This window comes from Thamnophis elegans, chromosome 4 (genome assembly GCF_009769535.1).
Source record: "Thamnophis elegans isolate rThaEle1 chromosome 4, rThaEle1.pri, whole genome shotgun sequence".
Lineage (NCBI taxonomy): Eukaryota > Metazoa > Chordata > Lepidosauria > Squamata > Colubridae > Thamnophis > Thamnophis elegans.
The window spans coordinates 108,181,491-108,308,541 of record NC_045544.1 but is presented as its reverse complement, the minus strand read 5'-3'; the positions used below and the strand labels follow the sequence as shown (position 1 = coordinate 108,308,541).

The window sequence follows — 127,051 nt, the reverse complement described above, 5'->3', positions numbered from 1 at the left end:
CTGAATTTTGATCATGTGGCCATGAGGATGCTGCAATGGTCGTAAGTGTGAAAAACGATCATAAGTCACTTTTTCAGTGCAGTTATAACTTTGAATGGTCACTAAATGAACTGTTGTAAATTGAGGCTACCTGTAGTCTCCCTATTTCCCCTATTTTAAACACCGCCCAGAGGCTACCTCAGGTGGTATAAACACTAGAATAGAATAGAATAACAGAATTGGAAGGGACCTTGGAGGTTTTCTAGTCCAACCCCTGCTGAGGCAGGAAACCCTACACCACTTCAGACAAATGGTTATCCAACATCTTCTTAAAAACTTCCAGTACTGGAGCATTTACAATTTCTGAAGGCAAGTTGTTCCACTGATTGTTTTAACAATCAGGAAATTTCTCCTTAGTTCTAAGTTGCTTTTCTCCTTCATTAGTTTCCACCCATTGCTTCTTGTCCTACCCTCAGATGCTTTGGAGAATAGCTTGACTCCCTCTTCTTTGTGGCTGTTCCTGAGATATTGGAACACTGCTATCATCTCCCCTAGTCCTTCTTTTCATTAAATTAGACATATCCAGTTCCTGCAACCGTTCTTCATATATTTTAGTTTCCAGTCCCCTAGTCATCTTTGTGCTCTTCTCTGCACTCTTTCTAGAGTCGCCACATCTTTTCTACATCGTGGTGACCAAAACTGAATGCAGTATTCCAAGTGTGGCCTTACCAAGGAATTATCAAGTGGTATTAACACTTCATGTGATCTTGATTCTATCCCTCTATTTATGCAGCCTAGAACTGTGTTGGCTTTTTTGGCAGCTGCTGCACATTGTTGGCTCATATTTAAGTGATTGTCCACTAGAACTCCAAGATCTCTCTCACAGTCACCACTATTGAGCCAGGTACCACCTAAACTGTACCTGTGCATTTAGTTTTTCTTGCCTAAATGTAGAACCTTACTCTTTTCACCATTGAATTTCATTTTATAATATAAGCCATTATACCTATTTGGTGAGAAGCAAACTCTCCAGGAGGAGGTGTGAACTAGGGTGTTTAGTAGGTGATTGAAGCTGATGCAAACACACTTCAGAACCTCTAATCCACCGTTAGCCTTCTCTGCCTCCCCCCCCCCCACCAATTTTGCTGTCCTGGTACCAACCAAAGCCTTAAACAGAAGTGGAAGACACCTTTCAATTGACAATTTTTGAACTCTTACAGAAAAAGGGAACATCTATATTTTAAAGCCTTCACAAGATCTTGAATTATTTTTCACCTCTTAAAGTGAGAACTCAGACTGAGAAAATATACAGGCAGTCTTTGACCACAACTGATCCCCAAATTTCTGTTGCTAAATGAGACAGTTGTTAAGTGTGCTTTGTTCCTTTTTATGTCTGTTCTTGACATAGTGAATCACTGCAGTTTTTAAGTTTGTATACGGTTGTTAACTGAAACTATGTTCCCCATTGACTTTGCTGGTCAGAAGAGTACAAAAGGGAGTCATATGACCCCGGGACACTGTCATCATCATCATCCTAAATATGAATCATTTCCCAAGTGTCAGAATTTTGACCATGGGGATGTTGTAAGTGTGAAAATGGTCAGAAATCACCTTTTTTCAGTGCCATGGTAACCTTGAATGGTCTGTAAATGAATTTTGTGCATTCTGGTCTATATATCTGACTTCCTTGCCTGGTTTTTCCAAAACTGTAACCAGTGAAGATTTATCTGTAAATCATTTATTTGCTCCATGTGGAGGGGATTCAAGACAGCTTCTCTGTATGCAGCTTCACAAATATTTCTATAATTTTGGCTTAAGTGGTGACACCTGAGATATTTAGCAGTGGCTTGAAGTGGAAATGAATGCAAGCTAGGAGTTCCTCAAACTCAATACAGTCACTCTTCATCCAGGTCCAATACTCCCCTGTTGTTCTGGAGTCACTCAATTGCACATCTATTTCATCAATTTACCCATTTTCAGAATCACCATGCTAGGTGAAATAAATTATGTGAGGAGGCAGGAATTAAATATACAGGCTGTCTGTCAAAGCAGAGACTGTTCAAAAGCTCTCCTTGGCTGCTTCATCTTCCTTGAGAGACCAGCAGCAATATTCTGATGCAATATTATTTTTCTCTTTCAGGGAAGAGGAAAATAACTTCTTAGTGACCTCTGGCAACTGGTTCTACATTTATTTATTTTTAGGATAGCTTGTCTTCCTGGGATTTTCAAACTAGTTTTTCTCTCCCTCTTTTGTTACCCTCTCTTTTCTCTTTAGCCACACTGGAAATTATAATCATTATAGATTCTGTTGACTCTTTTCATCCCACAGTAGATAAATGTTAAGGCATATCTTAAAAACTCCTGCGTGGAATCTGATCGTTTGCTTTATACTCACTAAAGAAACAATTCACTGTCCTCCACTTAGTTTGGCCAATCAGAATTGCACAATTACAGCTGGATTGTGGTGTAGGGAGCCGAGGTGGTGCAGTGGTTAGGGTGCAGTACTGAAGGCCACTACAGCTGACTGTTATCTGCAGCTCAGCGGTTCTAATCTCACCGGCTCAAGGTTAACTCAGCCTTCCATCCTTCCGAGGTAGGTGAAATGAGGACCCAGACTGTGGGGGCGATATGCTGACTCTGTAAACCGCTTAGAGAGGGTTGAAAGCCCTATGAAGCGGTATATAAGTCTAACTGCTATTGCTATTGCTATTGTGTTAATTGGGAGATGTTTTTCTCAGTGGCTGGTGATACGTTGGAAAAGGAAACAAAACTAGAGGACTCAACCAATCATTTTGTTTATCATGATGTTCATATATAATCAGGGCTTGAAGACCTCCAAGATTCCTTCCAACTCTGTTATGCTATTTGTGATTCTATTTGTGATTCAGGACACTGCCATTCATCACTGACTCAAAGCAGATCTGAGGGCGGAAGAATAGGGTTGGTCAGCTGGGAAAATAAATTTTATACTGATGCTTGGCCATCTACTCAAGGAGGGGTGTAAATGAAGGGGAAATGCCCTATGACTAACCAGCAGACCCATAACTTATTACTCAGCCCTATAAAATGGGATAAACAAAGCAATGGTTGCATGACAAAGAAATTTAACATGATCTTGGTTACTACTTGAACGGTAAGGAAAGGTTTTTGAAAGGAAATAGATGAATGGATGATAAAGAAATTTATTTTAATAGAAGGATGGATGATAAAGAAATTGTCATCTATCAGCCGAATGGCACTGTGCAAGTCTATCACCCCAGAAGAGATGTTTTGTGAAAACAAGAATAGTAACTTACAAACATAAGAAATAATCACATGATTCTTTTACGACATTCTGAGACTCACCTAGCAATTCTGCAATAAAGGCCTCACTTTCATTTCTTCATTCCCTATAATTTTCTCCTTCTTGGTGCTACTGCTACGTTGACCAACAGTTCCCTTATCCCCAGCCAGATAACTGAACACGACAGGATAAATGTATCAGGAAGGTTCCCTTAATGAAAATAATTGATCTTCCTTCTCCCACCAAAGAAATACAGCCATTGGTTCAGTTCAGTTTCTCATCGTTTGTTTTCAGACAAGTAGTAATTCCACCAAAGCCTAACTAGTAATATCTATATTACAACACTTGAAAAAAGAATCTATACTCTTAAATTGCAGATTGCCTTCTGAACAAATCTATTTTCCATCCAGATCATTTTTATTTTTATTTACTTTATATTCCTGCAAGCTTTTGATATTGAATAATTGTAATTGAAGGATGGAATGGCCTTGAGGTACATAAGGAAGAGATGTTACCAAGACAAGACTTAAATGAAAGAAATCTGAGTCGGGGCAGATCTGTAATCCAAGAAAACGTCTAAGTCTAAGACTTTTCCTAATTCTCATAAAGGAAGTGAGGAGAAGGGAAATACATTTAAACTTGCAAGGTTCTGTTATTATCTCAATAAATGTTATATTGGTCTGCATTCCTTTGGCTTTCTGGTGTGATCTACTTTAAATAATTGACAGTAATTACATTGAGCTAATCATCTTCAATAAACTTTGTTGCTGGCTATTACATTTCCTTTTTTCTTAAGTTCTAAAATAAATTTTGATTGTGTTGATTGATGATGCTCTTTTAAAAGCTATTTTGGTTGTATTAGTAGAAAAATAAGAAATAATGATTGCAAATAGGCTGTTTTGGCCCAGAGGCTTTCCACACATGGAAGGGATTATAATTTCACTGACTCTCCCTCCTTCCCTTGCAATTTTATACATTCTTCTCCAGCTTATGTTATCCTGAATCATCTTTGATCCCTCCAAACAGTTTTGGAAACTCCAGATGTTTAGGAAGTTGTTAGCAGGTAGCATTTGCTTTCACGATTAGAGCTCAGTGGAGGTTTAGATTAAGGACAATAATAAAATAATCAACCAACTCTTTTTGGCAAAACTTCTTTATTTATTTACATTTTTAAGACAAAAAGAAATTGCCCTACATTTTCAACTTTAACAGAGAGTTATTAGCATGAGAAATTTAAACTTTAAATTACACAAACATTATTTAGATTGATGATCTGACTAAATGGATACAAATTCTTGTTCAGTTGTTGATTTGTAAAATTTATGCCCTACCTTTTCTGGAAGACTATGCACAAAATTCCCTTCTTGAATTCTGGGTTTAGAGACCATGATGGATGTAACTCTGCAAACTTCTATAGTTGTGGGTGGCCATAAATCTGGGTCTTCAGAGTTCGATATTTTAACCATTATGTTACCTTTTTAATATTACTAAAAGCCCAGAATTTTTATCAGCTGCTTTGTGTGAAACAGTCAGCTGAATCTGACATGAAATGAAATGCTACTTGGATCACCATAACACTGGACAAAGATCTCATCTTGAACAAATGGGGCCACACTACTTAAAGTTATCCATCACACCTCTGCTTGAAAAATTTTTTGGATAAAATTACTGTATTCAAAGAAAAAATGTTTCTCATTCTCAGCTATGCTGGACCCACAAGCTTAGTCTCGGCATTGCCTATATCCGTGATGGCGAACCTATGGCACGCATGCCACAGGTGGTACATGGAGCCATATTTGATGGCATGCCAGCTGTCAGCTCTGGCGCTTTAGGAAAGCCTCCAGGGGGCTTTCCTGAAGCCTGGGGAGGGCGAAAAACGGCCCCAATGGGCCAACCGGAAGATTGGAAATAATCCATTTCTGGCTTCTGGAGGGCCTCCAGGGGAGACCGTTTCACCCTCCCCAGGCTTCAGGAAAGCCTCCGGAGCCTGGGGAGAGGCCGCACATGCATGCGCCAGGGGCTGTCATGTACATGGGCAGGTGGGTGGGGAAATTGAGTGGGCATGCATGCGTGCACAATAGCACGCATGCATGTGTCCAATTTTGGCACGCTGAAAGAAAAAGGTTCGCCATCACTGCCCTATATGATCAAGGCCTATTCCTAGCACTAGAGTAAGGGAACGAATGGTCTTTGTTGCAGAGATCCAATATCCAATCCAGTGCCTTGTTATCACTGTAGAGCAATTGACAACACTGGGCAATCAACTTGATTCCTATTTTATTTGAGCTCAGATATATTGGTTTTGATTAGCTGCAGTATGTTGTCAATTATTTCTCTTTCAATATGTCTATTTGTATGCCAAACACAATCAATTTACCTCAGAAAATTATTATTTATATCATAAAGGAACAAAATCATAACTCAAGTCCAATTATGCTTCATGTATTTTAAAGCAATGGAAAAAGCACATTGGTGCCATTCATAAATTATAAAGCATATATGTATTTTGTACATGCATCTGAATATAATGTTCAATGATAATCCATCCTTGTTTTTGCAACTTCTGTCTATACCAGATGTCTGTGCAATGTTCTGGATTATAAACTGCATCAGAATAGCTAAGTGGGGATTATGGGACTATATCTAGAGCACTATAGGATGGGAAAATTGCTTTAGAAATATCATTAAAACAAAGAAGATATTTTATGCCTGAAGATTGTGATGAGTGCAAAGATATACTAATTCAGTTCATTTTATAAACACTTCATAAAGGAAAAAAAATTTCTCACATTGCAAAGAAAATTGGAAGGAGTGAGAAAAAGTTTGGTCACTTGTATATTTTCAATATTGATTAATTCAAACATATATTGAAAAATAGCACTCCACATTAGCTATAAGTATTTTCCTCAATGTGAGAATTCTGAAAATTTCAATTCTAAAAATTATTTCAATACTTTTTAAGGCTGTATCTAAAAAAAAATATTCACAATGACATAGTCATTACCATTACTGGAATACAGATTTGCCTAAATGCAAACAAAACATATAAAACTGTGGTCTAAACATCAGTGCTTAAATCAATTTTGGGAATGCAAAGAAGTTAAAAAAACACAGAAAGGTTACACTGGATAAATGAATTTAACTATATTTCATATCAGAGATGTTTCATATAAGAGAAACAGCTAACCAGCCTTGCAAACCCATTAATTTTTTTCTTGGAAATAAGTCCCATTGCAACTTATTCCTATTGCTATTTCTGTAAGACTCAAAAATTGGTATATAATTCTTGATGAAGAAATTAAATTACTTTGGAGTTTTAGTGGGTTTCAAAAGAAACGAACAGAAAGCAACACATGTTAAGAATGTGACTTTTCAATATTATAAATATTGACAAGAAAATCAGGTTTCAAGGTGAAGAAAAGGGTTAAATATCTTGGAGTTGAATTGACAAATCTAAATTGTTTCAAAGCAATTTTGCACCTGTGTGGAATGATATAAAAAAAGATCTATTAAGATGGGGTAGTTTGCAGTTATCCATGTTGGGTAGAATCTCTTTTAATTAAGATGAAGATTTTACAAGAGATGTTATTTTTATTTCAGATTTTATTGATACTGACAACCAATACTCCATTTAAACTATGGCAGAAGGGCATTTCTAAATTTATATGGCAAGGAAAAAGACCAAGAATTAGTTATAAACTACTGCAAAATACTCAAGAAAGAGGAAGTTTGAGTTTACCAGATTTGAAACTATACTTTGATGCCTGCTTGAATGCGTTTGGATGAAAGAGTGGGTGACTCTTCAAAAGAAGAGATTATTTGAATTAAAGAGCCATGAACTAAGAGATGGATGGCATACCTACTTATGACATCAGTTAAAATGTTGATTTCAAGAATTACTTTGTTAGACATGCTAGATCCAAGGATTTGGAACAAATCTAAAACAAGTTTCTCTACAAAGGTACCTCTTTGGGCATCATCCCAGGAAGTTTTTTTCAGAAAAAAAAAAAAAAACCAAGGTGAGGCCAGACTGGTGGACATGGTCAAATAATACTTTTTAATCAAAGTGAGCCTACCCTTAAATCACAAAAAGAGTGGGAGTCAGAAGGATGTGTCTGTCAATGATTTACATATTTAGAACTGAAAGAAAGGTTTACATTAGATTTTTAAAGTTATGTGTTTGACATTTTAAAAACTGAATTTGAAATTGTACTGTGTGTTAAGGATGAACATGTTATTGCCAAATTCTATAAATCGCCACTGAAATTAAATTTGGAGAATGAAGATGTAATGTATTGCATGATTTAATGGGAAAAGAATTTTGGGTACAATATAGTGCTTGCTTGAACAGTGGGAAAACATATGGACAAATGGTTTAAAATTTACATTAAATTATAATTAATTTAATTTAATAAATTTTATAAAATGAGGTACTATTTGTGTTTAACACCGAATAAATTGTTAAAGATATAGAAAGATATTTCAAAAGTATGTCAGAAATGTAAATGCAAAGAAGGGACATTTTACCATATTTAGGGGACTTGTGATAAAGCAAAGAAGTATTGGAGTAAAATTTATTTTTTAATTCAGAAGATAGTTAAAATGAAAATAAAAATTAAACCAAAGATTTTTCTTTTGGGCTTAATGGACAAAAAACTTGAAAAAAATTCTGGAATCTTCCTGTTATGTATGTTGATAGCAGCAAGAATCCTTTATGCACATAAATGGAAAGATAGTTTAATTATATTGGATAAATGGCTGGAAAAACTGATGAAATCAGCAGAGATGGCTAAATTGACTTGTCTAATCAAAGAAAGGAACATATCCAAGTTTGTTTTTACTTGGAAACTTCTGGATTTTGTGCTTGAAAAAAAAGTTAAATACTTTTTTCTTTTCCCTTCCCTCTTTTCCCACTTTCATTTGTCTTTTATACTTAGATAAATTTAATACAAGTATTAAAAAAAGAATTTCAAGGATGGGTACAATAGATATGTGAAAAACTAACTCACATATTGCAAGAGATCACTGTGTACTGTATACTGTATACTGTATACTGTATACTGTATACTGTATACTGTATACTGTATACTGTATACTGTATACTGTGTCTGAGCAACAATCAGCTACAGTTTAACAACTGTATGTTTAAAGTATGCTATCAAAATTACTTCCGATGGAATTTAGGAACTCATCATCTTGGGTGCTGTAAGTATCAAAATTTGATATATTTATGGTGTTTGGATTGCTGGCCAATCCTGAATCATTAAGGCTAGCCAAATAATGAAAATTTTGTGTCTCAAAAATATTGGACATAGAGGTCAAAGATAAGCTAGAAGTGGTTACTGTTGATATGGCAGGAGGGAGCAACGGTTGGACTTTCTTCCTGTGGTTGCTTGGATTTAAAGCTTGAACGAAAGATGACTTTTCTAAGTTAACATCTGAGCATCTGGAGTCTTCCATTTCCATGCTAATGTCACTGGACACTGCAGCATTTTCTAGATGAATAGACTGGCTGTCAACAGTGCTGGGGACATTCCGAATTTCTTGCTGAGACACTGATGGTGAAGGTGATGATGATGACATTGTTGACTCATGATCATTCATTATTCCAAAGAATCCTTGATAAATGTTCCCCTCTTTCTGATTGGCCCAGTTCAGACTCTTCTCCTGTCCAAGACATGGAGAGCTAACATTCTGCACTGTAGGATGCAACGTATCACCCACGTTTCTTTGTTGCAGCAAAACATTTAGAGGTGAAACAGAGGAATGCCAGCAAGATGGCAGAACCCCATCCTGCTTAACGGACTCTGTCATTTGAAAAGGTGGACCAGGATGTCCATTGGGACTTAAGTGGTTTAAAGGAGGAGAATAATATGACTGCAAGGAAGGGATGCTTGCAGATGTTTTCTGCAGTGGGATGGCTGTTTCAATCATTGAGCAATATAGATTTGGTTCTGTGAAAAAAAAGTCATCATTGATTAGAAAAGTCTTACTACAACAATTCTTGAACATTTTCTGCACTATCTTCCCATATATTCCAGACTTAGAGTGAAAGCGGTAGTATACTTTATCAGACTTTTGATCTATCTAGCCATGTCTTTTAGGCACTAGAATTATATTTTTCTACCCCAAGTTGGAGGTGCTACAAACTGAACTTGGAACTTCCTGTATGCAGGGTTTTGACAGTCCACCATGAGGACCACAAAAAGGTCTCCTTGAAAATCCATCACCATTACACACACAAAGTGCTCAGGGCACACAGCTGTATTACACTTAACCTGGTAGCCTACCTTCTTATAACTCCAAGCCAGTATAGACATGATAGTTTATAACTTTAAGAACTGTAATCCAATACATCTGGAGGCTACAAGATCAGTAGAAGTCTCCTGTACAGCATTCATTCTAGCTTTCTTCTCCTTTATATATATGACAAGAAATTCATGGGAAAAAGAAAGATGTAGATTCCCCGAAGCAGTTTTTTAAAAAGCTATTTTTAATTTTCATTTGTCTCCCACCTTTTAATCCAGAACAATCCCAGTGGCAAGGTCTCTTAGAGCATGGGAACTAAGAAAAAAAACTCATATACAACCTGATGTATATTCTGTCCAGTAGTGAATAGAGAGGTGTAGAAGTGTAAAATGCATGGCTTTTCTGATCCAGACATAAATGGTTTAATAGAGTTAGGGTTATGGAAAAAGCCAAGGAGACCGGTAGCCAAAATTGGGCAGGGAGAGAAGAAATGAAAAAATGCTCAGAAGGTCAGGGAGCAAGGGGATCAGTGGGCTATGTTGTCTTGGGTTATTGACTGCAGCAGTAGCTGAATGGACTGAAAGCTCTAGGAAAATTAGGGTAGTGGGATTGAGTTTTGGAGGCAGTAGCTGAGAAAATGGAGAGAAAGTGGTGGGAAAATTGAGACAAGGACAGATGCATGGAAGAACCTTTGTGGAGGTGGCTGGCCATATAAATTTGATAAATAAAGAAATAAAATAAATCAGCAGATGAGGAAGAAGGCTAGTGGGATATGCTGCACTGGAATACACTAAGTGAGGCAATGGAGAGCAGGCCAAGAGTAGAGAAGAGTGAATTCAGTGATTTACCCATGCTTGAAGGCGCTTAGAACAGGGCAGTGCAGTAATGCATTCCAACAATAGACCGGACTAGAACAGGAATTTTTGATTACCCAAATGTTGTACAGGCCTCAAAGAACTTAACTAATACAGTATACACCAAAACAGGATTTACAAAACTAAAATATTTTCTCTTTTAATGTATACCATTAAAACACTGTCATGGAAGAGATAGAAAGAAAGATAGTAAAAGAGCCAGAACAAAGAAGGCATTAAAAAAAAAGAATCTACCTTTCTTAATGAATTTTCCTTCATTACTGGCTGTCTGGAACAGAGAAGCATTAGATCTTTCATAGGCACCTGTGGAAAGAATAGTTGTTATCCTAAAGGAAATCAATCCTATGAGGATGATGATTTGATTTACCCAATATAATGAAGACTGTATTCCCCAACATATTGCATCCCCAATTACCCAATTGTAACCTGAAGTGTCTAAATCCAGCCTCTGAGTGATAAAAGAAATGGGGTCAAGAAACATAAGAGGGAAGCATCAACATCGCTTTGGAAGTCCTTAGATTTGTAATTCCTCCCCCATAAAACATGTCCAACTCAGGAATGCAAAAGATTTTAAAAAAACAGCCAGTGAGAGTCGAACTCATTGAATTAAGAAGAACGAGAAGAAAATGCAGAGATGCCTTCTTGCAGCAAATCGGCAGTGAAATCTTTCTCATCCCATTCCATTTATATATGTTTAAGCCAGCCTCCAATTTTCTGTCCTCTACATTCTATCGTGTTTCAGTTTAGTAGACCTGGACACGTAAGGAGAAAACTTAGACCCTACCTAGTGATACAATGGCATTCTTCTCACTCTCAAACAAGTGAATAGATGGTATCAGTTGCAGGGGGATTCAGAGATGGAATAAATTACAGCATCACAAGTTTTGACTTAAGTATGATAACACAGGACATGGTGCAGCTTTTACTGAAAAGAAAACCCATAATGGTTTTCTAAGGCACAGACCTCTATCTCTCTACACAGGACTTCTGAGTTGAAATATTCTCCATTCAAATGACGCTAGGAAGCCTCAAGGATAAACCCAGTTTGGGAGAGGGGTTTCATATTAGAAGAACAAAATAAGATGGGATGAGATTTACCAGAGTCTTGAATGAGTTTTTGTAAAGCCATTGGTGACCTCTGCCTCTTTGCCTTATGGCCATAAGGATCTAAAACAGAAAGGAAAAAAAAACAGCATTTCAATTAAATATATACACATATGATGCTGCTGGGAATGTTTTCCGAAAGAGAAAGGGTTAATTGTGTGTTCTATTTGACTACAATAAAATATAGAATATTATCTTACATAGAGTTGCCTTCTTACCCAGCCTGCTATATTTGGACAGAAAATAACTCTCCAAACTTACAAGCAAAGCTTCTTCACACAATTTGCTACTTTGTTTTTGAACCTAGGGTCTTCTGTATGGGCTCTTGTTTCTTGCTCTATAAACTTACAATTTAAATATATTAACATATGCTAGCTCCTCCCAAAGAAATTGGCAATATACTTAAAATGAAAAGCTCCCGTAATTCTCTTCTCTCTTTTGACATTTTTTTCATTAGCCCTAAGCCAGTTTTCCAATTAACTAAGCTTGCAGAGGTCCTAATGAAGAACTCTTGTTGTAATGTATTTTTTTTAAAGAGAATAAATATTTAGAGTGCTGGAAGGAAGTTTTCTAACATAAAACAAGCAGTGAGATAATTGTAAATGCTGCTTCCAAAGGCTGGCACTATTTTGGGAGATGGGAAGATTGAAGCTGTATAAAGAATTGGTAATGCCATATTCCCAACATTCAGGGAGTGAGGGAAATCTCTGTAATTAAGCAGATTTGGGGTTATCACTTCCAAGCTTTCCCCATATATGCCAATTTGGCAACTTTAAGATTTGTGGACTTTAACTCCCAGAATTCCCCAGCCAGCAACATCCCCAAAACAAGAAGGCTGGCGCCCAGTGAGAGTGAGGCTCATATTGATGTCACCCACCTAAAAGAATGCATTGTATGTCTGCAATGCCAGCCAGGCTACCAACCTTCTCATGCTTCAGTACCTCCGTGTGGTTGACTGAAGCCTATTTTATCTGTTTTGCTTTGGTCTTTGCAAAAGTTTGTTTCCAAAAGCTTTCTCCCATCACAATTATCAATGCCTCCAAGGAGTCAACCATGTGGACAAGCCTGCTGTGTGGGCAGCCAATACGACCAGCTTTGATTCTCAAGCACAGGCAAAGGTAGATTATGGCAGCAGCTTTTAAGCAATCTTCTTCAGCCTAAACTATGCTGAACCTTAACTCTCAGCCTTTTCAGTTAGCACAAGGCCATGCTGATTGAAAATTCGGTATATGATGCTCCAGAATAATTGCAAACCACTAAGCTGGGGAAGACTAGGTCACAATATTACCATAGTAATGACAAAAAAAGAAATTGTTCCCAGATCAGAAATCTGTAAGTTCTTCTCTAAACTAGCATGGACCCTGATTTAAAAGCAGTAATTAGGCCTACCTCAACAAATGTGTATAAGAATGTACCTTTTTCATCTGGTAAATATCTAAAGTCCATAGGATCACTGACTTCCTGATCTGAGGGCCTTCGCAATTGCATCTTCACAGTCACAGGATCTGGGATATCTTTGAAAAATGGGGGCGTCCTGAAGACAATTGCTACTTGACGATGAACATCAGCTTGTGAAAAAATCCCCTTGGCTTCCCAGTCATTCATGAAGAATCTCACTTCTATATCATCTGTTCATCAGAAAGATATAAATATCACACTTAATTTTAGGAATAAAACAACAAACCATAGTTCAAAGAGTATTTTGTTTTAGCATGAAATACCAAAAAGGATCAGTTCTGCTTTCTATATGGATTATAAATGTCATAGCAATACATCTGACACACCCATATTTGGGAAAGAATAGCATTTAGAAATAGTCCAGTTTAGCCAGATTTCATATTTTATTAAGACCCAGATTATGAAAATCTTGAATTTAACATGGAATGTTTTTTTTAACCTTAGAAGATTTATTTTATTAAGTACGGCCTTTTTTAACTTGGGCAATTTTAAGATTTGTGGACATCAACTCCCAGAATTCCTCAACCAGCATATTGAAGGCCATTTGTTTCAAAGTTGGTAAGCTTGAAAAACACTGACCTAATAGACTTGGATCAGCAATTTATTAATTAATCTTATCTCCACATCATTTCATCACTGATCATCGGGTTAGGGTGGTCTGGTTTACAACGTAAGCTAGCTAAAGCTTGTGCTTTGAGTGCCAGTGCTATTTATTCTGTAACATGTGAAATATCACATAGACATCTGCAGTCCTGTAAATGCTTGAAAAGGCAGTTTTGCACCTTTAACACTGTGGCTGCAGGTCTGGCCATTTCCCATTGGCAAGGAGTCTTGCCTTGTCCCTTTTCCGTAGCTCTCTAGAATATCTGGAAGAGTTGCTCCCATTTCACTGGACTCTTTAAATTAAGCAGCAGGACAATTTTGCAGCTTTTCCCTACAATAATCCATTTTTGTTCTTCCTTACACACACACACACACACACACACCATATTAACACTAAGATGCCAGTTTTTGCATTTCTCCTTTGATCAGCTGAAAGGAGTCTTGAGCAATTCTGGACATCCTGAAAATGACAAGGGTGAGGACAGGAAAGTGCTTTTGAGTTCAAAACTAGTACATGCATTGTTTCATAATTCTGCAGTATATAAATCAACAGATTATACAATGTTTAGTTGTAATTTGAATAAAACTAGACTTTTTGGGATGTACCATTCCACTGGCCAAGTTATATGCTCAAATATTACAATATTTTGCTAGATTACATGTCATAATTCAAAATTGGTGGATATTTGGGATTCAGTTTCACCACTTCCATTTTCCTGTGGAAGAGTACATGCACACATATAAAATTGGTTGCTTTTTCATATCTTATTCTCTGATATCTAAAGTTAAAGTTCATAGTATACATGGAATTCCAGTTTCCAATCACCTTTCTGAACTTTGTCACACAAGAGGAAAATTTCATCTCCTCCTTTCGCTGTTCCACAGTTCTTGTTCACACGGCAGATTCTCAATTCAGCTGAATTGGGTGCACCTAAACAGAAAAAGGAATTCATGATTGGGGGAGAGAAAAGAATGGCTATTATGATTACATATGTCTAAAAACAGAACTGGGGGAGAGAAAGTTCTGCAAGCAACTCTTTATCTGAAGATAGGTAAAGCACAGAAAGCAATAGATACATTTCAAGCATCCACATACCCCCCCTTTACCACCAGCATTTTACATGACATCATTATGCCCACCATCCCTGATGTTCCTCCTTGATAATGCTTGCTGTCTTTCTTTAGTTCTCAGCACACATTTAATGGTTTTCTGTTGCCATTTTGAATTCTGAATTAAATATCCATTTTGTTGCTCAAAACCAGGGCCTTATCATAGCAAGAAAATATGCAGGGTAATTAATCTGTTGGGTAATTAATCAGGGGATTTATTTCTGAATATTGTCATGAATGGGCTTAACCAAAGAAATAATCCTCTTCCTTTCTGTTTGGGTGTTGGTCAGCATCTGCCACCAATACTTTCCCCCAGGGCTTTTTTGCTGGCTTTACTGCTGCTTCGCTTGTGCACCTGCTTTGCTCGTGTGCTGGATGTGTGCTGTGCGCGCATGTGCAATTCAATTAAAATTGTTCTACACATGCACAGAACTTAAAAAACAAGATGGCAGCACTGACGGCCCCAACTGGAGAACCGGTTCGGGGGTGTGGCAGGCCTGGGTCGCTGCTGGTTCCAGTAACCCACGCCGCCATACCACTACTAGTTCTGTTCCCCCCCCCAACATTTGCCTTCTCAAATAAGGGCCAGATGATCTCAAAAAATGTTTACTGCCTCCCCAAAAGTTAAAAAATACATTCAACCCTTTTTTCCTGCCCTGCTTTGCTCACTTGTCATGCAAAAGCACAACAATCTATTAAAACATGTTCAAGAAAAGGAGTGTTTTTTATAAAATGATGAGGTATAGTGGTATGGAAGTCACAAAGGAAAAAAAAACAGTTTTCAATTATCCAAAAACATATCTGACAATTTTAAGGACTTCACTGACTAAATTCTAGTCAATTTTGCTTTCTACCCAAGATTCAAGTCTTTCAGTGTCAAATAACATGCCACTAGCCTTTAAAATCATATCAGGAACAGGGGAGGGACAGAGGTGAATTTTCAGAAAATTAAACATGTGCAAAGTTGAAATAGCATCAAAGGACACAACGAATCCCATTTTTCTTCCTTAAGGCACCTTAATTTGTAACCATTCCTGCCTCCATTGACATTGGAGGGAAGATAGCAGAGGAACAAATTATGATCACAATAGTTTTTGAGGGGTCCTTGCTGCTCTCTGAGCGTGGTTGTTTTCTTGACATTTCATTACCTAAACTAAATTAAACATTTCATTACCTAAACTAAGTAACATCATCAGTGCAAGAAAACAACCAAGCTCAGAGAGCAGCAAGGACTCTTCATTTCAACCCTGAGCTATAAATATTCTCCTTTATTAGCAGAATGTTTTTTCCTAGCAGAAAAAAATTGGGCTTTAAATAAGCAGTGGGAAAATGGCCATATCAGTGGTGGGTTCCTACCGTTTGGACCGGTTCGGGTGAACCAGTAGTGGTTTGGTAGCCTGGGTCACTGGAACCAGCAGTGCCCCAGGCCTGCCACGCCCTGAACCAGTTCTCCTACGGTGGCACCATCTTGTTTTTCGGTTCTGTGCATGCGCAGAACAATTTTCATTGCAATTTTTTTTTTAACATTTTGTGCATGCACAGACTTTATGTGCAAATGCGCATGTACCAAACTGGCAGTAATGCCAGCAGCAACCCACCCCTGGGCCATATGCTTCATAACTTCATATGAATTATATTTCATTAATATAATATGACATATAATATGCCATATATATATACTGAAATATGACACAATTTGTCTTTGTCTGAAAATATATTTCAGCTGGAGAATATACATTCAAATTGAATTCTCTGAATATTCAAAAATTATGTGTCTACCAAAGATGCTTTCAGTTATCTTCTGTTGTCTTTTGGGGAGAAGAGAGATGAAGGAATTCCATAGAGAACAAGTGGTGCCAAAGAGCAGGTAGGGAACACAGCAGCAGAAACTTGACATGAAATAAACCCTGTTCTTAGATACTTACGGTTATCATAAATGGGGTTGGAGACGACTGGGGATATAGGTTGTGTGCAGTTGCCATGTTCATCACAGATGAATACTTGGAAACAGAGTCTCACCACATTTAGGTCATATTCTTCAACTGTCAACAGCTGTTCTTCAGAAACTATGAAAACAAAAAAAGATGATGGGATATTGTATTTAAATTGGGAGTAATAAGAAAAGAATGCTTATATGCCAGATTCTAAATGAAATTTGGTTCATTTGGTTAAATGAAATTTCTAGCTTTTGAATCAGCTTTGTACCAAAGGAGAGGTGAAACTGGAAAATACAATTTTGTAGGGCTTAGATTTAAATATATTATTTTAATAAAATTGCTCGGTGAATGAGAGGGCAGTCTCTAGATCTTATAAATAAATAAACAAAATACTGAAATCTCTATATCTATATTTAACAACCTATGTGTGAATGTTTATAGATCTATTTACCATCTGCCTGCCCTGTTCTCCCCTGCCCTGCCCTGCCCTTCCCCATCCATCCATCCATCCATCCGTCCACCCACCCACCTGAAGTATGAGTACAATGGACACTGACAAATTCCACATCAGTCAATTGCAACGACAGCTTTATTTGGAACAGATAAATCCTGCCACAATACATTTAAATAACAATATCTGTCTATCCCAGGATATAGACAAAAATGACAAATCCAGTCTAAACATCTATGTGACCAACTATACTAATAATAGTAGGTTAAACCTATCTAAAAGTCATATCCTATTAATTAATTGTTAAATATACTGTAAACTGTAAAAAAAAAAAACACACAACCAGCAGTGGCCATATAATGAACCTCTCTTTCAGAGGCCAGATATGGCATTGCAAGAAGGTGGGTCAAAATCCTAAGGCTCATTCTCCCTTGGCAGTTTTCTGAGATTGGTTTGAGATGATGGAAGTTGCAGTTGCTAGCCCAGTATTGCAGGAAAAAGCCCCATAAGACTTGGATTATAATGGTAATCTGGTGGTAGGCTGTAAGCTTCTAATTCTATGGTAGAATTTAGCATTTTCAGAATAGAGAAAGGGCAATTCACAATCATTTATTCTTCCTTGGAGTTCTCACTGTCCTCAAATTTTTGTTGCTATCTGTGGAATTAAGTTTCCAGCATCATGTATAACCAACGTTCCCACTGATCTCCCAATTGCTATTCTGTTAGAGAGGGCAGCATGAATGAAATTTAAAATGGAAATGCCACCCACATTGTGGTGATAAACTGCAAATGTTACAGAAAAGTAAAATATTGCTTTCATCATAATTGTAGTCCTACTTACATATCATAAGGGATGTGACACTTCTCCCACTATGGTTTTTATACCTTATTTTCTTTCTTTTTATTAGAGGAGGAGGAGGAGAGGAGGAGGAGGAGGAGGAGGAGGAAGAGGAAAACTATAGTACACACTGTGAATCGATAGAGATAGCTGAAAGAGAAAGTATATAGATTTCACTGTGCTGTAGCCACTAGGAAGCATCATATCTATCTTGGTTCTAATATAATTTTGTCTCTACATAATTGTTCATTATATCTACACATTCAGGAAACACATTTTATTATATTTCAAAGCTAAATATTTGCATAGTTCATGGTACATTTAGAAGTGCTTTTATATAATCGGCTCTTAGTACAATTAGCCAATCTTTTTATATGATTTTTTAAAAAAATGCAGGAAAAATAGTGAGACACTAAAGGTTTCTCACAAAAGATGGTAATTTCTGAGTCCAACCTAACAAACATGCATTTAGAATATTACTGTCACCCTATCCATTTTTCTTTGCAATATAGCGCAGCAAAATTATGTCTGGGCAAAATTGTTGGGTAGGATTCTCTCTCTATGTCTGTATTTCCATATAAGTTTGTGTTATATAATATTATAGTATACGTAAATTGTAATACACATTCTGCACATGACGGAAATTTTTACATTACATCCTTAATATGAGTTTTTTTTTCAATCTGAGGCTCAAAAAGAGGAAGTGCATTGGTCTTGAGCTATTTTTAAAATCTATTTCCTATTACAAGAATAAAATAGAACACTGTAAATACTCATGTTTTCCTTTGCTACCATTCTGATAATATTGATAGACTCTTACCATGAACAAACTGAGTAACCTTTAAAAGCATTAAGGTACATAGTGCTATTAATATATTTATGAAGACCCTGAATTTGAGATCACCTTCACACCAGAAAAGAGTCAAGAACAAGATTATAAGCACAAGGAACAATTCAGTGTTCAGTGCCCAAATTCTCCATCTTGTCTATCTATGGTTGTCAACTCCAGTTCAAACCAGACTTACAGATTTCCCCCTCCCACCCTGTCTCTAATAAATGTGTCCATGTGACATATATGAACATTTATGTTCGTACTGTATATTATTCATTCATGTGTTTATCTGTCTAGTTCGATATACAATGTCTTGTATATCAAGCTGGACAGATAAATACTCAATTTCTTAACAGCTTACAATAAAACATATGGATACCAATCCACAAAAACAAAGAACAATTAAAACCAACAGACAGAAAGCTAATAATAACAATTAACAATTAATTAATACTTAAAAGCCATTTTAAAAATTCTAATAAAGATAGCGTGCCTCCCAACTCTGCAGGAAATAGATTTATGTATATGACACATACTTGCTACAAGCCTTGCCCCCCCCCCCAAAGGCCAGGGAAGGTTATAAAGTAAATGCATATTACTTCAATTAATCACCCATTGCAAAATATCCCGCCTGCATATATTAACTGTCCTTGCACGCACACTAGAAGTGTTCCCATGCCCAGAAACTTATAAATATGCACACATTTCTGAGCGAATAATGGGGTAAGAAGAAAAGGGGAAGTGCTCTGAAAAGAAAATGAAAGAGAACTGGGGAACAACAAAGGGTGCAGACCAAGAGAGAGGAATTGGCAGTTGATAGGGAAGGACAAATGATAAAAGCTCCCTTGAGGTCCTACAAAAGGAATCAAATTCTGTAGATAAAGCTAATCTTCAAAGGCATCCAGAGTACCTTTCTGGCCATTTGTATCTCACTTGTCCCACATGTTCTTTTATTGGTGAATGTAAAATGATCCCCATCACCATCCATCTCTATTCACAGGCAAGTTATCACTGCTGTACATGTCTGTAGGGCAAAGCTTGGGTGACTTAAGACTGCCCAAGAGTTGCGAAAGAAAGATCAGAAAGCCACATCTGATCTTGCACATTGTATTCCCCAGGGGCAACTACTGCACATTTCCTCCTTTTAAAAGGTGCTTCCTTTTCGAAGCAACTTTATAGGATGTTTTTCCAAAGGTCACAGTTCAGCAGGTGTTTCCGGTGTTTCAGCTAACAGACCTTAACCACTAGACTGTACTATCTCCTTATCAACCCTTTTCATGCTTTTCCCGCCACAATCATCAACATTTGTTGCTCTGACTCATTGGAAGCAACAAGCCCAAGCATTAAGCAAATCAGAAGTGGACTTAAGAAGAAAGCATCAGTGGTACAAAATCTTCATAACTCACTTGGTTCTGGTATTATACTGTAATGCACATCTTAAGAAACATAACTTGTAAAAATGGGTATTGCAACTTTAATTTATTTATCAATTTTATATAACCAACCATCTGACAAAAAAGCAACTCTGGGAAGTGCATAAGGTAAAGGTAAAGGTTCCCCTCACACATATGTGCTAGTCGTTCCCTACTCTAGGGGGCGGTGCTCATCTCCGTTTCAAAGCCGAAGAGCCAGCGCTGTCCGAAGACGTCTCCATGGTCCTGTGGCCAGCATGACTAAATGCCAAAGGCGCCCGGAACTCTGTTACCTTCCCACCAAAAGTGGTTCCTATTTTTCTATTTGCATTTTTACATGCTTTCAAACTGCTAGGTTGGCAGAAGCTGGCACAATAACAGGAGCTCACTCTGTTATGTGACACTAGGGATTCAAACCACCAAACTGCCAACCTTTCTGATCAACAAGCTCAGCATCTTAGCCACTGAGCCACCGCATCCCTTTTGGGAAGTGTATAACAACACTATAAAACAGCTAAGTTATTTTAAAAACAATTATTATTTAAAAAAATTAAAGATCATAAGCCTAAGACAGGATAACAGATGTTAACAATGTCAGTCCTCTATATCTTATAGTATGTTATCACCTTTATCTCATTGTAATCTTATGATACAATACCTTACACTGAGATAACCTTTTCTTTCTACTTTTATTAGCTTTCACAAGGTGTAATTAATTTGATGCCTGGAAAAGAGGGGGGGGACTTGCAACCTTGACCACAATGCAAAAGTCCATAGACATACGAGAGCCACAGAGAGCGTGCTTGCAACTTTGCCTTCTTTCAAGTAATTGCTTATTTGTAGAAGTCAAGGAGGATTTCAGAGAATGACTTCTGTTTGTGATTCTCCTGCACCTGTTTACTTCTATAGAAAATATATAAAGGAAAATGAGAGGCAAACACTGAGGCATAGTGGGCTAGTCCCTGTCCTTCAGTCCTAGGGACAAAGCAATGGCAAACCACTTACAAAACATCATGCCAAGAAAACTGTAGGGACTTGTCCAGGCAGTTGCCAAGAGTCAACACTGATTCAAAGGCATACATACATAAGAGGCAATAGCTCTGCATTGTCAAACACACACTATGAGTAGGGTGAGCAGGAGTCCCAGATTTACAGGCAGTGGCTTGGTTTCAAGGAGGTGTTCTGGGCCCCTGGAATATGCCTTTAAACTAAAAATAATAATAATCTGGCTTTTAGGAAACTGAAAACAGACTAGGTAGAGACAGCACAGCACAGGAAAGAAGTTCCTCATTCACTGTTTCTTGTATATGTGCAACTGTTAAATAGGGCTACTGTATCTGGGCTGTACAGTACCACTAGATGGCAGTCATATAGAATATATTTGCTCTATGCTGCCATCAGGCAGTTGCCCAAATGTTTGCAGTCTAAATATGGTAGCCTAAATCCATGTACTTGAGGAATAGCAGGCAGGAATAGCAGTGTGGTAAATAATCATAGGTTTGTATCAGTTCATCAAACTCTCTTGGTAGAATTTGAGTTTCCTTTCATTAAGTTTAGGAGTGAAATTTGTAGATTGAAAGATGGGAATTGAGAGAAGATTGACATTTTTTAACTACGGTAACAGAAGTGTTTATTGCTTATTACCCACGATTAACACAGTTTGGCCTGGAAATCATTTCAAACACAAAATAAAACCACAATAAAGAACAGGAAGTTTCTGGAATTACTGAAAACTGCTTCCTTTCAGCTTCATTATAGTTAGGGGATGGGTTTTCTAAAAATGAATTGGTCACTAGTGGAAGACTGTTGGGATTTGATGGGGGTAGAACATCCTCTTGATCCTTTTAGATCTTTAGGCATTTGATATCACTGACCATGGATGATTTGCCTATAAGAGTTGGGTATTGGTGGAACTATTTTCAGTGTTCAGTTCCTACCTCATGCAATGGTAATAGGGGAGAAGAGATCAGTCTGGTGGCAACTCCCTTGTTGCCCGTTGAATTGGGGTTGCTGAAAAAGCAGTGGCTGACTTGCAGACTGGCATGAATCTCTATGATCACATCTATTTTGCAGGTTCTTTATTGCTTATAGCAAATTTCTAGGTGCAGTTCAATGTGTTTGTTCTGACTTATAGAGTTTTGTGCAGCTTAGTACCAAAGTAGTTGCAGAATTTTCATAAGGTAAAGGTGGTATATGCCAGAAAGGATTTTTTTTAATGGCACCAATGTTCTACAACAGGGGTGTCAAACTCAAGGCCCAGGGCCAGATCCGGTCCGCGGGGTATTTAAATCTGGCCCGCGGGGCCAGCATGGAAATAGCAAAGGACTGGCCTTTGTCAGCCAAAATGGGGTTCAGGGCCCCTGCATGCGTCCCCTACCCCACCCCGTTTTGGCTGGCAAAGTGCTGCAGAAGGCCGACTATTCTGTCTCTCCCCCCCCCCCCGCCACGGCCCGGCCCACAGAGGAGGGCCTGCTGATCCTGCCCTTGAAGAAATCCAGTTTGACACACTTGCTCTAGAATAAGCTGTGTGATGATGGTCTTTTAGAAGCTAGTGAAGGTTGACCATTTCTGGAGGACTTTTGAGGGTATCAATATGTATCTATACTGTTAGAGTTATTATTGTTTTTGACTTTACAAAGTTTTCCCCTGTTTAACGTTATTCAGATTATTAGTTATCTGTTTATTTTTTCTTAGTGTGGATGTTTGATTGTTTTTTTTTTCTTGGGCAATGTATTGTATCTTCTGTTATTGCAATCTACCAGAGGTTTCAATGATTTCATCAGATTGGATAATATGCAATGGGGATGAGTAGTCTATGGCCTCTGGTTGCATGTAGTTTTAACCCTTGTTTTCTTATAGTCCCCAGAGCTACAAATTCTGCTATGCTGCCAAAAGATAGTAAATAGTTAATAACCTATTGGCACCAAATGGTCACTTTGGCTCAGTTTCATGAAAACTATCTGCAATCAATTAACACTTTTTAGTTCTCCAGCTGGTGGTCCTGGTTGCTCAGTTAACAGTTCTGAGTCCTGTAGCCCATGTCCAGGAGATGTCTGGGAGACCTAACATCTAGCACAGTCCTTGTTGGCTCAGGTTACAACCAATCCAGTGTAAGCTTTTGTAAATTATATCTCACTATATTGTTATGGGAGAATCACTCTTCACCACTCCTCTGGTGAAACCTATCAACCTCTGGCATAGATCTCATCCTCCTTGGAGCATACAAACCCTACAATCACATTACTATTTTATCTTTTATTTATTTCAACTCAAAACAATGATCATGCAGTACCTAATACTTCTGCCTCCTTTTTTTCCCACCAGGTAGGTGGGCTGGACTGAGAGAGTGACTGCCTCAAAGCCACCCAATCAGTTTTCATGTCTAAGGTAGGACTAGAACTCATGGTCTCCTTGTTTCAAGGGCAATACCTTAACCAATACATCATACTGGCTTTATTTAAAAAGTCTTAATTGCAAATTGTGTGAGTGTGCAGGGATGAAACTTAAATTCTTTTCCACAATCTGTTCTGTCTGCTGCTTTTGCTCTGCAAAGCAAAACAAAGAATATTAAGGAGCTCTCCATGTGTTCACTTTCCTGTGCCAGACCATTTACAACACCCATTATCAAACTTGTGCTTCCTGGTTGTCATGGTTCAAAATTAAAGAGACCTCATTTAATATTTTAAAGATAATAACTAAAGCAATTATTTACTAAAATAATTTCTACGCTGTTTTTATTGCAACAGAAACTTTGACATACCGTATATACTCGAGTATAGGCCGACCCGAATATAAGCCGAGGCACCTAATTTTACCACAAAAAACTGGAAAAGTTATTGACTCGAGTATAAGCCTAGGGTGGGAAATGCAGCAGCTACCGGTAAATTTCAAAAATAAAAATAGATACCAATAATGTTTTTGAATATTTATTTCAAAGAAAAACAGTAAACTAGCGGTGTATTCAATGAAATACTTCACTCACCTCATGATGCTGACGTCCCGCTGTGATGATGATGTCCCGTGCAGCCGCGGGAGCGATATCCCGCCTCCTATGACACACGGCACAGTGATTCCTATCATTGGATCACTGTACCAGAGGAGGTGGGACATCGCTATGTGGCTGCTTGCCATAACAAGGAGGAGGTGGGACATCGTTGCAGAGCGGCAGGAGGGGGAGGAAGGGGAATCGTAAGACAGCCCTGCATTACATTAGAACGTGAGGAGGGGGGATGGTGCGGTGCGCGCTGCGCGGCAAACACACAGAGGGAGGGGAAACTCACAGGGGCACTGGGCCATTCATGAGTGTCACCCAGCGGCATGGCCCCGCCCCTTTTTCTCCTCCATTTCGGGCAAATTTTTCACTGACTCGAGTATAAGCCGAGGCGGCTTTTTTCAGCCCAAAAAGTGGGCTGAAAAACTAGGCTTATACTCGAGTATATACAGTAGTTTACAATAAAATCTATCAACTACCAACTAAAATCATGAACAGTTTTATCCATTGCAAAGGGTGAGGGTTGTAAAGGAGAATGCTCTTTGTGCAATAAATCCTCCAATGGATTAGTAACCAGTGTTAATTGCAGTGACAGCTGCTGCCTATTATAATTGGTGTGATGCTGTGTATGATGCTGAAACTACAGCGTCACGGCAAGCGGAACTAGCTATTTCTCCCGACTTCCTCTTTTGAAAGAAAGGCCACTGAAGCAAAAATCACTACACTTACACAGCAATTAACTCCACTGAGAAAAACCACTGAGAACTATAGCGTTCTGAACTCATAATGGTCCAGAAGATACATTGCTGTCATCCTTTGCAGAGATGCATGATTTCTGTTGCTCTTTATAATCAATGATTCTTACTTTCCAGGTAGGTACACTAGTTCCACAACAGAAATGCTATTCGAACTTCAAAATGAAACTTATTGGCAAGACAAGCTTCCTTCATTTTTCCTAATCAGTTTTTCCTTGTAGAACAATTAAAATAGGTAACATGCAAAGGTACACTGAAGTAGACAACTTCAATTTTTTATTTTCCAACAAGCCAAAGGTCATTTAATTTCTTCATCAAATGTTCCATATTATTATTTGGATCATGCAACTCATCTGCTAAAGCTCTTAGTTTCTAAGTCTCTTTTTTAATGTTTATACTCGTAATTTTTTCATCTTGACTAATGTCTCTACTCAAACCTCTAAAATTTAAATAAACAACAGTGGCAACAAAAAACAACCTTGTCTTGTACCTTTCTAAGTTTCACAAAGTTTGGTCAATTAATACAAGTCTGTTGGAGTGTATAGATCACTCTAATACTTTGAATAATTTGTTGTCCAAAGTCCATTTCTTCCAGGAGTCTAAACAAAGAGACCCAATTTAAATTGTCAAAGGCTTTTTCCGCACCTAAAAATATTAAGGTTGTCTGAGTCTCAATATGATATTGCAAATATTCAATTCAAAACAGTTCTAACATTATCTTTTAATTGTCTTTTCAGGTAAAAAGCTAGCTTGGTCTTCATGTATAAAATTCTGCAGAATTTTTTTCTGTTTGTTCTCTGAGTACATTTTAGAAACCCTAATTAAGACACTGAAAAGTAGGAAATGAGTGACTTTCCAAATTTCTCAAATTTATTGCTCCAACTGCATATCATATACATTTGAATAGAACAGAACAAAACAGAAGAGAACAGAATAGAAACTTTATTTTCACTTTAAATGTACACTAATCAGCATATATTAAAATGAAATTTCATTGCATTCAGCTCTCAACAGATAACCATTATGTACAAACACACACACACACACACACACACACACACCATGATTACCCCTAAGTAACTTCTTAGAGTTTAGAATATTCTGTGTTAAAAATATGTAAAATTCTATACTTACGGTAAATTCTTCAGAGTTTAACTGCTATTTATGAACTAAGAAGATTTGCCCAGCTACTAGCAGTTAGAAAAGACAACTTAGCAGCAGAGCAGAGCATACAGGAGATAACTGACACAGGAGGCACAATGCTAATTGTGAAGTTGTCAAGACCCCCCCCCCCAATAGTGACCTCTCCCCTTGGGATTCATGCCTAACATGGAATTGAACTCACCACACACTAACACAGTCTTTTCCAGCCAAAAAACCTTCCAGGTGTTGTCTGGAGGATTCCCAGGCAGCCTGAAAGCTGATTTAAAGCCAACTTTGGGAAGAGGCAGAGTACAAAAATAGCAACCTTCTCTTGTAGGTTAGTTCAACTGCAAACATAATATTTTAAGTTGTAAAACCACTTCTAAAATATTAGAGATTCTGAATGAGATCTTTTGACTAAAATATAAAACAAAATTAAAAGGCTTGAATTGTAATAAAAATAAGAAAGTTCATGATCTTTGTGATAATGTCAGACTTGAAAAGTGACTAAGTGGTGTAACTCATGATCCTACTTTTCTTAGCTCCATGACCACAGTGAGGAAACACTACCTACTTTCAATTCGCTCTATGTGTTCACACATGGTCAGAAATATGAGTCCCTATCTACCCATTAAACATTTTCTATATCACCCATTCAATTACCACCCAATACACCAATCACATTTCCTCATCTACTTACCACGCTGTGACTCACAAATAAACAGTTACCTATGCACAAAGTCCTCCTAATTTGGATTCAGACTCCTATCTCTTTGCTGTCCTGCTATCTTTGCATTTATTTACAAAACAAATATAAATTAGAAATCATGTTACAAACTGCAAAGGTCAAGTCAATGGCAAAAGCCATAATAAAACAAATGGTCATAACCATGGCAGATATTTCAACCTGCCTAACTAGCACTGAAATCCTGCAGATGCCAACCTAGCCATGATCTCTCAGCATACACAAACAACAACTCAAAATGAGGAAAAGATTCTCTCACCAAAACTCTGAAAGCATTAATTCACTTTTCCACATGCTCCCAAAGATAAATCTAGAAAAATGTTGCATGTCTAGCACAGAATTCCGAGAATGTCTCTGATATGGTATCTGCTGCCTGTTTTCCAGGGGCTGCTAATATCCTGGAGTGTGGCTTGAATTATTTTAGTGTATTTTTCTTGTCTGCCTTTCTTCCTGTCCTATATTGCTTTGTAATTCTGGGCACTTTTGGTTGGGGGCAATCATTTCCTTTCTATGGCTTTTTTTCTTCTTTACTTCATTTTTCTTGCAATGGTTTGAATCAAGGGGTGGGTTTCTGCCGGTGTTACTGACGGTTTGCAACCCGCATGCTAGACACGTGCTGCGCGAGCGTTGTTCAATGTAAATTGTTTTCCGCGCATGCACAGAACAATTTACAGTGAAATGCGCGTGCAGTCACTAAAATCCAAAATGGCGGCCAAGCGGTAGCGAGGGAACCGGTTTGGGTGTGTAGCAGGCCTGGGTCACTGCCGGTTCTGCGACCCAGGCCTGAATTCCACTATCGGTTTGGTCAAACCTGGCTGAACCGGCAGCAATCCACATCTAGTTTGAATACGTGAAATAAGAGTGGGTGTGGTACAGGTTTTGCTCTGGACTATATGCCTTCTTAAAATCGTTCAACAATAAAATGTGGAAAAATGACTAAAATTTAGTCATTTAGAGCAGAGGTGGAATTCAGCCAGTTCTGACAGGTTCTGGAGAACTGGTAGAAGAAATCTTGAATTGTTTGGAAAACCGGCAAATAGGCTGCCCCCATCCCCGCTGCCCCCCAATTTCTTTTATTGCCCTGAACAGGAGAACGGAGCTGGAAAGCAGGTTAGTGGGATGGGGAGGGAATGGAGATTTTGCAAGTAACCTTCCCCTGCCAGGCGGACAAAGCCACACCACTCCCACAAAGACACACCCACAGAACCAGTAGTAAAAAAATTTTGAATCTCACCACTGATTTAGAGTTATAGTTAGAGAGGTTTAGTTTGATAGAGCCTTTATCATTTGGACTAACAGATTACCTGGTTAGAAAAATGACATAAGAAGTAGGGCTTGTCTTCTTTCTCTTATTTGGCAATACTTTTTTTGCCTTGAAAATTGTTATTTGGATTGAGGACTCAGTTTGCTATTTTTGATTCTCTTTTTGATATTAGTTCAGGACAGGATTTTTTCCCAAATCTAGGTGCTTTCCATTATTTTTTCAACTTTTCAACTAAATGTTTTGCCTATTTTTTCCCAGTTTTCTTAATTCTTTAAGATTGTACTATTTCTCATATGCTTCTTTGTTCAGAATTCTGCTCATTTATCTTATTACGCTTTTAAGTATAGCTCCTTTTCATTTTGTTGCCCAGTAATGCGTATAAATGCATCTAAAATCTAACCATTAAGCCAAATTCCTTTGTAATGTTCTTTCTTTGATACTGTATGGAATCAAGATTAAAGATGTACTGGCTAGTTTTAGGTTTTATTAGTGCAGGGTCTATAAGAGGAAACATTCATTTTAAAAATGTGTATGGCACTCCTTGAAGAAATAGATTATGTAGAATTCTTGAAGCCTTACCTAATCTAATCCAATAAATAAATAAAAATTCTATAATTTTTATTGATTGAAATCCCAGATGGATGCATTCATCCTTACTAACCATAACTGCTCAATATTCTGATATTCTGAGCTGATCTATTAAATTTCATTCCTATGTGCTTATAGAGAGATGCTATGCAGCTTTTCAATTGGTTTGTCATTCTCTGCAGGCTTTGTTTGAAGAATCAGTTTTTCTAGTTTCCAGAAATAAAAGATCTGATAAAATATATAAGCTAAGAAAAGTATCATAAAACTATGAACAGTACCAGATGAAATCATTCAGCTCTAGGCCAAGATCACAATATGGATAGGGTGAGCTAGTCTGTGCTTGCATCTCAAGATAATTTTATTTGCTGCTTAGCCAGAAACTGATGGCACCCAGTTTGTGCCCACAAATCATACTGAGCTTAGATGCAACCTGGCTTTAAAAAAATGTGGTTTTAATAGTAGTACTGCTGTATTATCTCTAGCCTCAAATGCTACATCCCTTTGCCAATGATATGAAACAATCCTTAAGCCCATCAAAGTGTGTGTTTCTTTCTCATGACCACAGCTTCCCCATGACGTATCAGTTTCAGTGGAACAACTGAACTGTGGGAGGATTAGTGTGTGACAGAGGCATCATTTTCATATGAACTTGAATTGAAGTTATTTAATGGCTTTCTGATATGGTTAAATGAAGATAGAAAAACCAATCAGATATTAAAGTACAGTATTAAACTTTGACCTTTAAACCATATTCCTTGGCCCACACACATGCATTTCTCTTTTCGTCCTTGGTTTTGCTATTCAGGGTGCACAGGTGGGTGGCAAGGTACTCCGTGAGCACAGAGGGGTTGGAGTAAGGTGCACAAAAATCTGTGGTGGCCAGCAAGGCATCACACCAGCACAGTGGGGGTGGCTGGCTGGCAAGGCATGGGCTGAGTGCAGTGGGACTGGGGGGAAATGTAGGATGATGTGTGAGTGGTTGTGAGGTACAGGCTGAGTGTAGCAGGGCTGGGGGAGTATGTGTGAGGTCTACAAGTGGCTGTTGAGGCATGGTGCGTCTGGCTACTGTCAGGTGGGGAAAGCACATAAGGGTGCAAAAAGCCCCAAAGCTGCAAGGCAGCAAGAATCCCCAAAGCCATGGCGTCTCCCCACATGTAGCCAGGGTAGTAAGCTTAGCAGAGGGAAGGCAGAAGGGACAATGAAGGTCATGTCGGGGGAGGAGGGGTGTGCAGGGTTGACAGTTGTAAATGCACAGTGGGTCGAATTTTTATTACATGACCACAAAGGTGCTACAATGGTTATAAGCTCAAGGATTGGTCACAAGTCCATTTTTTCAGCACTATTGTAACTTTAAACACTGAACAAAGAGATGCTAAGACAGAACTATCTACATAGATTCTTAGAGAACTGACTTGCTGTAAAGATTTATATTTTCAGATGGTGAGTTGCATGGTTCACAAACACTTATTAGTATAGCATTAAGTAAAAATAAAATCTATTCCCCTTGGTTCATTAGTTGAGTTACATGTGGCCAATAGTGTAATTCATTCTGACTTTAATTATTGTGTACATTTTTATGGATAGACTTAAATACTTTGCTGGGTAAAATTGCTGTATATCTGGTCTCCTCACAGTTCAGATGTGTCTTCTTTTATTCCCATGCTACTCTTGGGATGAATTTAGAATTCATAAAGACAAAAACTAACACAACAATTGCTAAAGGAAAGCCTCTAGTAACAAGCTGTGTGAGTCAGTGATGTGGATTCACATGCACATCCATTCCAGGTAGCTGCTCCATTTTGGTGTTTTATACAATAGCAGAGTTGGAAGGGACCTTGGAGGTCTTCTAGTCCAACCTCCTATCTAGGCAGGAAACCCTATACCGTTTCAGACAAATGGCTATCCAACATCTTCTTAAAGACTTCCAGTGTTGGGGCATTCACAACTTCTGGAGGCAAGCTGTTCCACTGATTAATTGTTCTAACTGTCAGGAAATTTCTACTCAGTTCTAAGTTGCTTCTCACCTTGATTAGTTTCCACCCATTGCTTCTTGTTCTACCCTGGAAAATAGTTTGACTCCCTCTTCTTTGTGGCAACCCCTGAGATATTGGAACACTGCTATCATGTCTCCCCTAGTCCTTCTTTTCATTAAACTAGACATCTAGACATCACTTCTTGCAACCGTTCTTCATATGTTTTAGTCTCCAGTCCCCTAATCATCTTTGTTGCTCTTCTCTGCACTCTTTCTAGAGTCTCCTCATCTTTTCTACATTATGGTGACCAAAACTGAATGCAGTATTCCAAGTGTGGCCTTACCATTATAAAGTGGTATTAACACTTCATGTGAACTTGATTCTGTCCCCCTGTTTATGTAGCCTAGAACTGTGTTGGCTTTTTTGGCAGCTGCTGCACACTGCTGGCTCATATTTAAATGGTTGTCCACTAGGACTCCAAGATCCCTTACTACTTTTGAGCAAGGTACCACCTATACTGTACCTGTGCATTCCGTTTTTGTTGCCTAAATGTAGAATCTTACTCTTTTCACCACTGAATTTCATTTTATTAGATAGTGCCCAATGTTCAAGTTTGTCAAGATCCTTCTGTATCTTCTGGCTAAAGATACAGAAGGATCTTGACAAACTTGAACATTGTTTTAATATGGTTTGATATACATTAAGGGAATCAATATTTCAAAAATGTTTGAAAAGCAAATGATTAGGGAGTCTCAACAGTCATTAATGTAATTAATAATCAGTGGTTACTTACCATTGAACGGATTGATCTTCTTAGCAATTCGTGAAATGATGGATTCTTTGAGTTCTCTCTTTTTCACACACTGAATGCCCAGGTTCTGAAAACTATAGCAAATACGTTTGAGAGTTAGATACTTATAATAAATATAACAATGATACAACTATAGGAACTCTATCATATTAGTAGCAAAATGAATCATGGGATTTTAATTCTGACAAATACTTTACATTAAGAAGATTTGATGAGATCCTGCCTAAGACTAAAATAGATGCCATCATAGTAATTTGCCTGTTATTAACAGAAGTGGGCTTCAAAATTTTTAGCAAGGGGTTCTCTGTCTGGTTGCTGGGTGGGCGTGGCCATGGTGGCCATGGCCTAGTTGGCCTCCTGCACCACAGAGGGGTATGTGTGTTTTTGCCCTCCTCGAGTTCCGGAGGCCCTGCACTTACTTGCATCCAAAATGGGCCATGTGGGATTCCTGGGAGGGGAGGGGTGGGCGGGGCCAGCCAGGAGGGAGATTTGGAAGTTCTCTGAACTGCACAGAATCTTGTTTAGAGGTTCTCCTGAATCCCTGCGAATCTCCAACAGCCCACCCCTGGTTATTACCCACTTTCAAACATTTAAATGCCACACCAAAAGAGACACATAATTTTTCTTTTTAAAATAAGTGACAAAGAAGAAGAACAGAAGTGGCCATAACAAGAGTTATACTAAATTATATCAAATGTCCATCTAGTTAGGGATAGGAAAGTAACAATCTGTTTGTGATAAAAATGAGCAAAAGCCCTCAAAAAGCATTTGAGATTAGAATGTCTCACTCTAATTATTTATTTATGTAGCTACCCATCACACAAGAAGTGATTCTGGACAGTCTGTAATTAAGATATAACATAATAAACATGTCAAACATAGTCGTATTAAATACACACACATGCAATTCAATCCAATCACCAAGGCAGCTACCCCAAAATCTCACCAGTTCCTGAGACCCCCATATTTTGAGGAACTTCTGGAATATAAGGAGGGAAGGAGCTGTTGTCCGGGGAGAATGGGATGTGTGTGAAATGGGGAGAATGTTCCATTTGGCAGATACCGTGGAGACACATTTCCTTGAGCTTCCTTAACAGATGGGACACAAAGCATGCCTTGGAGCTGATGGGACAGATATATTAATCAGGAAGAGGTAGTCCCTCAGATATAACCCAACCTCAAGCCATGAAGGGTTTTAAAGATCAACCACAAATTAGCCTGATTTTCTGGAAGCATCAGATGGGCTGTTAAGAAGAACAAGCTCATAAAATCAAACACCCATGTTTCCTTATGTGAACATTAGATTCTAATCCCCATCAGGGCGTTATAGTTCTTTAGAAAGAAAGACTTGAAGAATAAGATGAAATTGGCATTTGGCAGCATATCATCTGCTTAATGAAAAGACATGCTTTGCTTCTCTTCCTTTCCATTGGGTTTTGTTCAAAGCCCAAATAATGACTTGTAGATATTATAGGTAGTTCTTGTTTAGTGATTACAATTAGGATTGACAATTTTACAATCTATATTTGATAAGGTAGAAAAATGTGGGTTAGACAGCATCACCAGCAGATGGATTTGTAATTGGCTGACCAAGTGCAATAAATGTGCAGTTCTTAATGAAACTGCATCTACATGGAGGGAAGTCTGCACTGGGATACCATAAAGCTCTGTCTTAGGACTAGTACTCTTCAATATCTTCATCAATGATTTTGACAAGGGGACGGAAGGGGAATTTATCAAATTTGCAGACGACACCAAGTTGGCAGGAATAGCCAACACTCTAGAAGATTGGCTCAAGATACAGAAGGATCTTGACAGATCTTGACACTGGGCCCTATCTAATGAAATGAAATTCAATGGTGAGAAAATTAAGGGTCTATATTTAAGCAAGAAAAAAACAAATGCACAGGTATAGAATAGGTGGTACCTGGCTCAATAGTAGTAACTGCAATTTAAAAGGACAATCAGTTAAATATTAGCCAGCAATGTGTTGCAGCTGTCAAAAAAGTCAATACAGCCCTAGGCTGCATTAACCAACCATTAATCAACCATTAACTTGATTAATTAATCACTAATCAAGATCATATGAAATATTAGTACCATTTTATAATGCCCTGGTAGGACCACACTTGGAATATTTCATCCACTTTTGGTCACCACAATACAAAGAAGATATTGAGATTTTAGAAAGAGTGCAGAGATGAATTACAAAAATGCTTAGGAGACTGGAGGCTAAAATATTTGAAGAATGGTTGCATGTCCAGTTTAATGAAAATGACTAGGGGACACATGATACCAGTATTCCAATATCTCAGGGGCTGCCACAAAGAAGAGGGAGTCAAACTATTCTCCTGACGGCTGGACAAGAAGCAATGGGTGGAAACTAATGAAGGAGAGAAGCAACCTAGAACTAACAAGAAATTTCCTCACAGTTAGAACAATTAATCAGTGGAAAGACTTGCCTCCAGAGGTTGTGGATGCTCAACACTGGAGGTTTTAAAGAAGAAATTGGACAACCATTTGTCTGAAATAGTATATGGTTTCCTGTTGAGCAGGAGGTTGGATTAGAACAGGGATATCAAACACATGGCTCGCTGGCCGGATATGACCTGTGCAGGCCATGCCCATCCCCGCCCCACCAGAGCAAAAACAATTCCGATACATCATGCGATGTGATGGGCTTTGACATCCCTGGACTAGAAGATCTCCAAGATCCTTTTCAAGTCTGTTTTTCTGTTATTCTGTTAATCCAGGAAGCCAGATTTGCTTAATAACCACATAATTTACTTAATGATCATAGGATTTGCTTAACGATCATAATAAAAATAGTTGTAAAATTGGTCCAGTCATGTTTAGCAACCCCACTGCTTAGCAACTAAAATTCTGTTCCCGGTTGTCGTAAGTTGATAACTGCCTGTAGAATTGGTCTGAACATCATGGAAATTTTAATTCAACCGGAGTAATGGGTCCCAGATTTTTAAATTAGCAGATTTTATTAGCAGATTTTAGGTTGTGGTATAATGCAGCATTTAGCCTAACCTGAAAATGCAAACAGATAAATACAATGAGACTTTTAATAGTATATAGATTTCATACTGAAAAAAAATATTTTGTTGGGATCCTTGAGGAAGATTACTATGTAATTTAAGTAGAACTGAATACTGGTTTGAAAATAGAGATGCCAGGTGTTTAAAGACAGCTATATTTAATTAGCATATGTTCTTGATTCAATTAATTGACCAATTAAATATTAAATACTAACATATTGTCCTCATCTGAAAATATTTTCAAGCATCACAAAATACATATTTTACCAATATAAAAAAACAAACAAACAAGTCAGGAGAAATTTCCTGACAGAATAATTAATCTGTGGAACAACGTGCCTCCAGAAGTTGTGAATGCTCCATCTTTTAAGAAAATGTTGGATAACCATTTGTCTAAAATGGTATAGTGTTTCCTGCCTAGGCAGGGGGTTGGACTAGAAGACCTCCAAGGTCCCTTCCAACTCTATTATTCTATTCTATTCTAAATGGTTAATTAAATGAATTAACCTAGATTTCTCCCTCGAGATGCAATATCCAGACTCAAATTATCCTATTTGAGGTACATAATGCAAAGATGTAGCTCTCTGAATAAATCTATAAAGTTGGAAAAGGTCAAAGGAAACAAAGGAAAAGGAAAAGCAATTGTAATATGGATAGCCTCAATTTTAGCCCTAACAGTGGAAGACTTTAAGGCACAGACTGGAATCAGAGCCTTCTGGAGAAAATCTATGTGGTCAGTAAAATTCGATACTGACTTTATGGGAGATACGGTAATCAATCAAAACCTTACTAAACAAGAATTACGGTAGCTTATTCAGAAGCAATACTATCTTTCACATTTCCTTTTTCTATCTTAGTAACATTGCAGAACAGTCTCTTAAAAAAAACCACCCTTCAATTACACACTTAAATGTTTAAATTGTTCTTCAGTTAGATGATTCATCTTCTGATTAAAGAGAAGAAGGCTACACTATTATACATATTTGCCTGGGAATAAATTCCAGGAACATTACTGGGTGCACACAGGTAGAAAATTTACCAAAAGCCAGCATTTGACTGATTGAGACCGAATCCAATAGTCCATTGTCTGAAACTGCAGTGAGCAAAACGGCTTCTTAATAGATATGTAGTGAATTACGTCATAAAATTCTTCAATCCCTAAGATCTATATTGCGTGCATATTTGCTTAGGAGGAAGTTCCCCAGAGTTTGGTGAAACATTTTGTTCTAAAATAAGTAGGCATAGGATTGCAGTTCTGGATTTTAGATACCTCCCTCACTTTCAGAGGAAACAGGAACATTATCATAATAGGTTGAAAGAGGTATGATATTGTAGATATTCCCAGAGAGGGAAGTATCTTTCTTCTCTAAGTTTCTAACGGAGTGTAGCTGTTCATTTATCACCAAGTTAAAGAAAAAAAACCCACAGACAATTAGTTCAAATTTGTTTTTTTTTTCTGACAGAGGGGGAGGAGTGATTCTGAATCATGTAATTATGAGAAAAAATTACTATGGCCAGGTTACTTGTCTGGTGAGATTCTGAAAACTAGCGACAATAGCATCAGCTTCCTAATTTGCATGTAATGGTATCAGATCACAAGGCAGCTTGAAGGGACTCTCCCCACCTACTTCAGCAACCTGATTCTTTCCCACATGGAAAACCCATGACATCACTCCAGCCCAGGGAAGATGCAAAATAGGAATTAATACCAGATAATTGCTACATGAGAAATCAGAACAGATTAAAGAAGAGTCAAAATCTTGCTCGCCACCTATCCAAGTGTTGATATTCCTGAGGATCGGTAATTGCCATATTACCTGGAGATAGAGCAAAAGAAGCCTCTTAGAGCAAAAGATTTATGAATCTCTGAATGATTAATCTATCAGAAGAGAGAATCCCACAATAGACAAATATGCAACCTTTCCCATACTCCAAATCTACACTTGTAAACTCAGAAACAAATCCCAGGTTGTTCAACTCTAGAAGTGTGATTTCAATTGTGCTTTAGTGTGCCACAAGTTTCCACACTGTAGAAATCATTTCATCCCATGTAAATTTGTACACGAAGGGGAAAAAAAAGTAAAAACCACTCATGATATTTGTGATGTCTCTGAGCAAAACTTTTTATGAATGACACATGTGAGTAAACATTTAGAACAGCAGTCATTTGGCAATGAAGTCATCTGTGATACTGCTTGCAAGTGAAAAATTCCCAATCTCAGTTAAACCTTTCAGTTCAGCCAGTTTTTCTTTTAAATGACAGCAATTTCATAATATAATTTCTCTCTGAACTACTTTGTGTTGAATAATGTTGACTTTCAGAAAGCAGCTGAATTAGGAAGAAGGGTATTCCACAAAAACCATGGAAGTAATAAATCTATAATCTCCTTCGGCAAGGAAGGACTTGGTGAATCAGAGAAAGGTAGGGAGCACTGGACCAGCACAAATGCATTTAAGTCTTCAAATGCAGTTCAATTACATCTAAAAAGCATGCAGGAGTGTAAGGATGTCCTTTGGGGGCCTTTATGTGGCCTTTGAAAAGACATGGGTGAGATACATAGTGCCAGAAGACTAGAGAAAGAAAAAAAGATTAAAAAAAAGAAGAACCAAGAAACTAGAGATGGGTGATTTTCATATTAATAGCACTAGCAATGGCACTTAGACTTATATTCCACTTCACAGTGCTTCATAGCCCCCTCTAAGCGGTTTACAGAGTCAGCATATTGCCCCCAACAATTTGGATCCTCATTTTACCAACCTCGGAAGGATGAAAGGCTGAGTCAACCTTGAGCCTGGTGAGAATTGAATTTCCAAACTGCTGGCAGCCGGCAGTCAGCAGAAGTAGCCTGCAGTGCTGCATTCTAACCACTGTACTACCATGGCTCATGCTTGGCAAAACTCTGGAGATGATCATTAAACAGTCAGTTTGTGAACATGTAGAAAAGAATCCATTGTTTAACTGGTTGACCAATGATATCTAATAAATGTACTGTATGTCAATGATTCTGCATCAAGATTGAAGGCAGTAACAATGCCATACCACTGGGCTGCATTCTACACAGAAGGCCCCACATTGTTCATATTTATCAGTCCCTTGGATGAGGGGTTTAAAAACACAATTATCAAGTTTTCAGACAGTACAAAAGCAGGAGGAAAAGTTAACACCTTAGAAAAAGTATTAGTATTCAGGAAGATCATGATGAACTGAAAAACTGAGGGGAAGCCAACAAGCTTCAACAGGAGAAATATGAAGTCCTTCATTTGGATAAGAAATTCTAAAACATGAGTAGACAAACTTACGTAGCAACTATATATGACAGAAAGTTCTGAGTATCTTAGTGGATCACAAGCAGGATATTGAACAGTGTGATGCACCTGAGAAAAAGTGAATGCAACTCAAGATAACATCAACAGAAATACAGAGTCATTAATTCTAATTGGCATTGGTCAGACCAACCTACAATATTTTATCCAGTATCCAGCTGGGCACCTTTATGAAGGGCACTGGCAAACTGGAGCATGTCCAAAGGATAGCAACTAAGATAATAACAGGCCTAGAGTTAAAAACAAAACAAAACCCTGATGAGGAATAGTTGGAGGCATTGAATGTTTATCCTGAAGAAGAGAAAATCATGGGGAGACAGCTGCTTTCAAGTATTTGAAGGGCTGCCAAACAGAAGACAAGAAAAAGTGAGTTTAAATGAGAAGGAAGCATATTTCATTTGGGCTTTAGAAATAATTTTCTAATGAGAAATTTTCAGCACTGGAACATGTTGCCTCAGAAGATAGTAGAATTGCTTTTTCTGTAAGTTTAAGCATGGATAGCCATGAAGTAGAAACAATGCAGTAGTGGATTACAGTACTGGCCACGGGTTAGTCGCCTGGCTAGTACTTATCTCCAAGATCTCTTCTAATCCTTCCAATCTATTATTAGTCCTTCAGCTTTTGAGGAATAAGCTTTCTTCACTGTTCTCTTTTCCTGTTATGAGGAAGAACATCAAATGTTGCTATTTCAGATGCACTTGGCAACCTGGGTTGATGTTGAGAGCCGAGGTCTCCAACCTTGGCAACTTTAAGCTTTGCTGGCTGGGGAATTCTGGGAGTTGAACTCTGCCAGGCTTAAAGTTGCCAAGGTAGGAGACCCTTGGTTTAGAGTATACCTTCCTTTCTACATTTCTCTACTGGGGAGGGGCAGGAGGGAGCGAAATAGAAGCCTATTCTTACAGCAGTCTTCAAATATATTGCTTTTTTTCCTGCTCTGGCAGTAGGAGTACTCTTCCAAGTATGTTGAGGCTAGAGGTGTCCTTCTCATTAAGCACAGGAATATAAAGAAGATTGAGAAGGAGCAACACAAGGAAGGAAGGCCACCAGTCATGTGGGGATGTACATCAGCCTGGGTGATCTCAAGGCTGGAAGCTTCTTACACTGGGCAAAAATATTGGAAAAGGTTTTCCTCTGGAATAAATTTAATTTTTTAAAAAGCTGATTGCAATTGGGGATCTCAATGTCTACTTTAGTATATTAGTTTTCAAACAACACCAACTCCGTGGTTCCAGTGTCTGTACTCTTTCTCTTACGTGAAATCAAACATATTTAAATTTCATAAGAAAATACTATATCATATATAAATATCATAAGAAAACAGATCTTTCAGGCGGGATATTTCAGACTTTGCATATAAGTACAACCAAAATATACAAATTGGCCTCAGCACTTTCTAACTGTTCACTGCTCACTCAGCTGCTACTTTTTCAGCTGGGGATAGTATAATAAAGAACTTTGTAACTGGTACCCAAGACGGAGGCCTATTTTAAGTCTGCCATACTCTGGGATGTTTGTTAATTTTCCCCATCTGGAGAAGTAGAAAGTACTGGTAATTAAATAAACATCTATTAAGAAGTCAAGGAAAGAAAAGGGCTGCAATACTTCAACTAGTATCCAGGTCCCCATGGATAGCCTTACTTAAAACAGGGCTACAAAAAGTGAGTTCCACCAGCATCCTTTCTGCACTCCTCAGAACAGTAGAATAAATTTTTTGCATGTTTTAAAACATTCTCTGAGTTTTTGGAGTGAGTTCGAAAATAATATGGGCATCCCCTATGCCTTGAAGAAAGTTGAAGCTTGTAGCTCACTTTCCAAATGGATATTGGTCTTGCCTATCATTATGGGACCACTCAACATAACATGTAAGAATCTGCAACAATAAACTGAAAAAAAATATTAGTTCTGTTTCATATCACATATAACAACACCCACTTACTTACCTCAAAACTCTACGCTCAGGTCCAAATTCAGCTTCATAGTAACCGTTTTCACAATCCTTTCCAACCAACTGATGAGGATGCGGCCTATAGGGTTCATTCTTAGTTACCAATGTTATTCTGATTTTTACTTTCCCAAAGTAGTTCAAGATCTAAAAAGAAATGAAACACAAAGCATAAGTATAACGATAGAATTAAGCTCCTAGATCAGTGTTTCTCAACCTTGGCAACTTAAAGATGTCCGGACTTCAACTCTCAGAATTCCCCAGCCAGCATTCGCTGGCTGGGGAATTCTGGGAGTTGAAGTCCAGACATCTTCAAGTTGCCAAGGTTGAGAAACACTGTCCTAGATTGAAAGGTTATAAATCGCAAACTTTCTCAGAACCCTTCTGGGTCTATACACCCTAGCTTTGCTTAGTTAATTCTTGTGGCCACCACTTATTTTGATAACCTTCTTGCTAATGATGGTTCAAAAGAAGCACAAAACTTCCACAGATATAAAAGATAAAAAAATTGAAATAAATTCTAGAGTGTCAACTCCTAACTTTGTAACTTTGAATGATATGGATTCTGAAATAAGTGTCCCATTCTTTATGGGGAGATAGATCATTCAATCTCACAAGAGAGAAAGAAAATCTAGCTTAAAATGAAAAGAAATAATGTAACAATTCTTATTTACTTTAAATAGTTACATTCAAAATTATAATAGTGGAACAGGTAAAAAATAAGGATTCTCAAATTACAGAAGTGGTTACAATAGAAAACTAGACAGAAAAATAAAAATATTCTGAACAGATTTCAAAATGATGTCGATCTGCTTTTATTTAGAAGTAAATATATGTTGTGAACAAATGGCAGTGTGCATAAAACATACAGGGACTGTGTTTGTGGAGAGCCAGTAATGACTGAGAGAAAATATGATAGGAGTTTGCAGATATATGAAGAGGTGTGACATACATTATCAACTCAGAATGCAAGATGTTAAGGACAGCAAAAGTACTGAATGGTGTTACAATTATCAAATGAAATAATGGATTCTCTTTATCTGGATGTGTTCCAATGAAACACTTTGACTAGGAATCCTGCACTGACCAAGAGATACAGTGACACGTAACACTTTAATGACCTGTTCCAATTCTACGATTCTAAGATCTTCCACGTTTTCCAAAATTCTACAACCTTGTAGTTTCAATGTTAAATCAAACAATGTAGCTTGCTTAATTTCTTTTTCTTTTTTGTAAAAGTTTATTATTATTTTTAGCTTGGTTAATTTCATTTTAATCAGTCCTTATGTTTTACAATGAAATGTTCTGTGTGAACCCAGGGTGCTTTATTCAATAAAACATAGTTTAGTGTGTTTCCTATCTTATTTAATCAATTAATACACCACATAACTCATATACAGAAGACAGTCCCATTTAAATTAGTAGAGCTTACTCCCAGGCAAGTGGATATAGAATTAGAGTCTGAAGATATAATCCTAAACTCACTTATCTGAGGATAAGATTTACTCAACTGCATGAGGTAAAAACCTATCAGGGAAGCATCAAATGTACATGTTTTAATGCAGGAAATTCTTGGCTTCAATCTCTGATGGCTTTAGTAGAACGAAACTGAACAATAGGTAGATATTATCTCTGTGACTTTTCTTTGCCTAAAACTCTTAAGAGACAGGTCCAAACTGGCTGCAGATTTTTTTTAGAATTATGTGTATTTTTAAAATTAACTTTATTAAATTTAAAAGTCATATAAACTACAAAATAACAAAAGGCGAAAAACTGGGGGGAAAAGGATCAAAAGGGGGTGAATTAAAAAGTGACAAAAAGAAAGGTTGACTTCCAACTTTCTTCAGTACAAGTACAAAAATATAGTAATCTCTTGCAGTAAAGTAACATAAAATAATATTAAAATATATAAATTAAAAACAATAAAATAATATTAAAATTATGTACATAATTATGTAAAATTATGCACAACACTTGTATAATTATAACAAATCTAATTATCAAATCATAAAATCAAAACTTCAATTTTATCTTTTTCAAGGAAGAAATCCAAAAGGGGTCTCCAAACAGAAATAAAACTAGATAGGATTTTGTCTTAGATCAAAGTAGTAAGTTTTGCCATCTTTGCTAATTCCTTCTAAAAATCTTGGCTTTTCCATTGTTCAGTGTTCCTCTTTTTTGTAAATGAAGCACCCAATGATTATTGCGATAAACATGGTTTTTCTCCTGAGAGTTATGCTCTTTATTTTGGCAAAATTCCATCAGACAAAGATCAGAATTTCTTCCTGACTCAGTTATCTGATAAACTGAGATTATTGGAAAATATGTGATACAACCTGTACAGTGGCATTCTCCAACCAAGGCAACACCTAAATACCTTCCCAGCATTCCCCACCTTGCCTAGCTAGAAGTAGCTGAATTATGGACAGTAAAGTCAGTGGTGGGATTCAAATAATTTAACAACCGGTTCTCTGCCCTAATGATTTCTTCCAACAACCAGTTCACCAAACTGCTCAGAAAGTTAACAACTGGTTCTCCCAAAGTGGTGCGAACTGGCTGAATCCCACCACTGATAAAGTCCACTTAACCTAGAGGATCCTAGATAAGAGAAGGGTGCTGTACAAATCATTACAAATATTATGGCTACAGACATAGCCCAGGTGCGACTAGAATGGACCTTGTTTCTCCATTTTATTTTTCTGCTGGTGAGATCCAGGAATGGACAAGGATTGCTAGTTGGAGGGTAGCCTAAGAGCAATAGTATGGAAGCTGGCTAATCAGGACTTTCATCAGAAATTCAAATCTTTCTGAATGATTTTTTTTCCCTTCCAGTCAAAGCTATGAAACATTCTGATGTTTAGGTTAAATGACAGTGATTTTCCTTCCTTGATATACCTATAAGGAAATAAAGAAATAATCCTGAAACTATGCCAACATCCTGACTGGCAATTGTTGGCACTGCTAGACTTTTCCCTCTATCTCTGATGCGTGGTTCTTGGATTTTTGTATTCACCTACTGAGATAAACGATTCTATATACTATTTTAATTTAAGAGAGAGAGAGTGGATTTGTCAATCCTTTTCTAGGTTTGCTTCAAAAGGCTCACTGTAATCTTTAAATCCTCAGTCTCAAAGCAGTATACCTAAAGGATAATTCTTCTTTCTTATTGAGCTCATGCACAACAAGAATCATAATGAAAATTCTGGTTTATTTTAGTTATCTGTGGTAGCGCTGTCGTTATAATGCAGTATTGCAGCTAATTCTGCTGACTGTCAGGAGTTTGACTCAACCTTCCACCCTTCTGTGGTCGGTAAAATGAGGGTCCAAATTGTTGAGGGCAATATGTTGACTCTAAACTACTTAGAGAGAGCAGTAAAGCACTATGAAGCAATATATAAGTGCTATCCCTATTGCTATTATTTATTTAGTTAGTTATTATTATTATTATTATTATTATTATTATTATTATTATTATTATTACTTGTAGGGTGCCTATCCCTTGAAATGGTGCAATATTTCTCAACTTTGACAACTTTAAGAAGTGTGGACTTCAATTTCCCAGCTAACTCCACACGTTAGCTGGGGAATTCTAGGAATTGAAGACCACACCTATTAAAGTTGTCCAATACATGGACTAGTGTGTGGTGTGACCATGATTTATTCAATAAATTATGGTTAAACAAATCATGACTTACCACAATTTACATGGCCATAGTCCTGCACTCAGAGAATTTTCTATCCCTGCAGAACTGCAATGCTTTCTACTTTTGTTAAGTTGTAAAAAAGCTACAGAATAGTCCCTTTACAACAAGCTTTTTTTCAATACCATTCTGAGGGTCGCCTTTTTAAGGTAGCCTTTTCCAATATTATTTGTATTTATGGGATTGTTACATAATTTGAATTTCAGAACAAATGAGAAATCAAATTTAATCTTCCCAGCACCTTTCCAACAAATTTTTCCTGAAGAAATAGGATCTTAAACAATGTACTATATTGTACAATCCTTGCCTTTTGAGCAAAACAGTCCCAATTCCCAATTTTAAAAAAATGGGGTGGGTGAAAGAGCAAGCTGACACAGTAATATGTATACCTGTATAGATGGGAACGTCCTGTTGATATCAGTACTATGTTCACCTGGAATACTGCCTGCCGATCTTCCTTCACATTTGTATCGAAAACGCATCCCTCTCTGTCTAGGTTGCTCATGTATTTCAATATATGGCTCATGACCACCTTTAAAAGGAAAGAAACAATTATAAACATATAATTTAAAACATGTGTTATGCAATTAAATGACAGCTGGAAACTGGCTTTTAAAAGTGAAGGTGACACAGCTAATCTGGAAATCGGATAAGAAAAGTCATGTGAAATGTTCACATGTCTCTGGAGATTCTCAGTCATCGAGGTCATGGTTGTCCTGTCCCAAAGATGCTTTTTCAAAAGGCAAGTGGACTTCTTTGTTTTTTATTCTTTGCTTGAAGATGATCCAAAAAGTTTATTCAGTATATTCTGCATGGGATATAAATTCTTCCCTCTCCACTATTCAGTCAGAACTGAAGAAGTTTCTTGGATGAGAAGCGAAATGTCGTCAAGCAAAAAACAAAAAAAGGCCAGTTGCCTTTTGAAAAAATACCTTTGGGATAAAACATTCACAGTTTCTATTGATGTTAGTTTATCAGCTCTAGCTGCATTGCTCATAAAACTTCCTTTCTGGATTCTGTGGCAAAAATGGCATTATTACTGGGAAAAACTGAAACAAAATTCTGCTGGTTATTTTATGACCTCAGTTGAAGGTAAATTACTCTGCTGTACAAAGCTTCAAATGCTTAACTCAAGATATCATAACAACACTGATTCCTGTACTGTCTTTCTTGTACTCTTGAGACTCATCCATATAGTATAGGCACCCTATCTGTGCTATGAGACAGCTTGTTTATTATTTCTTGAATAGAATAGAATAACAGAGTTGGAAGGGACCTTGGAGATCTTCTAGTCCAACCCCTTGCTTAGGCAGGAAACCCTAAACCACTTCAGACAAATGGTTATCCAACAACTCCTTAAAAATTTCCAGTGTTGGAGCATTTACAACTTTTAGAGGTAAGTTGTTCCACTGATTAATTGTTCTAATTGTCAGGAAATTTCTCCTTAGTTCTAGGTTGCTTCTACATGTCCTAAGAAAATGTCATCACATTGCAAGCCTACTATTGAGGCAAGTTGAAGTCAGATCCAGTTGATCAAGCAGAAAAAAATGTGTTTTTCTGAAAAACACGAGAAAATCTCCTATATGAACATTCTGCTATATCTTTGGAGGGTCAATAATTTGTTGAGCTCCAATGGGTCCTTGAAGGCCATTCTCTTCCATTGGGCTGAATGACTCCACATTTATATATCTCCTGATACTGTTGTTCTCTTTTTAAATTCTACTCTTTGTTGAAAAAAAAATTGGTTACATTTATCTTCACCAAGGCTCAAGTTTGGAAAAATATTTTCAAAGCCCAAGGTCAAGCATGCAAGATCTGTATGCACAGATTACGAGTTCGTGCACAGATAGTCTGTATTTTAGCATTAATTCCACATTGTGAATCCCCAGCATATGTCTGCAAGAGGAACAATTTTCAACTAGAGAGAAAACAGATTCCAAGTTAGCTTATGCAGCTATCTCATACTGAACTAAATACTAATCTTTAATTATGTTTTCCTAGTTTACTGGTAACATTAATTAACCAAATTGCTGTGGGGCCTTCTGAATAGATTATACTAGATTGTACTTGCCAGCTTCAGCCTATTTAGACCAATTTTGTACACTGAGCAGAAATCAGCACTAATTAACTAGCAGGAATAAAGGGGAAAACCCAAGTTTGATGGATCTCATGTTGCCTTTTCCCTGAAACCTCAAAGGCTATCAACTAGAATTAGCTTTCAGTAGACTTAGAAATAAAGACCTGTGTTTTACCAAATACATCTCTAGCATTGTCATTCATGGTTTATTTAAGGAGCCATAAATGTGGTTTATAGAATAAACCTAACTACGGTAAGTGATGCCAGATTAAGCATGCAGACCACTTTATGGCTTAGCACACAAAAGCTCTATCATACTTTCAACAGAGCATTTTCATACTCTCTACATGCTCTTTATTACATAATAGATTTAGAAACGGCATTCTCACAATTCGTTTATTTGCTCTCTTTCCACTCCTCTCCTAAGTCTTTCTTCTTGGAATACTGCATCCAGTTTTGGTCACCACAATATGAAAAGATATTTAGACTTTGGAAAGAGGGCAGAGAAGAGCAACAAGGATGACTAGAGGGCTGGACGCTAAAACATATGAAGAACCCAAGAATTGGGTCTGACAAGAAGGACCAAGGGTGACATGATAACAGTGTTCCAATGTTTGAAGGACTGTCACAGAGATGAGGCAGTCAAACTATTTTCAAAAGTACCTGATGGCAAGGCAAGAAACCATGGCTGGAAACTAATCAAGGAGAGAAGCAACCTAGAACTAATTAAACAGTGGAAGTGTTTGGCTTCAAAAGTTGTGAGTGTGTCATCACTGGAGACTTTTAAGAAGATACTGGGCAGCCATTTGTCTGAAATGGTATAAGGTCTTCTGCTAGAGCAGAGCTTGGACTAGATAACTTCCAAGGTCCCTCCCAACTCTGTTGTTCTATGTTCTTCTTGTCTACTGTAAAATAGCTTGGGACTTGTATCACCGTTCTACAATTAACACCAAAATTCAGATTACAATATTGCTATTGTTTTCTTCTGCATACATTTATACAACACAGCACTTGAGTTGTAATGATTATGATAATACAGTATGGAATCCAGGTCAAGGAATGTTTATGAAAGTGTCTCTTAAACATGTTTATTTTTACATTGTCCTAACACTAAACCCAGTGCTATTTCAGAGCCTTTTGCTTCATTCTGAATTTGATCATTTACAGGGAGAAGATTAATTGGAAACATACCGTACATATGCATTCAACTAGGAAATTAGAAATTGTCCCCAATTTATAAAAATATGAGGTCCCATTACAGCTTTGTTTCAGAGGTTCAAGTTGAAAATACAGGTTGTCCTCAACTTAGTGACCATTCAAACATATGATGGCCCTTAAAAAAGTGAATTATGGCTGTTGCAGAATTCCTACAGTCATGTGGTTAAAAAAAATTCAGGTGTGCATTTGCAATAGTTGTAGCGTCCCAGAATCATGTGATTGTCATGTGTGACATTCCCAAAGCAAAGTCAGTAGATGTAGCTACTTTCCCTAATAAAAATATTTTTATTAGGTATAATTTCAGAAAGTTTTGATAAAGGGACTACCGGTATATACTTAATGCTACATGTATTAACAGCAGCAAGAATTGTATTTGCACAATATTGGAAAAATGAGAACACCCCACCAGATGAAAACATAATTCGGAAAATATTGGACTGTGCAGAGATGGATAGATTGACATTGAAAATAATAGATAAAGGAGTAAAGTAAAATATGAATGTTGTTTATAATTATAAGCATGCTATTACAATTAATATGATCATAAATAAGCTAATGTAAATATAAATATGGTTGTAATTATTATGGGTATTATCATTATTACTATCAGTATGTTATTTTCCCCCTTCTTTTGTAAAACAAAATGCTCAGACAATACACTGTCTTCAAAATATTTATATATAAATAAAAAGCTTGACTAAAAAAAAGAAGCTACTTTCACTTAAAACAGCATGATTAACTTAATGACTAGCAAAATAGTTATACAATTGAGCATAGCTCACTTAAAACTGCATCACTTAACAGCAGAAATTCTGGTCTCAATTATGATCATGACTACCTGTGCATTGTCTACTAGGAGATCGTGGGACTCACTTACTTGAATAAGGAGATTCAACATGAAACTATTTATTGAACAACTTCACAGGTCTGATTTCATTTTTGGATTTCTTTTACAATAATTTTTTAAGTAATACCAAAATGGTACAGCTGCCAGGCTGCAACGAAATATGCTAAGTAATGTTTGGTGATAGATTCCTAAACATATGTACGCTTATTTTACTGAGAGCTCAAAATTAATCTTTTAATATTAAGCTCCGGAGATACAAAACTCCATATATGAATGTACTGATATATGTTTATATAAATAAGTGGTTTACACCAGTGGTGGGTTCCGGAAGGTACGCCCCGGTACAGGGTAACGGTGCCTACTGGGAGCAGCAGACACCATACCAGAATGGTGCTTTGGAGTCCCAGCTGATAGGGAGGGAATGGAGATTTTGCAGTAACCTTCCCCACCAAGCCATGCTCACCAAGCCACACCCACAGAACCAGTAGTAAAAAATTTTGAATCCCACCACTGACAATACTGAGCTAAATGGAGAAATTGTTTAGGTTTAGGCTAAGATAGTTTCCATTGCTCCCCAGCTCATTAAAAAGAGTACTATCGTTTCCTAGACTTAAGAAGATTCTACGACAGAAATGGGAAGTAATGACCTCACTGATGCTTACAGTGTCTTATATTCAAACTTTAGATTCAAACTAGCATTAGCAATTTCAAAAACTCTTGATCAAGTTTAACAATCTAACAAGCAACTAAATCCTTTTGTACAAGTTATTGAGCATAAACAGAAAAAAAATGTTGCCATGCCCACTTTGGATCGTGCTGTCTTTCATCTGCATATGATTTGCATACGTTAACATTTGACTCCAAAAGATACGTGGTCCTTCACAGGAAAAAAAAATTCTTCAAAAATTCAAAATATGTGATGTAATAACTTAGTTGCCCATTTAAAAAACAGATTAGTCATGTTTTAAACATTCTGAATTGCTCAGGCTGGAATGACAGTTCTTTTCTACAGAAGTACATTGGAAAATGTTCCCAATTCTCAATGTTCAGTTCTACTTTTCTATGTTCCTGAAAGGTATCGCACTGGACAAACCTTGTATCAAGTGTCAAAACATCAGTTCAAATGCCATATTAAGGGCAAAGGTGGATGTAATACATTTAAAAAGAAAAAGAAACCCCTCCCAAATCCTGGCTTTATGCATATGAAACTGGCTTCATAAGTATAGCCTAAGCCAGCATAGAATCAAGAGTCCTAGGAAAATTCATCATTTACTGCATACATAATTTTTGCTCTACACAAGCCAGTTCAAGACTACAGGTAGACCTCAACATACAACAGTTCATTTTAGTTACCATTTGAATTTAGAATGAGATTGAAAAATGGAATTTCTGACCATTTTTCACACTTATAAGTGTTGCAGCATCCCCACAGCCACATGATCAAAAATCAGATACTTGGGAACTGACTCATATTGATGATGTTTGCAGCGTCCTGGGGTCACGTGATCACCTTCTGTGATGTTCTGACCAGCAAAGTGAATGGGGAGGCCTCATTTACTTAACAACCGTGTTACTAACAACTTCAGTGTTTCACTTAACAACTGTGGCAAGGAAAGTTGTAAAACGGGGCAAAACTCACTTAACAAATGTTTTACTTAACAACAGAAATGTTGGGCTCAATTTGTGGTTGTAAGTCAAGGACTACCTCTATTTAGAGACAGGATAAGTTACCTTTATATGGGGATACAGTTGATGATGCCATCGGTTGAGCTAGGATATTTTCCCCCAAAACACAGGAAGGAAAGAAAGAAGGAAATTATTCCACCCAAAATAACTATTTTGATGCCAAACATCAATAATTTAAACTTCTGGACCTCTGAAATATTGTAGCTAGTAAACCTCTGCTTTAGAGTAGATTATTTAAAAGCAGTTCCCCAAATATTTATCTGTACATATTATTACATTGTGAGGGAAAGCTGCAGATGGTTTCTTTGTGTAATCCAACCAGAGTCAATGGATGCCATTATACATATAAACCTGCCCAAATAATTTCCTCAAGATACTCAAGTTAAACAAACAAACAACAAATAAGCAATTAAAGATGGTCATAAACTCACACTGTCATTAAAATTCCTTGAGACTTTAATGAGAAAAAAGTGTGAAACCATGTTTAAAAAAAGATTTGGCCATCCTGTGAGATTTCAGTGATTATTCAAATTTATATATAATTATTTTTATTTAGTACATGAACTACAGGCCTTCTACAGATTCTCACCAAATATCATTGCTTCGTTGACTATAAGCTGAGAATAACTAACCTCAATAATACCTATGTTATTTGTCTTTTGTATATACTTCTTATGCATTTGTCGTTCTTTTCCTCCTGATTCCAATAAAACGATGGCTTAATGCAATGTGTCAACCAAGCCTAAGACTCTTAGTATCCATATTACATAGTGTCACATTCACTATGTTGATCACAGAGCTCAATTAGTGATTTAAGGCCAGTCACTGTCACTCAACCCTACCTACCTCATATGGTTGCTAGGGGCAAAATCTGATTCTCAGATAGTTTGCTGAGCTCCCATAGAAAAGTCTGAATAAAAATAGAATAGATTAAAAAAATGTATAAAAGGCAGGAGAAAAGATATGCAGCTGCTGAAGACAGAAGGTACACCTGGGATTAAAATTAATGCAGTTGTACAGCTTCGCCTTGAAAGGAAATTGTACCTCTGGCTTCCAGGAAGTCTTGATATATACAAGGAAGGCATGACTGGGCTACCCAAAAGGCACCTGCTTGCCACAAAAGAAGTCAGGTGTTTTGGTGTTTGGTGTTTCTTCACATGCCAGTGAGTCTTTTATCTTTATTGACATTAGCCTGTAATTATCTCAATAGTCTTCTGCCTTCAGTGAGGCTTTCCTTTCATTCCTCAAACTAACAGACCCCTAGCCCATAACCTCAGGCCTAGAAGGGCCCATTTCTTTTCATGCATTGCCTTTGCCCAGGGAAATCCATGGTGCTCTACATATAAGATAAGATAACTTTATTGTCTTTTGTTTTTTACTGTGAGATTCATTAAAAATGAAATTCTGTTGCCTGCTCTCAAGTAAAAGTGTATACTCAAACACACACATATATAACACACATATACATATGCTACATACATACATAACTACATGTACCATACACAGACAGACACATATTCAATATGTATATGGATGGTGATGTGTGTGTATGTATATACACACACACACATACACACACACATCACCATCCATCCATCCATCCATCCATCCATCAACTATCTATATACACATATACATACACATACATACTATATATAAATAAAACACATCACTATCCATTTTGAATATGTAGTGGAAAGAGGAAACTTGAGAGTTCACAAGATTGATGCTATATGGAACAAAACTGTGACTGAATCTAGATGTTCTGCTTTGGATACCATAAAGCCTCCCAGAAGGTAACAAGCAACACAGATCGTCAAGAGGATGTATAGTGTCCCAGACAATCCTGCAGACCCTGCTCAGGCATCGCTTGTATCAGAGGTGGGTTGCTCCCAGTTCAGCCTAGATCAGCCGAATTGGTAGTAGCAGTGGCAGGAGGCTCCACCAACCCGCTTGGACACTTCTGTGCAGGAGTGCATGCGGGGCGCGCGCCCAAACCGATAGTAAACATTTTTTCAACCCACCACTGGCTCATATGCTATGTCCTGGGTAGAAGAAAATGAACTACCAATGATCTTTTCTGCCATCCCGATCACTCTCTGCACCCCCTTCCTGCCCGAAGCAGTAATGTTTCCAAACCAAACAGTAATGCAATATGACAGGATGCTCTCGATTAACCCTCTATAGAAAGTGGTAAGGACAGGGGAAGAAAGATAAACTTTTCTCATGTGACACAGAAAATGCAGGTGCTGCTGGGCCCACTTCACCAATGCCTCATTGTTGAGCGACCAAGCTAGCCTACTTGTTAGTTGCACACCCAGAAACTTGATGCTACTCACCACCTCCACAGGTGACTCATTAATACGTAGTGGTGTGTGGCTGTGCCTGCCTTTTCTGAAATCGACAATAATATCTTTAGTTTCTCTTACATTTAAAATGAGACTATTTTTGTTACATCAGTTCACTAAATCCACTATCTCCTTGCAGTAAGCATCCTTTTTTTTCAATAAATATAATTGAAAATGCACAATATATGGGTGGTGCCAGTAGTTTAATTTCAATATCAAGTGAAGACAGGGAAATTTGACCAATCTTTTAATTATAAAGAGGATTAGTAAATCATTGCACTATTTTATTGATCACATTCTTCCCATTAAGAGAACAAATATTAAATATTTAAATAAAGAAAACCATGTCACCAGCTTGGACAAAACAGGAAACTGTATTTAACTGAAACTTCCTTGTTTTTTGTTTGCTCAAGAAAAGAGAGAAGTAAAAGTGTGTAAGTGAAAGGTTCATTCATGGCTTTGTATATTAAGCAGAAATATAACAGTATAAATTTTCTCAGTGGGGTACATTTTATAATATCCTTGAAGTTATTATTTCATAGCAAACCCAAAATGTCTTGAAATCAACATTTCACTATACAAATAATGTCACAAAATGACGCTGGCAACAGAAATTTAAGATATTTCTGTGTTATGTGAAATTCTGAATGCAATGATGAAAAAGATATAAGGCTTAAATGTAGATTTTTTTAAAGCACCAAATCATATAGAATGAAATACTGTATAATGTATCTTTCATATGCAAAATATTATATTATACATTCAGAATTGTAAGAGGTAAAATTTTCTGAATAATGTTATATTTCTCTTCCAACAACTTCTATTTATTAGTGAAAATGGTACTGTACTACACATCACACCTACATTTTAATAAGTTAGAATGTAATAACTGATAACATGCCTAAATTCTAATGATCAACTATATAGAATAATTATAAAGTATTTTGTAACTTTCAAACAACTTTGAAGCCAGCAGAGCAGATAAAGAAAATTTGATGTAATTAATAATATTAAAAACACATTTCAAAATATGTCATTAATAGTTGCTTTCAGCAAAAAAAAAATGTTATAAGGATAAGGATTCAATACTGATAAATGAAAAAAAAATGATTTTAAGAAACAGGCACAGTTCACCCCTTAAAAACAAAATGAAGCCTAGCTACGGCTCTCCATTAGAAATTTAGATGGAAATCTTCTGTGCAATTTTCACCTCTGTTTAGAAAGAAATCATTACAGTCCTTAGGTGGAAATAAATCAACTTGCAATCAGTGATGGGTATTTGAACAAACATACAAAATTGAGATGAATTTTGTCTACTTTCTCAATCTTCACTCTCTCTCCTCCATATCTTAGGCTATCTTACAGATAATAGCGGGAATTCAAAAGGACAACAGCTGAAATCAAGCAGTAACTACTCGGAACCTCCATTGTTTGGAGGGCCCCGTTCAGATTTCAGTACCAAGAATAGACCAACACAGCAAGACAGTATTCAGCAAGTTTCCAAAATTGAATGACAGTAAGTGGTAGATCAATAAATACTCACTATAATTCTTTTTTTAAAGTCCTATATTAATTATGAATTAAGATAGTTGCTCTGTCTTTCCAATTCCTCTCTACCTCTTTTTTACATAGTTATCTAAGCACATTTGTTCACAGCTGTTCTTATTCAGAAAAGTTGAAGCTGTCAGTGAGAAAATGACTTTAATGCCTCAAAGTTACCTATTATAGTGGAGAAATAAAACTTCAGCTGTAAATCTGAAGTGCTCTAACAATGTAAATATCAAAACAAAATGAGTTTGTGAGACTTTAAAGACCAGCTTTTGACAAAATAAAGTTTTGCTATAATAGATCTGCACAAGGCTCTTTTTCACTGCTACAAAATAGAATGGGTCCTTCTCAGATAACAAACATCAACGACTTAATCACTACTATACTGATTCTAGTATAGTAGTAATTGATTGACTAATTGATGATAATTACTGTATATCTGTATCTTATTCTTTTGTTCCAAGCAGCTGAAAGTAACTTTTTAGCTTGCAAAAACCTACAAAGGGCAAAATAAAAATAGAACGTAGTATCTAAGGCAACACATTGCTCTAATGCCTCTAATTAACTAATTAATATGCTGCCCCTCTATAACAGCATAATACAAAGATTACAAGGTAATACAGAACATTTGAAAATTAAGGAAAAAACAAATAAAGACTAAAAAAAACAAGGAACTGGTGATATGGGTGTGGGGATTTCTCTTTAACCCCTGGGTCACCCCCAACATTGAGCACCCTGTGGAGGATTTTGTCCCTGTAATTTTGATTTTGTTTTGCCTGCATTGAGTGGTTTTTGGCCTCACACCATTAAGTTTTCTCCGGCTACTTTCACACCAGGAAAACATTCAAACGATTAATCTAACTATCCACCATCAGGTCTCCTAGGTGGGAAAAAGGGAAAGGATCAAGAAGTAAGCAAAGCATTTGTCAATACTCTACATAACCCTTGTATCCTATAAGCAAGCTTTCTCTCCAGCTGTGGTTTTCTGTCGCAACTACCCAGAAAGAAAATACTTTCTTTGGCCCCAGGGAGTCAAACCAAAGGAGGGACTGTTAATATATGAAGAGTCTTCGCGAGGCTCCTGCGCCTTGATCTCTTTTCAGCCAATCGCATCGAGCAAGCGGCGCGGGGTCGCCTTGCTGACCTCGATCCGAGAGAGCCCGACCGCGCGATACGAGCGCTTACCGGCCATGGTGGGACTTTCTCCCGCTGAGGCTGGTGGAGTCTACGGAGCTGCTTCTCGTTCAGGCGGCAGCCTCCGTCTTGCCTGTTCCGCGTCTGAGCGCTGCTTGGCTGCGTACGGCAGCTGGGATCTTCCTCTCTGCGCGCTTACTCGTTACTCTCAGGGAATTTCCCGAGACGTAGGCAAAACACTTCCCCGATGCCTGTCAGTGAAACAATTAGCTCCTAGTCCTATAACTTTCTTTGCTTAAATGTCAACGATGGGACCGCCTCCCGCCTCCTCTCGGTTTCCAAGCCTACCTGCATCTTAACTTTGGAGCTGCAAAAGCTTAACGTAAGGAGGCTGAGCTGTATCGATGGGGGAGGTTACACCAATCGCCAGATCGCGGCCTGCGCGCTCCTCCTTTTCGTGGGTGACGGGAGTTGCCTCACTGCAATTCGCACTCAAACCCACTGAGCTGTGGTCAGTGACCCTCGTTTTGCTCACTTCTCATCTTTTGAGCCTCCCTCCCTCTCAGGAAGAACGGGCAATGTGTCTTTGACTTGGTCAAACCTATACAAGAGAATGGTCAGACCTGGTTGGAACTTGGATGGGAGACTACCAGGAGACCCCAGGGCTGTGGGAAAAATATTCTCAGAAAATGGGAATGAGAATACCTTTCCTTCCTGTTGCAAGGTTAAGTGCAAGGACTATCTGTTAAATCACTAGACTAAGAGATTGAGTTGACTAAAAGGAAACCCTACTGCTACTTATTTTTTTCATTTACAAAACATAAAATATATGTTTTTAAAAAAATTGAAAAGAAAAAAAAAGGGAGAGTGCAAGAAATAAAAGAAAAAAAAGAAAAAAACTTCCAACTTTTGTTAATATAAATATTTGCCCTGAAATTCACTAGTGCACAGTATTTCCATAATCATAAACAGTTGTCAAATCCCAAAATAAAAAATTCATTTCTTTAAGTGATCATCATAAAGAAACAAAACTAGATAAAGTGTTTTCTTTAATCAAAGTAGTTAGTTTCGCCATCTCAGCCAATTTCATTAACTTCACAATAAGAGAAGTCACTGTTATCATACATAGATACAAAGTCCCATATTTTTTCTCAAGCTGCTTATCCATCAAACCTAAAAGAAAACTCTCTGGTTTCAATTGTACACTTGTTTTAATATTTCCCTAAATTAAAGCATTTTTCCGATCCCAATCATTCTTAGCTTTCTTACATGTTCTCCAAAGGTAATAAAAATTGGTACCTTTGGACAGATTACATTTCCAGCATGTATTTAACACACCACTCCGGCCCTATGGAACGATCTCCCCGTTGAGATCCAGACCCTTACTACCCTTCCGGCCTTCCTCAAGCCAAGGTGGCGCAGTGGTTAAATGCAGCACTGCAGGCTACTGCTAGATCAGCAGGTCAGCGGTTCAAATCTCACCGGCTCAGGGTTGACTCAGCCTTCCATCCTTCCGAGGTGGGTAAAATGAGGACCCAGATTGTTGGGGGCAATATGCTGACTCTCTGTAAACCGCTTAGAGAGGCCTGAAAGGCCTATGAAGCGGTATATAAGTCTACTGCTATTGCTATTGCTATTGCTCAAAGCAACAAGACCTGGCTGTTCCGGCAGGCCTGGGGCTGTTGAATTATCCAGCCCCATCCGAGGTTACGACTGTTGTTGAATTTTAAATTGCTGTTTTTTATTTTTATTTTTGTACCCCCTCCCCTTCTTATTATAAGCTGCCCTGAGTCTTCCGGGAATAGGGCGGCATACAAGCCAAATAAATCTAATCTAATCTAATCTATTCAATTTTGTCAATTTATAAGGTGTTAAATACCAATGATACATCATCTTATATAAATACCTTACTGCTACTTTTTTTAAAATAAAGTTTATTTATTTTTAATTTAAAACAAATACAGCATCCTATACATGCTATAGAAATGTATCAGTTGGTTACAAAAAGACTTTTGTGCATCTCTTCCACAGTCAACAAACATAATTCATATTAACGCAAGTATTTTAACTCAAATATTTATACATGTCACCATCATTATATCTCCATTTTCATTTGACTATAATTATTTAAGCGTTCTTCATCATAAAATATACCAAAATTTAATACATAACAACATACTGGCCTTTCAATTACTATTTCTAAAATCCTCCACTAACACTAAATCCTTATGTCCTATTCTAGTTAAACATCCATAATATTTAATAACAAAGTTTTCTAATCCTCCTTTCCAAATCACTGTGTAAAGTTTATATCCAGTTTCCTTATGTTATACCCATATCTATATATACGTTGTTATTCTTATCCCTCCTTTATTTGACTATATCCTGTATCATAACATTTCCCCCTAATAATCAAAACTTTAATTGTATCAAACTTAGTTCTATTATTATTATTATTATTATTATTATTATTATTATTATTATTATTATTGTACAATTGTATCACAGCGGCCAGTTGTTTCGCCGGATTTGGCATTGGTTACTAGTCGGGCCCCACCCAGGGGCCTAGGACGTCGTAACGTATTTTCGTAATATGCGTGCAGATCCAAGCAGTGCGGCTTTTTGCATTTGACTGATGGTGATTTTGTCAATTTTTAACTGTTTTAAATGTAATTCCAGTGCTTTTGGAATAGCACCCAGTGTGCCAATTACCTCTGGAATTACCACTGCTGGTTTGTGCCATAGTCGTTGAATTTCGATTTTTAAGTCCTGGTATCTTGCAATTTTTTCATGTTCCTTCTCGGCGACCCTGCTATCACCTGGTATTGCAATTACCAATTACTAAGATTAAATTGTGGATATAATTATGATATATAATGATAGAATGGAGATTTCTGCATACTTATATTATAATTTGTTACTATAGGCCAGACCTTCTGAAAAACCTGTGCTCCGGGTCTCATTTCTTTGATACTTATATTTGGCTTATCCTCTTTTTTCCACATGATTGATGGCACAGATGATCGATCATTTTGTTTTTATCATAAACAAACTTCTTTTCATTTCTGCCCGCTGACATGTTATTTTTTTATATAATATTGCTGTTTTGCTTTGATTTATTTGATTGTCTGTACATTCTGCCTTTCCTTTGAGAGTTCAAGACAGCTTATAAAGGGGGTCATACAATGTTATAAGTAACTAGTAACCACCATCTAACAGAATAACAGAGTTTGAGGAGACCTTGGAGGTCTTCTAATCTAACCCACTGCTCAAGCAGGAGACCCTATACTATTTCAGACAAACGGCTGTCCAGTCTTTTTTTAAAAAACCTCAAATGATGAAGCACCCACAACTTCTGAAGGCAAGCCGTTCACACTGTCAGGAAATTTCTCGTTAGTTCTAAGCAGTGTTTTTCAAACTTGGCAACTTTAAGACTTCAACTCCCAGAATTCCCCAACCAGCATGTTGCCCATTCTCTCTGGAATGATCTTTCCTCTTTCTTCAGTATACAACAGGGCCCAACTCTTCTTGCTTTTAGGAAAGACCTCATGGAACTAGAAAAGGAGACATTATTAATTTAATATTTTAAAATTTTAAAAGCTTTGATAAAATATAGATTTATGGTAGACCTTACTGCCTGGCTCTTTCTCCAGGTAATAGGAATGGGAGTCCCTTCTTTGAGTTGGTTCCCATTTTGCATTTTACTTTTGTAAGAGTCATGGTGGCATAGTGGTTGGAATGTAGTATTGCAGGATAATTCTGCTAACTGCCAGCAGTTTGATCCTGATCGGCTTGAGGTTGAATGAGGATCCAGATTGGTGGGGGCAATATTCTGACTCTGTAAACCACTTGGAAAGGGCTGTGAAGCACTGTGAAGTGATATATGTCTAAGTGCTATTGCTATTCATATCTTTATTATTCTTATTCTTATTCATCACATAGTCAGATAGATGTCCTGTCCAGGTTTGGCATTTTTGTTCACCCATCAAATCCTTACCGGATCTGGAATAGGCAGATTTGGATATTTGATGGTGTTACAGATATTGTTGCAGGATGGAAACTGTTCCAAGTATTGCAATGAATTTGTCAATGCCAATGGTGTTCAAGTGGTGCTCCATTTGTTTTGGGATTGCACCCAAGGTGCCTATTACTATTGGTACTACCCTTGTTTGCCTTTGCCACAGTCATTCTATTTCTACGGTATATTATTTTATGTTATATGCCACCCAGAATCACACTGCCTGAGTTGGGTGGCCTTATCAACCTTGAAATATTGTAAAATAAAAATAAATAATTAAATAAAATAATTTGTTAGTACTCTTCAGTGTTCCATATATTTGTCTATATTTCTCCTTGAATTTGTAAAAGAAAAGAAAAAACAAAACCCTTAAAAGCTGCTAGTGGTTGTAAGAGAAAGATAGTAGTGAAGCAGATTGCTGGTGAAATACATCAATAAATGCATACTGCCCCTTACCCAGCATGGGTAAGCCCTGTGGCAATTAAAATAGTATAGTAAAACACCACCAAACCTCCAATTAAAAAACTCTCTTAAAGGGGTTACAGATTGGATATATCATGCTAATCTACTTAAAAGATGCCATTCTGAGTAGAATGGGATTATGGAAAGGAGAAATGAAGGAAGATGATTTAAAAATTATGCATATGAAAATTTTAGAATATTGGAAGCTGTATGAATGTAACATCTATGGAGTGAATAAAAGAAGATAGACTGCATGTCAATTTTGAAGCCCTGGTGTCAGCAGTTAGAAATGAAAGCTAGGCTAAAAAACTTGGCAATAAGGCATGGAGTATGATGAAAAGTCCTCCTGCAGAAAAGAGCACCTTCTGGGTAATATAAACAGGGCAGAAATATCTGATGTAATAGCAATGTGAGTAATGGGAGTTTCAAAAAAAAAACCTTGCCCTCTGTTTTTTTTGTTTTTTGTTTTTTTTTTTACACTTGGAAGATGCTGGAGGGAATAAAGAAACAAGATGTGGGAATTGTCGGTTGGTGAAGAATTCTATAGGCAGACTAGAAAATATTTTGAATGTCTTTTAAAATTGAATCCAGATTTTTTTCACTCGTAGAGCAGACTCGTAGAAATCCATGACTCTTAGGTTAATCCTAAATTTAATGTTTTATCAATTCTACTTTCACACCTTGAGCTAGTACTCACTGAAAAGACATTATTGCACCTTAGTTTGCAGATATTTCCAAAAAGAAAAGTTTAATGGCATGAAAAGAAACAATTATTTGCAAAAGACAATAGATTAAGTAGCTATCAAAGACTGCATAAACTGGACACAGCTAGCAATCTCTAGTTTTAAACTTATCTCAAAACCTCAATCCTTTTAGGTATCAGATTAACCTTAAAAAAAGGTTAGGTATGACATAAAGTTTATAGAAGGGTCATTCTATGGTAGTTCAAACACCCTTTGTATGACGTTAACAAGAGAAACCACACACTGTAACTTTAGCATTTAAGATACAGACCGCTTTTAAGAGAAAGAATCAGAAGTGCAACTTTCATTTTCAATCTATTTCAAATATTACACTATTGATAGAGATTCATTGCTATGAATAGAATATATAGTATATAGATTTTTTTAAAGGAAGAGGCACATTTAAAACTACATCGAATGATTTAGCATTAATACAGGTGATTTAGCATTAATACAGGTTGGACTCCCCCCAAAATGATAGACCATCTGATTTCTTCTTATAAAAGATCAAAGTTGACAATATTACAGAAGATTCTGGAATCCCTTGCTATGCTTGACATATGCTATGTCAGAAGCCCCTCAAACTTCTTTCACTTTCTTATGTTGGTTTTTCACCACTGAACTGTGGAGGAAGAGAAGCCAGCTTTAACTGCACTAGGAGTGAAATACCATTTCTCCTTAGGATGGCACACAGTTCAATCCATGCTTTGGTGCTGGAAATCAAGCATAATATAGCTTCAATCTCTGCAGCATATATTTTGCTATAGTTCACACAAACACAGATTCAAACACAATTCCTGCAGCATAACAACCTAGATATATGCAATGATGGAAACTTGTTGCCTCCTGGCTAATCAAGTCTTGGCTAGAAAATAGAATTAGGATAAAGCCATATCTTTTGTGGGATTTCTTTACTCAGGATGTCTGTCTGCTGAATGGGTTGCTTGCCCTTTGAGGTTTTGAGGCCAAATTGATCCTTGGCTATGTGATCTTCATGGCCTTTAAACCTTGTGGGCTGAATTCCTGCTTAAGATGTAGTAGTAAGAGGAAGTGATGAATTTGAATTACTAGTCCCATCTGTTAGCATTATCGTATCTCTTCTTTGTACCCAAAAGGACATCCATCAAATGCTGTTTGAGGTTTTTTGCTACTACAGCTGTGGTTTCTCTTTCATGATCAGATCTACCTATACTGGGCAGATGACTAAAGTGTTTGCTGCATCTCTTCCTACCTGTCCTGCTAAATATTTAATATTAAGTGCATATACAGTACTTCTGATTTGCTTGGGAACAAGTTTTTGGAGGGTGCTGAGGCACAGAGTAACAATTGCTAACGTGGTATATTTATTTTGATCACAAAGTGCACACAGAAAGAATTGTTTCCTTTCTGATGCCAGGAAATCTGATCAACCAGGCAATGGAAGGCCAAATTATGGTTCATAACTAGCTGGTCTATCAATGGGGAGACCCACATCGTTTCTTTATACAGAGATATGCAGTCTTGGTATTCATTCCAATGGTGAGAAAAGAAAAACAAATCACAGATTGTTATTGAGCCCTGGGAAACCAAAATGGCTAAGTTCAGATCTTTCAGCCCAGAGCTGCAGCTGTTCTGCAATGTGATTATGAAGATGAAAAGAAACAGGTAGGATTATATAGTTCATTGGATCAGTTAGCTGAAAAATGGCTATTTTAGGCTATTAGTCTGATTTCTGAATGCAGCAGCTCTGCGTTACAGGTTCTCTAAACATAATGGCCATCTTCTTTAACTTTCTGAAAGTTCCTATAGGATGGAATATTTAATCAACATTCTGATCTCCTGAAAATCTTAAGAAAACATTGCCTTTTTGGTACAAATTGTCTGGAGGTGTGTGAGAAAGAATTATGTAATATAAATAGACATACAATCTTTTTAGAGTATAATGGAAACCCTGTTTCTGAGAAAGCTGGCTGAAATAAAGAAGAATAGAAGTTGCAAATTATATTGGTGCATGAAAAACTATAAAATAGGCCACTTCTCATTAGGCCACTATCACTTTGTATCACATGATCAATCAAGTGTATATTTCCAAGCTAATCTGGGGGGAAAATATAGGTACCAATCAAAATCTCTGCAAGTAAATCTTAGTAAATGATCACAGTAGTTCTCTTGTCCTATTACTGAGATCTTTTAAATGAGAGATGATGAAATTCATTTCTGCATACATAACATGCAATGTGTCTTTGAATTATGGCTATTTCCTCAGAAGAAATGGCATTTCCAATGCAAAGAAACATTCTAAGAGAAAAGTGTCCTATATGTGCACTCCTCTATGCTGCTGAGGAATTCTACGAGTTGAGGTCCAAAAATCTTAAATTTCTCAAGCTTGGAGATTTTAAAGTATTGGAAGAGGGATGCTCCCACATATTTTGCCATTTGAAGCTGTTTACTATGTACTTCTCATCAATGTTTCTGTCTGTTCTTTGGACTTCCTCTATAAAAGCCAAGTTAGAGAATACAGAGGCTTCCTTCAAGTTTAAAAAGACAGTGTGAAGAAGAACCATAATTAAAGGTAAAGGTTCCCCTTGCACATATATGCTAGTCGTTCCTGACTCTAGGAGGCAGTGCTCATCTCCGTTTCAAAGCCGAAGAGACAGCGCTATCTGAAGACTAAGGTGCACAGAACACTGTTACCTTCCCACCAAAGGTGGTTCTTATTTTTCTACTTACATTTTTACATGCTTTTGAACTGCTAGGTTGGCAGAAGCTGGAACAAGTAACGGGAACTCACTCCGTTACACAGCGCTAGGGATTCGACCGCCGAATTGCCGACCTTTCTGATTGACAAGCTCAGCATCTTAGCCACTGAGCCACCCTGTCCCTTTTTTTCCTAGAGAAGAAAGATTTAGACTTTCAGACACCAAGGGTGACAGTCCAAAAGGGACTTTAAGTTCACAGACTTCCCAATTGTAGGGAGGATTTGATAATGTACTCAACCACCATTCAGAAATGAAGAAAATGGACCAAGGGCACTGGAACAGGGCTGGTCTCTAGGCAGCCCTTACTTGACCATGACTTAGACTTATATACAGCTTCACAGTGCTTTACAGCCTTAGTGCTTTACAGACTTCATTGAATGATGCCCACATCATAAAACCACAAATAAAAGATGGGTTTGGGCATTAAGGTGTCTGTTTCATTTCCAAAATAAATTTCATTTCCAAAACCAAATTCTCCTTAATTTTTGAATATGGAGATTTGATTCTACTTAGCTATATTCCGGTTGCCCCATGCTGTTAGTCACAGATGCAGTGAGAATTCAGTTTTAATAGGTTTAATTTTTTAAAAAAAATATATTTTTGGTATGAGCCTAATGCCACAAAATAGGCACTTATCAGAGGGAAAAGTGCTAATCATGCTCTGCTGAGTTGCTTAGCATTTAAAGACACTTTCTCCTGTCCTTATTTATCTTTGCTTTTCCCCCCAGGGCATGGGATTGCAATTTATATTTATATATCAAATTTTATTTACCGCATTTCAAATGTTTGGCTATCACCAGTTATTGCTTCCATATATAAAGAATCCTGGGGCTGGATACTATTTCCTTGGAAATAAAGCTGTTGCTACTAACAGGCAAATTAAAATACATGTCTACCGGACATACTGCAAACCCCAAACATTGTGCATTAGCATCATGTTGCCTACTTGTTATTTTATAGTCTTGCCAGTTTAATATAGTACAGTATAGGAAGCAGTGGTGGGATTCAAATAATTTAACAACTGGTTCTCTGTCCTAATGACCAGCTGGGTAGGTGTGGCTTGGTGGTCATGTGACCAGGTGGGCGTGGCCAACTCAATGTCACTTAGATCGGTGGGCGCTTCGCCTTAGCTGTGACAATGTAATAAGGGTTAACTGGAGAGGCAGTTTCTGTAAGCAGGGCAGTAAAGATGAGGCTAGAAACAACGCCAGAATGTTTCCTTCCTGCCTCCCTTACATCATTAGCCCTGCAAAGTGGAAAAAACACAAAATGAGATTTCTTCCAATAACCGCTTATCCGAACTCCTTACAAAGTTAACAACCGGTTCTCCCGAATAAGTGTGAACTGGCCGAATCCCACCACTGATAAGAAGATATGGACAACAGAGAAGAGTATGGCTCTCTTATTTATTTAAAAGTAGTCCTTGATTTATGACAATTGAGCCCAAATTTTCTGTATCTAAGCGAAATAGTTATAAATGGAATTTTGCCCCATTTTATGATATCTCTTGCTGTTAGATACCAGAAACATTGGTAATGGTTTACACCAAGATCCTCTGTTCCAGCAGGAACAGAGATTCAATCTGATTGGTCGAAGGGTCTGACAGCTCCCTATAAAAGGGCTGCTGTCAGGCTGAACCTTTGCTGGATTGTACATAGTTGACTTGTGCTAAATAAGAGCTGTTTGTTACTCTGAAGCCTGAGAGTGCCTTCATTCACCCGATCTAACACTGGCGATGAGGATGGGATTGGAAGGCAACTAGGCAGACAAAAAGAGCATGACAATCCAGCAAGTCAATCAGCCCAGAGCATGGCGTGACATCGAGCAGCCATCTTTGAGCAGCAAATTCAAACGTGCTCAGGAACACAAGATGACAACGCACACCCCACCAACTCTGTACAACCCACCCACCAAACACTGGGAATCCTACATGATGAGGTTCGATTGCTTCCTTGAAGCCAACGACCTCATGGGCCTTTCTGAAGGCCAGAAAAAGGATACGTTCCTGAGCTACTGCGAATCAGAGGTGTTCGAGATGGCAAAGGATTTGTCTGAGCCAACACCACTCCAATTGGTTACTTGGTTGATTCTACAACAGACACTGAGGACACACTATGCTCCCAGATCATCTAAATACGTCCGGAGGCATGAATTCAATATCCGTAACCAAAAGAAGGGGAATCCATCAATGAATACGTTGCGGTGCTCAGAAAGGCCTCAACGCACTGCGAGTGTAGAGATCTTGATGAACTACTACTTGACCGCATCATATGTGGTGTTAGGGACATTGGCCTTCAGAGGAGGTTACTAGCAAAAACTGATCTTACTGTCCAAATTGCCCTAGACGAAGCCAGGGCTACTGAGTGTTCAATTAAATCAACTGAAACCCTGCAGTGCCAAAATAGTCCAAAGAGTGCGTGGAAGAGCGCAGGCGTGCATCGTGAAGCCATAGAGCCTGAAGGCTCAGAGAGCGAAGATGACAGTTACCGCATGTGCAGTGATCACACCAAGCCGGTGTGAAAATTTGAACCGCGTTTCCTGCCTTGTGCCAGCTGCGGAGCAAACCACCTCAGAACACATTGCCATTTCTGTGATGACATCTATCAATGCTGCAAACGCAAGGGGCACATCGACAAGGTCTGCAGAAGCGATCGTCCCGCTACAAACTGGAAGCCCAGAATCCTACCTAACCGCCAGCAGAGGCCCAACCAAGGGGCATGGCAGCTGCCGCCACGGCGAACAGAAGGTGACACCAGAGTCACCTACCACACCTCCATAGGCCAAGTCCACACGAAGCAGCCAAAAAAGCTGAAAGTCACAGTCTTCACTGTGGACTCTCCATGCAATATGGAGATTGACACAGGGTCATCCTTGACCATAATGTCTTGGACAGCATTCAAACAAGCTATCCTAGCCTTAAAAAGCATCAGCTGCGGTTTCCAGACATCCACCTTCGTGACTACCAGGGGAACCGAGTCCCCATTCTGGGCCAGGGAACCTTCTGGGTGAGGTTCAAGACCTTCTATGGCCAGCTACCAGAGACGGTAGTCAACGGAGACCTACAGAGCCTCCTGGGGCTTGACTGGTTCAAAGTCCTGGGCCTAGAAGTGACCCATACGAGATGAAAGCTCTGAGGAATTCCTTAAGGAGTTTGAGGACATCTTCAGTACCGGTCTAGGTAAGTATGAGGGGACTCCAATATCTTTTAACTTGGACCCCAATGTAGCCCCCATCAGGCTAAAACCCAGGAGAGTACCTTTCGTTCTCCTCCCTAAAAATGATTTGGAACTAGACAAATTGATTGGCCAGGGAATCCTAGAGCCAGTAGATCATGCATGCTGGGAGACCCTATAGTGACACCTGTCAAGCCTGATGGGTCTGTCCCCATCTGCGCGGATTACAAGTGCATGATAAACAAAGCTCTGCAGCAAAGCGCTTATCCTGTACCCATTGTACAGCATTTACTGCACTCATTAGGCCCTGGAAAAGTTTTTGCAAATTAGATATGGTGCAGGCATACCAGCAGTTGCCTGTAGATGATGCCACAGTGGAGGCCCAAACCATCGTGATGCACAGGGGTGCATTCAAATGCACCCACCATCAATTCAGAGTTAGTATCGCCCCTGGATTGTTCCAAAGCATCATGGAATGGTTTTTGCAGGGGATTCCAGGAGTCATCCCCTATTTTGATGACATTTTGGTATCGGCTGCAAATAAGGCACAATAATTTAAAAGATTAGGAACTGTTCTGGCCAGAATCAGAGACAAAGGCCTCTGCCTGAAAAAAGAAAAATGTCAAATTAACGTGCCAAGGGTTGAATTCCTGGGGTACCTCATCAATGGCTCTGGAATTCACCCGACCAACAAAAAAATTAAGGCAATCCAGGACACCCCTACACCTCGCAATCAGACCGAACTGCAGGCGTTCCTCAGGCTCCTTAACTTCTACAGTGTTTTTCTCAAGCAGAAAGCCATAGTTGCTGAACCTTTGCATCGGCTTCTCAGCAAACACGCCAAGTGGTCCTGCATCAGAGCTAAAGCAGCCACATTTGCCACAGTGAATAAACTGCTGTCAGCGGACACGTTTTTGGTCCAATATAGCCAGACCCTGCCACTTGTCCTAATGTATGAAGCTTCCCCATTTGGCGTAGGAGCCGTCCTCAGCCACCGCATGCCCAATGGAACCGAGGTGCCCATCGCCTACTACTCACGAACATTGTCTGCTGCCGAGCGGAACTACAGCCAACTGTAGCTGCAGTCACCGGCATGAAACGGTTCCACGAGTACATCCATGGCCGTGACTTTGAACTTATCATGGACCACAAACCATTCCTGGGATTGCTGGCTGGGGGCCGGCTTACCCCTGCTTCTTTGTCATCCCAAATGACCAGATGGACAATCTTCCTCATGGCCTGCAGTTATCGCCTCATCCATCGAACTGGCTCTACCTTGGGGCATGCCGAGGCCTTGAGTCGATGCCCACTGCCTGAACTGCTTGAAGACCCTACCCCCGAGATGCCAGTCCTCCTCATTGACTGTCTTGAGGCTGGTCCTGTCTTATCTTGTAACATCGCCCGCCACTCAGCAAAAGACTCTACATTCTGACAGGTTTTGAACTGGGTGTGGAGAGGGTGGCCCAAGGGGCCTATGGGGTCTGAATTTAAAATGTTTTACTGCAAACGTGATGAACTGTCAGTAATAAATGGTTGTTTAATGTGGGGGGACCGGGTCGTTGTTCCACCCAAACTGCGCATTGCAGTATTAGAGGCCTTGCATGTAGGGCATACTGGAATTGTCAGGATGAAATCTTTGGCCAGGAGTTACATGTGGTGACCTAATATGGACAGGGAGATAGAAGAATGGGTGGTTACCTGCACACCGTGCCAGGAGTCCAGACCAGCTCCCCCAGAGGTGTCCACTAAGGAGTGGGAGCAACCTCAAGCACCATGATCTAGGGTGCACATAGATTTTGCTGGCCCTGTTCATGGCCAAACCTTTATGGTAGTTGTGGACGCCTACTTGAAATTCCTAGAAGTAGTCCTTATGACCCTCTACCATGGCAGAAGCGGTCATCAAGGCACTACGGAGACTTTTCTCCACTCACGGCCTGTCTGATGTTTTGGTCTCTGACAACGGGTCCCAATTTATGGCCATGCAATTTGAGACCTATTTAGCAGCATAGGGAATCAGACATGTCCTGGTCACTCCATTCCATCCGGCTTCCAATGGTCAGGTGGAAAGACTGGTGAAGATCTGCAAAAGAAGCCCTATCCAGGATGGGCCCGGGAGATTGGCAAACATGGGTTGATCAATTCCTCCTCATACAGCACATCATGCCAAGTGCTACCACTGGTAGAAGCCCTTCCGAGCTTCTAATGGATCGCCGGCTAAGGTCCCACTTAGACCGGCTACACCCAAACTATTCTGCCACATCGCCCCCAGATTCGACCAGCAAAATAAGAAACTTTAGCATAGGGGATCAAGTTTACGCCCACAAGTTTACGCGGGGTAACTCTTTGGATTCCTGCCACAGTAATAGGCATCAGCGGGCCTTGCTCTTACCTATTAGAGCTCGAGGCGGTCGAAATTGGAGACGGCACATTGACCAACTCCGTGGCCGCATCTCCAACTCCACAGTGGTAACTCCTGCACGAGTTAGCCAAAGCCCTATACAAAAGGAGCATGAATTCACTCCTTCCACAGATAACTCAATCCCGAAGGTTCAGGGGCCCTTATCTGTAATTGTTGCAGGCCCGCAGCGATTTCCGAGTGAACCGGCTCCAGAAACTCCAGCCGTGGCTTGTGAGAAGTTCCAGGAGCTTCCACCAGGTGAAGCTGCAGAGACAACAAGTCCATCCGACCTGACTGAAGAACACCCACCAACTGAACTGTGCAGGTCTGGGTGAGCCACCAGAAAGCCCTCCTACCTGCATGACTACGTCACGAGTCGGTTGAGCCCATTTAAGAGGGGAGGGGTATTAGATACCAGAAACATTGGTAATGGTTTACATCAAGGTCCTCTGTTCCGGTGGGAACAGAGATTCAATCTGATTGGTCGAAGCATCTGACAACTCATTATAAAAGGGCTGCTGTCAGACTGAACCTTCACTGGATTGTACATAGTTGACTTGTGCTAATAAAGAGCTGTTTATTACTCTGAAGCCTGAGTGTGCCTTCATTCACCCGATCTAACACTTGCCAACATTGAGCCATTGCAGTTGTTAAGATAGTAACATGGTTGTTAAGTGAATCTGGCTTCTCCATTGACTTTGCTTGTCAAAAGGCTGCAAAATGTGATCACATGACCCCAGGACACTGCAACTGTCAAAAACATGAGTCAGTTGCCAAGTGTTCAAATTTTGATCATGTGACAGGGATGCTGTAACACTCATAGGTGTGAAAAAGTGTTAAGTCACTTTTTTCAGTGCCGTTGTAACTTGGAAGGGTCACTAAATGAACTGTTTTAAGTTGAGGATTATCTGTACATAGGAAAGTCTTATTTTGAAGAGTTTTCCAGGACAAGTTTATTTTACGTAGAAAAATCCATAAGAAGAAAAGGCATGAGATTGTTTTAATTAATCAGTGGAACAACTTGCCTCCAGAAGTTGTGAATGCTCCAACACTGGAAGTTTTTAAGAAGAGATTGGATAACCATTTGTGTCAGCCTCTGCTTCGCTACTTGCTTTCGGCTGTCATTGAAACGGGGAGGGGGAGACCTGGTATTTGGGAAGGGAAGTTTTAAGTACAGGAGAGAGCAAAAAGGGAGTTTTGTTCTCACCATTTATTGCACATGCTGGAGATAGTGATTGGGCCTGCCATGGCCATACCAACCTGATGATGCTTTTTGAAGATGGAACTCACATGACACCTAAGGAATTTGCAGATTGGACTATGGGATGGGGTTACCAGGGGGAGGGGGTTGGGTCACATATTGATATCTATGATTACGCGCGCTTTTGCCTCAGATCTTGCTTTGCTTAGCTGCTATCTACTCAAAACCAGGTAAAAGTACTCTTAATTCTGCAAAATGGAGTTAAGTGGTTTCTTTCTTGGTTCCTGAAGGAGGCTGGCCTGACAATTTGTCTGAAATGCTATTAAATTTCTTGCCTAAGTAGGGGGTTGGACTAGAAGACCTATCCTACCCTTCATTTGTTTATTTTGTCTCCCATCTCACTGTGAAGTGATTATTGGGAAACAGGCTAAACTAGGCCTAAAGCACCATTGTAGTTACTGTGTCAAGATGTATAAAGAGTCCTTGGCTTACAATCATTCATTTAATGACCATTCAAAGTTACAGTGACACTGAAAAAAGTGACTATGATCATTTTTCATACTTACGCCATCCCCACAGTCACATGATCAACGTTTGGGCGCTTGGCAATGGGTGTGTATTGATGACAGTTGCAGCCTCCCAGGGTCATGTGATCGCCATTTGTGAGCTTTTCAGCCAGCTTCCAACAAGCAAAGTCAATGGGGAAAGCTAGATTTGCTTAACAACCATATGAATCACTTAAGTGCAATGATTTGTTTAACATCTGTGGCAAAAAAGATCATAAAACGGGGGCAAAATTCATTTAACAACCGCCTTGCTTAGCAACAGAAATTTTGGATTCAATTGTGGTTGTATGTCAAGGACTATGTCTATTACATTTCATCTTATATTAGGTTTGGGGGTGGCAAACCTTTGTATCTTTTTTTGCATGTGGTGGATCGAGAGAGACAGAATGGGTGCTTCAAATCTTGCAGATGCTAAAGGAAGCCCCTATTTCTCAAGGCCCCTCCCCCAAATGAATTTGGTCCCACCCCTTTTTAGAGCCTTTGACATGCCACTTAAGCTTTACATGGTCCTTGAGCAAATTGAAGTAGCCCAACTTTTGATTAAAAAAATACTCCCCCCCACAACTTTACTTCCCTGAAGACTTACAGGTTACTATATAGAAATCAATCTCTCCCTTTGTCTGCGTTTGGCCTTATGTAAGAGATCAGGGACACGGTGGCTCAATGGCTAAGATGCTGAGCTTGTCGATCAGAAAGGTTGGCAGTTCAGCGGTTCGAATCCCTAGCACTGCATAACGGGAGTGAGATCCCGTTACTTGCCCCAGATTCTGCCAACCTAGCAGTCTGAAAGCATGTAAAAATGCAAGTAGAAAAATAGGGACCACCTTTGGTGGGATGGTAACAGCGTTCCATGCACCTTCAGTGTTTAGTCATGCTGGCCACATGACCAGAGAGAACTCTTTGGACAACACTGGCTCTTCGGCTTTGAAATGGAGATGAGCACCGCCCCCTAGAGTCAGGAACAACTAGTATATATTTGCAAAGGGAACCTTTATCTTAAGAGATCACCTGAAGAACAGATAGAATGCTTAGCCCTTTGTTGGTGTTTCTTATGAAAGTAGATTGAGATCTGCTAAGAAAAGGCCACTCCAATCATTAAGCTGAATGAGCCAGTTATCCTAGGAAATTAATTTTGAGAAGCACAAAATATTTTTGAAGATGTTATTTAATAGCTAAAAGGAGAAAGAGATAATTTTGGTAGCTTTTTACATTTTAGTTCAGATGCCAAGATACTATGACTGTTTTTCAAATCTTGTGATTTGAGATGGAGGTAGGGAATGTCTTAGGTATTGGGGTGTAGTGTCTTGTTCCAGCACTGCAACCATAATAATAAATTATCCATTGATTTAAAACATTTATGTAGCCACCCATCTTATAAACAACTCTGGCAGTTCCAAAATTATTTAATTTTTTTACAGCTAAATAATTAAAAACTTTTCACCTGACCGCCAAATGGGACTAGAATAGATTTTTGTGTGAAAAGATTGTGAGGTTTGTTCCATTACTGAGTGCTAATTTTGAAGCAGGATATGCGCTTAAAGATATTATCTTCCTTTTTAGTGAGTATCTGCTTCTCGAACCACTAGTTTGCATCTTCCTCACTTTGGTGGACCTAGGGGTTCTGGTAAAAAAAGAAAGGAGAAGTAGATTCCACAAACCTAAAATTTGCCATCCTGGAGAAAAAGTGTATTTTTATTTTCTTTCTGCAAATTATATGCCACATGTATTAAAAGTAGCTTTTAAAATAGCTACCAAAATATGTCACAAAAAGCAAGAATATTCAAATCAGGTATTATTAGTTCAGTCTTCTTTCCAATATCCTGCAAATGGGGTTTATTTCAGTGGAGTCCTGCAAGTTCTTTAAAAAGCTTTGATGGATTTATATGGTGGTAGACAGCAATATGGAACGCTGTGGCTGTGGCTAAGATGCTGAGCTTGTTGATCAGAAAGGGTTGGCAGTTCGGCAGTTCGAATTCCTAGTGCCGCCTAACAGAGTGAGCTCCCGTTACTTGTTCCAGTTTCTGCCAACCTAGCAGTCCGAAAGCATGTAAAAAATGCAAGTAGAAAAATAGGAATCACCTTTGGTGGGAAGGTATCAGCATTCCGTACACCTTCGGCATTTAGTCATGCCAGCCACATGACCACAGAGATGTGTTCGGACAGTGCTGGCTCTTTAGCTTTGAAACTGAGATGAGCACCACCCTCTAGAGTTGGGAACAACTGGCACATACGTGTGAAGGGAACCTTTATCTTTACCTTTACTGACAGTAACGCTATAAGAGGTGTTTGGGATCAAGCTGCTATTTACATTTTCCATAGAAATAGCAAAAGCACTTAGCGCTTCATGTTTTACAACCCTTTCTAAGCAGTTTACAGAGTCAGCATATTGCCTCCATTAATATGAATCCTCATTTTACTGACTTTGGAGGATGGAAGGCTGAGTCAACCTTGAGCTGATGAGGATCGAATTCGTGACAGTGAGCTAAATTAGCCTGCAATACTGCATTCTAATCACTGCACTACCATGGCTCCATAATGTTGTATTACATAATATAGGTAGTCCTCAATTTATGACCACAATTGAGGCCAAGATTTCTGTTGTCAAGTGATATATTTGTTAAGCAAGTTTTGCCCTGTTTTATGATCTTTCTAGCCACTGTTGTTAAGTGAATCACTGCAATTTTTAAGTTAGTAACATGTTTGTTAGGTGAATCTGGCTTCTCCATTGACTTTGCTTATCAGAAAGTTGTAACAGGTGATCACATGACTCTGGAACACTGCAACCATCATAAATATGAACCAATTGCCAAACAACTGAATTTTAATCACATGACCATGGGGATGCTGCAAAGGTTATAAGTTCCTTTTTTCAGTGCTGTTTTAACTTTAAATCGTTACTAAATGAACTGTTGTAAGTCAAGGACTATCTGAATTACATAATGCTGATTCAGGGCACTGTGAGAAATTTAAATAACAGCTACGTGGAGGCATTAGACACTATCGTTAAGTGTTGTACCTTATGATACCTTATGATGCGTGACAAATGTATCTTTTCTTTTTCTTTTATGTACACTGAGAGCATATGAACCAAAGACACTTGGCCACTAAAGAATTCTATTCTATTCTATTCTATTCTATTCTATTCTATTCTATTCTGTTCTGTTCTGTTCTGTTCTGTTCTATTCTGTTCTATTCTATGTAGAGCATTGGGGTATTGTGCTTACCCCAGCTGGAGTGCTGAGGCCTGAATCAAAGATACTCATCCTACAACATGTATGATGTTTAAAGATACAAGAGACATATCAAATCAGCAAAATTGAATTTAATTCAGCACTCTATTTCTATAGTGGTCATACAGATATTGTGGGGATCCATTAGTAGCCACGGATATATACCATCCAAATGGGCAGATATTATTGTATGTGCTATAAAAATATTCCTTTATCCATCTTGAATCTACTACAACTCAGACTGTGGTCTTGGGTTTTAATATTATGAGACAAGTTGTCCACATCTTTCCTTGTGTTTTCTGTTTTGCACATACAGCTCCAGCCTGCTCACCCCTTGGCATCTCCATTCAGAGGCAGGCTGAAGTTGATTTACTTGATCTGTCAGGAAGACAGAGTTTTCCATTGGAGAAGACAATCTTTCTTACATCAACATTATGTCATATGGAGGAGTTGCCTGAGGGAAGTTGGCAAAGTGTTGGACTTTAATTAGTCTGCTGCAGGACCACCCATGCTATTGGTCTATGGTAGGGGTCGCTAACCTTGGCAACTTTAAGACTTGTGGACTTCAACTCCCAGAGTTGCTGGCTGAGGAACTCTGGAAGTTGAAGTCCACAAGTCTTAAAATTCTGGGAGCTGAAGTCCACAGGTTTTAAAGTTGCCAAGGTTGGAGACCCCTGGTCTATGGAAGTTGAAGTCCACAAGTCTTAAAGTTCTGGGAGTTGAAGCCCACAAGTCTTAAAGTTGCCAAGGTTGGAGACCCCTGGTTCTTCCATGAACATTTTTACTTTGGTTAGAGTCTAACCAAACCAAACCAAACCAGCTGGAGGAATAGCCACCTAATGGAAAATCTTTTGCAAGCTTAATATATATCCATTAAAGAATAAGAATCAAGGAGGGGATTCCAATGCTTTCAAGAGGAAAATTAATCAGTGGCATTAATTAGCAGAAAATTATTTCACAATTACAGCCTTACAACTGCATTAAAGCTGCTTATTATAAGATCAATGGAACAGTAAGAACTGGTGTTGATCTTGTTTTTTGATATTATTTTTCCTTTTATGTTGTCTGAAAGATTATAACATCCACATAAGCCATTCTGGAGGAAAGGGGACAAATGCTTCAAATAAAATTAACAGCTGTATGGTATTTATTTCCCTTTTGAAAACATCTTAATAATGGTACTGTTAGAGGTATCTAAGATATCTAAAATATATTATTCAACTCTTAGTCACCAGATAGTGACAAAACAGATAGGAAAACAAATCCTTGTACGTAGGAAATGGGGAAGAAAATATTTTAAATATATTTTATTCATTTTTCACATTCCATTTGCAGTCACTTATATACAGGGTATTTACTATAAGAAAAGAAAAAAAGAAAAAAAGGGGGGGGGAACAAAACGAACAAATAAAAAGGAAACACAACTCATCATTCACAACCCCACCTAACCCTTCCATCCTCCATACACCCCATCTAGCCCCTCCAACTTTCCTTTCTCCCTCTAACACTCCCCTCCTACTTCCCTTTCCCCTCAAACCTTCCTTCTCCCCTTACTCCCCAGACACCCTCCTTACATTCCCCTTACTCCTTCCTTACTTCTCCCTCTTCTGTCCCTCTACCTCCCTCCTTGGTGTATGCCTTTATTCGAGTGTTGTTTGATCGTAAAATTAACCAAGGAAAAAAGGAAAAAAGAAAAAAAAAAGAAAAAAAAAAAGAACCACCGTATATAAATACATTCTTGTTCTTATTAAGACTATATTAACACCCCCCCCACCCCCCCACCCCCCCAAATCCCCATCCCTAATCCTCCCGACTTCCCAGGGCCCACACCTGGCACTACCTTCTGTCTAAAATATCTTGTATACATATGGATTAAAAAATAAAAGTAATATGTCAAAAGAAGGAAAACCAGAAAAAAAAAAAAGAAGAGAGAAAAGAAAAAAGAAAAAAAAAAAAGAAACCACTCTTTATGTTGATCTCAGCCCCCCATCTTTATCTATGCTTAGATAGTATAAATCATTCTATCTATATTTTATTCTCGTCTCTTACTTCTTTGCTATTTACCCCAACCTTCTGTAGACTCTCCCGTTCCTCTTCCTAAACCTCATAATCCCTTCCGATAAAATTTAAGCAACGTGATTCATGCCACATATTCAAATATGACTTTACAGAAGAGTAGTCAAACTTTCCCTTCTAGTAAAATTTAAACAGCGTAAATGATCTTTCTTAACCTCCTTTTCAAACAGTAATTCAAAATGATCTAGCCAAGCTTCCCCTTCTTAGTAAAATTAAGCAGCGTAGATCAAATATTACTTTACACAGAAATCAATTTCTATCTTAAGATAATTCCAACCGACTTTCTCTTCTAATAGGATTTAAATAACGTAGTTCATTCCACATGCATTTTACCCTCATCCCTTACTTATCTGATATTTACCACTATCAAATTTATACTAGCATTTATTTAAAATCTAACTCAAAGCAATTTCAACCAACTTTCCCTTCTAATAAAAGTTAAATAGCATGGATCATTCCACATATTCAAATAATACTTTCAGCAAGAGTCAGTTAACCTTCTGTTTTAAAGTAGTCCCTTCTAACAAAGTTTAAACAACATAAGTCATTCCGCATTCTTTTTACACTTATCTTAAGATAATCCCAACCGACTTTCTGTTCTAATAAGCTTTAAACAACGTAAATCATTCCACATATATTTTACCCTCATCCCTTGCTTGTCAGATGTTTACCACTATCAAATTTATGCTAACGTTAATTTAAAATCTAGCTCAAAGTAGTTTCACCCAGCTTTCCCTTCTAATAAGAAATAGTCCGCTTTTTCTACCGGAGAGAGGTCTCAAACCCCCATTCAGTCCTCAACTTTGACAAATATTTTGAAATGTCTAAATTCTCAATCTCCGTTTTTCTGCTTCTCCGAGGGAGGGAAGGCTACCCCCTCCATCTTGCAACCACATGGCCTGCCGTTTGCCTTCTCCTTCCGCTTGTCTCTCCTCTCTTCCAAGCGAGTCAGGGAGTCCCGCCTTCAGAATCCTGCAATAGAAATCTTGAGCCTCCGAAACAGAGTTAAGACGAAATCTTTGATTCTCAAATGTAACCGTGATACCGGCAGGGGCCTCCCATCTGTATCGAATCTGTTGACTCCTAAGCTCCTTAGTTAAAAAGGTGTAGTCCCTTCTTGCTTTCAGGATCTGGAAAGGAATATCTTTGAAGACAATCAGGTTTTGGCCATCAACTTGGAGACTGTTATTATGAAACTTTTGCACAATCGCATTTCTAGATTCTTTTGTAGAAAAATATATAATTATGTCCCTCGGGAGCTGTCACTGTTCCGCTATCAATGAGTTCTGGCGATAGATTTTCCGAATCTGCCAATCAAAGTTAAGTCCCGGACTTCCCACCGCATGGCTGAAGGCTTCAGCAAATGTCTGTTTCAAATTCTCTTGTTCCTTTTCACGGAATCCTCTAACTCTTATTGCAAATGCCTTCCTATTAAGATTTATCATCATAAGCTGATTTTCAGTGTCTGTAATTTTTTGTTGTAAAATTTGAATATTGGTAGTCAAATTAAAATTAGCCTTCTCCAAACTTTCCAATTTGTTCTCTATTTCAGCAGAGTAATCTGACAGGGCAGACACGGCTACAAACGTGTTCGCCTTCATTTGATTAACTTTAGACTTTAACTCATCATAAAGTTCCAATACAAATCCCTTAATTTCTTGTTTAAAAGCATTAAACATTTTAAAGAAATATTCCTGTGTTAAAAATTCTCCAGTAGAGGGCATAGGAGACAAAGGCTGTGGTTCCAGTAAAAAATCTTTAAATTCTTTAGACACATTTGTAGCAAGACGCTTCTTTGACCTGGGTGCCATCATAAATAAACAAGTAAGCAGCGCTTTGCTCCCCTCTATTCCCAAAGAAGAAGAGTTTATTTTGTTAAGGAGCGGTCTGCAGGGAGGTAAAACCGGCTAAGTACATCCAGTATCAATCATCCACGGAGAGAAATCGCCATTTTGAAGTCCATTTAGACAAAGAAGTCTCTAACAGATGGTGCTGGTATTTAAGATAGTAATAAAAGCATAAATCTCACAGGGGTGGGACCCGCCCGTATCAATTCTATCTTGAAAAAACTTTGTTTTGTCCTGGGGGGGGCTAGCCTGTCTGGGGCTGCCAAAAAAAAAAGCAGCTGAGAAGAAATGGCTGGAGATAAAAGCTCCGCTCCGGCTGGATCTAATCTTTATCCACAGCCAAAAAGAGAAAAAGGCTGTGGCTTCCGAATAGACCCTCACCTACAGAGCAACTCCCTGCCCCTTTTTTTGCCAAAAAGGGGTGCTATCTATGATCTTATTTAGATATACAGACCAGATCTCTGAGGAGCTCGGTGGAGCCCTCCTCGGCAACAGGCCACGCCCCCGGGAAGAAAATATTTTGTTGTGAATACGAGAAAGGAACCTAAATTCTTTAATGGCAGGAAAGTGGGAATAGTGGGAAAGTGGCAGAAAAGAATAAAAACAAATGACAGACACCATGAAAGAAATTTTGACAACAGAAGAACTGATTTGCTAACAGTTGTAGTGAAAGTTCCTGAAAATCTTGGAGAGCTGGTGAAACTACCAGATCCGCCTAAAGTTGCAAGTGTGGCCTTGGAGGTGAGTTTTCTTTCTCCCCAGAAAAACAATTTGAGCTGTTAGTTTTTAATGATGCATCTATGTATATTTTACATCAAGACTTGACAAGTATTAATGGGAGATGGGAGTGAGGTGTTCTTTGGGATTAAGCACCAACTTGTAATAGGCAATAGCAATGTATTTTAAAAGAAAAATTTAAAACAAGTGTACAGAAATAATGTACAACATGGGTGTCAAACTCAAGGCCTGGGGGCTGTATCCAGCCCATCGGGTGCTTAGATCTGGCCTCAGGGGCCACCCTAGAAATAGCAAAGGATCGGCCTGAGTGCCTTTGCTAGCAAAAACAGAGCATGGGAAGGCTACGTGTGGCCCTCCCAGGCTCTGTTTTCAGCCGCAATGGCCTCCTGCTGCCTTCTGTCAGCAAAGACAGAGCTCCAGGGGGGGCGCATGCAGCCCACTTGAGCTCCATTTTTACTGGCAGAGGGTGGCAGGAGCCCGTTTCCGCTCAGGCCACCCCAGATACCCCCGACATGAGCAATGTCAAGATGGCCACACCCACCCTGGACTCCAGGTAGAATTATAAAGGAGGAACATTCACTGTTCCTCAGTTTTTCCTTCATAAAGGGAGAAATATTGAAGCACACCTTTGTGGGTTTAATCTGCAGACAGGTTCACCTGAGAAACGGACATCTCTATGCTCTAAGACAGTGATGGCGAACCTATGACACGCGTGTCAGTGCTGACACGCGTAGCCATTTGGGGTGACACGCACAGGATTTCATGCAATTCATCCTCGGCTCCTGCACGGCTGCCGAGGATGAAAGAATCTGTGCTGGAGGAACGGGGGGGGGGGGCGGGACGTGTGATCTCCCCCGCCCACACTTACTTACTGTATCGCCACCGCCCCTTTCTGAGCGCAGGGGCTGCTGGTAAGGCGTGCGTGCCGTGCACACACACGTCATCAGCGCGGCGAGGGAGGACCCGCAGGAGAGGAGCGCGGGAACAGTGCACGCCTCTCTCCAGTCAGGCCGGCACAGAGAGTCTACTCCTGGGACTGTCGGTTACGACCGCACCACACTTATCTCAGTTCACGGCAGGGCTGTGGAGTCTGCTGCTTCCAGCTCCACGTCCTCATCAACATGCCGCTCCGGCCTGCCCCCGCTATGAATATTCATATTCTTTGCCCTCGCGTCACTAGGAATATTCATAGCAGGGGCGGGCTGGAGTGGCATGTTGATGAGGACGTGGAGCTGGAAGCAGCCGACTCCACAGCCCTGGTTCACGGCACCCCAAACAAGTTCAATAATATCAAGGGCAACATACGAAATCGACTGATGAACAAAGAAGTTACTAAGCAGGTATGTTAAATAATTTGTTTTTGGTTTATTAAATACAATTATATATTGCAATTATACATTTTTGTAGTTTAAACTATAAATTGCGCAACATTATGTTTTTGTCGAAGTGACACACAACGCGAGTTATGCTCGATTTTTTGCCAATTTTTGACACACCACGCCAAAAAGGTTGCCCATCACTGCTCTAAGATATAATAAATTTTAACCTAACCTTACCCCTAAAATAAAAACTGGAAGCCAGAAAAGACAAATTTACCAGCAAATCCCAGCTATCTGCCAGAAAGGAGCCCTGGTGGCATAGTGGTTAGAATGCAGCATTGTGGGAAAACTCTGTTCATAGTTTGGAGTTCAATCCTGATGAGACTCAAGGCTGACTCAGCCTTCCATCCTTCTGAGGTTGGTAAAATGAGGATGTATCTAGATTGTTGAGGGCAATATGCTGATATAAACTGCCCAGAGAGTGCTCTAAAGCACTATGCGGCAGTATATATGTCTAAGAGCTATTGCTATATTACTTCTAGATCCAACTGGCTTCTGGCCAATTTATCAAGGCAACTCCACACAAGAGTACATCCAAATAAGACACAACTAAGATTAGGTGTGGAATCTTCATGAGGGGGTTCAATGATTGAGATAATTTCTTTATTTCCAAACTATAGGGCAGGGTAACAAAAAGTGAAACCTCTCACTTCAGCATCCCCCCTGAAAAATGTGAACCTTTTTCATTTTTGGACAAATTTAGTAGACAAAATATTGATGCTTAAGACACCAGTTTCAACAGTTATAATTCTTGAAACTACCTTCCAAACCGGATATTGGCTTTACTCATTTCTAGAGTATTTCCACATCATAGAAAATCCAATGCAGCCCCTGAGCCAACAGAAACTTACATTCTTGTGGTAGGAATGGCATTATAGAAGACCCAAAGGTACTTTTTCCAAAGGCAACTGGAGTTTATTGGTTTTTTCTTAGAAAACAATTTGCTTCTCATCCAAGAAGGTTTTTGGATGAAGAAGTGAAACATTTTCAAAGAAACCCCCCTTCAAGAAAGTCCAGTATACCTTTTGCAAAAAGCACCTTCGGAACAACCATGACCTGTCCTGGATGATTGAGAATCTCCATAGATACTACAGGGAGATGAATGAAGTGCTATTCTACTCAGAAACATATGTTTAAAGGTGGAGAAGAGTATCAACACCAGCTCACAATAACAGGAGCTTCACTTTTCACTTACATTGTGTCTTAATCAAAATCAGCAAGTGAAGCTTTGCAAAATTGGGAAATGTTCATTTAGACCTTATGTAAAATGAAACAACATTCTCCAACCTTGTACCAAGGCTTAATGGATCTTTTATCCCACCATACCCAGAGGGCACTTGATTGGGGAAGTTTGAATTAGAGGTCAACATCTTTCTATAATCTCTAAGCACTGAAGTTACTAATGAAATATTTTTATATTTCATAATGCACTGGACCATAGATATTGCTAACAAAGATGTTCTTCCAGTTGTATATTATTATTATTATTGTTGTTGTTGTTGTTGTTGTTGTTGTTGTTGTTGTTATGTGGTTAATCTTTGGTGAGATTCACAGCCTTTGGGGCTGGTTGGTAGCTCAACAGCTCGAGTCCTAACAAAGGACCTAGGAACTGTTAAGGTAACGTCGGAGAATATAAGCTGTTCCAAGTAGGGTGGTTTTTTGTAGAATCAGAATGTTGAAGTCTGATAAATTTAAAATTTCCAAATAGCGAGGTAGCCCTTTGGGTATTGCTCCAAGGGCTCCAATTACAATCGGGACAACACACGATTTCTTTTTCCACAGTTATTGTTGTTGTTGTTGATTTCTTTTTCCACAGTTGTTGTTGTTGTTATTATTATTATCATCAAAATGATTCATTAAATCTTCCAGAACGATGTAATTTGTAGCCAGATTTGAGCATCTATTATTTGTGCAAGATGACTAAGCCCCGTTTGAAACTGAAACTGTCATGATGACCTAAGTCAAAAGAACAATTTCCAGGCAAACAATCTTAACCATACCATATAAATTAATAGGAACTATAGATGCTCATAACATCAAACAGGAATCTTGTTGGAATTATGTTCTACTGACACTACCTCTGGTCTGAATTTTAAATAGCATACCATTTTTCACAGATTTGTATCAGCTTGTTTGCAATGGTCATTTAGGAGAATTAAATTAATGTTGAATTTGGTCCAAAACAAGTTGCAGTCTACAAGTTTAAAATCTTTCTAAAATTCCATTTGCAACTCCTCAGAAAATCTACCAGAGTGTCCTTTCAGCAGTTCCAAGAAGGCTCCACAACTGTTTGTACTAGTCAGGTGACCCCAAGGACACAGATAAATCTCCAAATGGCCTCAGTGACTTTCTAAAAGAATGCAACTGACCAGCTGTCTGAAAGGAATATATATCCTTCCATTCCCCACCATCCAGTCAGAGCTGAAGAAGCTTCTTGGATGAGAAGTGAAATGTCTTCAAAGAAAAACAAGAAAGTCTGGTTGCCTCTTGAAAAAAGCATGTCTTTGTGACAACCATGACCTGGATGACTGAAAATCTCCATAGACATCTCCTCAGGGAATAACCAATCTGCATTTTATCAGAATAAAAACCTGTTACCTTCATTATTTTGTAACTAGAAGCAAAGAGCTTCATAAGTATTCTATAAATGAAGCAGATGAGACTAGGATTTACATTTCTTTGAAAAATATTTTACAGTACATACAAAAATACTCTGCATACACTTTTTGTTTCGATTATCTTTTTTTTACAAAAGCACACATTACAAAATTTAAGATTTGAAAACAGTATTTACTCCTGGCATATCAGGCCATGGGCTCTGAAGGAAACATGGGTTTGGAAGAGTCAAGTGATCTTCTAGTGGGAGACATTGATTCTAGTGAAGTTTTTCAGAAAACTACAAAAGTCAAACTTGAGTAAAACTCATGATTCCCAAATCCCAGTTCACAAAAGATTAAAGAGCACTCATTCACAAGGCAGGCCAAAATAGGGAAAATAATTTTCAGAACTTTCAACATGTGAGAAAAAATGGATTGGATTGCAAATTATAGTTTTACAAGGCCGTCTAACAATTCTGAAATTCAAGTAATACACTAATTACTCTGTTTGCATTCCAGGAATGTTGAAGATATGAATCTGTTTACATTTTTATTTATGCAATCTAGCTAAACACTGAAGCCTATTTCATTCCCATTGGTTTAAAATTGGAGTGCTGGATGTGTAGAGAGAAGCATCGAAGTTAAGTTTATATCTGACTATTATAGGGCTTTAATGCAACTGAACAATGACCAAAATTGTGCTCTAGTTTTCCTTTTGTGAGTCTCCAGGGGAAGCAGCTTTTTGGGGGACTTCTATATATATTCCAAAAAGATTGCTTTTTAAAGGAGAAGTACCTCCAATATATACACACATACTCCTGTGCATTTTTCACTTTATAAGAACCCCTATGGCGACCTGCTATGCAGATCACCAGCAAGCATACCATGGAGACTAGTTGTGGATTTTTGGTTTAAAACAACAGTGTTAAGAATATATTTAAGAGAGAGCTTCAGACTACCTGCACCCCTGTACTGAACTGACATTAATAACAATTTAGAAACACACCAGGGCAAAGTACTCTGCATGCCATCCCCTTTAGGAAAAAATAAAGGAAGGAAATATTTTTTTGGGTTTTTCATAACAAAGACATTTCTGCTGAAAGAACAATTCAAGACTTAAAATAAAGCTATGCATTTGCACAGTGAAAATAAAGGTCCAAATGAAGGGAATAAGCTTTACACTAGAAGAATACCCACACACCACACATTTTGGAGGACTAGCAGTTTGAAATTTTACAATTATGACAGTGTAATACCTGAAGAGAGAAATCTATAGAAGATTAAGCCATTTTAAAGAAGGAGGGATGCTATGTATAATGCCAATATTGGTCCACTAAGCACTGCCTCGAAGCCAGCTCGGAGCAGTGATTCAGGAAGTTCCCAGCTGTCATGAGAGATCCAAGCCGGAGCTGAGATTGTACCCTTTGGATGCAGTCTCCGTCTTCATTCTTTGAGTGTTGCTTTCTATTATAGTAGTATGGATACAGTAACTTCAGGATGCCTTTTAACAGAAGAATATCATATAGTGCTGATGATGAAAATCTTTTTTCTTTTGAGTCAATATTTCAAAATTATGCGTTTCAAAGTGAAACTTATTTATATTATTTTCTTTTAAATTATAAGGTTTGCATATTGTTAAATTTATGCATAAAAAAGGACCAGCATTCATTTGTTAAGTGTTTTTTTCCCATGAGGCCAGTCTATTATTATACAAAACTATTTTTGTTTGTCGTGAAAATAGTTTGTTGTGAAAGTGACTGCCTGCAAAGGCTCCTGGATTGGGGCTGAAAGGCAAAAGCCGAAGCAGTATGCTCCATCCCATAATTGGGTAGACCAGTTTGCCCTGATAGATCGGTCTCACTGGAAAAAAAAACATTTAATCTCTCCCCTGATATAGCCAAAAAAGCGAGGAGAGCCCGTGGCTTAGAGGTTAATACATCTACATAATATGCAAATAGCCTTGGTTTGAATCCTAGCAGTGTGTGGCTAGTTGATGAGAGTTAAATAGCTTGAAATAGATCTATACTAGTCTCCCTTTACTGGTAAAACATAAATTCAACACATTTTATTAGTAAAACATACCTTCAGTAAAATATACCTTATTGGTAAAACATAAATTCAACACATTTGTTGATTGTTGATATAATATCATTTCTTAATCTAATGCCTTCCTGATACCGAGACACTGGTTGGAAATTTTGGGAATTACTGTCTCTACACAGTTGATGAATACAAAATGAGAAATTATGTTCCATACTTCAACAACTGTGCATGGTATCTATAAAAATATCCATTTAATATAATCAGGATTCCACTCAATACAGCACAGTATAGCTGGAATTTTGCATACACAATGGAAGTCTTCTTTCTCAGCCATCCCCCTCAATCTTTGTAGATCAAGTTGGAAAAATTAAATAAGCCCTACAAGAGAAAAAGGGGAACTAATTCTAGTACTAGATAATTCTGATAGAAAGCTGGAGTGGATCAGGGCACCTTTTCTGTGAGTTAAAAAAAATTTATAAGTGGTTGCAGGCACATCAAAATTCAAAAGTGAAGCATGAGCGTAAAAGCAACAATTGAACCAAAGAAATAAGCAATAGTCATGAAAATGCAATGCCCTTACTATTACCTGGTAAAGCACTGCTATCGATTAAGAGTCAGTCTGATGGAGTTTTTGACAACACGAACCATACCACTTGCTGGAATTGGGGAAGATGAATCTGGCAATTCTTTACTAGAAAGCCGCTGCAAATGAAAACTAAAATCAGACGAGGAAAGCAAGATTCCAGAGATATGAGTACAAGCCTAGATCAAAGCAATATCTGACATCAATCCTACTGCTAAGAGATGTGTCATCTCCAGCTGCTCAGCTTTCTTTTACTGCTACTGAAGGAGATGGAGGAGTTAAAGCTTTTAATTTATAAGCCAATCTGGAAGTCTTTGCAGAAGAGTGGCAACTCCTAAAAAATAGTATAATGTACAAATTATATATTAAGTGTAGGCAATACTTCAGATTTGATAAAAGAGATACTTCAGAAAGCACATGAACTGTGAGCTTCCTGGTGCAGACTCATAATCCTAAGAGCAGGATTATATTCTTAGTAACTCAGAGACGGGTGGCTGCATACTCTGAAACACCTCTTCTCACTCAAATCTAAGTTCCTGTCAGTGAGAGCAAATTACGAAGCATGTAGGTGTATTTCAGAACACAAAAATAAAATGAAAACCACATAAATATTAAAAGTCTTCCAAGCATCAGTTATTATCTCCAATTTTGTTTCAAATGTAAATGTTTACTTAATACCTGTGATCTTTGTGTATCAAAGGTTGGAAGAGCCAGGGTGTTGTTAAGGCTGTGCTAAAAGGAAGAAAAGCATAAGTCATTGGACAAAATGCAAGTACCACTGGGCCATAGGCAGCAGGTACAAGCTATACTGACATCACATACATCATGATGTCATTGCACAAATGATGTAATGAATTGCGGCATTCAATTTATCTCACCACTTACTCTGACAAATGAAACTTGTACAAAGTAATATAGTGTTTTCCTTCCTTCCCATCTCTGAGTCTTGACACTAATGTTGAGTTTGATATTGTAATAGAGCTGAATTTGGATGAAATACACCAAATTATTGAAAGCTATGTATAGCCAGGTTTAGCCCTTCATTTCACACTTCGAAGACACAACAAATTACAAACAATCATGTTGTCATGCAACATATTATTCTGCCTTTTCATTCATTCCTTACTTCACTTCATTCCCCAATAGCTAAACTAAGACAATAGTTCAAAAAGCAGGAATGTCTCCTGAATGTGTTGCCAGGAAACAAACTCAATTTGTTTGGTATAAATTATACAAGCAATTAAATTATCTATAAACCCCATGGGAGGTGAGTGTGCATGGGGGGGAGGGAGAAGGAACATTACTTATGCCCATTGAAGAGCTATTACTACTAAGATATTCATCTTTATTAAAGTCTGAGTCAATCTGGGTGTTTTTCTTCAAGAGATCACAATCTCTATTTATAGTTATTCCAAAGAAACTTTCACTTAGTTAGAAGCTGTAGTGCTCAGGGAGTTTTGTTATCAGTCATGTAACTACTGTGTCCTCTTTGACAATCAATTTTAACACTCATGCTGCATTGGAACTTATGCACAGAGACACTTACCTGGTCTACATCTTTCAGCCGCTTAAAACAATCTTCAGAGATTGGTGAGTGATCTCTCTTATGTGTAGAGTTATTTTTAATAGAACCTATGTCATCTAGGTGTCCCTGGGAATGAGTAGGATCAAGGATGATAGTTGGAGGAGTTTTATTTTGCTCTATGGCCATGGAGACACTACCGGAACTTAAAGGCAGAGTTGTGTTTGCTGAAGCTGTAAGATTCAAGCCTGCAAATTGGAGTAACGTTAAGTTGTATTTAATAGTCCTAAAAAGAATATTAATTAATTTTGAAATTAGAATATACAAGAGCCACTACCTGGTACAGACATTGCTGACTGAGTGATGGTCCTTGGTTTCTCTTGCCTTTCAGATATAGTAGTTTTTTGAAAGACATCAGACCTGTGAAAAGCAGCACCGGTTAAGAAACATTTCATGGAGATGAGGAGACATGATGATAAAAGCCTTCCATAATAACATGGGAAAATGGATGGGTATGACTTAATGAATAGATGAGAATTGAGGAGAATGACAATTGGAGTATCTCTGTTTAGAAAAAGTCTATTTGAGATACATGATTTAAGAATAAGTCTATTCATAAGCACACATAGAAAAAGAGTGAATGAGGAAATCTGATTATTTATGTTGGCAAACTGAGGGAATTAATTAGAGAAATTCTATATGATTTAAGAAAAAAAAATTTGGAAGTAGCTTGGAAAAGAGAAAAGTATTATGTTACTCATGCCATCAAAGTCTATGGAGTTATGTTAATGAAAACATGTAGGGGGATGCTTGGTAGAATGACAATGGGAAAGAGGCTGTAAGTGAGGAAAATGAATTAGTGCAAATATAAGGGTAAAGAAAGATAAGGTCTATAGCAGTGTTTCTCAACCTTGGAGACTTGAAGTCCTGTGCTGTGCTGTGCTGGCTGGGGGATTCTGGGAGTTGAAGTCCATAGGACTTCAAGTCTCCAAGGTTGAGAAACACTGGTCTATAGGAAAAAAATAGTTGAAAAGAACGAGGTTAAAATGAGATGGTGGCTAAGATTAAAAGAAAAAGTAAAATGCTTAATGATTTTGATGGAAATAAATTGCTTGAGTGAGTGAAGAAGGCTAAACAAGGAGCCTCCAATATAGTGACCAGAACTAAAAAGTAATGAGACTATTGAGTGAATGTATTCATGGGACAAAATCAGGGACTGTTGTTAGAAGCATTTCAGAAATGTTTATGAGAAATTGTGTCCTTTTCAAAAGTGAAAGTAGAAAAAGAAAACGTAAGAATTACCTGGGATAATTTTTTCAAGTGGGACTCCCAGGGTATCTGACAGAAATTTGACCAAAAAGATGCAAGGAATACAGGTAATTAGGAGCAAAAGTTTGGTAAACGTGGTGCGGCTTTATTGAAGGCAGCGGACCAGGTTTTACACTTTAGCAAGCCTCTGGGAAGCCTGTTCTCCTTTGTTACCAACACAACATAAGCTGGCTTAGGAATGGGCAAATCACACTATGTGAGACCATGATTTTATAGAGAGTTTTTCTGCCTCCCCTATTTGGCAAAATACAGGTGCTTTAAATTCTATTTTGCATCCGTTTTGTCTCTTAAGTCCTACTAAATCCCTCAAAGCACAGGCTGAACATTGTTTTCTCCTATTCTGGTGGTATATACTGTATATCTCGTATCATTCTGGCCTTCCAAGGCCTTAAAAAAAACTATACACTTGTGGCCTGTCGGCCCCTCCAGTAGCCAAATCAGAGGAGGAGAGGAGGTATGGGAGTCAGGGTCAGCATCAGGGCAACCTGGGAGCTCCAAGGGGGAAGAGGAAATGGAGCTTTCAGAGAGAGGCGGAGCCTGGGCCATCGATCAGCCCTCAGATGGAGAGTCAATAGCCCCCAGATCTGGAGGTGGTTGATGAAGAAGAGGAGGAACAGCTGGGTCCAGTGCCTGATGCATGGCTGCGCAGAAGGCAAAGAAGAGGAGAGCAGTGGAAAACCGTGGGCCGATCCACTGCTGCTAGTGAGGTCTCACCCTAGCTCTGGGGATAAAAGGCAGGGGACGGTGATGAATAGGTGTGGCAGTCAACTATTCATCTTCCGGCCAGCCGGACTTAGCCTGCAAGAAAAACTTCTTGCCAGGGCTGCTGGCATTCCTGATCAAGGAATCTTTTGAGTTCACATCAGAGGATTTGTCATGATTGGGGAGCTGGGCCAGAACACATACAAATACCCATGCAAATTATTTATTGCTCACATCTTAGAAGTAATACTGATGCTACCCATATGACAGATACTTGACACAGCCACACAACACTCACCTTTCTATCCCTTTTGAAAAAGATGTACTGCAATATTCCACCACGTTGTTGAATGAGGGAACACTACTGCACTGTGTGGTAACTTCTGCACTGCTGTAAGTGTCCAAACCACTATCATTTTCCATTGACTTTTTCAACATGACCCCACAAGCATGTCCACCAAGATCAGGCACGCTCTGTTGAGATAATTCCAGTTTATAAATACCCAGATCTGTAAATGAAGTATTGTCAGATAACCCAAAATTTGGACCAACCTTTTTCCTCTTCTGCAAGAAGTCTGCTGGTAAATAAAAATGGAGTTGTTTCTTCCTCACATGAGTAGCTTCAATCTTCATGCCTTCTTTCAACATGTTGATATTGTTTGCCTGCCTATAAACTAAGATCAAAGATGATAAAGTCAAGAAGTTATCCGACAACTCAAGCAACTTTGATCAGTCTTTAACTTGCTGTCCTGCTGCTGCTGGAAGAAGTTTCCCAACCCATGAAGTATATATCAGATTGCCTAGTGGTCCAGTAGACTTAATTTTACAAGCAGGGTAAAATAGGGGGAACCTAGGGATATAGACACAATCTTTTTTTCTTCTGGAATCTGATTGTTAAGATTCTGAAGTGAAAGCCTAGATAATTCCCCCCCCCCAAGAGAATTAAGCATCAATCTTCTTTAGTTTATTAGTTTGATCATGCAATGAAATAATGAGGCATACTGGACATGTTAACTCGGCCGATATCATTTCATGGGAGTTAGTGATTTTATAACACAACAACGGCCAACTGGTTTATTGTCTTCATTAAATTAATATAAAATGATTAATGTTTTCTAATACAGAGCTTATATAACTTAAAACAAGATCTTGTTCAAGAAAAAAATAAATTAATAGAAGGGGAAAGGACTAGCTTATACAATTAGAATAGTATATACATGTTTAACTACAGAATAGTGTGTGTCTATGTGTGTGTGTGAGTGTATGTATATGTATGTATGTATGTATGTATGTATGTATGTATGTATGTATGTAAGTAAATGTGTGTCTACATACACACACACACACGTTTAGCTACAAAACTTCTGTAGTCACATAATCTCACTTTGGGCACTTGGCATCTGGCTTGCATTTATAACCAGTTGCAGCATCCCATGGTCACACGACCATGCTTTGCAATGTTTTTTGTTATTTTCTGGTAAAAAAATGGCAAAAAAGCACCCATTGGATAAGCTAGATTTGGTCTTACAAACATGGGATTCACTCAATGACCATCATAAAAGCAACTGTAAAATCTAGTCTGGTCCTGTGATGACTCAATTTACAACTGCAATGGTATATGATCAAACTTCCAGGCTCAACTGTAGCCATAAATGGAGGACTACCTATATTTTTATATCCCGAAATAAATTTCCTAGTCTGTATAGAGTCAGAGGCAATGGCATGATGATAATTAATAACTGACTCTGATGACTCCATAGCTACTGCCCATTGCTATTTACTGAACAGCTGATCAATGTGTTAGGTTGGAGATTCATCTTTGCTCGCAAAATTCCAGAAAATTTAACAACCAGCAATTGGAAAACTGCTATGAGAAAGCTCAACAAATTACTGGGCAGAGGGCTTCACTTTGGAAAACATGTAATATGATTGTGAGTTTTGGCTTTTTCTTTCTTTCCAATGAATACAAACCTATGTTGCTTACAATGTTTGGCTTACAAAAATAGCTTCTGCAGCAATTTCTAGGCTGACTGATTAACTACATTTCACAAGGTACTTTTCATCTCTAAATAAAAACCTCATATATTTCGAATAGTGAGCCTATTTTTCTTCCTCTGGGGAAGGACGAGTCCTAATTGGACTTGCGTGAAAATGCATCCAGGGGAGTCCATTGTAAAACTCCTATTTAATTCTAATGGCAAAGCCAACTACAGAATCTAATTAAATTCCAAGAACGCTGCTTGGAAAGATAAATGCTTCACTACAACATAGTTAAGAGAAACTCCCATTGATTATACTGAATTTTACACTATTGCCAATAATTCCAAGGCTTTAGGGAGCGGATTCATCTAAAAGCAGGTTCAATATATACATGTAAAGGATGTGATTAAAAAGTGAGCAAAGCATGTATTCTTTTGCAATCAACAAATCAGGATTGTGTCAGTCCAATAGACTTTAAAGGTATTTAAAAAATAGTAAATCTTTGAAAAAAACTAAAGGAGAAATTTACTTCAGCACAAATTATTCAAATTATTCAATATTCAATTTCAAATTTTCTCCATGGCCATATTAGTGTATTGTTGTAAGCCGCCCATAGTCATTTAGGTGTGATGAGAGGTACACAAATTTAATAGGTAAATATTTATTTTCTCATTTTTATAAGCCATCTCATTATGGATGACATTTCACTTGGTTGCCAAGATGTCAGGGGCACATGTACACTAAAGTGAGGTATACATCTGAAATAATATTGGTCTACTCAGAACAGGACTTTTAAGGGGAAAAAACTTTACCTGTATCTGTAAATGACTGGATATCATAAGTTAAGTCAACGCTTACACTCTCTGTGTTCTCCAGTTTCTTAAAAATTATTCCCAGAAACCACATTGACACATAATCACTTCTAGAGGGAGAGACACAAAACAACATATTATTAAATGCTCCAATGCCAGAAGTGTTGTGGGTAAGAGCTAAATACAAATTACTTATGCGTTAGACTGTTTTCCTTGCAGAGATTCAGATGTCAACATAATAAAGAACATTATATGTTACAAAGAAATTATGGACTTTGCAATAGAGAAGAGTTTTGACTTTTATTATTCTAATGAAGAGAAAACAATGTGTTGGGACCTATGGACTTTATGGAGTGCTCAGCTGGGCTGGACATGCATATCAACTGCATGCACATATATCTGCATGCCCACATTTATATAAATTCACACATAACTGGATAAAAGAGAGAGAGAGAAAAAACTCAGGTGTAAAATCTCTCACTCTCACCCATAGTATGCTCACTGGAAAAAAGGTAAATATTCCCCATCTCACTTTTATCTAACAAGGTCAATGGAGGGAGAAGGTTTTACCAAACTAACTGTCATTTTACATTTATTCTTTCTCTACATGTTTCCTTGCTTTCACACTATTAATTTTCTGGAAGGCCATGCTTCTATAAAGCACAAATAATGATGGAGCTCACACCCTTCACAACCTCTCCTAGAAGCTCTGGTGTCTACACTGGGAGGTCTCCCTTGACTTGCAGTTAGCAGGAACAGGGCTTTCAAAGAATTTGTACAGCAGCTGAACCACAGAGAAGTCTGGAGAAGGCATGCAACATCACACTAAATGCCCTCAAGGGTTGAATGAGGCTAAATGAAGTTGAACTGCAGGTTCCATACTGCTTTGACCCTTATTAGGGGAACCAGGAATATAATCAGCCAGGAAGAAGCTGAACTATTTTCTCATCAGATTCTCCTGCAAAACAGTTTGTCTGCCCCTATCCTTACCTGGCTAGGTAGATACAAAAAGAGGGAAATGTGCAAAGGCAAGTTCAAGGTGAGCAACTTTATTCACATCAGATAGTCCTTCCTTGCAAATACTCTCCTCCACGCTTTTATTCATTTATGCATTTATAAACCCAATACTTATTTACATTCTAATCCCATTGAATAGACAAAAATCAGCAACATTAGATATTTTAAAAATTCAAACCCTCTTTGAGTCATATTAGGCAATTCAAGATTACAAAACATGTACGTTTTCCAGTCATTAGAAATTATCACGAGGAATTATGGTTTGAAAGAAAATAGAGAGAAACAATAGGTGTCATTGATATTGAAACTAACTCCATGTCAATTAATAAAAGTAGGTATGGCTCTTTTTCCGAGGGTGCCCTGAGATCTGGAGGGCTTCTACCCTAGTAGTCCTTCAGGAGGGTTATGAACATTTCACATTGGGCAAAGATCCAAAGGAGCCCAAGCAAATGTAAATGCAAAGTAAGTAGGAGTTTTTGGTGCTATGGTTTGGCTAAATGGTGTTGCTTTGTGGTTGGCTTTATTTCTTCCCTTTTTAATGAATATCATTGTGAACTGCCTAAGACTTTTGTGTATAGGATAGGCAGCCATATAAGTTTTATATAGAAACAAAACAAATAGATAACTGAAAGTGTGCTTGGGTGACTCTAGGGCTTCCTCAAAGTTTGCTGAGAAGAATAATTAAAACTATTTGACTCAAAGGTCATTTCAAAAGGCAACTGAACTTTCTTCAGAACTGAAGAAACTTCTTGGATGAGAAGCTAAACATCTTCCAAGTAAAAAAAAAACAACCCAAAGAAAGTCCAGTTGCCTTTTGAAAAGTAACTTTGGGACAATCTTGGATGACAATCTTGGATGACTGAGAATATCCATAGATATAAAACTATTTGATAAAATATAAAATCCAATAGTTAACAATAGTGTACTTAAAGGCTTCAAATATGCCTCCCATATAAGCAACATTATCATGTGCCTCCCATATTTTCCCACTGCTTACTTTGTCTCATTACCCAAAAAAACAACTGAGGATGGAAAAACAGACAAACCATACTTTCTAACTAGCAGTATTAGCCTGTCTTTAAAAGCAGACATCAATACAACACAATACAATAGTGTTGACATTAACTCACTCTTTGTATTGATCCCTGTTCCCACTGAAGGACTGTGGATTTACATGGGCTAGAGTAATGAATTCATTTCTCTCCAAGTGTCCAACAAGCACACGGATTTTAGACTCCACTAAGCCAACCCTACAAAGAGAAAATGTGTCAGAATGTCAAGAGCTACCATCTTTGGAAATTGGCACCATGCAATTTGAAGGCACAATGCATGAAACACAAGAGAGAGGGGGGGGGAGAGGGTGAGAGAGGGAGGGAAGGAGGGAGGGAGGGAGGGGAAGAGAGAGAGAGAGAGAGAGAGAGAGAGATAGAGAGAGATAGAGAGAGAGAGAGAGAGAGAGAGAGAGAGAGAGAGAGAGAGAGAGAGAGAGAGATAGATAGATAGATAGATAGATAGATAGATAGATAGATAGATAGATAGATATTGGGGCTATTTTCCAGCATTTATAATTCTCTACATCCACAGGATGAATGCTTGCTTATTTCAGAAATAAAAATATCCATCACAAGTTTGAATAAAATAAAAATAAAAAATAAAAACCGGTAAATTAAAAAGCACCAGATAATTAGCACAACAAAACGCTCCATGTCATGTAGCAACTATATATAAATTAGACTTGGGGCAAAATGCTGATACTGATTTACAAGGTAACATCATCTCCTTTTTTAAAGAATTATGTTTATATATTGTCCATCAGAGTCAAAGTAGTCTTTAGATCTGCATTGCCTTTCTTCAGGATGAGATCATAATACATAATCAACCAGAGCTAATTTGATAATCCTTTTGGGCTACAAAATGTATGTTTTCTGAAAGGGTTTAAATGTTTACAAATACTACAAATCAGTTGGAGTATAAAGAGCAGAAAAATTATCTACTTTTCCAAATAGCTTTTGTATTTTTCACTTTTTAATATTCATAAACAATCAATGCATATATTATATGCATTATATAATGCATATAATAAAATTATTTGCAAACTGTAGGAAAGTCTTTTATTGATAATTGCTCTGGGGTAATTTGATCTTAATATGCATGTGCTACTTCCCGCTTCCAGAATATTGTGAGTGGAATTAAAAAGCCATTTTTCATTTTAAGGGGTATCAGGTTACACCACAGTACTTGATCTTCTCCCACAAGAACCAAACCAAGTATGTTAAGCTCTTCCTCAAATGATCCATTGAGGATCATGATCTCAGTAAGCCTTGCTGTCCCTTATTTATTTCAGTATTTTCAGTTTAAATTTCCCACATGTGCTAAGCTTGTTTAAAATCTATGTTGTGCATTTTCCTTTGTTAATTTTATTTTATGCTTTATTTTTATATCTATCTATCTATCTATCTATCTATCTATCTATCTATCTATCTATCTATCTATCTATCTATCATCTATCTAGCTATCTATCTATCATCTATCTATCTATCTATCTATCTATCATCTATCTATCTATCTATCTATCTATCTATCTATCTATCTATCTATCTATCTATCAATCATCTACAGTATCTAAACTGTCCATCTCAGGCAAGTGATTCTGGGCAGTGAACAATCATAAAACAATAAAAAATCATTATAGTAGAAAGTTAAAGATGTGTGGCAGCTAAATAAAAATGTTATCATAAATATGAATTTAATCAGGAAATTTGGGGCTCTAAGTCCTTTGCACATTTAGAGCCCAAACTACGGCATAAAGCCAGGTGTTCCAACACCTATCAAATCACAACATGTTGGGGTCATCCTCAACTCTGAAGGAAGAAAATTCCAGATACAGGAAAAATTTTATGTTGCTTTTATACTTTCACAATGAAAACAAGAAAATATAAGAAGGAAACTCTGCATTATTAACTACAGCAAAACCTTTGAGTAAATGCCAGAATGTGGTACTCATGGTGTGTCATTCTTCTGAGGAACATTTACAATTAACAAGAAGCTACTATGAGTAGTGACTTTGGAAATATAGCATCTCAGTATATGGAAGGAAGTAAAACAAGGATGAATATTGTCTAACTGTCTCAACAAATATAAGAATGACAAGATTCTAAAGATGACAACTGGAACTAAAACTTAAAGTTGAACTCTTGACAGTCTTAGATACATAGGCAAACAAGTTTGTTAACTGAATGTAAAGAGCGTCAACTTGCATTAGTGAATTTACAATTGAAAATGAAGAAATGATTGGGGTACATAGTTTTATTTTCTTTCACTTAAAAATGAAGATGGATAGTTAACTGAAAAATAAAGAGGATGTTAATTGTAGGATACACTGTGTTAAACAAGATCAGGAAGGATTATGATATCTTTAAAATGAAGATCAGAATATTTAAAGAAAGGTTCTTCTCAGTTGTGATGCATATTTGTGAAAGTTATCCATTGACAAAAACTTTAAACTTAGAATCATAGATCTGGAGATGTTGACTAAGAATGTTGGTATCTGGATCCATTAAAACAAAAATAGATGCCAGGGACATAGGACGCAGGATTTTGTTGCTCTGTCATAATTTTTCTGATAAGATTCAGGGTGGATGAATTGAATCAATAAATAAAGCCAAAGAGCACATACACCTTAAAACTTCAAACAATCCATTAAGTTGAATCATAAGAATCTGCCAGCAGAACAAAGACAGGCAGAGCTACAAGAGTTGACTATTAACAGTCGAATAGTTGACTATTGTTTGATCACTAGAGAATTCTAGGAGTAAGCCTGAAAGGGTCCAAATGCAGAGCAAGAGGGACAGGAATGCAGGCCAAGTTTCTCCAGTAGGTGACTTTTTTTCCATGGAGTTCTTATATAGCCCCAGTGCTAATGTGGCTGGATTAGCCATCCTCTCCTCTCAAGGAGGCATGCTACAATATTTACCTTTGCTCAGTCCTTTGCAGCTTCCACTTGTTCTTGAGGGAGGCATCCTAACAGAACTTGGCACTTGAGTCTCCCTTGTTAAGCCTTATTGTCTCCTCAAACTGCTATAGGTGCTAATTGCTTTTTGATCCTTCAAGCTGCTGGTCTGTCTCTTTAGTTTCTGACTCAGAGATTCAGACAAGAACATAATAACCACAGACAGCAAGACGAATCAATTAGTCCATCCTGGATTAATTAGGCATTATTTACTCGCTTGAGATTATGTATAAACAGAAAGTCATATTTGAGCCATGCAATGTGAACACATAATAGACTATTAAAAGCAACTATTTTGATTGAAGAGAAGAAGAGGAGAATAAATAAAGAGGATCTGGTGGCACAGTGATTGAAGTATAATGCAAGAGGCTGCTTCTGCTGACTGCCAGCTTCCTGTAATTTGGTAATTCAAATTTCACCAGGCTCAAGGTTGACTCAGCCTTCCATCCTTCCGAGGTGGATAAAATGAGGACCCAGATTGTTAGGGGCAATATGCTGATTCTGTAAACCGCTTAGAGAGGGCTCCAAAACACTATAAAGTGGTATATAAGTCTAAGTGCTATAGCTATTGCTATAATCATGATCAGAGGGATCGTAGGAATGCCTTTGGAAGAATTATGGGTTCTCACTGGAGACAATAAAAATGAAGACATTTGTGATAGTCACCAGGATCTTAGCCCAGCAGAAAAAACAACTATTTCTATTCAAACCTGTTCTCCATTGTTTGTATTTGTTTATTGGAAACTAATTTGTATTATGGGATAGTAGTTAGTTTCAAACAATGTGTTAAGCCAAAGCAAGTAAATCACATTATGGCTTAGTAGAGTATAATCATAAAACAGATAGTGTGGTTAGAAATTGAACTGACCTGATATTAGACAGGAATTACATGATGGGTGGGCCTACAACTGAGTATATCCTGCAACTCTCTTGATGTGGTTGTGTGCAGAGTTGCACTGATAATTTTAGCTTTTTTTCAATGTTTTTTATCCCTTCATGCTTGTAGACACATCTAAAATTATGTGGTCAAACCTTGTTAAAATATAGAAGTCCAAGCAAGTGGTTAAATAAATTGAAATCTTAAAATAACCAGAGTAACTTGCAAAATAATTTATACAGAATATATGAGATTATGTTAATTTTTCTGAACATACATTGTAAAAAATATTACCATAATATTAATTTGGATGCTTGAATGTAAGTTGATTTGGAAAATAAATCTTTTTGTTCCTAATGAAGACTTTGAGGGAAAGATATTTTCCCTCAATTCCTTTGTGAAATGCTTTTGATTTTAAAATTAGGATTATTATCAGCATTTTAAAAATAGACTTACCATTCCAAATGATGTTCTTCGGTTGAAGAAACAGCAGTCAATACAATATAGTGCCTGAAAAAATAGAGAACTAATATTTGATATATTTAATAGTTTTAGTTTTAAATTAAACTATTAAAACTACTGTTAAACTATTTAAAACTGTATTACTCAATCTTCAATTCGTGTTAACCTTTTTTATAACACTGTCTCTTCTAAAATCTTCCCTAACCTTGAAGTATATTGATGTGCTTTTCCCACATTAATTCTTGTTCATGTGTAAGGCTAAGGAGGCTTCGGCATCATTCAAGAGTGGTAGAAGAGCTTGTTTTAAGCAAGACAGTTTATCAAAAATGGAAACTGGAAAAAAAGATACTTGACTGACATAGAGATGAATTCCTAGTACAAATTCATGATTCCTACCACAGGAAATACAGTATAGGGAGCAGTTGAAGGATTAACCAATTCTTGTTTTAGCCATTATATAATATTGATAACCCAAGTGCATGTACATTTCAAACATTTTAGAACAGCTAATATCACTGCAGCAGATCCAAATAATATTTCCATACTTATACTTTTGAAAAAAGTTGGGTGGCTCAAAATATTGAAAGTGCTAATTGTAATTTATAGAGCTGCACAAAAATGTGCTACTTGGTTATCTAAAGGCCATCTTTTTTCTACAAGATGGGTTAAATAAATAAGATGTTGTCTCTAAAATTCCTGTGCAGTGCCTAACATATTTTGTTGATTATAAAATATATAAACATAATATAAATCTACCCAATGAAAAAAATGCTACACATTTCCGAACAGAAAATCAATACATTTTTTGTTTACCATGCATTAGCAGTCTACTATTGGATTAATATTCATGTTAGCAAGATAATATTTGGCACTCTATTTGAAGAAAGCAGCTTGCTCTATTAGCCAACATGCCACTGCCACAATCATCCAACATTTATTACCTGAAGAATTGCTTTACTTTATGTAATGAGAAGGCTGGCCTTGGGTGCAGCTGTTTGCAGCTGCATTACAAGATTAATTAAATTGTTTGGGTGAAGATTATGTTCTCTAACTTTGGTAACATTTTGTACCATGTCATGGACTGACTACAGGATAATCCAATACATTTCAAAAATAAATAAATATTAAAATTAATAAAGAGTCACTACTGCAAATATATTTCCTAACAATGTTGAATTCCACACCCTACCCAGCTATCACTAAGCACATGTTACTACTGCACCCAGATTTCTTTGATCCAACACATTCAAATTACTTAGTTTTTAAAAATATGCTGTATTTCCATTATTGTTATTTTAGTATATGCTTTTACCCATAAGATGCTTAGGCTGCACTGTTAGCTAAAATACAAAATATTTAGTTGCTGAAATGTGAATTCTGAAACCTTTGGTGATCTTACATACTTATACTTTTGAAAAAAGTTGGGTGGCTCAAGCAGCTTTGGCCAATCCGACTTTCCTTGAAGAATTTCATCTGTAACCGTGAGACCTGTTTAAATATACACACCTATAATAAGTGCCTTAACAGTTTAAACAGTTATAAGTTCAGAAGTGTCAGTTCCACAAAGACCATTGCGACTAAGAATAACAGGAGTTCTAAATCATAACAAACCTCATGAAGAACTTTCCTTAACCTCCAGTATCCCATTGTTTTTTCTAGTTGGGCCCATTGGGATAGATTATAAATAGTGCCACATTTCCATCTCAACCTTTTCTATTTTTAGCACTGGCATCCTATCCCTAAACTACATAGGAACACTTTGTATCTCATCTTGGATACTCATAGTGATAAATAGATGTTAGAAATAAGTGATTAATATGAAAAGAGAGAAGGGGAATAATAGTTAATTCTGCCCAATGCCCATCCACCCATCAAGATCAAGATTCCCAATGCCACATTTCTACAATCCTTGAAACAAGAGATGTCTAAAAGACAGACTTCTCTGTGAATTCTCTCCTGTCCAATGAGCAATTCTGCTGCCATTTTTAAGAAGGCTATTGTTTTCTCTTAAAATGCTACAGAATAAGGATAGAAATAGGACCAAACAAAATCAACAACAATGACATGAATGCTGTTTATTTGCATCAGTAAAGATACACCTGGAGGGAAAGGGAGAATGAAGTCGACCTTCCTACCCCCACTAATCAATCCTTTCTTCCCTAAATTTTGCCGAGGTGAAACAAGGGGAAGGATGATAAGTCTCCCTTATCCTTTTAAGAAATGTTTGCAACAACCAAATACTAATTCAGAAATAGCTCCATTCATAGGACAGTTTTATCTATTTTTTTTGTAAGTTGCACAGATTGATTTAGACTGAAGTGGTATTATAATAAATAGAAAAATAAATGAAACATCATTAGACACCCATCTTTGCGTAAAGAACAATATTCATCAATGAAAATGCATTCCTACCAGATTGCCAATGAACAAAAATGATCCAGAGCACTTTTTTGTATCCATTCATAAGAGGAAAATGCAAAATACTTCTAACAGATTATCCAGGAAATATGCAAAACACAGAGGCAATGGAGATGGCTTACCGTACTTGAATTCTTCCACCATGATTGCTCGGGTTGATGTGGACACATTATATGTGGAGTTCTGCTGTGGATAGGCTGGAGTGATAATGGGCATTAGATGATATCGGTCAGCTGGATTTACCTGTCACAGATAAATGGGTGATTCCATGAAGAACTAAGTTTCAGAATATGAACCAAAAATCTCACCAACCACCAACTCACCAGCTGGCCTTTAGAAAATCAAATATAAATGTAAGTCTTAACCTCCACTTGAATCAGGGGAATATATCATCAATTTATCTTACAGTAACTATAGCAATAGCAATAGCAGTTAGACTTATATACCGCTTCATAGGGCTTTCAGCCCTCTCTAAGCGGTTTACAGAGTCAGCATATTGCCCCCAACAATCTGGGTCCTCATTTTACCCACCTCGGAAGGATGGAAGGCTGAGTCAACCCGGAGCCGGTGAGATTTGAACAGCCGAACTGCAGAACTGCAGTCAGCTGAAGTAGCCTGCAGTGCTGCATTTAACCACTGCGCCACCTTGGCTCTATTGTCCTTATACCAAAGATAATCCAGGCAACCTATTTTATGCATGTCCAGAAAGTGCTTTATAGCTGCTAAAGTTTATCATTCAATAGAAAATGCAGAAAAAACACTTCACTTATCAGGGAATGCCCTTTCCCCACTCAGGATAGATAATTGCCAAGCAGCCCAAGTCTAAAGCAATTTAAAGAAATAGCTCAGAATAGAGTATGAATCAAGGACACGGCATAACCACAACATTGATTACAAGGCATATTACACAACGTCACAACACCCTGCATACATTTTATCTTGAAATGAAACAGGGACATTCAGCTTAGAAGTAGATTTTCTTCCAAATATTAGCTGTTATTCTCTGTGAACATTTCCTCTCCTCCCATGTTGCCCCACACAATTCAAAGACCCACACAGAACATATAATCTCTTAGAAGAGGAATGGATACTGCAAAGCCCCCCCCATCAATAAACTGTTACTTGTTGTCATCTCAAAGTGATGTGCTTTACAAACCCTGGGGTCCCAGACAGGCAAGTTGAGATTGCTCTCTTCAGGTTGTTTCAGCAAGACAGGATTGGGCCATTCCCTGCAAGTAAGAGAGATAAGTAGTAATTCTGGACAGTTAAGTTTTCTTTTATTCTTTTTGAACACATACACTGTATATGGCCTCAGAATTTGCTCTGTCCATTATATTAATCTGTACACAATGCTAATATTATATGTATAGGCAATCTGCCAAAACTTGAACTACCCATAGGAACTCTACATTACGAACAATAGAAACGTAAGATATGCCTGCCTTCCCCAATACGCCACCCTTCAGGACTACAACAACCATAACTTTCTATCAACACTGCCATGCTAGTCAGAAGTGGATGCATCTCAGTAATGTCTAGAGTAGGGAGTTCTCCAGCAGGGCTGGCTGGAGAATTCTGGGAGCTGAACTTGACGAAGTCTTAAAGTTGCCAAGGTTGTACATCCCTGCTCTAGAGGTTACCAGGTTAGGAAAGCATTAATGAATACTTATCAGGAAGAGACGTGACTTCAAGCCACTTCACTTGCCAATCATAGCTCATGATGATTGTTTTGTTAATCTATAATATAACCTGCATTGCTTACACAGTAGAGGCCCAATACATTAATCAAAAGTTGCTTTGGATAGTGGGATGGGTTGTCTATTCATTTACTAAATAAATAAGTAAATCTTACCACTTTGAAAAAATTAAGAAGAATCTGTGAACAAGGGTTGATGCCAAAGCAGTTGGGTACAGCTGACAGGTCCTGGCCACCAGCATGGCCCAAGAAACACCACCAAGGAATCCCAGCATGTTGGAATAAATTCCACGCCCTAAAAGTAGATATTTGGCATTCAGATGTGACTCAGTATTTCAAGCAGTCTCATTCATTATACTGGTGTAGGCTATCATGGCTGGCATCAATGAAGCAGTGATGAGCTTTTGGGCTGAAATGTATGTTCTTTTATCCTGCCACAGATTCTGGTAAAACACCAGACAAAAGAAAACTAGACTACAACCATTCACCCTGCTTTAGTCTGATTTAAATTAATTCATTTTCTTTTCTAAACCAGGTAGGTTAAAAGAGATGGAAGAAATAGACTGTATTTTCCACTACTTTTATCATCACTGAATAGTTTACACTCTGTGAAATAAGCAGCATTTTGGGTATAGGAAAGCAATTTAGAACATGAGCATAATGTAAAGAAGTGGGAAAACATGACCGCCAGCAATACTTCTAAAGTTAAGACAGAACCACTTTACCTCCTTTAATTAACTCGGAGGCTCTCAACCCCCTTTTAACTAACTCAGACTATGAAATCTGATGGCAGATCCCTTGTATGTAACATGGCACAACACTCAGAAAAACCAAAACACTCAAAAATTCTGAAAACAGAAGCTTGCACATCAGCCCAAAGACTGCATTAACTAAGACTTAGTTTTGAGCAACAATTTTCTGTATATTTGTCATTGGGACTTTATTCGAGCAATTACTTTCCTTTGAAAGTATTCCACCTTGTGGCCATTTGTATGTTATAAGCCAGGCAAGCGTGGAAAGGGTTGAGTTTAACAGATAAATAGACAGTTCTGTGGTGCTAATTTGCCTCACTTCCCTTTAAGGACAGCAGATGAGCAGCTGCAATTTAGACAACCCAGCCGAGGAAAACAGATTCAGCCCATGGTCTCACTGTCCACACCCCACCAGCTTGATAGCCAAGGGTGAAGCACTGGGTTGTAATTCAAGCTTATAGATGGGTTACTTATCTGAATTATACATGCACCTTACAATAGTTTGTTCAATGCCCTTACAAAAGATTGCTTATTCAGTTGTCAAATGCAGGATTAATTTGATAATAAACACCTTTTCCTTAGTAATAAGTGGATTTTTAAAGGAATAAGACATTGAAAAAAAATAAAAGTATTAGCCGGTATATCCAGTCAAGCTTAGCAATAAAATGTTTTTAATAATAGGAAAGATGTCACAGTGATTACTGTCAGTCTCAGCACCCTTCCACCAATTTATCCCCCCTCTCTCCCTGTCACTTGGTCCCTAGACTTCAGCTCTAACAGCATCATAGCAGCACCTATTGCACTAAACATGCAGCAGTCTGACGTCTGACCAGAACCATGTGCTATAAAAGCTCTGGGTGGTTGACCAATGCCATTGTCATCTCTCAATACACAAGTGATTACTTCAAAGCCTTAACATTAGAATGAATACTAGGGTCCTTGTCAGTCAATAGGAGCTCTGATTTACCACCAGCCTACCAGGTACTCAGGGACTGAAGGTGCAGCAGTACAAGGAAACAACAATCAATGACTTAATAGCCAGCCATCAACATCCTAATTAAGAACTAAACACTACACACAATCAGGAATCAAACAACACATAGAACAGCCCAGTGCATATAATCTGGAGAAGAAGTTGTCATGAATCTGCATCTGGACCCTACTCCAGATGCGAGTTCAGAGGAGGCGGGAGAGTGCTTAAAACCGTAGGGAGCCTCCTCTAGTATGTGCAAAGAAACACAGATATTGGTTTAAAAGGTCATGTGTTTCAATTCCTTGATTGAACTGATATTATGTTTAAAGTTTCTTTAAAAAAGAATGAACTATTTCACTCTCGCTGGAAAATATTAATATCTTTCAGTGTCCAGAAGCAAATAACGCTTTTCCTGTAGCTAAGAATAACTTCAGAAAACGCTAAGACTAGTCACGTCTGCTATTATGTGTATTTTCTCATAATGCATCTTCATAACTGATAAGAATGAGAAAGGCATTGTGACTTCTTTAATATTTGGATTGAACTTTTTCAGCAATCTGAATGAGAAATTACAGCAGAATACAGGATATAATTTGTAAATATTTTTTATAACAAAATGAGTGGGAATCTAATTTCTAATGAGGAGCAGCACATCAGATTTTCTGGGTTATACCACTAAAGAAACTAGTTTCTTGATTCTCACAGGAACCTCAATCCTACTTGCCAGGCCCAGGAGGTGATGTAGCATATGCAATATTTCTGTTCTTGTTCTTATATAGGACTGAATTCTTGTAACAGAATAAAAGAGTTGAAATGGAGCTTGGAAGCCTAGTTCAACCTCCTGCTCGAGCAGAAGGCCCTATACTATTTCAGACAAGTAGTTGTCCAGTCTCTTCTTTAAAACCTCCAATGATGGAACACACAATTCTTCTGAAGGCAAGCTGTTCCACTGATTAATTGTTCTGTCACTTTTACAATCCGGTGGACATCCATTTTGAATACCAATGCTTAACTGCTTGATGTGGCTTAAAGTAGGTTTTGAGCATTCAACAGGAATGACAAACATATACCCAGCCACTGCTTTGCAAACATTACACACATGTAAATTCATTTCGGGATCCACTAAATGTATGGTCCAACTACCATTATGAAGATTTGCAGAAAACATTCATATATGACAAACTCACTTGGCTTACCCTAAAGAGTCATTTCAAGGACTATTAAGCCCTGCAGCTGATAGTGCAAAATTTGATATATTAAGTACTTACGCTTAGCCCACAGTTTAATTGCTCTGAGTGTCAGCCTGAAGTTCTCCTTGTTTGGTACCAAATGAAGTATTTCATCAGTGACTCTGCAACCTGCCGACAAACATTAAAGTTTCAAGTTAAACAGGCAAAGCACCAATAATGGTAAGCAATGGTCTACAGCAGCATTCTTCAGATCCCTTTCTATCCATATTCAGTACATCAAACTGCCAAGGATTCCCAGCCATGTTCAGTAACTGGAATGTAACAACATATATGAAACATTCCAGGTTGGAAAAATGTTGATACATGTTTTGCTTAAGTCATCCTGAAAAAAAGAAAATGGCAAAAACTGATCCGAAACAGTAATATTAAAAGAGACAATTTTTGAAAAAGATGATACCAAGTGCATTTTACCATATTTTTCCATATCCAAGGATTATTCTAAATGCTAGTTCTTTAAATCTAGCTGCTATAACAATCATGCAACATCAATATGAGCTCAGAGTGCCCTGATTTCTTGGCTGATGCCTTAATCACAATACCAATCTGGCTCTCAATATTAATACTGTAGCTTAATTTTTTGTTTTTTCTTTCCAATTGGGGAGATGAATACAAACTCTCCAGACTTTATTATATTCCTGAGGAAATACAAGACACTCTTTGACACTTAAACATATTAATTATTAAAGGGCATACATCATATTTCTACCAGCAGATGACCAAATTGTTTAAGAACAGGAATGATATTGGAAGAGAAAACACCAAATTTCCAACAAAAGTTTGATAAAAACTCAATAAAAGCCTAAACATACCTAGCTTGCTAAACAGTAACCTCAAGTGTATCAGCAGAAAAAAAGATTCTTTACAATTTCCACCTAAGCGTATTCAGTGGGTACACTGGGTGTGGGTACACTGAGCAATGGATCCAGTGTAGGATTGGACAGCAATGTTAAAAATCAATGCCTATTTTTCCAATAGTGATGAAGAATTTGGTAGAATTTGCCTTTATGTTAATCTGATCATATCATGTCATTAATAATACTATGATCCTCCTGATTTATCCAACAGGATTTTAGAATATAGAAAAACATGGTTGGAAGCAGTGGTAAAATTCAATTTTTTTTGTGGGTGGGTGTTGGTAGGCGTAGCAGGGAAAGGATACTGCAAAATCCCATTCCCTCCCCACTCTGGGGCCAGCCATGGGTGGTATTTGCCAGTTCTCCGAACTACTCAAAATTTCCGCTACCGAATCTGTCAGAACCTGCTGAATTTCACCTCTGGTTGGAAGGGACCTTGGAAGGCTTCTACTCCAACCTCCTGCTCGAGCAGGATATCCGATATCATTCTGGACCATGGTTGTCCAATGTCTTCTTGAAAACCTCCAGTGATAGAGCACCTTCAGGAGATTTTTCCTTAATTCTAGGTTGGAACTCTTTTTAACGTTTTCCACCCATTGCTTCTTGTCCTGCTCTCAGGTGCTTTGGTATAATAGGTCAATCCTCTCTTCTCTGTGACAGCACCTCAAGTATTGGGAGAACTTTTGTTGCAAAACTATGTTTTGCAAGAACTGGAGCATTTCTTTTTGAATACTGAAAAGTGTTATTGCTATTTACACCTGTGTATGAGAATCCCATCACGTTTTAAGCAAAAGGAATTTCAGAAGTCAAAGATTTGGGCAATCATGTGTATAGCAAGCTTTAAGCATTAATACGGTTGGAAAGGACCTTGGATATCTTCTAAATCCAACCTCCTGCTCAAGCAAGAAACCTGGAAGCATTTCAGGCATATGGCTGTCCAATCTCTTCTTTAAAACTTCCAGTGTTGGAGCACCCATAACTTCTGGAAGCAAGTCGTACTACTGATTAATGGTTCTAACTGTCAGGAAATTTCTCCTTAGTTCTAGGTTGCTTCTCTCCTTGATGGATTGATCCATTCCATCCATTATCACATGAAACACTCAAAAGCACACATCATTTGAACATCACTGACCAGCCACTGTTTCATAGGTTTTGAGAAAACAAGACAGTTATTCTTAGCTTGAGTCCTCAAGCCAAGTTATAAACTGCATGAACATACCAGGCTAGGGAAAGCTTTGAAATTACCATTTAAACTCCGAATGCATCTGATATCAAGGGTTCTCAAATGTGCATCATCCCTAAGGTCCAGGCTATCTGAAATGCTTGACAGGGGTAGTCTTGCAAAGACGAGATCAATCTAAAATGTAAGAAATGAAAATGGTATCTTAGCAGTAACCCTAACAATGTGCTACCAAGTAGCAAGTGTTTTGGTTTGATCTATGTATCCGGCTCAGAAACTAGATGAATCATCTCACAAAATTCCATACACATGGTCTGTGTAATATTGTACTGCATTACTCTTGCAATTAATATGCACCTCTTCTGGAACTGTAAAAAAAAAAGGCTGCATAAGATCAGCCACTATGGCAAACTGCTGCATGCTCATTACACTTAGTACAGTCAGACTTCAGTTTTGCAGGACTTACTTCTATATTCCCCATACCCTCAAGATTTATCAGCTGAGCCCAAGGCTGTGTAACTTAATAAATTTATTCTCTGTTTCATATTTGCATTAGTAGGGCATTACCTCGTGTTTAAAAGTTTGCTTTCAGTCTGCTAACATATGGCATAACATATGATCTTGTATATACAGTATCTTCCTTTAATTTGCATATGTTAGGATACCAAGTATCTTTTAATAAATGCAAATCACTTTACTTTTTTATATTGTCACAGAAATGCCTTATTTCCAATTTCCAAGGAGAGCTATTTTTCATTTGCTTCCAACTTTGTTTTTTCATATTATTAGTATTGTTTATTTTCCAATGTTTTTCTTTTTGACTACTGACCAGGAAAGTTAAATGTTAGCTGATATTTTTTGTGCTAGCAATCATGTCACTGTAAACACCAATGGAAACCTTGTTCAAATTTGCTCCTAGTGGAATCTGGCAAAGTTCTATTACCTCAGTGCTCAAGCTAAGTGCCAAACCATTCCTGATCTAAGCTTACATCTTTTCATTCACACATGGAGAGAATCTATATAGCTATATGACCACTTAATCAAAGATCACTTTAAGAACAAGTTCTCCACTTGAAAAGGACAACCAATATCATCAAATTCAAATTTCAAGCAGAAATTGCCTACAGTACATAAAAGGATAAAAACTATTTTTACCTCAATACCATCAAATTCAAACTTGATTACTGGTACATATGCATCTTCTACTGCCTGTAGGAAAGAGTGAAAAACATTTACTTGAAATAGTTTTGAATTATTTCACTGCTTCCAGAATGCACATATGCAGCACAATCATGGATGTAACTTTTCCTAAAGAAAAACAGAAGACTGAGACATAATCTTTGAATACCTCAATAAAAAGAAGAATATATCATATACTTTTAAAATAGCAAGTTTGTTTTTACTTTAAATTTAAGTTGTACCAGCACCCCATGTGCCAGGGTTCAGATTATAAAAGATTATAATAATCCTAGGTTCCATTCCTAGCAAGATGTAAGAAAGTGCCTTATAACAATTAACAGAATAACAGAATAAGATTTGGAAGGGATTTTGGAGATCTTCTTGTCCAACCCACTGTTCAAACAGCAAACTTGACACCATTTCAGACAAATGATTGTCTAATCTCTTCTTAAAGACCTCTAATGTTGGAGCACCCAAACTTTTGGAGGCAAGTCATTCCACTGATGAATTGTTCTAACTGTCAAGAAATTTCTCTTTAGTACTAGGTTGTTTCTCTTGCTCATTAGTTTCCATCCATTGCTTCTTTTCCTATCTTCAAGTGGTTTGGAGAATAGGTTGTACCCCTTCTTCTTTGTGTCAGCCCATTAGATATTGGAAAACTGTTATGTCATCCCTAGTTCCTCTTATTAATTAACTATCCATATTATTAACAACTTTTGAATGTCCCAGTATCCCTGGATCTCTCCCCCCCCAAAAAAAAACAAACCCCTGTCAAATTCATCTTCAGAAAAACTTAACTGGCAAATAGAGGAAGCCTTTCTATAAAATTGCTGAGCTATACCAATATTTTTGCTTTTTCTTATTCATACATCAATGCTTCTGTACTTGGGAACTTCCCAGAGCTAAGGAAGCAAGAGAGGGTGAGAAATAAAGCTTTCATGTTGTGGAAAAATCCCCTGGGTTCAGCCCATAATTTAAAGCTGCAATTATTGATGCAATAGAAAGAGCATGAATAAAGAAGAAATAAGCATGCTAACAACTTATTTTAAATTGAGGGTCTGTCTTTGCTGCCTTCATTTTTGGGAGAGTGTCCCTCTAAGACCCAGAACAGCTCCCAAATTTTCTTATTCCATCTAACATAAATGGCTTGTCCTAAGAAGGTGGGGAAACATTTGGAGCGGTGTTTTTTAAATGTACAACTTTAAGATACGTGGATTTCAAACTCCCACAATTTGTAGCTAGCAGGGGAGAAAATTGAGAAACATTAATGTGGGGCATAAACCTGAATGAATCTAAACTCCAATTGATACAAAATAAAACATTTTGTACCCCTTCAATACAGCCTTTTTGAATGTCTCAAGGCTTGCCAATAAACAGCTTTCACACAGTGCAGTCCAACCACCAAGTGAGTGACATGCACACCTGAGATAGTTAAAGAAAGACAAAGTGACTTACTCTCAGATTTCTGATGCCATCTTGGAGCTTTAACCTTTCAAAAAATGACTGGAAGAAGTCTGATCTTTCTATGTGTCTTGGGGCTACACAGAGAGCGTCTATGTCAGCACCTACCAAAAAACAGCCATAGCATAGTTGAGGAGGATGAACATGTTCACAGTTCAAGACTGTTTATAACAGCCTTTCGCAATCCGATAGTCTATCCATGCCAGATGCAAATTATGTAAATAATTCTGGTCCAATGTATCTGGTAGATCTTACCTTTGGTGTGGACTCCAAGCCGATAGGAACCAAATGTGAATATTTTGCCACCGGCTCTGGATGAAATTGAAGATGGCAAGTTCTAGAGTAAAGTAGGAAATAGTTTTACTTTGAATGTATACAATTATATTTAACATGTGCACATATAGTGGAATTCAATTTTTTAACAATTAACATTCTCATCAATCCTCCTATTCCAGAAATATTTCAATTATGATCATTATTCCAAACATGTTTTGCCATCAGTGGTAAGATGGCAATGGTCTTAGCTAAAACTATTTGCTTTTCCAGAAGTTTCTTATGCAATTAGTTTTTAAATTTTTCTTACTCTTTTTTCTTCTTTACTACTTATAGCATAACTACTCAACCGTAAGCCATTTTATCAGCTTTTATGAACCACTCTGAGTGCATTTACAGAAATTATGCAATAGACTGTCATGTTCTGGCATTATGCTGAGCTATAATGTACTGCGGTTGCACAATTTTATCATGTTTTGTAATTTTAGCCACTGAAATCTTCACACCATAATTTATGATTTCATGCATTCTGTGTGCCAAGTCAATTGTAACTTATCCACCAATCTTTGAGCAAACACTCGGCTAAATAAAAAACTCAAGTAAGGTGACATCTTGTCTTCAGCCTTTGCCTGCCTTCACCTTGGAAAGGAAATTTGCAAAGAGAGCTTTTGTTAGAGTTTGACTCTATCAATGATTTAACAACAATGATAAGTCATGAGTTTTCCAAAGCAATCAAGTATTATTTGCTGCAAAGGCTTGTGGCTTCAAAGATTATCCCAATTGCCTCCAAAATAGGGCTGGCAGGCAGGAAGGGAAAGTGAGAGATGAAGAGCTCCATGGAGGGAACAGTTAGTCTTCTGATATACGGCAGGATACCTGTAGCTTGACAGCAAACGACTCTCAAAAAACAGCTAAATCTCTATTACTCTGAACAGAATTCTACAATAGCTAAAAACAAGGTAAATAGTCTGGAGGAGTCAAGCTTTGACAGGCCTCTTACCTTATTTTCAGCAACTTCTGCAATCCAGTGCTTAACCAAGTTATTTAGTTTGTCAAGAACAGCTAACCTGCAGCAAGGAATATAAATAAAACATTTTAAAAGTAGTGCTAAAAATTGGTGCCAAGGGGTTTATCCTATTGTAATTCCACCAAGAGAAACCTCACTATTATGACTTTGGTAATTAGAAAATGTTCATTTAAGATCAGCAGTTCTACATGTATTCCCTTTTACCTGCAATCCAGCTCTTCTTCCTCTTCAAATATACCAAAAGGCTTCAGGGCTTCAATCAATTTCTGTGAATAGATGTAATCTATTTCCCTTGGTGGTGCCAAACTAATGGGAGAAGTAATTCCGTAGTGCCTTTCCAGCTGGTTCTCCAAATAAGTTCTGCACAGAAAATTTACATAAATCAAGACTAAGGAGTTTATTTTTCTTCACCACAACCAACTCCTTTCTTCACATCCCTATTGCATATTAAGAAATTTATCTGATTTAAAGTCCAGAATTTGCAGAAAAAGAAGCTATTATAGGAAATAACCTCATATCTGAAGTGAAATTGTACAGTTCAAGCAAAGGCACGTTTCCATAATATTAAAAACTAAGGTTTCTACTAATATCAATTCAGTTTTCAAGGTAGCTTACATCTTAAGGCAAAAAAAGGATAGTTTTTTACAGGGAAAGCAGCATCACTTTGCTGTGAGCTGAAATTTTAGAAATGTATCTGTTCTTAACAGTTTTCCAAGTATTACAGACTTAGCAATAGCAGTAGACTTATATACCGCTTCATAGGCCTTTCAGGCCTCTCTAAGCGGTTTACAGAGAGTCAGCATATTGCCCCCAACAATCTGGGTCCTCATTTTACCCACCTCAGAAGGATGGAAGGCTGAGTCAACCCTGAGCCGGTGAGATTTGAACCGCTGACCTGCTGATCTAGCAGTAGCCTGCAGTGCTGCATTTAACCACTGCGCCACCTTGGCTCTTAGTGCGTGGATACACATTTAAAGAACCAATCAATCTATCTTGGCTTGATTATTGCAGTACATTTATAAGTTCACTTTTGCATGCCTTTTACAAAGATAAAATGATTTGCAAGGTTTGCATCATCTTCACTAACAAGGATCCCACTCAAGTATTTATTTTTTCATTGTATTATCAATATAAATTAAACTAATATATTTCAATTAAAATATTTTGATATGTTTGACTCGGAGTCAAATAATTTAATGCAATTATATATATAGAAAATACAACATCTAAGATGACTGAAGTGCTAATTAGTAGATAGTTGTCCCTCCCACAATTTGGCACATTACTGTATAAAATGGATCGCTACAAATACAGGGATATCTGAAGCAAACCCTCACTCCCAAAACCAATTTCTTTCTATCGCTCTGTAAAAGGCAAAAACATAATTTTCACATATTCATATCTAACTTTCTTCTAAGAGAGTCATGCTTATAGAGGGAACCATTAGCATTACTTTCCAGCATCCAACTCACTCGGCGGGTCACATGCTCGACCCCGTATTCCTCTCAGAGCAGTGGAGTTGTGATCTTGGTTTGAGAGGTAGCGAGATCTTACCCCTGTCATGGTCGGACCACTACCTACTGAGGCTTGACTTTCGGAGACCAAACCCCCACTGTAGGGAGGAGGAACCGATTAGGTGGTTCCATCCCAGGCGACTTATGGACCCTTTGGACTTTCAGACGGAGCTTGGAGTTATTCCTGATACCCTCATCTGCAGTCCGGCGGAGACTCTGGTTGCTGCCTGGAATTCAGCAGCGACAGAGGCTCTTAACCGGATTGCGCCTTTACGGCTGATCCGAGGCAGTGGATCCAGGAGGGCTCCTTGGTTTACTGAGGAACTCCGGGAGATGAAGCGCCGAAAGAGACGCCTAGAGCAACGATGGAGATCCAGTAAGTCTGAGTCAGACTGAGCGCTTTTAACATCCAGCATCAGAGCCTACCTCCGGGCAATTAGGACGACTAAAAGAACACACATTGCCTCTCTGATAGCTTCCGCTGAGTCGCGCCCAGCCGCCTTGTTCAGGATAACCCGTTCCCTCCTAGATAGGAGGGATACGAGCGATCCTTTGCAAGGCAGAGCTGAGGATTACGTCCAATTCCTCGCGGATAAAGTTGCTCGGCTTTGGACGGACCTGGACTCCAATTGCGCAGAGCCAGCCGAGGCACCAGGGGAGAATCTGGCAGGACATCACTGGATTGATTTTCAAGCTGTTACCCCTGAGGACGTGGACAAGGCCATGGGAGCTGCAAGTGCCTCCACATGTGTACTGGACCCGTGCCCCTCCTGGCTGGTCGCTGACAGCAGGGAGGTGACACGGGGCTGGATCCAAGCGGTTGTTACCGCCTCCCTTCGGGAGGGGTTCTTTCCCCCTGCTCTAAAGGCGGCGGTGGTGAGACCCCTTCTGAAGAAGCCATCTCTGGATCCAGCCGTCTTAAACAACTATCGTCCAGTCTCCAACCTCCCCTTTATGGGGAAGGTTGTTGAGAAGGTGGTAGCCTTTCAGCTCCGGCGGTCCTTGGAGGAAACCGATTATCTAGATCCCTTCCAGTCAGGATTAAGGCTGGGCTACAGCACGGAAACCGCTTTGGTCGCATTGATTGATGATCTCTGGAGAGCCAGGGACAGAGGTTACGCCTCCGTCCTAGTGCTCCTTGACCTCTCAGCGGCTTTCGATACCATCGACCATGGTATCCTTCTGCGATGACTGCGGGAGGTGGGGGTGGGAGGCACTGTCCTACGGTGGTTCTCCTCTTACCTCTCGGACAGGTCGCAGTTGGTGTTGGTCGGAGGGCAGAGATTGACCCCTAGGCCCCTGAATTATGGGGTGCCGCAGGGTTCGGTCCTGTCCCCCCTGTTTAATATCTACATGAAGCCACTGGGTGAGATCATTCGACGGCACGGGATAAAATACCATCAGTATGCGGATGATATGCAGTTGTATCTGTCCACCCCGTGCCAACTCAGTGAAGCGGCTGACGTGATGTGCCAGGGCCTCAAGGCTGTTAGGGACTGGATGGGGGTTAACAAGCTTGTACTCAATCCAGATAAGACCGAGTGGCTGGTGTGTTTCCCTCCTACTAATTGGCCAAGTGTTCCATCTCTCAGGCTGGGGGGTCAAACAGTACGCCCCTCAGACAGGGTTCGCAATTTGGAAGTCCTCCTGGACCCACAGCTGACTTTTGAATACCACTTGTCGGCTGTGACCAGGGGGGCATTTGCCCAGGTTCGCCTGGTGCACCAGTTGCGTCCCTACCTGAACCGGGAGGCCCTCACTACAGTCACTCGCCCCCTTGTGACCTCTAGACTGGACTACTGCAACGTGCTCTACATGGGGCAGCCCTTGAAGAGCATTCGGTGACTCCAGCTTGTCCAGAATGCAGCCGCGCGAGCGATCGTGGGTGCACCTCGGTTCACCCACGTAACACCTATCCTCCACGAGCTGCACTGGTTGCCTATTGGTCTCCGGATACGCTTTAAGGCGCTAGTCGTCATTTATAAAGCCCTTCATGGTATTGGACCTGGGTACTTGAGAGACCGCCTGCTGCCAATTACCTCCTCTAGACCGATTAGATCCCACAGATTAGGCCTCCTCTGAATTCCATCCACCGGCCAGTGTCGACTGGCGACTACCCGGAGGAGAGCCTTCTCTGTGGCTGCTCCGACCCTCTGGAATGAACTCCCCGTGGAGATTCGAACCCTCACCACCCTCCAGGCCTTTCGCAAAGCCCTTAAAACCTGGCTGTTCCGACAGGCCTGGGGCTAAAGAACTGTTGCCCACGTCTCGAATGGTATGACTGTTGTGTGTTTTAAATTATGTATTGTTGCATGTCGCTTTAATTTTTGTTTGTATCCACCTCCCTTGGTTGAGTTGTGAGCCGCCCTGAGTCCCCCTCGGGGGGAAAGGGCGGCATATAAATAAAATAAACATTCAACATTCAAACATCATTATCTACTGACCATTTCCATTTCAAAATCCTAGTTAGGTGCCTTTTATTTAAACATCCTAAATCATATTCCTGTGTGATTAGAACAGGAGTGGGCAACTTTTGAATGTATTGGGATTCATATAGTTCTTTACAAGCCAAGCGCCTACAGTGAATGGAATTATGATGAAATACCATAAGCAGAATTTTCTAAGGGTGGGGAGGAGTTTTTATAATATCTGAGACATTGGCTTTTAAAATTAAACAAACAGCTTTTAAACAGCAGCAATGAGCATATTTCACACTGACTGAACTTTTTTCTTCCGTACTACAATCCTGCAGTGTATCAACCAAGGTGAAACAGAAACACCCAATTCATTTCCAAAACCAAGAATTTGCCAGAACAGAACTCACAACCCCTTTCAAACCATCAGGAATTCCTTGTTTTCTTTTTACTTTAATTTCAGCAGCAGTTTCCTTCTCCCAATTGTTTGTCTGTTGTTTCTGTCAAACAGCACTCTGAAATTTTTGTTGTAAATCACACTGATCAACCAACAGTCTACTCCACCTTTTATTAAATTAATATCAAATAATCAGAGAGCAGAAATGCTTCCATATAGTGAAGAGGAATTGTTTATCTAACTCAATACTATTGATTGTGGCAATAGGTTTCAGGCACACAAGTCTGTCCCATTATCTGATCCCTAATCCCTTTTGACTAATAATAGGGAACAGACGCAGTCTCTTCTAGGTGGAAAGCAAATGCTCTACAACCAAGAAATCTCTTCTCCAGCAGTGAAACTGAACACCACAAAGATTTGGCCAGCAACAAGATATATCAGAAGGCACTTTCAAAATAAGTTCCACATTTCTTTTCCAAAAAATGACTAAAAATGCCCTATGACCTATCTGGAATATTATGGAATACAAAATAATTATTGACTCAAGAACTCATCCCTGCCTATGTATAATTTTGGAAACGAAGTCTATAATCTCTCTCCCTTCCAGTGTCAAAGCCTTCCCCTTGTTTATGAATAATTTCCTGGTTTAGCATTGTGCCTATATCCATGATGGTGAGTGCCACAGGTGGCACACGGAGTCATATTTGCTGGCACGCAAGTCTTCAGCTCCAACACACCAGCTCATCATTTTCAGCCTTCTGGAGGGCCGGGCGAGGCCGTTTTCAGCCTTTCCAGGCTTCAGAAAAGCCTCTGGAGCCTGGGAAGGGTAAAAACTCTACCCCTGTGTGTGGGGGTGGTTGGGTTTGTGTGTGCATGTGCGGGGGGGGGGGTTGCATGTGCATGTGCAAGTGGGTGGGATGCATTGAATTGTGAATTTGGGATGCATGCACGCACACACAATTTTGGCACTCCTTTACAAAAGGTTCGTCCTCACTGGCCTATATTAACCTTCCTGATGTCCTCCAGATGATCAATCCCACGAAATTCTCAACAATGGCCAGACCTCCTGAGAAATTCTATTAGCTGAATTCCATACATCTGGAGGATGCTCAGATTAAGGAAGGCTGCTCTACATGTAAGACGCATTCTCTGATAAGACCATTGAGTCTTGAGTTCCTGAGACGGGACTTAAGTCAGAATGCAACAAAAGTATTAATGACTGGGGAAATTAGAGGAAAGCAACATTTATGATCTTTCCTCCCTTGATATTGTCCCACTATCAATTATCCAAATGTTAAATATATTTTAAATAAAATTAAGGGCCACTACATGGGAAACAGTGGCTCAGTGGCTAAGACGCTGAGCTTGTCAATCGAAAGATCGGCAGTTCGAATCCCTAATGCCGCATAATGGAGTGAGAGCTCATTACTTGTCACAGCTTCTGCCAACCTAGTAGTTCAAAAGCACGTAAAAAGTGCAAGTAGAAAAATGGGGGCCACCTTTGGTGAGAAGGTAACAGCGTTTCATGTGCTTTTGGCATTTAGTCATGCTGGCCACATGACTACGGAGATGTCTTTGGACAGCGCTGGCTCTTTGGCTTTGAAATGGAAATGAGCACCGCTCCCTAGAGTCAGAAACGACTAGCACATATGTGCGAGGGGAACCTTTACCTTTACATGGGAGTAAAGGCATCTATATTGTATGCCAGGACAGCTTAAAACCAGTCTGTCTAGGATTAACTCATGAGGAGACCAACTAGGGTGGTAAAACTGATTATAAAACCAGAGAGTCAAAAGGGTCTACAGGAGAGATGATAGGTTACAAGGGAAGCATCTAAAATTTCACAGTAAACAGGAAGATGACAAAAGGAGCGGATCACGCCCAACATAATTCTTGTTTCATTTTTCACCAAAGATGGTTGTTCTGCTCTCAAATCTATAGCACATTACTTAACTACAAAAGGGTAAAAAAGTTAACACATTTACAGGCTTTGGCCATGCAGTAGTGTTGAGTCCTCTTGATATCTTATTTTTAGTTGCTAATTTAGCAGGTAAAACATTCAGAGCAGAACAGGGAGCTATCTCCTCAGCTGTCTTATTCACCTTCTATTCTTAACACTGTCCTTCAAGAAATCTAATAATGCTTGACCAGGATTACCTTGCTACCAGAGAAGCAAGCAAACTGCCTCAGAGGACAATAATGAATTGAGAATAGGATGAAGGATAATGTTCCATAGCAAATAGGGGGCCATGGTCTCTATCCAAGGTCCTTACTACACATCCCAAATTAAACGTAGAATAAACTAGAAGGGGGAGAATGCATTCATCTGCCTTATAATAAGGACCTCTGAAAAAAATGGCCTTTTAAAAATGTCATAACTTGGCAGAAATGATTCAATCTACCACTTTAGGGCCTACTTACTCATTCTCTGCAGGTGTAGAATAATTATGCTTATCAACAGCAGGGAAAGGCAGTGATACAAGCTAACTGCAAGGCATTTGGAAGTAGCAGGAAAGGATAGATATACTCTGAGACTTCCTCCATACCTTTCTAAAAAACAGCATTTCAGACAGAACTTGGGCAACCTACTTCTCTACATTAAAATAAATTAGTTTTCAATATCATGAATTTTTTACTTAATATACTTCACCATAATTTTAATGGGCTTAATGTCTACTGTGCCCGAGACATACGAATTAAACTTGAGGGTGTAAGTGTGGGTGCTTGCTTTCATACACAACGTACTGGGGGAGGAAAGGATAAATCACAGGGATCTCAAAAGACAACGAAAGGCAAGATACTTTTTCTTCCCTCTCCTCGGTGCATTTTTTTCTTTTTTGCGTGCGTGTATGAGGTCCTAGCCAATTGATAGTAAAACCACCCAGTACACCCACTTTCCCAAATTTCGACGCATATTGGGCATGACGGGGCTGCCACGCAATACCTTTGGAACGCACACATTTTTACTTTCTTATCCCCCCAAGAAACATGCCTTGAGTTTTTACGGTTTTGCTTCTAGCAGTTGCATTTATCCAAAGTACTCTAGCGAGTTAGCGGTTTCCAAGAAAGCCAATGGAAATTCTCAGCTAAGCGTGGAAAGGGCAGAAAGCGTCAGCAGCAGCAACCGCAGTGGGTCACATGCGTCCACCCCACTTTCCTCAAGCAAAGAAGAGCCCGGCATCCCACTCCCAGGCTGCCCTTTCGTGACGTGACATGGCAAGCCTCCGCCCGCCCCCTTACCCGCACGTCTCCTTCATGCCCGCCAGCATGAGCTCTGCACGCATTGACCGCCTCCAACGCGCGCACAACACCTGCATTCAACCTCCACCTCCTCCCTCGGTCTCCTATATAGGGAGGGAGGAGCACTCGCCACAATACAGTAGCAACAGGTTTTTGGAGATAATGCTTCGGCAAACTAACAACCATTGTGCTGCCCAAGCAGTATATAGCTAGTGTAGGAATTAAGAACTGTCTCCTTTAAGAAACTACCTCATGGGAAATGTAGGCAGAAACTGCCTTATGGAAAATGTAGTTCCATGGCATGTGATCACATCTCTGTTTCTGATTGGCCACTGGGGCATTCTGCCTGCGTGCAAAGTTTATAGCCGGGCAATTTAAATGCCTTTGTGAACCGGAATAGTCATCTTTTTACACCAAGTGATGGGACAGAGTATGGAAAGTCAGAAGTATCTTAACACTAACTGTACTGTACTGTAAGTTTTACTATTAAGAATGCCTGATAATAAACTTGATCTGAATGAGATTCCTAAGCGTGGAGTTAACTGCATGCTCCGAGCAAGCCTACAAGCTGGAGGCAGAACAGTAAAAAGATGGTGTTTTCGCTCCCCTTGAGTAAAAAGATGATGTTATTTTGAGCTCCCCTGGAGTAAAAGGGACGTTGAAGTTGAATCCCAAACTCTGTTTGCATTTTAACTGGGAACAGCTGCCGGGATTCCCCCCTTCCCCTCTTGGAGCAAAGAGAAACATCCCGTTTTAGTGAGGCTGATCAACTCCTGAGATGAAGGACTTTGTTGTGATTAAGAAAATGTGCTAAAAGGGGGACAAGAGTTGCATGAGAAAGGCAGCCTCTCTAACCTAGCTGGCTCAATCTGCTCTGAAAAGCCTGTTTTTTGTTTATGGAAGAATGCTTACAGGCTAGTCTCTCATTTCTTCTCTGGTATACTGAGAAAACAGATCCTGCAGAGTTAGAAAAGCATGTTTCCTCTCTCTCCCTGTTTGAAAGCAAGATCGACTTTGTTTCCATCTAAATGAGCTCCAGGGGAGGGTACCCAGGAATCCATGATAAAGCAACACCCCCCCCTTCCCAACCTATCCAGTCTGATCTACTGTTAAGGCCAAATGCCTGTGGCTTGGAGGCAAGCAGCAATCTAACATAGAAAGAGAACCCTGTTGCAGTGAATCAAAGCAAATTCCAAGCTTTACTCCTTAAGTGATTGTAAAAGCCTCGTGGAAAGGTCTCCATGGAAATGGAATTTGAATAAGTAAAAGGTCAGCTAGCTCAGATCCAGCCTCCCAAGTCTTTTGAACTTTATTGATAATACAATACAATTCAATAGCAGAGTTGGAAGGGACCTTGGAGGTCTTCTAGTCCAACCCCCTGCCTAGGCAGGAAACCCTATACAGTTTCAGACAAATGGCTATCCAACATCTTAAAGACTTCCAGTGTTGGGGCATTCACAACTTCTGGAGGCAAGCCATTCCACTGATTAATTGTTCTAACTGTGAGGAAATTTCTCCTCAGTTCTAAGTTGCTTCTCTCCTTGATTAGTTTCCACCCATTGCTTCTTGTTCTACCCTCAGGTGCCTTGGAAAATAGTTTGACTCCCTCTTCTTTGTGGCAACTCCTGAGATATTGGAACACTGGTATCATGTCTCCCCTAGTCCTTCTTTCTATTAAACTAGACATACCCAGTTCCTGCCAACCATTCTTCATATGTTTTAGTCTCCAGTCCCCTAATCATTTTTGTTGCTCTTCTCTGCACTCTTTCCAGAGTCTCCACATCTTTTCTACATTGTGGTGACCAAAACTGAATGAAGTATTCCAAGTGTGGCCTTACCAAGGCATTATAAAGTGGTATTAACACTTCACGTGATCTGGATTCTATCCCTCTGTTTATGCAGCCTAGAACTGTGTTGGCTTTTTTGGCAGCTGCTGCACACTGCCGGCTCATATTTAAATGGTTGTCCACTAGGACTCCAAGATCCCTTTCACAGTTACTACTGTTGAGCAAGGTACTACCTATACTGTACCCGTGCATTTCGTTTTTGTTGCCTAAATGTAGAACCTTACCCTTTTCACCATTGAATTTCATTTTATTAGATAGTGCCCAATGTTCAAGTTTGTCAAGATCCTTGTGTATCTTTAGCCTATCTTCTGGAGTGTTGGCTATTCCTGCCAGCTTGGTGTCATCTGCAAATTTGATAAGTTCCCCATTTATTCCCTCATCCAAATCATTGATGAAGATATTGAAGAGTACTCGGCCCAAAACAGAGCCTCGGTATGGTACTCCACTGCAAACTTCCCTCCATGTACATGCAGTTCCATTGAGGACTACATGTTGAGTGCTGTTTGTCAGCCAGTTACAAATCCATCTGGTGGTGATGATAAGTTGTCCTGACAACTAGGGGCAATAAAGATGGAGAGTTTACAAACCTCAGCAAGGAAAACGCCATTACCAATCACTCCAAACAGTGACACACAGCGCCCTCTAGTGACTCCTCTACAAACTGCAATCCAGTATTTCAAGCCAGCACTTGCAATTCCCCCTAGTGGCCAACAAGTGAACTGTGCCTGCATCTACAAAGTTTTGCAACACACCCTCTGACAGATCAGAACGTAGCAGACCATGCCACACACTCTATTCTTTTTTTTTAATTTTTATTTTCAAAACAAACATACAAATCCTCTTTCTTTACATACTGTAGAAAGTGTATCCGTTGGTTACAAAAGGCTTTTATGCATCTCTTCCACCATCATCAAATATAATTCATATTAATTCTAATATCTTAACTCAGATATTTATTATATTACCATCATCATACCTCCACATTTATTTGGCTATAATTATTTAAACATCCATCATAAAATATACCAAGATTTAATACATAACCACATACTGGCATTTCATTTACTTATTTATAGAATCCTCCATTAACATTAAATCCTCATATCCTATTCTAGCTTAAAAATCCATAATATTTAATACCAAAATTTTCTAATCCTCCTTTCCAAATCCCTGTTTACCATTTACATCCAGTTCCCTTATATTGTACTCATAGCATGTATATAATTTATTATCATTATCCTTTCTTTATTTAACTATATCCTATATCATAACATTTCCCCCCACACTCTATTCTTGCATCTCAATTGGCAGAATTGACCTGGTGGAAGGGCCCAGAGTTCCTGGCTTGCTCAAACACCCTGATGTCACAGAGATCAGAACAATATGAGCTTCAAGAACCAGATAGTGACACCGACGTATGACTGGAGGTACCCGACAAGTCTCCCAGACAGGACAAGAAGCCCACTGTCCGGGCCACATGTTTGTCAACAGTGATAAAAGAGATAAGTAAACAGCTCCTTAACTGCCCCTTTGCTTTAGCTCACTTCAAATGCTTCTCCAGATGGAGATCTCTCGTCTCAGGGGTGGCAGTGATCATTTCTTGCATCACAAGACGGGCTCCCCAGTCAGCCATACCCAAGCAGAGAGATCCATTCTGCGGAGTGTGCAATAAAATGTGTACCCAGCAGAATTTGGGTGCCTAAAGGCTAAGAAGCCTCTCCCGAAATCCAGCTCACTTCTAAAACTGAGTCCATTTCTTGATTGCCACGGTTTACTTCGGGTAGTAGGGTATGTAGATAAGGCTGAAATAACCTCAGATCTCAAGCATCCTATCATCCTTCCTGCCCACCAACATGTGACAAGCCTGCTGGTCCAGTATCACCACGAAAACGTCCACCATCAAGGTAGACACTTCGCAGAAGGAACTGTTAGGGCTGCCGGACACTGGATCGAAGGCACCAAGAGACTCGTCGCCACTGTCTTACACAAGTGCCTGCAGTGTCACAAGCAATGAGGTGTGACACAATGCTAGCTGATGGCCGACCTGCCTCCTGAACGCCTTAATCCTGAACCTCTTTTCACCAACGTAGGTTTAGACGTTTTTGGTCCCTGGTCCATGTCTGCCTGTCGGACCAGAGGAGGGCAAGCTAACAGCAAATGCTGGGCTGTACTTTTCACCTGTCTCAGCATTCGAGCTGACACCATCGAAGTCATTGAATCCATGCACAGTTCCTGCTTCATCAATGCCCTAAGGCAGTTTCTGACACACAGAGGAACGGTCAAGATGTTTAGATCTGACCGCAGCACAAACTTCGTAGGAGCTTGCAAGGAATTGAAGATAAGTGAAATTGCCTAGACCCAGCTATTGAGGGCTACTTGAAGGCCCATGACTATGTATGGTCATTCAATCGTCCCCATGCAGCCCTTATGGGAGGAGCGTGGAAACGACTGATAGGCATACTTTTTGAACACACATATTTTGACTTTCTTATCCCCCCAAGAAACATGCCTTGAGTTTTTACGGTTTTCCTCCTAGCGGTCGCATTTATCCAAAGTACTCTAGCAAGTTAGCGGTTTCCAAGAAAGCCAATGGAAATTCTGAGCTGAGCGTGGGAAGGGCAGAAAGCGTCAGCAGCAGCGACCGCAGCGGGTCACATGCATCCATCCCACTTTCCTCAAGTGAAGAAGAGCCCGGCACTCCACTCCCTGGCTGTCCTTTCGTGATGTGACATGGCAAGCCTCCGCCCTCCCCCCTTACCTGCATGTCTCCTTCATGCCCACCACCAGCATGAGCTCTTCACGCATTGACCACCTCCAACACACGCACAACACCTGTGTTCAACCACCACCTCCTCCCTTGGTCTGCTATATATGCTACTGTATTGCCACAATACAGTAGCAACACCGCCCTCTGCTGGAGAGATCTGGTATAAAAGTGATCTGCTTGCGGACGTCTGTTGTCTCGGCTTTTTTCCACTTCTATGAATCTATGGTGAAGGTTTTGGGAGATAATGCTTTGGAAAACTAACCACCATCATCTCTCAATCTGAATCTCGTCGTTTAGACAAAACCAGTCTTTTTTTCCATTCTAGTGCCCTTCAGTGGTCTGGAATTACAACTCTCATACTGTTGAAGAGTTGAGCCCAACCCAACTTGCAGAAACTTTAAGGAAGAAGATTAAGGTGTAAACACTGCATGGTATTCATGCTTGCCATCCTATTGGAAGCATTGGAAGTCCTGAATTGATGCCTGGGAATGCTCAGGAGCTGATCAGGATGAAATAAGATCTGGCTAAGCACTACCAAGGCTGAATATAGGTTGTCCTTGTTAGGATAGTGTTTCCTCCCTTAAGATTTTGATCATGGCTCCTCAACTGACGAGAAATTCCTCTATAAGGAAAGCCATGGCTTTGGGGAGTGGGCAGTGTTGCTCAGCTTCAGCTGCTGTGCTGGTTGTGATTCTATCTTGACCAGGATGCTCCAGTGGTGGCAACTCATGCCCTGATCACCACACACTTAGACTACTTGAATGTGCTCTTACATGGGGCAGCCTTTGAGAATGGCTGAGAAGGTACAGCCGGTTCAACTGGCAGCAGCAATGCTCCTCACAGGACAACTCTTGTCAGAGCTGAATTTCATCCATCCCACACTTCCTGCGTGGGCTGCTGGTTGGCTTCTGGACCCAATTCAAAGTATGAGCAATCATCTTAAAGTGGCTTCGTCCAGTTATTATATCAGGCAATTGTCTACCAAGTTAGAATCTGTCTGGCCAGTATGAACACCTAAAGGTTGATCTCCACACTCTCCCAGGCTTATGGGGTGGGGGCCTGGTGATGGGGCTTCTTAAATTGGCCTCTATTCCATGGAACCTACGTAGTGAGGATGTCTCCTTGTATTTAAGCAAGTTTAAAGTGCTTAACTTAAAACCAGCTAGCATTTGGCCTCTTCCCTTTCACCGTCAGTTGTTTGGACCAGTGGTGAAATTCAACTTTTCTTACTACTGATTCTGTGGTCGTGGCTTGATGGGTGTTTCAGGGGAAGCATACTGCAAAATCTCTATTCCCTCCACACTCTGGGGCCAAGCAGAGGTGGTATTTGCTGGTTCTCTGAACTACTCAAAATTTCCGCTATCAGTTCTCCAGAACCTGTCAGAACCTGCTGAATTTCTGGTCCTGGTATAAGGTCCTGGTTTGGACCTCATATTATAGTTTTGACTGTATATATCAATTTTGTTGTTTACCTCCCAGGGTCCTAATAAACTGGAGCAGCTTATCAATATGGCAAATACATTTATTGTTTTTTTTGCCAATTCCAAACTGGCCATTTTGGTATTGAGGCACATTTTGGGATGGTGATCTGTGGCAGACTGCCAGAGATATGTCCCTCACTGGTCACCTGTGGTTTATGGGGGCTCATAAGGAGATCCTACATAATCCATGTGGTAGTGAATAATGGGAGGTAAGCAGATGGTGTGGAGGAGCCAGATGTGTTCACCTAGGACTCCTGCCAACAGCTTGCCCAGTATGTAGTTGAGGATGAAATTACTTCTAGCAAACTCAGTGTTGTGAAGTCATATTTACTCTCCCTGCCCAGAGTTAATATGAAGGATGCCCACAACCATATTGGAAACTTGGGAGGGTGGTTGGGACAGCACTGGTTGTTGCAGGAACTTTTCCAATTCATCCTGGTTGTTTAGCAGGTTATGCTAGCAGCAAGGGAAACTGCAGGGGGGAGGAGCTGGGGGGAGAAGCAGCTAACCTGCACTCTGGTGAGAATGTTAGGGTAAGATACCCAGGCACCACTGTATTTTTGCCTTGGAGGTGGGAAATGCAAGTGGAAGAACAAGGCTGGAGTTCCTATCAAGCAGGAGCCCCTTTACCCACCCAGAGGAATGAGCAGAAGCAGAGCAACTTGCAAAGTTGTCTAGGTAGAGGCAGATGTAGGATCTCCTGCTTGGCCAGGAGGTTGGACTAGATGACCTGAAGGGTTATTTCCAACTCTGTTAATATGTTAGCTTGATTTTCCAAAATAACCAGGAGCACTGGAGCATCATGGGGACAGACAAGGGAGGGGTGAGGTGCCAATGTCAGATTAGCAGTTTGTTGGCATATAAAAGGGTCTTACCAAGAGTATCTCAGAGTGATCAAAAAAGTCAATATCGCTGATGCGATATTTAAGTGAAACAGTTGGAGCTTTGATTGAACTATAGTGGCTTCTGTCTTGACTTTCTTCATCATACTTTACACACACCCTGATCCTTTCTATGTGGGCACAATGTCTGCTATTATAGGAACTGATCTGTTGCATGGATTCCTCAACCCAACATTCTCCAGTCCTGGGATCAGCATTCAGCATATAAATCTTTTATTTAAGATCTTTTTGTATGTCTATCCTGTGACCTTTCGATATAACCCATAACTGCTCTGTTGTATATTGCAAAATGTATCTTTTGTTTTACCTTCTTTTTATTTGTCTCGGCTATATTTTTGCTATATCGCTTCATGCCAAGAAACTGAAAAATGTGGCGGGAGTTTAATTGATCCTTTCAAAATGCTGTTCTAAATGCTGTGTTTTGACTTTTGTATCTCAGGCAAAATCAGTTTGAGGTAGCCTTCATCTTTTATAGTTTGCTTCACTGAGGATTTGAAATGGATTTTCTCCCTTTAAAAAAAAAAGACCCAACAGCTTGGAATGACTTCACAATTTTATTCATGTTCTTGGTACAAATAACCATGTTATCATTTTTAGCCAAGCAAAGTATTATATAAATACATTCATGTCTTCAACACTCCATCCCAGACATATGCAGAAATATTTTGAGGGCATGGATGCATACAGTTGGTGTGGTTTTTTTGTACGAAACACTGGTACCCAAAGGTAAAGGATGGGGATGTATGTATGTATGTATGTATGATGTATATAATGTAGATAATGATTATGTGGGAATGACCTTGGGAGACAGGTGGAAGAGTCACACATTAGACGATGGTCAGGGAAATGGCAGCTGAGTCCTCCAGCATGGCGGGATGGGAAATGTCTGAAAGAGACTTCCTCTAGTTTCTTTGACTCTTAAGGTGAGGAGGGAGATGTGCTTCCAAACTTTAAAGATTCTGTTACGGTACTGTAATTCATTATAAAGGTAGTGTTTATGCTCCTAGGTGTGTTTATTGTCTAGACTACCTCTCAAGGCTAACAAAATGGCATTCATGATGATAAGGTCAAAGCCCCACACTACCTTGAAATGGGTTTTCTCCCTTTAACCACCACCACCACCACCCCGTGCATTACAAATGCACAACTCACATAAAATAGGAACAGGGCTTTGATTGTGCGGGTATGGTTGCCATCTTGACTTTCTTGATCCCTCTTGATAGAAAGTATAGTTAGAATTCAGGGATTTGTGGTGACCACATATAACCTAGAGCTGTCTTCGGCTGTCACAACGGCATATGCCAGTTCCTTATTCCAAATGCTAGTATTGGGGCATAAATGAACTCCTGATACCAAAATATATGTAGTTGTTATGGACCCCAACTCCTCAAATTCTCAGCTTTTAGGTCAGGGAAGCTGACCCAAAATGTACAGCTATTCTTTTTTTTTTGTATCTGCATATGCCTAGAACGTAAAAGGAAGGCATATCTGCCTGCAATAACATCCACTGCCTGCCCCCCTCCATTATTACAACTCCAGGGTGCCCACCAATTACACTGTGGCTTTGATTGCTTGCATTAAATCTCCAGAGTGAAATACTGTCATTAAACTGGACAGGCCATTGCGCTGTTTCCCTCCAAATTGAAGCCCAGATTAATTGTGGTGCTGGCAAGCTCTCAAAACAGTTTAGGAAGAAGAAGCTAACCATTAACACAGTGGAGCCACGCTTATTGCACCAGCCTTGATGCGGCCTCTTTCTTTGATCAGCTCACTCTCTCTCAGCAGGCCCCAAAATAGCCCCAGGGTACAAGAGTGCTTCCATTGCAATCATGTTAATTTTGCTTTTAGTTTGTCTTTAGCGGTTGGAGATTAATGAATAAAAGTGGTGTTTAAATTTACAACCAGGCCTGTTCTGATGGCTCAGTGGTATCATCGCCCCTGGTTTTTTTGACTTTGATTATCTGAGCCAGTCATCTACAAAAAGGAAAAAGATAAAGAAATCCATCTTCTGTCTAGAGCAAGGAAACAAGAAATCTAATGGGGGCAGGAAATAAAACAAGTGGCATAAAGGTGATCCTTTGAGATGGCTTGGTACTCTACATTTTGCAAAGTGTACAAAGAACAAATGATTTACCATAGTTCATCTTCTGAATTGAAATGCTGCATGAACTGGTTGATTGTACACATGGAAAAATAGGCTATTGATAATGAATGTCATTAGAGTTTCCATTTGCCTCTCATAACATTATGACATAGTGCATTTTTTTTTTAAAAAAATGACCATATTTGTATTTTAGTAACCCTCGTTGTCTAAGGCTGGCACACAATTTCTAACCTTTTGGCATAGTTATTGGTTTTTTTTGTCTCTATAATTGTGAATATTCTTTCTGGTTTTCAAAAGCCTTTTCCATTTTTCAAATGCATGTTTTTGAAATTGAGTAATTTCAAAAACAGTCCTCATGAAAAATGGATGAACTCTATTCTTAAATCAATTTTGAACTGTCAAGAACAGGGTTCTTAATAAATGAACAGACCACTAAAGATATAAACATGTGCCACTGGCACAGAAATCTAGTTCGTGAGCCTCAAACACTTTTAGCTAGCAAATATATTTGCAGTTTTCAGGGCATGGCAATTGCTTGCATTGTGAG

At 38.8% G+C, this 127,051-nt stretch overlaps 2 protein-coding genes across 2 annotated transcripts; both read right to left on the bottom strand.

The window, feature by feature from the left end:
- Window positions 1–5,494: 5,494 nt before the first annotated feature.
- On the bottom strand, window positions 5,495–54,521 carry REL (REL proto-oncogene, NF-kB subunit). The gene is made up of 10 exons (XM_032214839.1): window positions 54,325–54,521; window positions 43,805–43,947; window positions 39,713–39,861; window positions 31,384–31,475; window positions 16,587–16,727; window positions 14,378–14,482; window positions 12,906–13,118; window positions 11,485–11,553; window positions 10,621–10,689; window positions 5,495–9,216 (listed from the first exon to the last, which is right to left on the bottom strand). The coding sequence occupies exons 1-10, from the start codon at window positions 54,329–54,331 to the stop codon at window positions 8,408–8,410; spliced, it is 1,797 nt and encodes a 598-aa protein (XP_032070730.1). The 5' UTR covers window positions 54,332–54,521; the 3' UTR covers window positions 5,495–8,407.
- A 26,807-nt stretch (window positions 54,522–81,328) lies between these two features.
- PAPOLG (poly(A) polymerase gamma) lies at window positions 81,329–117,597 on the bottom strand. Its single transcript, XM_032217118.1, has 22 exons — window positions 117,404–117,597; window positions 110,043–110,198; window positions 109,812–109,878; window positions 108,794–108,875; window positions 108,533–108,642; window positions 107,054–107,107; window positions 105,964–106,075; window positions 103,883–103,972; window positions 101,046–101,184; window positions 100,350–100,422; window positions 99,316–99,436; window positions 98,179–98,263; window positions 96,770–96,823; window positions 92,558–92,677; window positions 90,411–90,520; window positions 88,171–88,292; window positions 87,917–88,092; window positions 85,925–86,007; window positions 85,612–85,835; window positions 84,744–84,797; window positions 84,069–84,184; window positions 81,329–82,940 (listed from the first exon to the last, which is right to left on the bottom strand). The coding sequence occupies exons 1-21, from the start codon at window positions 117,478–117,480 to the stop codon at window positions 84,083–84,085; spliced, it is 2,211 nt and encodes a 736-aa protein (XP_032073009.1). The 5' UTR covers window positions 117,481–117,597; the 3' UTR covers window positions 81,329–82,940; window positions 84,069–84,082.
- Between the last annotated feature and the right edge of the window lie 9,454 nt (window positions 117,598–127,051).

What these genes read in the sequence shown, in the direction of transcription:
- REL (XM_032214839.1), bottom strand. An exon ending in CAACCCCATTTATGATAACC is followed by an intron (nt 14,483 to 16,586) that starts GTAAGTATCTAA and finishes TTTTCTGTTTAG; the next exon opens with GTGCACCCAATTCAGCTGAA. An exon ending in GTGTGACAAAGTTCAGAAAG is followed by an intron (nt 13,119 to 14,377) that starts GTGATTGGAAAC and finishes TCTGATGAACAG; the next exon opens with ATGATATAGAAGTGAGATTC.
- PAPOLG (XM_032217118.1), bottom strand. Translation starts at nt 117,480, where the DNA reads ATGCAGGTGTTGTGCGCGCGTTGGAGGCGGTCAATGCGTGCAGAGCTC. An exon ending in ATGGCATCAGAAATCTGAGA is followed by an intron (nt 107,108 to 108,532) that starts GTAAGTCACTTT and finishes TCTTTCCTACAG; the next exon opens with GCAGTAGAAGATGCATATGT. An exon ending in TGCCTGTCTGGGACCCCAGG is followed by an intron (nt 99,437 to 100,349) that starts GTTTGTAAAGCA and finishes TATCTGTGACAG; the next exon opens with GTAAATCCAGCTGACCGATA.